This window comes from Cryptotermes secundus, unplaced genomic scaffold (assembly GCF_002891405.2).
Source record: "Cryptotermes secundus unplaced genomic scaffold, Csec_1.0 scaffold1907, whole genome shotgun sequence".
NCBI lineage: Eukaryota > Metazoa > Arthropoda > Insecta > Blattodea > Kalotermitidae > Cryptotermes > Cryptotermes secundus.
The window spans coordinates 1-127,987 of record NW_019733348.1 but is presented as its reverse complement, the minus strand read 5'-3'; the positions used below and the strand labels follow the sequence as shown (position 1 = coordinate 127,987).

The 127,987-nt window shown below is 42.5% G+C and overlaps 3 protein-coding genes across 3 annotated transcripts; all 3 read left to right on the top strand.

Annotated features, from left to right (window-relative positions):
* The first annotated feature begins 60,949 nt into the window (after nucleotides 1-60,949).
* On the top strand, nucleotides 60,950-72,660 carry LOC111868129. The gene is made up of 3 exons (XM_023858536.2): nucleotides 60,950-61,264; nucleotides 68,239-68,366; nucleotides 68,682-72,660. The coding sequence occupies exons 1-3, from the start codon at nucleotides 61,169-61,171 to the stop codon at nucleotides 68,806-68,808; spliced, it is 351 nt and encodes a 116-aa protein (XP_023714304.1). The 5' UTR covers nucleotides 60,950-61,168; the 3' UTR covers nucleotides 68,809-72,660.
* Nucleotides 72,661-96,598: 23,938 nt separating this feature from the next.
* Nucleotides 96,599-120,736, top strand: LOC111868131 (protein white). Its single transcript, XM_023858539.2, has 13 exons — nucleotides 96,599-96,959; nucleotides 103,620-103,869; nucleotides 105,003-105,241; nucleotides 105,472-105,543; nucleotides 106,073-106,171; nucleotides 107,850-108,088; nucleotides 109,290-109,461; nucleotides 112,123-112,311; nucleotides 114,267-114,398; nucleotides 114,813-115,041; nucleotides 117,492-117,597; nucleotides 119,216-119,387; nucleotides 120,550-120,736. The coding sequence occupies exons 1-13, from the start codon at nucleotides 96,870-96,872 to the stop codon at nucleotides 120,649-120,651; spliced, it is 2,091 nt and encodes a 696-aa protein (XP_023714307.1). The 5' UTR covers nucleotides 96,599-96,869; the 3' UTR covers nucleotides 120,652-120,736.
* A 2,192-nt stretch (nucleotides 120,737-122,928) lies between these two features.
* Nucleotides 122,929-127,069, top strand: LOC117282604 (protein scarlet-like; the record flags this gene model as incomplete). The annotated part of the gene is made up of 4 exons (XM_033752939.1): nucleotides 122,929-123,288; nucleotides 124,715-124,942; nucleotides 126,763-126,855; nucleotides 126,933-127,069. Coding segments are annotated over exons 2-4 (399 nt in total), but the record flags the coding sequence as incomplete, so codon positions are not given.
* Nucleotides 127,070-127,987: the final 918 nt, after the last annotated feature.

Sequence of the window (127,987 nt, the reverse complement as noted above, 5' to 3'; positions counted from 1 at the left end):
GTAAACCGAAGTACTCGGAGAAAACCCGCCCCAGCACCACTTTGTCCACCACAAATCCCACTTGACCAGATCGGGGATCGAACCCGGGCCGCCGCGGTGGGAAGCCAGGGACTAACCGCTTGAGCTATGGCGCGACCTTCTTCTTACATATGTTACTAACATAAAGTCCGTAAAAAATTCAACTGCAAATTGTTTATAAAAAAGCTTGTCGAAACAAACTTAACCTCGGTAACATGAAAAGTTCTGGAAAGACGTCGTATATTTATACTTCGATAATGAAGGTGACAGAACAACAATATGCGCCAACTGGTGCTGCTATCTGGGGATACATTACATAGTTTCTTCGCTAACGGTAGACGTTGCAATACCGACTCAAACATACTGTCACGCGCAGGGGGGTACGTGTGACGAAAATGACGGGTCCTAGTTCGGACGATTGGATTTATTAGTGCCTTGGTTACAACCTCTTAATCACACTCAGATACAGGCAATACAGGCCAAGAGGGATGTGAGACGTCGAGGCTCTCATATTTTCTAGACAATTGGCTCACAGTTGGCGGTGAAGTTGTCAGTCTCACGCACCTGCCTCCCTTTACCCCCCAGGAAAATTCCTGTTACTCATTTCTGTTAGAGGCTGAGTCGACGCCATGGCCATAGTGTGGCTGAAAGGATTAGGTCAATTGAAAACCCCACTTACCTCATCGGGAATTGAACCCGCGATCTTCCAGTTTGTAGCATAGTGCTCCCACCAGATACATGGGAAAAACAATTACGTGAGTTGATCGCAAGAAATAATGTAAATATGAGTGGAAGAAGTTACATTTATTTCAATCAAACTGGGGGAAGGCGTGAATGTTTCACGAAAACAAAATGGGGACCTCATATCGAAAAGGCTGGGAACCACTGGTACAATGTAAAGCAAGTTTAATGACCGAACAAAAATGCTACTTAGGACACCATATCGATATGGGAGGAAGCGATCATGGCTCATGAAGCTGGCCAGAGGAAATGGGTAAATCTGGGCAAACTGGGAGGGTGGAGAGTCGGAGACTCGAACAGAGTTCGCCTGGGTTCCAAGAAGGCTCTTGTAGTGCGAAATTCCGTACACATTTGAGACACTGACCTGTATTCGTCTGCTTAAGGAATTCCTCTAAAATACCGTATTTACGCATGTATAGGCCGCGTGTATAGGCCGCAGCACAATTTTCAGACAGAAATTATAGAAAAAATAATTTTCTTGGAATATTATTTCAGGAGTATTACACCCTGTATTACTAATTATGAATATATATTTTTTTTTTTAAATGAAGTGTGATTTCGAATATTTCGAATATAAGCCGCACCCCAGTTTTCCTCTTTAATTTTTGGCAAAAAATGTGCGGCCTATACATGCGTAAATACGGTACTGACAAGACAGGACATTCGTAACAAGATCTTCCAAGTGTGATATATATTGTGACGTATTGGCGTGGAATTCGGTCGATGGTGTGTGACGTAGGGCGTATCTGAGAAGTTGGATCCAGGATGTAACGTAACGCCGCTGGGGGGCTCCTGGTTCAGCGGATGTAATTATCTGCATGATAAACTGCAGTGTCTTTCTTGAGTAGATAATTGCTATTCAGGTGGTCAAATTACTGCCAGTTAGGACTGTGGCCAACGCAAGAGACCATTTTCACGAAGAGTACCGTCTTCTGGGATATGACACCGTGTAGGCAGATGTATGTTCATCTAAGTTTCGGAAGAACATACTGTCTCCATCTTCAGGGTCCAATTGTAAGCCAAGCAAATAACCTGGAAGAAGCGGACGACAAGCAGGAAAACAAAAAACTAATCGTGAAATCGCATATTTCTTAACTCGGTTTTCTACCTTATCTTTTGCCAGAGAAACCTGTCAATTTTAATATTATCCTCCACCTATGTTTTTATTTTAGAGTTGGTCTCTTTCCTAAAGTTCTTCGACTAAAATATTTTTCGCATTTCTCACCTCTCCCATACGTGCTACATGTTCCGCCAATCGCACTGCCCTTGAGTTGATCGCTATAATATTTCGTATACACGGTAAATTTGACCTTGTGCCTAATTAGGTACGATGCTATGAAAACGTACTGGGAAGTAGAGGTACAACTACAAGCACCCTTACACTTGGCACTTAGATGGAGGTGAGTGGGTATCTTCATGCCCCGGCCGCTTTACCGCGTGGAGAACAGTCCCCGGTATCTATTAGATAGGAGGTTGGGTCGACCCCACAACAGGTCTGGACACTGTACAGTAGAGGCAATCTCTTGCCTCTCTCAAGAATCGAATCCTTACTGAAATATCACGGCTCCAACAATACGAAGCTCTTCACAAAGCAATTTTCTTCTTCCTTCTATTGTTTCCTGAATCTTAGGTCTAAATATTCTCATCAAAAGCTGTATTCAAAAATTTCAACCTATGTTTCTGCCACGGAGTTTGAGTAGAAGTTCCACGCCCATACAGAACAACTGGCAATATTATATTTATTTCAGTTCTTACGTTTCAGGAAAGGGGCGGGAAGACATAAACATGAAATCACATTTTGTATGAAACAAAGCAGCGAGATAAATAGGAAGATATGTACATACACAACTTGCCTGAACTCGGTATGAAGTCGTACAAGGGGGTGACTATGAAGACCTTCGGATCTGTTCTGTGTGGAAAGCATCTGGGCTCCTAAGCCATTCCAGAAAAGTCAGTCGATGAAGGTGCAAACACCATCGCAATTACCGGGAAAGGAATTTTACCGTCGAGTTCTTCACCCTTTGTTTTACCCGAGCCGATCTCTTGTCCTTTTCTTGTGGTTGTGGCGTCAAAAAGCCCGTAAGAAAGGAACACAGGCAGGAACGTTTGAAACCTTGAAAACAGCTTCTTACGCAGTCTTCAGTGCATATTTTCCTTTCGGTCTGATTTTTCATGGTACACCTGGTGCAAAATCAGTATTGACTGGCAATTCAGCGTTTCAAGAACAAACCACATCTCGTGTCAAACTCGACGTTTCAACAAACACACGTGTGCGGGCAGAGTAAGTAATCCCATTAAAGGCAAATGCTGTTGCAGCACGTTAAGTGTTCCTATAATTCGTGTATCCTTGCACTGTCCTGGTTCTCGCCAAATAAACCTTTACTACATTTACTACATAAACATGAGTCGTTTTACCTAGGTTCTTCCATTTGATGCAGTTACACAGGTGAGAAACAGAACTGACAACAGACCATTTTTATTTCCGTAGACGGAATTTCTACATTCTTTTTCATTACAAATTTTAAATCAATAAGCATATATCTGGGGCATCCCCTACACCAGGGACCTGAATAAAATTACCCTGCTGGCCTCCCTATATATTTGCCTGGGTGTATGGTTTTATTATTTAACATTTTAATAAACATTCTTAAAAAAATAATTAATTTTGATCCTGAAGATTTATCTTTTTCGGACGCGAAGCTGTGCAGTCCAGCAGGTTGTCACCGACATTTCACAGGAACGCCGGTATCAAATTACACGGAATCACATCTCAAAAATAATAATCTTACGAATCTCCGCTGTCAGAACTTCAAATCTTGTTTAGCTTTAATCGTGAAGTATTGTAAAATCAGGATAAAAACTAATTATTTTTAATGAGGCAATATGCTACAAGCCGGAAAGTCCAAGTTCAGTTCCCGATGGGCTCATTGGATTTTTCAATTGACCTAACAATCCCAGTTGCACTGTGGACCTGGGATCTACTCAGCCTCTAACAGGAATCTTCCTGGGGGTAAAGGGCTACCGGCGAGTAAGGCTGACAACCTCACCGCCATCTGTGAGCCGATTGTCCAGAAAATGTGGGAACCTCTACGTCTCACAACCCTATGGACCTCCAAGGCCTGTTACATTGATTGCTTTGCCTTTTTTACCATTTGTAAGTATTTATTAAAATGTTGAAGGATTAAGCGCATGCACGTGTAGAATATGTCATGTATATTTGAGTGACAGCGTAGATAATGTGCACCGACAGAAGATAGTTTCATGTTGATGATGTCACTTCAAGGCAAATAGTTACGATTGTGAGCTATTAATAATGAAAATGTTATATTTTACTCTTATATTGAATACTAGAAAACAACAGAACCGCTTCAGTAAAACGTTGTAAAGTTAACACGTCTGTTAGTAGTCCTACATTTTATTACATTTCTTTTTGTAAGTGACATTTTTCCTCTCACAAGAAAAAAATTACTTCTTTACATTTACGTTGTATGTGAGAGGACAATATTAAAATTGATCTTAAAGAAATAGTTTGAGACGGAGACCGGATACATCTAGCTTAGGATATAGATCAGTGGAGGATCTTGTTGACACGGCAATGGACCTTCTGGTTAAATAAAATGCTGGGACATCCTCGATTAGCTGAGAGTCTATTGGCTTCTCAAGAAGAACTCAATATTAATTAGCCCTTTAAAGACTGCATTACCTCTACATAGCACAAAAATGTTACGTCTCTGCCGTAAAGACAACCGGATAATTATGTAAATACACAGACACGCTCTGAGGGTAGAATGCAGAATTTTAGTGCATTAAAGCTGGTGGTACATGTAGAACCACTGGGCTTTTAAGGGTTAATGTACAGCACATTCTTACGCATAATTTTCATTTTCAGAATCACATGATGTTTCGACGTTGTCTGTGTACTGAAGTTCAATGTTTCTACTCAGTTTCGTAACGAGAGCATATAGAAGCAAAGTGCGACCGGGGGTTACGTGCCCTGAGAGCCGTCAGCTGCGTCGAGTGCTATCAGAAGCTCACGTAGCTAGCATTCGTATTACTTGCCTCACTGGAAGACATGAGCTACATCACGATTTGATAAGTCTTCATGCCAAACCGGAAATGAGTTTGAAAATTTCCACTCTTCTCACGAGAATTATCGAATGGTTCACATGCTTAAACAGGAAGAACAGAGCAGGACACAATGGCTTCCATTTCTCATAAAATACGATATATTATCCATATCCTCTCTAATATTTTCGTAGAAAATTCAGTAAAACAACAGTCCTAAAATATGTTTGATTTTGTATGTTAAGTAAGACGTAATCTTACAGCTCTTGGACGAAGGACTGGTGGAGATACCAGCATCCTCACATTAAAACTAAGTCATACATACCTTCACCAGTCCTTCGTCGACTTACACTCCATGCGTTCTCTAAGGACTGTATGTTTACTTGTTACTGAGCATACGAGAGCCATCATATTTTAGACCTGCTGTTTTACTGCACTTCCTACGAGAATATTTGAGAATGGATAATATATCTTATTATGTCCTTTTCTGTCCATTCTTCCATCTGGATGATGAGGACGAGGACGACGATGATGATGAGAAGGACGACAACAGAAACAACAAAAACAACAAGAATGAACAACACCTAATGTAATCGAGTTGGTAGCTGTCCTGCATCAAATGTTGGAGATCATGGGTTCAGATCTTGGACCGGAGACTGGGTATCCTGAATCAGGTTTGTCGTGATTTTCCTCAATAACTCCAGGCAGGTGCGACAATAGTATCTCAAATTACACCACGATCGCTTCCTTCCACATACATTCCAGTTCATAATTCACTAATCATCTTAGCGTTTGATGCCATATGATCTGAGCTATTGACAGCGGCATTAAAGAGACCAAAAGTCAAATGAATAATAATATTCACCCTGGCTCCACATTTTTGGAACCGTTTTTACGATACTAATTGTTTGTTTATCCGTCACAACACAACTCTCAGAATCTCGCTCACATCAACTGTGTATGTATAACGAGTCTACTGATTTCAATGGTATCTTGCTACATGTTTCGGCTTATGAAAAGCCATCATCAGACAGATATACACTAATACATTTTTATATTTCTAGTGGGGTGGAAGTAAGTCCCTTTTACTGCGGCCAATTCTGGTCTATTGCACAAGCCCCAGATGATAGGTGAGGATGATTGTGGAGCAATTGATGGAATGAAGATTGTCAGGGGAAACCGAAGTACTCGGAGAAAACCTGCCCCAGCGCCACTTTGTCCACCACAAATTCCTCTTGATCAGACCTGGGATCGAACCCGGGCCGCCACGATGGGAAGCCAGCGATTAACCGCTTGAGCTATGCCGCGGCCTACACACTAATAACTTACTATATCGTCTTATGTAACTTCTTACTTTTGGTCTAGAATAATAGATTCTTTATGAATTCTACCACAACGGATTATCTTTACATTGTTTTGACATGTATTTATGGAGTATATCAGGCTCATTACTTAACTGTTACTCTCCTATATAAATGTAGCTCTTCCCATATCATTACATGTGTCAGAACTTAGTTTTTATTATTATTTCAAAATCTCATATATAATTTTATTGCCTATTTTCTTCCAATTTTGCTAAGAATACAAAATTCAGACACGAAAAATAGTACAATCGTAAATTAATTTTATTTCTTGCAGTTGTATTAAATATTTCTGATAATTAACTAGTCCCATAATTTAAAGGATACACTTAAGCATGAAATTCCTTGTCCTTTAGGAAACGTCAACACAGAACACCGTCAGTCCAGTTACAGCTTCACAACCTATTCAGGCGCACGCTACCTAAGATCCTGAATGCAGGATCATATGTTTCCCAATTTGTGTTTAGCATATCTTCCTTATTTTAAACAAACAAAGTATACTTAGGAGTTCACCTTGCTGTCTGTGTTTGTATGTTTGTGAATCTCCCCCTGTCAAATTTTGAATGCCTGAACCAATCTTTATCAAACTTGGCACGTGCATCGTGGCACCTGAGCCCATCTCAACGACCTACTTCATAAATCTCTTCCATCAATCTGTATATGTATCTCCTTATCGTTCCTAGGCAACGGCTCGGTAAACACGTTTCCGCAGCAACAAAGAATTGTTGGAGACGTCGTTTTCTATGCGATTCGTGTCGTATCAAGAGAAGGAGGCAATTAGTTCTTACCAGAATGTCTTGTGTCCCATAAGGTTTTCCTACCAATACTGTGTACTCAGTTTTGAGGTTCAGACAGTCCGTTATTCCGTTACGAGTGGGAAAAAATATGTTTTCGAATTCGTAACTTTAACATAATGTTATTTTTTAAAATTACTTCGTGTATAAAATGGGCGTAGTGGGTCTGGAACGGGGTCCACTCAGACTCGTGAGGATAATTGAGGAGGTATTTCAAGGAAATAGCGGCTCCGGTCTAAAAACCTAAATTAACGGCCGTGGGGATTCGTTGCGCTGACTACGCGACACCGTCTATCCGCTAAAGTTGGCACTAACTTCGCCGACAAGCGGCGGTCACTCGGTCGGTATAGTTCGCTTGCTGACTAAAGCCACGGATTTTGTTTTTGTTTATATAAAATGGTCATCAGAGATATGTAAAGACGCAAAGGTTCCATGGAACACGGGCTGGGATCTTTGGACTCTGCGACCCTCTTTTAAAATATCTGAACAAGACACTGCCTTAGCAACCAACATATCAGTTCACATTAACTTCTCTGCAGTCTGTAAACGCAGTGTCTCCGCGAGTCAGCCAAGGAGGACACTTAACTCAGAGGATAACCTGATACTGCAAATGTTTCAAGGTTTCTCCCACGGGTCTCATGGCGTTATTGCGCCATACTGCTGGGTTCTAATGATGCAATATAACCTGGCATATCTCAGAACTGCTGCCGCTGTTGTTTTGGGTTGATGACCTATCTCAATAGATTACGGCTCCACTTTGGGAAACCTGGTCACCTAACGAAAGAGTGTAGTTACATACTGAAAATCTGTTAACGCCCCTCTCGATGCCCAGCCTTGGAGACCAGACTGTCGTGAATTTTATATTCGCAATTCTTATTAAAGCTTTCAACCACAAACAACACGCCTTCATTTTTATCACATTGGTGTGTTAGAAATGCCAGTTTTCAAGAGGCCCACATGTACTTTTGAAGACGTATGTTTGTCGCAAATAAGAACAAGAAACCAAATTAATACTGTGTAACTTATTATGTTCCCTTTTATTGCCATTTCCCTTATTATTATGTGACAGACAGCACCATGATTTTCAGTCATTGGAAATGAATGCCAAGCCCTTGGCGGATATACAGTTCGATGTTATGGAATAATACTAGCATAAACCGTGCGTAGAGTTCTGTATGTAATTTTCGTCATCTTCCATTTTTCCCATTAATTCGAATATAATGGGCACACAATAATTGCGGCAGATGATGCTACGCAGTTGGATATGGACTGACCTCCTTCTCCTCTTCTTTTTAACAGGAATTTTAGAAGTCCCCCGGGGAGACAAAGAACTACCCGTATATTATTAGCTGGGGCAAAACCAACCACCTTACTCGGCAAAATAAAACACGACATCGAGTAATTTATCGCGATGAGTCACACGTGGTGCACCTGTGAGTGTCCCTGAGCGGCTCCACTCAGTCTCGCAACTCGAGGTAGCATTCCTTTTACACCTTTTTCACTTACCTTCTGTTCTTTAAAACATAAGAGTGGAATATGTCTTTCTTGCCAGAGTTGCTGGCATCACACAAAACTCTGATTATATCATATCACTTTCTTTTGACTACAGACGAAAATTGTTGGCCGCGCCATAGCTCAAGCGGTTAGTCGCTGGCTTCTCACCACGGCGACCTGGGTTCAAGCCCTGGTCTGGTCAAGTTGGATTTGTGGTACACAAAGTGGCGCTAGGGTGGGTTTTCTCCGAGTAGTTAGGTTTCCCCTGCCAAACTTCATTCCACCAAATTCTTCATCATCATAATCACCCGGGGTAGTTACAATAGGCCAATAAGTGGCCGACGTGCCGAGTGAACCCAGCTGGACTCCACCTCCCACTATGTGAATTTAAACAAATTTATGCAAATTGTTCCGTAAGGCATACAGTAAAATAAAGTTAAATACAAGTAATACTCTTTTATTCTAAATGTTCATTTTCTATGCTTGAAACTACTTTTATCGCCGTATTTTAATTTTTTCGTGTTTCTTTTCTTTTTCCTCCTACAAATCACAAAATGCACAAACACACATACAGGCACACGTATGTAAAGTTCAGTGACGATTTAGATAATAATGACAGACAATAATTTTCGAATTTGATCCAGGAAGAAATTAAGAGGCAACTGAATTAGGGTAATGCTTGCTACCATTCAATCCAGAATTTTTGTCTTCTCATCTGCTCTCCAAAAACGTAAAAATTATAATATAAAGAATTACAATCTTGCCTGTGGTTCTTTATGGGTGTGAAACTTTGTCTCAGACATTAAGGGAGGAACATAGACTGTGGGTGTTTGAGAACAGGGTGCTGAGGAGAATATTTGGACCGAAGAGGGATGAAGTGACAGGAGGTTGGAGAAAACTGCATAATGAGGAGCTTCATAACTTGTACTCTTCTCCAAGTATAATTAGAATGATCAAGTGAAGGAGGATGAGGTGGGCAATATTAATGGATCTTAGAAAGATAGGATAGGAAGATATGGATTGGATTGATCTGGTTCAGGATAGGAATTAGTGGAAAGCTCTTGTGAACACGGTAATGAACCTTCGGGTTCCATGAAATTTTGGAAAATTCTTGAGTAGCTGCATGACTGGCAGCTCCTCGAAAAGGATTCCTCTCCATGGAGTTAGTTAATAATTTTGAATGAGGCGGTCGTGGATTATTGAAGGTATCTTAGCAACGGCCTAGAGAGCCTGAAAGTAGTCAAGAAAACTTTCGGTTTCTTTTTTTATTGCTAGTGGGGTGGGACTAGGTCCATTGTACTGCGGCCGCTTCTGGCCTATTGTACCGGCCCCAGATGATAGATGAGGGTGATTGTGGAGCAATTGGTGGAATGGAGATTGGCAGGGGAAATCGAAATACTTGGAGAAAACCTGCTCCAGCGCCACTTTGTCCACCACAAATCCCACTTGACCAGACCCGGGATTGAACCCGGGCCGTCGCGGTGGGAAGCCAGCTTGAGCTATGGCACGACCTAAACACTCAGTAAGGGCACTTCAGGATACAAGTTTGAAGCATTATCCCTGCATTGATTTGCTGGGTAGGCTATACGATTATTATACGTTATTCGTTTTACTAGTTGATTAATTGTCGATCCACTTATTAGGAATATGATTTTCAAACGGAAGTACATCATAGTAGAATGTAACGTAACCAAGAAAAGATACAGGAAGACTTAAAAATTAATTTAACTTCTGGGTCATGAAATGCGTGAAGTATTCAATTCATGTGAAGGAAGAAGAAGAAGAGATTAGACCAGTCTTGGTTTTAAAACCACTGGTTGTATTGAAACACAAGGATACCTACTGAGAGGGTCTGAGAAGGTAATTTACGGTCTGCACTTCCCGACGATGTGTGTTGTCCTAACTGCAATGGAAAAGTCTCCACAGATCCTTAAAATTCGGCTTGGAGGTCTTAAATGTAAGACGGCAAAAGAGAAAAGAGGAAAGCAGCCTGAGCAGTTTCGTGATAAAGGAAGGGATGTGATGCCGTGTAATCTGGTAGGAGTTCCAGAAGAACAGACTGCTTCTTATGTTCACAATCGAAAAGTGGGTCAAGCAAATATTTAGCTTTCTGCTTGCTGATTCCTTGCTTGGGTTACTCTTCAAACCTGAAGATGGAGATAATATGTTCGTCTGAAACATCTGCAAACTTCTAACAGTCAACATGACGTCATATCCCAGAAGACAGTTCTCTTCGGGCCTTAATTTATTAACTAATTTGATCCTGGTAGATCTCTTCTTCTTCTTGGTACTACAGCCCCAGTAGGCCTAAGCCTACCTCCATGAACTTCGTTCACTTCGGTTTTTCTAGATCTTACACATATGGTAGGACTCCTTGGGCGGGTGATCAGCTCGTCGCAAGGCCTCTACCTGTACACAAACACAGAAAAACGCACACAAACATCCATGCCCTGAGTGGGATTCGAACCCAAGATCCCGGCTTCCAAGCGATCGAAGACAGTACATGCCTTAGACCGCCAGGCTACCGTGACCGGCCCTGGTAGTTCCCTGTGTGCTGAAAAAATGTGCCCCAGAGAGAGATGCCTTGTAGGATTCAGTCTAATGTTTGGAAAATCGCGTTGTGATCTAATGCACGGATCTGAGATTTTAGAACTATTTTACATATGTGTATATATGACGTTCCGTCGACTTCAGTTTATTTTGTATGAAGACAATATAGCAATAATATACATTTCTACTGGGACTAACATATGCCACTTTCAATTCAGATTTCCGGAAGAAATGTGCAGCAGTCGACACCTGCATGTCCTCTGGCGACGTGAATTCAGCGGAACATGCTCCTTTTATCGAAAGAAGTTACACCTCCAACGGCACGGAGGTCAGATCGGCTTTCTTACTTAGTTTAGAAATGTTTTGTGGTATTAAATCTACCTACGTTAACATATTTAATGACTGCTTTCATTATCGGTGTAATCATAAGATACGTCATTTTTCTGCAAACAGAGATTATATTCAGTCATTTTAATGTGTTTAATTGTATTGCACCTGTACGCAGACTCCGACTAATGAAGGTATTTTTTTAGAAACTAGCCGTCAGATAGCAATCCACTTACATTGTCATTTCGCGCAAGAAAAAGAACTATTACGCAAAGTAGTTAGGAAATACCCTGAGATCTAAAACTTCAAGAACAGTAAATAAGACCTCGAAGTTTGTGACAATTGTACATTAACACAAATATTATGTTTCTGGACATTGTCCATCGTCCTGTCTTTATATAATAACACTGTCCTGTTTATATTTCAAAGAACAACGTTTCGGAGGCTGGATTCTGACTCCGTCTTCAGGTAAAACCTACTCATTTTAGCCAAATCAATAGAGCTAGTCCCTATCTCCGGTTTTACCTGAAAACGGAGACAGATTCCAGTTTCCGAAACCTTGTGTTTTGAAATGTAAACAAAATGGAATTTTTAGATAAAAACGGGACGATGGATAATGTCCAGAAACATAATATTTGTTTTAAGATCAGTCTTCAATCGACGCAAATTGCGAAAGGTGTGCTTCAGTTGAGTGCCTAGGATAACTCGGGTCTCAAGTCTGTATGATGTGAGTCCACGAGCAGACCTGGCTGAAGAGAGAACAGAGCCCAGGCGTCCTACAAGTTCAAATGGTGGCATCGTCCGAAAGACGTTATTTCAGAGTGACTGTAATTGTAATTGTAAACGACTTATCCAATAAACAGCTTCACCTAATCCGGAACCCATTAATTTCTTGTCGCGTTACCAGGATACGTGACAGTACTTTTATTAAGTATACCAAAGTGATCCTACTTCACTGAGGGGGATTTGATAGTTTTCTTGTCAGGAACGAATGCATGTTTCTCGAAAGGACCAAGGCTTTTAGCCAAGAAATTAAAAAAAAAATTGCTAGAGATACAGAATTGTAGCTAATGCTGAGTTCACTGACCAAGTAGTTTAGGAACTTGGGCGAGCTTTACTGCCCATGCATCTTCATCGGCGTAAAATTGCAAATGTTCAATTCATACTGATTTCTTGCCTGCGACACTTCACAGTCTGGTGGGTAATTATCAACGTTTGGGTTCCATCACGCTGAAGAGGTTCGTACGAAACAGAGATAAACTACGCACTGTCATAGCCCAAAAGATCATAATACTTATCTTTACCAGCTTGAAAACCTCAGACCTCATTCACTGTTCGATTCATATATGTTCCATTTGTACATAGACGAAATTAATGGGACATAATTGAAACAACTACGCTCTAAAGGGTTCTATGAAGAAGGTAATAGAGTCGGCTGGCTTGACGCTAGGATTTCGGAAATTGAAAGTAACAGCAGATATAGAAAACACAAGAAATCGACCCATATGGCATGCTTAACCAATCCAATCAGCCAACCTAGTTTGGATATTTCTCCTATCTCGATCCCCCCTCGACAGTAATGAGGTTTCTAACTCACAGAGAAGATCTGTATGACGTGACAGATTCTTCATGCGTTCCCATAATGTTCCGGTCTCGAGTGTTCATGTTTTACTCCACAGATGGTGCTAATGGTAGATACAACGTGTCTTCAGATTTTTTTCTCATTTCTTTGCATTGGTGCTTGTGCGCTTCATTTTGTTGGTTAGGCTTGTAGCACAAATTTCGATCCCCTTTTCTATCCTAGTTCCACGTATGTGCGTGTTTTATCACAATTTTTATTATACATTTTCTTGTTATCTCTCGCCGAATTAGCCTTGTCTCAGGTGATTAAATAGCTGTGTAAATCTGACAGTGGTAGTCCATTGACAGAGAGGATAGTGATAGTCCAGTGAGAGAGAGTAGCTCTTTGTAAGGACCTGCCAACGGAAACAGGTCCATTTTCCGAAACGTCATGTTTTCTATTTTGTAGAATATCGGACGACGGAAAAAGTTCAAATCCCCAGTAATTCTGTGTCATATACAATGTAGTTAATACAAACTTAAAGAAATTTAAACTCCAGGAAACAAAATGTGCTCGAAAGGTGTTGGCAATAAATTTTAACATGGTTTTGTTATGTACCAGGAATTTGTATTAATTCTTGCATGTCATGGCCCTGAAGTAACACTTTCAAAATGCTGCAGCGTGGATAATTGGAAATTCAAGCTACAGGAACTGTTTGCAGCAGGTGCCTGATAACGTGCTGACGTAATACGTAGCTGCAAAATTACGGAACTGTCATGTGAAACTTCTCGCCCTTAGGATATTCAGTAAAAAACAGTGTGAATCATAAGTTCCATTCCTGAGAAATAAGCAACTGAACACTTGCTCGGGTCGAGGAAGGAGACTGCCCCTCTTCTAGTTGCGAAAACGTGACAGCAGTTCTCTCCACCTGGTATGTGTAATAATAACTACTGCTTCTTCAGCTGCTCCGTCTTTCTAAGACACTGTTCTGAAATATGAGTGTGTGTGTGTGTGTGTGTGTGTGTGTGTGTGTGTGTGTCAAATAAGAAGCTATAATTCTGTGGCTATTTACCTTCTTAAGTTTACATTCGCTCCTTAGTTTTAATGGCTAGGGAGAACTTTGTCACTTCAGTCCCTGTCTGCTGGGGAACTAATACTCTCTCGGCTAATCAAGAACTTCCCTCGCTTTCCCTAGAACCGGAAGACTCCACAAAGTGTCCATATGAACCGGGCGCTGGACACTATCCTGAGCCAGATAAATCCAGACAGAATTATCAAATTCTATTTCTTTCAGATTCATTGTGTACTGGATGTTTGAGGTAAAAGAAGTAAAGTTGTCCTTGTGCTTAACTAATTAAGCACTACGCCATGAAGGTGTATGGAGGAATGGATCTATAGATCCACAGTTTCTTCACCTCGGCACTAGCTGGAGGTGAGTGGTCAGCTTCACGCCCCTGTCGCTTCATCCCCGGGGAAAAAGCCACCGGCACCCATTGGATAGGAGGCTGGATGGGTCCCAGAACTGGTCTGGACAACATGGAGATAGAAAATGCTTGCCTCTACAGGGACTCGAAGTCCGACCCTTCGGTCGTCCAGTACGCGCGACTGTCAACGGGCCACACGGCGTTGTAGTATAGAAGGTAGGACCCTTCATCCCAATTAGTATTCCAACCTCACACATCTACTAGACAATCTTAAAGGAATGGCATTTGGTGATCCAGACCGGATTCATCTGAAGCAGGTAGCAAGCAGAGCTTCATGCTGGTTCTTTATTGCCTTATTCTTCGACCCTGAAGATGGAGACGATATATTCTTCCGAAATGTCTGTTGACTTTAACGGCATTGTATCCCAGTAGATAGGACTCTTCATATTCACCGCTGTGAGAATCTCACATGCTCACAAACGGACCTACCACTTGAAATGTCCTATTTACCAAATTTGTAAGAAGTGAATATGCTTTCAGTACACACAGAATAAAGAATCTGCATGAATGCGGTAGCAAGAAAGAGCGCCCAGATAGCCAGTATGTGACAAGATGTTCAAACCGGGACCTCCCTAATGCGAAATATGAATCTAGTCGTTGAATTTCAGCGGACCACACGACATTGTATCCCAGTAGATAGGACTTTTCATATCTGCCGTTGTGAGAATCTCATATGCTCAAAAACAGGTACAACCCTTGAAAGGGTTTATTTATTTATTTATTTTTTTTGTAACGAGTGAATATTGTGACGCATATGCCTATTGTTAAGCAACAGCTCGATAAACACCTTCCCGCGGAGACAGATTCTTGCTTAACAGCCCGTTACTAGGTAAAGCCTACAACAATACGCGACAAGAGTAGACGTCCATTGCTAGGCAATGGACGTGTTTTTCGTGAAGTCCTATCCTCGGCTGTATAACCAGAAACCCAGGCTGGCTAAACAGACCCCCGTGTGGAGGCGGGGCTGAATACCTCCACCGTGACCCTGCGAGTCGTAGTAGGCATCGAAAAGGGAAGCCTCAAATCTGAGACTGTAAAATATGGTCGCGAGTCCCAAGGGACTCAGACCCGAGGAAGACTGCGCTGGCAAGGGCAAGCAGCATATACAAAAGACAGATCCGTCTTCTCGTCAGAGAGGGTGCCCCACAAAAAAAAAAAGACCGTAACTGTCAAAGAGTAATAACTATAGTGGGTTAGTGTAGTATGGTCAGAAGCCGAGAGTGTCAATTCGAAGATAGTGATTTGTGAACTGTTGTGACAAGTTGTATAAAGATCCAATAAATTCGAACATCAAATCCAAACCCCGTTTCATAAGTCACGCAAACCCCGAATACGTGACAATATGTTTACAGCACTGAATGAGGAATTTATACGAATTATACCAAGAAAGAAAGCCAGGACAAGCACTATGAGACAAGAAATTCCAAACCGGGGACTCCCTAATAAGTTAACAGTAATCTAGCCTTTGAAATAAAGAAGAGTAACGTTCACCGACATATGGAGCAAAACAGCCCGTTAATATCATGCTCGCCGGTCACGGTAGCCGAGCGGTCTACGGCATGTACTGTCTCCGCTCCCTCGGAAGCCAGGATCGTGAGTTCGAATCCCACACAAGGCATGGATGTTTGGTGTGTGTCCTACGTTTAGGTGTAGACCTTGCGACGAGCTGATAACTCGTCAAAGGAGTCCTACCGTCTCTAAATATGACAATGAAACTGAGAAATCAGCCCTATGCTCCGAAATGGGAGCAAGAGGAGAGGAAAATATACATCTATCATGTTCGCAAATAACTAATGTTACATATGCAAACATGCGACGGACTGGGATCTATACACATTAATGGAAATAAGACAAACACTGTTAAAAGAATTTTGACACCAGATGTTCGTTATATAATTTATTACCAGAAAAAAGTCAGGCAGCGTCAGATTGTGGGGTGCATTCAGTTCCTGCAACCAGAATTACCTCAACAGCTGGCACTAGGAGAGAAACCAGACATAGTTCTTACAGGCTCCCCCATCTGCTATCATGATATCTCAGAAGAGGGTTCAATAGAAGTGCTGAATGTCACGGTAGAGCTTGAAGGCAGTGCCAGCCTTCGTCCCTGATTTCCTCATACGGATGCTTATGTGTGACTTTCTGACATAATCTCGTAGTACTAACGAGAGCAGAAATGTGTACTTTTAAATTTCCCAACTGCTTCTGCGCACTTCTAAACACCTGCCAGTCTTGGAATCCGTTTATTGCAAAGAAGAATCTACTATTACGAAGCTAATCAAAACTTCAAGTACCAAACTGCATAGTCATAAATATCTTTGCTAAATATAATGAAAATTGTAAACAGATCATTAGAGTGCTTGCGAAATACTTAATTTTTTTTTTAAATGTGACAGCCTCGATGTCTCACAATATTATGGGCCTCCATGATCTGTTACAGGGATAAAAAAGGTAAAGCTATCCCTGTAACAGGTCGTGGAGGCCCATAATATTGTGAGATGTCGAGGATCTCACATTTTCTAGATAAACGGCTCACAGATGGCAGTGAGGTTGTCAGCCTCATGCTACAGCCGCCCTTTACCCCCAGGAAGATTCGTGCTACCCGCTTCTGTTAGAGACTGAGTCAACCCCAGGGCCATAGTGCAACTGGAAGGATTAGGTCAATTGAAAAATCCAATGACTACAATGGGAAACGAACCCGCCACCTTCTGGCTTGTAGCATAGTGCCTCAACCAAGTACGCTACCGCGTGCCCATAACTAACACGGACAGAAAACATATTTCACGATAAAATGCGTGTGTGTTGTTCTCTTTGTGCATTGAAGCTATTGTAGAATAAGTGATAAAGTACGTACTTTGGGCTGGGCATTGTCGTACTGAAGCCTTTATAGGACTGCAGGAAGACACAGAGAGTAGGTAATATGGGAGGGGGCACATTTTTTTTAATTCGCTTAGTGGGGGGCTGGCGTTCAACTGGGTCCACTCGGCACGGCGGCCACTGATTGGCCTATTGTAGCCTGCCCCGGCTGATTATGATGGAGAGTTTGGTGGAATGAAGATTGGCGGGGGAAACCGAAGTACTCGAAGAAAACCCGCCCCAGAGCCACTTTGTCCACCACAAATCCCACTTGACCAGACCTGGGATCAAACCCGGGCCGCCGCTGTGGGAAGCCAGCGACTAACAGCTTGAGCTATGGCGCAGCCTGCGGGGGCAGATAGAAACATCCTCCCGCTTGAAGGTTCCCAGGCAGTGGCCCCTCATCCTTCTAGTAGAGGTACATTTAAAAGTAAAGGCGTTGAGAAGTGAAGTAGGCAAAGGTTTGAGAAGCCGACTTAGTAATGAGCACAGAAGATAAGTTGAGCATAGGCTCTTCTGTGTGTGGTCAGAATTTTGATATTAACGTTTTAAGGGCTGTATAGTGTAAAATTTTGATTGGGAGGTCTGCATTTCAAGCAAGCAGTGCAAAGTGTAATTTACTTAGCAACTCAACATTTGCTCTAGGACTGAGGGAGACAACAGAAAACCTTCTTCGAGTTGTCCGACCGCAGGACATCCTGGATGCAAACTCACTTCCTTCCAGCAGTCTGGCATTAAACACAAGAACCCTGCTGTTAGTCCGTATCTGGTTGTTGCTTTAGTGAAAAGTCTTACAGATATGTCTTCAGAGTTTTGTTCATGTGCGTACTTTGGACGAGCAACGAAAAGTTTTAGACGACATATGTGATCAACGTGTTGCCATGCAACGGCTTTTGTAAACACGAATACGGGCAACAATAGAAGGGAAATGTGTTTTTTATGCGGTCCGCGCCGAGAAAAAGCATGGAGATATAGGACGTCTGTTGCCAGAAAACGCAGTGGTAAATATGCATCCACAACAACGGGAGACGATGTTTTCCGTGCGGTCCGTGCTAAGTATTTATCTTAAAAACAAACGGCGCTACGATTCAGTTCTGTGTTCTCGGTAGAAGACAGCCACTGAAAGTTCGTCGACCTGTGCAGTGTGATTAGAAGGTTTCATTCGTGTGTAATATGTGGAGTGTGTGATTCAGTGAGACTGTTATAGTTCCCATGTTTTAGTACCAGGAGAGGACCAGTATGTGTGTAAACCAGCGATAGCTCTGTATTTAAATGTGATTAAGAGAGATTGTAACCAAGGCTGTAGGCCGCGCCATAGCTCAAGCGGTTAGTCCCTGGCTTCCCACCGGGTTCAATCCCGGGTCTGCTCAAGTGGGATTTGTGGTGGACAAAGTGGCGCTGGGGAGGGTTTTCTCCTAGTACTTCGGTTTCCCCTGCCAATCTTCATTCAACCAAACTCTCCATCATCATAATCACCCGGGGCAGGCTACAATAGGCCAATCAGTGGCCGCCGCCGAGTGGACCCAGTTGGACTCCACCGCCCACCAAGCGAATTAACCAAGGCTCTAATAAATCCAATCATGCGAACTAGAACCCGTCATTTTCGTCGCGCGTACCGCCCTACCCGTGACTATACACATACGTGCCTGAATAAAAACAGAGTATGTATCGATATATTTGTGAATATTCTTGACATTAAATACCACACCACATTTTCCTTCCAACGATCAGCCGTTTAATGATGTTTAGCGAAAAAGTCGCTGTTTATTATTAATTCTCTCACCGCGAAATACGAGAATTCTTGACTTGTGAAGATGGGTGAGGCGGGCACAATTCAGAAGCACCGCTTCTTAGAAAATGTTATTAATTTTTCCTCGTTCGGCTTTCAAACAGCGTTTGGCAACATAATTCCTTTACAACAAACTAAGTATAAGGCGATACGTTCCTCCGAAACGTCGGTTAACACCACTTATACACGGTGTATTTAAAAGTTACATTTAATGAAAACTAGATTCAGCTAACATAATGTGCTGCATACTAATATTTTGTTTCTTTTAAGTCACTTCAACTCAAATATGTTTGAGAATCTATATGCAAAAAGAAAATTTTCGGTTTAAAACATACCGTAAGGGTAAAGGTAAAGGTAAAAGGCGGGTGGGCATTGTACTTGCAATAATTTGTATGCAATAAAAAATCCCCACGGCCGTTAATTTCGGCTTTCTAGACCGGAGCCGCTACTTTTCCATTCAAGTAGCTCCTCAGTTATCCTCACGAGGCTGAGTGGACCCCGTTCCAGACCCACTACTTCTCAGTAAATCTGGTAGCGCCGGGAATCGAACCTCTGGATCTGTAGCCGGGAACTCTGACCACTAGACCACAGAGGTGGTCTGTGATCCTCCTACAAAGAAATTCATAATTTAAAGCCAACTCAGTACTCTGCAGCCTATACATATTACGCTTTGTGCCTCTTTCCGGATAATAGGCTTGCTTTTCTTTTGAGGTAAACCCTTCCAAGAAATACAGCAGGTGCGCAGACATCTCTGTACCTGGGAAGTAATATACTCGCATCTGTCGAAAGTCACCATTATCAAGTGACGCTTCGTCAACAGACTTTTCATTCTTTATTAATTCCTAGAAGGCTGAAGGAAGTTATGACGCAGCACTGGTAACGCGCGCCTGCGTAGTAGGATACAAGTCAGTGCATGCACTGATTTTCACCCAGAACCTTAACTCCTCTCTAAACAGTATTACGGTATTCATATCAAGGAGTGTGTGATAACGGGAGGTACAGTACGCATGAGAAAGATAAGAAATGCATACAAATTTTTTACCTGGAAAACCTGAAAGGAAATATCGATTGGAGAAAGTAGGCATAGGCCGAATAATGTTATTAAAATATGTCTTAAAGAAATGGGGTGCGTGGTTGTAGACTGGAATTATCTGGCCAAAAACTGAGTCTAGTGGATTCTTGTGAAAGCAGTAATAAATCTTTGAAGGTAAGGTAGAGAGGAAGGTTGTCTCCAAGACGTATAGGGGATTGGAGGTATAGCTCCACGATTCTTGACTTCGGCACTAGATGGAGGTGAGTGATGAGCTTCACGCCCCGGTTGCTTTACCCCCGAGGCAAAAGCCTAGGTACCCATTTGACAGGAGGCTGGATGAGCCTCAGAGCCGGCTGGCCTCAGTGAAGAAGAGAAAAATCTCTGCCCCTGCCTCGAATCGAACTCCGTCTGTCCAGCCCCTAGCCCGTCGTTATACCGACTGAGCTGTCCCGGTGCACAGTAGTAAACCTTAAGTTTCCATTATAGGCGGGCCCCGTGGCGTTGAGTAAAAGAGTTTGATGCATTGGTAAAGCTTTCCCAGGAGTAGGCGTACACACGGCTTTGGATGAATGAAATTACGTCACCAAGAACTCAAAATAGATGAGGTTGGTAGGTCAACTATCGCTGTACTCCTCATTGTAATTAAGTGATTAACAAGTTCATTCATTATAGCGTACTTCTGTTGGTACCAGCGCGGCGTTAAGAGTCCATTAAAATACCCGAACAGATACACTTGTGACATTTATATGGCTGTACAGTCGTTTCCACTTTGGTCCCACTATGCGTATCAGCACCTCTGTCATGTTAGTACTAGATGCCATATGATAATGCTTTAGTAACGGAAATACACACTTATCATGTTCAAGTCACATGTACCGTATCTGTAACCTTGGAAGGGTGAAAGACTTATTACATTTCTTCATAATGCAGTAGTTAAGAAAACTTCACAGTTTTACATAAAATGTTCATTTATATGGTTACTGACAAGTTATATCGCAGGAATTTTATGATTGTAATGATATGATAAGCCTTCGACAATTGGTTGTTGAGGGATTATAATAGCAGGTCCGAATTCAAGGGGGAGCGACCGGCGCTGGCGCCCTGGCGCCTACGCTAAGCAGAAATGGAATCTACAGTTGTTATTGAGACACTTGCTTCTCTAAAATCAAGGAAAGCCAACTTGCATTTTCAATTATTTACGTGTAAGAGGCGTGAAAAAACTGTCATAACACAAGTTTGCTCTTACTGTTAGGGGCCCCCACGGCTGTAAATCAAACCTAAACAACGGCGCTGTGTACGCTTGTCGCAGCATTAAAGAAAAAGAAGTAAAGCTATCTCTGTAAAGGAGGGTGAGGTGGGCAGGGCATGTAGCACGTATGGTGAGACGAGGAATGCGTATAGAATATTGGTGGGAAAGCCAGAAGGAAAGAGACCACTGGGAAGACCATGACGTAGGTGGGTGGACAATATTAAAATGGATCTGAGAGAGATAGGATGGGATGTTATCGATTGGATTGATCTGGCTCAGGATAGGGGCCAGTGGAGGGCTCTTGTGAACTCGGTAATGAACCTTCGGGTTCCGTAAAATGCTGGGAAATTCTTGAGTAGCTGCACAATTGCCAGCTCCTCCAGAAGGGCTCACCTCCATGAGTAAGTAAGTAAGTAAGTAAGTAAGTAAAGCTATCCCTGTAATAGACAGTGGAGGCCGATAGGGTTGTGAGACGTCGAGGCTCCCACATTTTCTAGAAAATCGGCTCACAGATGGCTGTATGGTTGTCAGCCATAAGTGCAGGCCGCCGATTTCCCCTCAGGGATATTCCTGGTACTTATTTCTGTTAAGAGGCTGAGTCGACCCCAGGGCCGTAGTGCGGCTGGAAGGGTTAGGTCAATTGAAAAATCCGATGACTTCACCGGGAATCGAACCCGCGACCTTCAGGCTTGAGGCATAGTGCCTCAACTAACTACGCTACCTTGTGTAAATGTTACTGCTGTACTAATTTACTCGGTAGGCTACTGTAACGTTTTTTTCTTCTTGGCACTACAGCCCCAGTGGGCCTAGGCCTACCTCCATGAACTTCTCCGTTCACTTTGGTTTTTCTAGATCTTACACATTCGGTAGGACTCCTTGGGCGGGTGATCAGCTCGTCGCAAGGCCTCTACCTATACACAAACACAGAAAAACACACACACACTAACTAAACATCCATGCCCTGAGTGGGATTCGATCCCACGATCCCGGCTTCCAAGCGGGCGAAGACAGTACATGCCTCAGACCGCTCGGCTAGCGTGACCGGCACTGTAACGCATACTTGCCGTAAAGGGACATTAATGAGAACCTGGTTGAAACTACAAACTACCCACGTCCCTTGGGACATCCCTCATAAAAAGAAAGTTGTGTAATGTAGAGGACCTATGTGTTCTATGGGACTGCATAAATCGCACAGCTGCTGGGCACCAGGCGGCACGTTTATGGAATATATTTATCATTACACATTACAGAGACAATACATGTGGCATAGGAGGAACTGCATTGACGTCATTTCAAAATATTATAAATACGAAAACACTGATAGCAGAAACGCGGAAGGCACAGTAGTTCCCCCGAATTTCAACCGCCTGAAGATGGCCAGTTAGGCCGAAATATGTGATGAAATGCTGTCCAATAGAGGGACAATGAGTGATTGTCCAAGTCAGAACCATACAGTGCAACAGGATGCCGAAATATAACATTATTTACGTGCTGTTTAGAATACTGAGGGACTGAATTGCTTCTGGGAATCGGTTGAATAGACGTTCGCGAGCCCCTCGAAGGATGAGTTGAAACTTACGAGAGGCCTTACATCATCCAAGTCAGTACGCCATTAACACGCACTTGTTCTCATTCATATCTGTGTGTGAACAGAACTGCCATGTTCCCCCCACTGCAGCGAGCCAGCCTTGCTCGCTCTATGGGAAGCAGTAGATTTCGCAAGACCTAAATCGCGTAGTACGTCGTGACTGACACAAACTCGCTTCCAATTTTTTCACACGTGCACAGTCGGTAGATAGTACTTTCGGCGTAAGCAGACATGGCGGAGATGTAAATGGAAGTTGTCCTTTTGGACTGTCAAGGGTCAATATATTACAAATTTTTAACGTTCGTGAATTACGACAGCATTATATCCGGGGCAGTTGGTTCAATTCTGCCCTGAATCTGTTTGGATGTTAACACTCACTGTAACTTAAACTGTTATTATTCGGTTGTCTATTGTATGTGAACCTGCAGTACGTGGATCATATTCTTTGAACGCTAGCCCCCAAATGTTTTTGTTTTAAAAAAGGCTTGTGTTACATATTTGTTTTCTCATTCCGATGAGCGTTTTGTTACCGTTTGCTTTACTACTTCCACGTTATTTTTAATATCGCAACACTTCCGTAAATAATGGTGCCTCTGCGTCTTGCAAGTGCATCTTGAGCAGTAAAGTCTCATCCATATGCGTTCGGTAGTAATCCTCTGAGGGTGTTTGAGGACAGGGTGTTGAGAATATTTGGACCGAAGAGGGATGAAGTGACAGGAGGTTGGAGAAAACTGCATAATGAGGAGCTTCATAACATGTACTTTTCTCCAAGTATAGAATGATCAAGTCAAGGAGGATGAGGTGGGCAGGTCATGTAGCACGAATGGGGGAGACGAGGAATGCGTATAGGATATTAGTGGGAAAGCCAGAAGGAAAGAGACCACAGGGAAGACCAAGGCGTAGGTGGGTGGACAATATCAGAATGGATCTTAGAGAGATAGGATGGGATGGTATGGATTGGATAGATCTGGCTCAGGATAGGGACCAGTGGAGGGCTCTTGTGAACACGGTGATGAACCTTCGGGTTCTATAAAATGCTGGGAAATTCTTGGGTAGCTGCGGAATTGTACGGCTCCTCCAGAAGGGCTCAGCTCCATGAGTAAGTAAGTAAGTAAGTAAGTAATCCTCTGAATATAATATCAGTACTTTCCAAAGTAGAAACATTTGTTTCAGATTCCCTGTGTTGTTAGATGAATAGTTTTATTATTACATCTGAATCTTCGTTTCGCGTACTCGTAATGAAGTCATAGCATCCAATATAAAAAAATATATATGAAATAGAGATTTCAAGAAGTATTCTGAATAATCATTTCTCATTACAATGTAGACAGCTGACGATAGAGAGACTATAGTTCGCAGATCCACCTTCCGGCACAATTAGTACCACCTGGAGCCAGCGCATGAGCACTCGTAATCATTACGGCTTTATTGAACAATGAGATGAGTAGGAGACTAACATGATCATCTAGCTTGGGGACTAAGCGTGGAGCTAAAACATTCACCATAAAGACTATTCTGTTTCATTCAAACATCTCCACGAAATGAAACTCTTCTGGCACATCTGCTCGATAAGACTTAGGGACTCCCGGTACTTAGAAGTGGAGCCAATTTCATCCTTCATCTTATGCAACACTGAACACGTCTCAGTACCAATATTTAGGTGAAGATATAGGTCCGCCATGAAGAATTCAAGGAAACAGGTCTATCGTCATGCTATCGGCATTGTGTAGAGCTAAGAGTCTAAATTTTGATATTCGTGGCTGCTTGGCATCTGAAGTGTGACCCGCTTCAGGCATCTGCCGTCCAGCTCGTAGTGTAGTCAATGTACCGACTGAACTATGCTGGCTCCTTTATATTCCATTTTAATATTAACGTTCCAGCTCTGTGCCAGTCTTCCCAGTGGCCCTCTTCTCAAATTTTCCAGCAAGAAAATTCTGTACGTGTTACTTGTCCTCCTTCGACCTACCGTGTTTCTTTTAAAAATGAGAAAGTAGATAAAAAGTGTAGGCTTGTGGTATCTCGGCACAGGAATCTTAGGACAGTATGAAGTTTACAGCCTTCGGATCCTGGAAGCTGGCAGCTGCTGCCGCCTCTATTCCGACGAAGTGAAGAGCAATTTATACTGAAGTGGTGTACGTTTATTTAGGATCCTTATTATTTCTGTCCTTAATGTACTGGTGTTTTCAGCAGGTATAACTGACCTCACTACCGGTCTTTCGTTCCTTCCCATCGCGATAGCTATTTTTTCAAATTTACTTACCATCAGGTCTGCTACCTGGACCTAAAGTCTAGATTAGAGTCAGGATTAAATCTGTCACTTCTTCATTGCGAGCATAATGGAAAGACAATCTCACAATGGATCTGAGTAAAATGCGATGTCAGTGCGAACTGGACTAATGTGGACCACTTGTGGGTTCTTGACCACACGTCACTGAATCGTGGGATCTACAAGAGACTGGGAATTTCTTGACTAGATGAGCGACTATTAGCTTTTCAAGAACGTTTTTTATTCATGGGGTCATTTTTTTGTGGCTACGATCTGAAAATACTAAAACTTCATACTCAGATAAAAGGTTAAAAAAGTTACCCTCGTGTTTCATTAAGCACCACGCCATGAAGACGGACCAGTGTGTGGAGGCATAGCTGCACGCATTGTTAACCTCAGTACTAGACGCAGGTGAGTGGATAAGGTTCACATTCTGGCCGCTTTACCCCCGGTGAAGAAGCCCTTACTACTCCTTGGACAAGGGGCTTGGTGGGCCCCAGAGCCAGTCTGAACACAGTGGTGAATAAAAATTATCTTATGCGCCTTATAGGATTCGAACGTCGACTTCTCAGTTATCCAGCTTATTCAAGTGTCATGTTTTTGGACAATATCCACTGTCTTGTCTATATTTAAAAAACAGTCTCCGGAGATAGGGACTAGCTCTATCTATTGGGCCCAACTAAATAGGTTTTACCTGAGAATGGAGACAGAATCCAGTCTCCGAAACGTTGTGTTTTGAAATATAAACAGGACGGTTTTCAAACATAAACAAGACGATGGATATTGTCCAAAAACATGATACTTGTAGCAATGTACCATCACCACAAACTTCTAGATCTTATATTCAGCCTATAGTCTAGTCACTGTATCGACTGAGCCCAGACTCGGAATAGCGAAGCTGGAATAGCGGAGCCAGAGTAGACGTTCATTGTTAGGCAATGACTCAGTAAACAGGTTCCTGCGGAAATGAATACGCACGCAACAATACAAGAGCTGCCATTTCTATGCGACGGCGAGGTAAACATACGTCTATAACAATATAGGAATTGCTAGGAAACGGTGTTTTCTGTTGGGGCAGCCCCGAGGCTCTATAATGAGGATCTCGGGGCAACTGAGAAATAGAATTGAGGGAGTCTCTTGTGATGGTAGTCGGAGATGATTGAGAAGAGATGGTAACGGGACAGTTGGCAGTTGCAGCAGACAACTGGATTGAGAGTTCCATGTTGGCAGTTGGCAGATGATGGAGTTGAGGGTTCAGTTGGAGTGTTAACTAGAGGACAACAGAAGCTGAAGAATCTCCATTACTAAGATTCGTTATTAGGAAATGTCTAGTGAAAACACTGCAGAGGATGGCTTTCCACCGCGGCGGCCCGGGTGCGATTCCGGGTCTGGTCAAGTGGGATTTGTGGTGGACAAAGTGGCACTGAGGCAGGTTTTCTCCGAGTACTTCGGTTTCCCCTGCCAATCTTCATTCCACCAATTGCTCCACAATCACCCTCACCTATCATCTGGGGCTGGTACAATAAGCCAGAAGTGGCCGCAGTACAAGGGACTTAGTCCCACCCCAATAGCAATTAAAAAAAGTAAAGACTAGCGAAAAATAGTCTGAGAAGACTTAGTGTGGAAAGCAGCAATACAGTGTAGTGTTATAGTTGTTTGTTCACGTAGTTATGACCTGTAAGTGGTGTATAATTCTATTCACCGATCCAAACCCCGTCTGTAGTCACCAATACACGTGATAATACATAAGTTGTCCGTCTTTAACTGCTTTCACGAATTAGGGCAGCCTTGACGAATTTCTTTTTAATCGACATACTCCTTGGTCTCAGCGTGAAACTTCGCTCTTCGCGAAATCTCTTTTACGGCTGTGAACATGAAGACTGTTGTCTTCCTGGATGTGACTCCGTGTACGAGTAATTTCATAGTCAGATACCACCATTTCGAATGATTTCGCTGCCTCAGTTTTCGGGACAGTCTGTCCTTAAGATATAAGCAACAGATTCCTTCGAAACTTTGCTATAGCAGCAAAATAAACGGCATCAGATGTGAGAATACAGTAATCTTCAACCCCTGTGCCTCAAAGAGAAAGCCCTATTCAGTGGCGACATAATTTTAGTCTCAGAGTGAATATTATTATGCCTTATGAACACGAGATAGAGAATTTTTCATTATAAAAAAAAAAAATTGTATTTATCCATACACAGAAAATGACGTAGGGTATGAAGTTTTCAAGACTCTTTAAGGTCCTTTCGACCTGTGCTTGAGGACATTACCTCGTATCACATGCGGGCACAGGTATCCTTAGTTCAGAACCCGAAGGAACTGATTCGACTGTATGAATCCTTACGGGGACCGACTGGAATATCTGGTCGGCAGATCGATGCGTTCCAGAGTATCACAGAATTGTACATATCAGAGTAAAACGTGGAAATATGACCACATCTCAAACTGGATTCCAACTCCCTGGTACGAGCAGCCTAAGATTTAGACCATGTGGCCAGTTTTCAGCAAATTTTTAAATTAAACAGTATATAAATTTCACCATCTAAGGTATTTCTAACATAGGCTTAGGCCTAAATCCGGGACTCGGTGGAGGCATAGGGTCGAGGAATTTGAGGCATATCCGCCGTTTTAGATTTCATTATTACTACAGCCAGTTTCAAATTTATGTTTTGACTGTTAGCTGAATAACTTCGGGGATTTTACTTCGGCAATTGGATTGTGGCATGACACCCGAAAGGCTGAATAGTGGAGGCAGAAGAGAGTGCTCCATAAACAAGCCAACCATTGCCACGCAACGGCTCGTAAACACATCACTAACAGTAAAGGAACTGTCGGAAACTGTTTTATGTATGTGGTCCTTGCCGAGGTTTTCTAACGAATGCGTACGGGCGAGCTAGTTAGTTGCAGTCAGTGATGAGTTAGTTGTGAGATGGTAGCCAGCCGGCAAAGACATTAGCACGAGAGCAGAAGAATATCCATTTTTGGGACCGTAACCGAGCAACAATTAGCGAAGATTATAACAGACTGCGACAACGTGGGCTATAGTGATTTGTTAATTATAATTATTGTAGTTATGATATTATATTTAAGCATCCAGTTACACTCTACACAATATATGACACAAACTCCGTCCTAAGTGCAACAATTTATTGTAGTTCTTTCGTCTTCCTTTCTTCAACACTACATGTTTCGGCCGTAAATGGCCATCATCAGGTGTATACTCTCACGTAGCTGCTACACTGCACGTAGTTTAAAATTTAAAAACACCAGCTTTCTTAATTGTTCATTTCTCCGTTGTTAATAGGTCCCGATATATCAGAATCCCCTTGCTGATATTTGTCAGATATGTATAAAATCTTTGTTAATTTACATACGTCGATTTGATTTTTTAATTTTGGTACTTTTTAAAATTTTAAATTTAATTTTTTTTTTAATTTTAAAATTTAAAATTCAAATTCACAGGGATACCTGCTCTAGGTCTACAGTGCTGCAGCGTCTACTTCTTGCTTTCAGCACCGTTCAGGTATTATTCTGTGTAGGCTCCCTGTGTGCGGTGCCGCTGGTTATTTTTAATACGTGTGCACACGTATTAAAGATAATCCCTTGCAGAAATTCTTCCATGAAGGGTAAAAATGGGACCAACAGAATAGTGTACCGCGGTATTGTTGTCCAAACCATCACAGAACTTCACCCGCGTTTCACTTTTGGAACCAGGCATTCCGGATTTTAGGCTTCCTTGGGTGTTCTGCAAACGTAAACTCTTCCTGATGTAGGGAACAGCGTGAAGGATGACTCTTCTGACCATAGCACGCCCGCATTTCCAGTTGTGTGATGTCCAGGTTCTATGGTCGTGATACCACCGTTTACCCATCTGAGCATTACTTTCAGTAATCAGAGGTTTAGCAATTGCAGCCCTTCCATGGATATTGGATCTGTGAAGTTCACATCTGAGAGCTTTGTGGAAACAGGGTCTTTCAGTTCTCCTCTCATCTGTGCTGCAGTAGTTGTGTGAATTTTCGAAACAATCATTCTCAGTGTACGACGATCTCTTTCTGTCAGTAGTTGATTTTTGCCCACTGTTCCTCTTCGCTGATGTTGTCTTCCCATGATTCGTGTATGCAGACATAACCTTAGAAACTGTCACTCTCGATACGCCTAATCATGTGTAAATTTCCGTCACAGATGCTCCATCTAAACGCGCGTCAGTGATATGTCCTACTTCAAAATCGGACAAAGTTCCCAATTTCCAATTCTTTCGCACGGACTGTTTACTCAACACGATTACTAATGCACTGAAACGAGCATTACAGAGTGTAAATAACTGAAGAACATTCAGTATTGCCAACTGAAGTCATATTTTTTTAATTCGCTTAGTTAGGGGTGGAGTCCAGCTGGATCCACTCGGCACGTCGGCCACTGATTGGCCTATTGTACCTGCCTCTGGTGATTATGATGGAGAATTTGGTGGAATGAAGACTGGCAGGAGAAACCGAAGTACTGTGAGAAAACCTGCCCCAGCGCCACTTTGTCCACCACAAATTCCACTTGATCAGACCCAGGATCGAACTCGGGCCGCCGCGGTGGGAAGCCAGCGACTAACCGCTTGAGCTATAGCGCGTCCGTGAAGTAATTTTAATGTGGCTAACTCAAATTCCATTCCTCGATTTCTTAGTGTTTCCATTATTTTGTTCACCCCCTTAACTCCTCAAAGGCATCAATGGTGGCTTACTCTCCCCTTCCTGTTATCCGTACATGCTCCACGTTCTTTGCAATTGAACATAACACAGTCATCAGTTTGAATTAAAGTTCACTGAATCGTACAACCATTAACGAAAACCTGTTTTCTGTAAATCATAAGTTTGATCTGATACTCGGGAGTAAAACAGTACGTGCCTTGAGTCTCGAGGCCCATGACAGGATCCAACGTCATTACGTCATGCTGGCGAAGAGCGTGCTCAAGCTCACGTTCCTAAGGGTTTCTGTGCCCTGAGAGTCAATTCCTGGTAAAAACGCCATTGCATGTTTTCCACGGCAGAACAGAATGATGCAACAGGAAGTAGAAATCTGATATCTCAAAGTGAATTCCATCTGTGCCGTAAGTTATAATATACAGGCTGTTCAGTATTTAATGAATATAGGCTACGAGCAGGACGCTTGCACATTTAATGAAAATATCGTTCGAAAACATAATAATTCGTCAACTATCTGTCTGGCCAACGGACTGACTAGGCTGCAAACTGACCAGAGAATACTGGGTCTATCTATCTGTCTATGGCTCCACAGTCTTTTTGTGGGACATCGGCCATTTTTTTTTTTTGTTTTCTTAATCCTATACACATTTGGTAGGACTCCTTGGTCGGGGGATCAGCCCGTCGCAAGGCCGCTATCTACACACAGGACGACACAAACCCAGAATAAACGCACACAGACATCCATGCCTTGAGTGGGAATCGAACCCACGATCTCGGCGTTCGAGCGAGGGAAGACAGTTCTTGTCTTAGACCGCGCGGTCACTGTGACCGCCTTTCTGGAGTCAACAAAAGCATAAAACATATCCTATGGTAGATAATATTTAAATTTTGTCATGATAGTATATCAATAAAATTATTGATTTTTGGACAGTATCTGACGTTATATTTTTTGTTTAAAACAATTTTTCCGAGAACTGACTCGTGTCTCCGTCCTCAGGTAAAAGTTGGGCCTAATCGATAAGGGGGTTCATAGACACAGACAGCATGGAGATCGCATAAGCCTACTTTATGAAAGTAGGCTAAAATAAAAGGACCATGGATAATGTCCAAAAAGTCAATAATTCTATCCTATGCTAGGTGAGTATAGTGAAGTTAACATCCCCACAACGTGTTTCTATAAGAAATATTTTGAAATTATCCTCCCATATCCTTCTCGGCCTATAAAATTGTCCCTCGCCAGGAACTTTCCCTACGAAATGTCAACCCAAAGTTTTAATTTCTCCCTTTCCAACGACATGATATACACAGCGGAAGTGAATTTCATTCAGTAACAGAAACAAAACGTAAAATTGTCCTTGTGCTTGATCAATCACCATGCCATAAAGTACGGAGGAGAGGGGATAAAGGTGCATGAAGCGTTCAGTTAGATGAAACTGGAGGGTGAGCTTTCACGCTTCGGTCGCTTTACCCCTACACAGGACTGGGTAGGCCCTAGAGGCGATCTGGGTGTCGTGGAAAACAGAAATATTTCTCGCATTTTCCGAAATCAAACTCCGATCACAGTCGGTCGCGGTAGCCGAGTTGTCTAAGGCGTCTTCGTACTGTACTGTACTGTACAGTACTGTATGTACTGTCTTCGTCCGCTCGGAAGCGGGCATCTTGGGTTCAAATCCCACTCAAGGCATGGATATCTGTTTGTGTTGTCCTGTGTGTATGTAGAGGCCTTGAGACTAGCTGATCTCTCATCCAAAGGGTCCTACCGTCTGTAAAATGATCATGAAACTGAAATTCATAGGGCAGTGCCGAAGGGGGCTGTACAGCCAGTAAAAGAAAAAAAAAACTCCGATCGCAGGGTCGTTCAGCCCGTAACCTAGCCGCTTTATCGAATGAGCTATCCCGACTCCTATTCTTTAATAATTAACAATACATGCAAAAGTTTATAAAATTCCATCGGTACCTTGTAACTAAAGCGTATGAACCCATGTATCACACGTGATGCCAAAGGTTTATTATGAATTTTTGAAGAGATGATATGCAGCATCATATGTATGAGAAATGCATGCAGAATTTTAGTTAGAGTACCTGAAGGCAATACTTCACGTGGGAGAACTATAAATAAATGAGAGGTAAAAGCAAAAGAAAAGAAAAAGTAAGTAAAAATATCCCTGTAATAGGCCATGAAGGCCCATAGGATTGTGAGAAGTTGAGGCTCCCACGTTTTATCTAGACAATCGGCTCACAGATGGTCGTAAAGTTGTTAGCCTTACGCGCCGACCGCCCTTTATCCCCTAGGAAGATTACAAGCCGGAAGGTCGCGGATTCGTGTCCCGATGAGGTGAATTTTTCCAATTGACCTAAGCCTTCCAGCCGCACTATGGCCGTGGGGTCCATTCAGCCTCTAAGCGAAATGAGTACCAGGAATAATAAATGATAGGTGGGCATTAAAAGGGATATTAAAGAAAATTATGTGAGGATACTGCCATAATTTTACTGACTCGGTATAGCGTACAGTGGCTGGTTGTCTTGTATACATTAATTAACCGTGAGGTCCATATAAACAAGGAATGACTTGACTACCTGAGCTACTAGTTAACTTAAAACATTCTCTCGTATTAACAGGAATTTTCAGGTTTAAACCTGCCAGTTAATTTGTACAACAGTATCACAACGTTGTGACTTGCGCACTGAACATGAAGCATCTCATTTCGAACAATTTATGTAAATTTTGTAAGAAATACGGAATTTTCTGACGTATTTTAGTGTATATTTTACTAACCAGTTAAACTACTTTTGGGTTACCCGTATATATAATTTCGAATTCTGCCTAGAGATAGTTCTACTTATACAAAGGAACTGTGTGAGTAATAGACACGATGTTAAGATTATTGAGGCTGACTGGAAGAGAAAGAGAAAATAGGCCCGCAGACATAACAGTTATATACGTATTATCAGAGAGATGAGATGTGGAATACAAGATTTGTCCCACAGTTAACCAAAGATAGAGGAAATATTCATTCGAAACGTCGGTAACCATCCAGCAGGCTACATGTTTTCATATCCCAGAACGCATTCTGAAGATTTCACCTTGGTTCTCAGACGAATTATCAGGTAACCTAATATTTCTTCGTCAGACGATTCTGCAGTATAACTTCTGCCACGACAATGACAAGGGGATTGGAATCTCTACGGGATGAAGGAATAAGAAAAACAAGCAGCGCTATAGTGGGGGAGGGGAATTACTGCTCGTGTTTGTTGGGGGCGCGGTCACATCCTAACCAATCACAAGACGAGTTTTAGAAACCACCTGACATGGGTCACGTACGTAGCAACATCTTTTAAATATGAGGGGTAGACCGAAAAGTAATTTAACCTTCTTTGGGAAGGATTCGTTCTTGTCATTCCTTTAAAATCCACAAAATAATACATTGTTAGAAGAATTCTTTCTGGAGATAATGATCATTTCTCTTTCACAAAGACTGGCACAGTCCACTACTTTTATTCATACGTTGATGGATTACCGCTTTACTTAACGGCCTTCTTGCAACTGCAATAGATTATACAGGTAGGAAGACTGAACAATAAATTCGAACGTGGAAAGCAGAGTAAAGGTAAAATGTAAAGTTTTCTCTGAGTAATTAAGCATTATGTCATTAGGACATACGGTTGAGAGGAGGTATAGTTCAGCCATTCTTGACCTCTGCTCTAGATGGAGATGAGTGGTCAGTTTCACCTCCGGCAGATTTACTTCCGGAGAAAGAGCCCCAGGTATCTATTGGATAGGAGACTGGGTGGACTCCAGAGTCGGTCTGGACGCTGCAGAAAAGAGAAAAATCTCTTGTCCCCGACGAGCATCGAACTCCGGCTGTCCTGACTGTAGCCCGTCGCTATATTGGCGGAGCTATCCCGGCACCATACAGTATGGTATATAACTTGAAAATTCCGAGCTAAGCTTACACATCTGAAACAGTCCTTCTGATAATAACCCAACTAGTTAAGGGATCAAAAGTCACGATTAGGGCAAACTGGTTATAGAGCTAGTATTTTTTCTTTCTTCTTTCTTTTCTCTATGCCTCTACAGCCCTTCCGGACCTTGGCCGCTTTTTCAGTTTCTTACACAGTTGGTAGGACTCCTTGGACAGGGGATCAGCCCGTCGCAAGGCCGCTACCTACACACAGAACAACACAAACACAGAATAAACACATACACATACATCCATGCCTCGAGTGGGATTCGAACCCACGATCCCAGTGTTCGAGCGGGCGAATAGAGTTCAAGCCTGAGACCGCGCGGCCGTTGTGATCGGCTGTAGTTAGCTACTTAGGGTAATTTCTTAGGCTGAAAACCCACTGGCGCGACTAGTCGCGAGCCGCTAGCCGCTCTTTGTCGCGCGCGTCCGTTAGTTGTACATATTAGCTCTGCCGCCTGTGTTCCGCGTTCCAAAACTTAACTGCGCGCGGCTCATAAAAGCAATACAAATAACGGCCGCGAGCGACAACACTCGACAAACCGCGCGCGGCTTGTCGCGTCAGTGGGTTTTCAGCCTTAACGTGTAAAGCTCACGCAAGCAGTAATATCGAATGGATAGTAACGTGTTCTTTGTCCCAGCGCTAGATTCCAGGAACCGAGGGAGCCCATGGCTTTCGTTTCAGGATGTGGTGGAAGTTCAGATGTTCTTTCGGGAGGGGGATGAGTTTTTATCTTCAGGGACTAGTTCCTCTTCCCTTCTCCAGTTCAGAATCAATTCTGAAAAGAGAAAAGTCTCTTTAGATAGCTGATAGAACTCTTTGGACGGAGAATCGCCCCCATTGAAATGCTCTTCATACAAAAAAAAAAATCTCTCGATGGCCTGTAGTCCGCAAGCGAACTATACCGACCGAGCGACCGCCGCTTGTCGGCGAAGTTAGTGCCAACTTTTGCGGATATGGGGTGTCGCGTGGTCAGCGCAACGGATCTCCACAGTCGTTAATCTCGGTTTTATAGACCGGAGCCGTTATATCTTTGAAATAGTTGTTCAATTATCCATATTAGGCTGAGTGGACCCAATTCCAGACCCACTACTTCTCAATAAAACTGATAGCGCCGGGAATCGAACCCGGGACCTCTGAATCGGTAGCCAGGAACTCTGACCAAGAGACCACAGAGGCGGTCTTCCTACACAGGACAACATAAACCAAAAAAGACGGCCTCATCAGTGTCCCATCTAAGATTCGAACCAGCGACCCAGTGTTCAACCTGTCGAAGGCAGTATGGGCTACAAAGCGCTCGGCCTATGTAATTTATCTTCAAAAGCAGCCTATTTAATGTGCCAGGAAAGGTGATGATATTGAGTTCTCCATACTAGGAAAGATTCGTAATGGATATTCACTGAACTGTGGTAATGATAGTCTCGAAATATTTACGTTTTGGTGTAAGTTCTCCGAATACGTTTGCTTTCTTGATTTTTTCACCAGAGATATTTAGGCTGGTTATGAAAGTCAGCAATTAATATCTTCACAAATACACATAGAGAAAAAAATAAATAGCATCAAATTAAATTACTCTTAGGATATGGTTACAAATTTTCCTGATATTGTAGGGCCAAGCCCCTGCAATCTGTGTGGCTTCAATTACGTAATAAAAAGTTTTCCATCAAACCTTCGCCACATCCACGCAATGAATGTAATCATTTACATAGACAACTGCGTTTCGTAGTATCGCATAAGTATGCATGCCATTGTCAGTTACAATTTACGCTTACATATCACTCAAGTTACGTGTATATTAAAGGATTATGTCATCTGGGACATAATACCAAGTTCTTACTTACTCATGGAGCTGAGCCCTTCTTGAGGAGCCGCCAATTCTGCAGCTACTCAAGAATTTCCCGGCATTTTATGGAACCCGAAGGTTCATTACCGTGTTCACAAGATCCCTCCATTGGTCCGTATCCTGAGACAAACAAATCAAATCCATTTTAATTAATTATTTTTTTTTTAATTCGCTTAGTGGAGGTTGGAGTCCAACTGGGTCCACTCGCCACGGCGGGCACTGATTGGCCTATTGTAGCCTGCCTCGGATGATTATGATGGAGAATTTGGGGGATGAAAATTGGCAAGGGAAACCGAAGTACTCGGAGAAAACCCGCCTCAGCGCCACTTTGTCCCCCACAAATCCCACTTGACCAGACCCGGGAAATCAAATCCATATCATCCCATCCTATCTCTTATAACACCGAGTAATTTGGTAAAAATCGACTGGTGTCTTGGGGGAAAATATCGATTCCATCTTCAGAATCTAAAAGTAAGCCAAATAAGAAACCACCCATGAAACAGTCAGCGAGCAGGACATCAAAATTTAAATCATCAGCATGAGATATGTTAAATGCGTCATATGTTGGACATTTGCCACTGAACTCCCTACTGGCACTGTGCACGAAGCAACAGATGGAAAATTCATGCACAATTTCGTAATTGAACTACTACGTCGATTATAACGTGACTGCTCCTCCTTTTGATTTACACCGACACTCATCTGCGTCATTCGATGGACACGCGTCATTTCCCAACTCCTTTCTGACAGCCATATCCTGTCATCGGAGCAGTAAGTAGTCTCCCCCATAGTATAGGTAAAACTAAAAGGTAACTTAACTATTTAAGCACTACGCCATGAAGGCGTATGTGGGAGCGGATGTATAGATCCACACTTTGTTGACCTCGGCACTAGCTGGAACTGAGTGGTCAGCTTCACGACCCGGCCGCTTTACCCCCGGGGAAAGTGACCTCATTACCCATTGGTTCGGAGGCTCAGTGGTCCCCAGAGCCGGTATGGACGAATTGGAAAAGAGAGAATTCTTGTCCCTATAGGGACTCAAACCCCAAACCCTTGGTAGTCCAGCCCGTAGCCAGTTGATATACCGACTGAGCTGTCCAGGCTCCAAAACAGTGTGATCGTTCTAAAATCTAAAATTAAGACACTTTATTTATTGTAGACCACGTAGGTGTACATTCACAAAGATGTGGAGTTGCCGCTGGATTGGAAATTTTGAGGACGATACGAAGCTTTCTGGTGTATAAGATGTAAATGTTTGTGACGGTGGTACAGTGATACAGTTATTGTGATCTGGGCATTATGCATCGCCCGGTTTTTATTTAAAACAACTTTTCGGAGACTGGATTCTGTCTCCGTCTTCATGTGAAAACTTACTCAGTTGGGCCCAATCGATCGAGCTTGTCACTGTTACCTGAAGACAGAGACAGAATCCAGTCTCCGAAACGTTGTTTTAAATTAAAAAAACAGGACGATGGATAGTGTCCAGAAACACAATAACTGTACTTCTGGTGTAATTTCGGCAGAAAAGAATAATATTGTTAAAACGAAAACAAATTCGTATCGGAACCAAAAATGATTAATAGGCTATCAAGTAAGGATTAATTATATATATATAGTTACGTATTGCTAGGCAACGGCTCTGTAAACACATTACCGCAGAAGCGTGCCGTGGAAAAATAGGACGCAAATTTCTAGGCAACGGAGAGGTAAACACCTTTACGAATTTTTCAGAGACCATGTTTTCCGTGGGGTCCGCCCCTAGGTTATATAACGCGGAATGGGAAGTGGGCAGTCCTCGGGATACCCCCGTGTGGAGGCGGGGTCGAATACCTCCACTGTGACCCTGCGAGTCGTAGGAGGCAACGAAAAGGGAAGTTTCAATTTTGAGACTGTCAAATATGGTCGCGAGTCCCAAGGGACTCGGACCCGGGTAAGACTGCGCTGGCAAGCGCCAGCAGCATATACAAAAGACAGACCCGTCCTCTCGTCAGAAAAGGCGCCCCACAGAAACAAGACCGTAACTGTCAAACGATAATAATTAATATCTGTTCATGAGCCCCAAATGGGGCTCGACACCAAGACTTACTGACTGACTGACCGTCAGTCGCAATGTGACTTTGACTTTGAGCAGTCCTCGGCAGTCAAGGAAGAAGGGTTGGGCTGAAGATTTATTGTGCGCTCTTGTAATTGGTTATGTTTAAGAGAGATCGTACAAGAAGGTGTCAATAAATCCACTCATCCAATCTAGAACTCGTTATTAGTCACGGGGCCATAAACACGTGACAATATCTTATATGCTTCATGACTTATATTATTATATTTTGTACGAGAGTAAAATTGTAAGTCAGATATTGACTGGAAGCGAAATCCTAAATACGAATCCGTCCATACAGAAAGTGCATTTCTATAGGATTTTAAGATATGCATAAAGTCTGCAAAAGGACGAAAACATTAGATTTAAAAATAAATGTTTACATCCCTCGTTTAAAACCATCTGAGCATCAACACAGAGCACATTCAGGAAAGAGAACGTATGATTTTCTTTCATAGCTATTCTTAAACTCGATAGATTCGGTAGTTCTCCAAAATGTGTCACCGTACTTAGAGGACATACGAACAAATTATGCATCATAGGTTCATGTACTGACATACATCTAATTTTAAATTTACGAAGCACCTTTATCTGTTCGAACATAATGAAATTGGGTTCGAGCTAAATTTATTTGTTTCAGTTTATTTAATGATGCTTAAAACCCATGTAGCTTCGAACTGGGAAGATGGTTCCGGTTTTTGTAATTAGGAAAGATATGGAAGGACGTAGGATCCAGGATAGCGTAGTCGATATAGCAACTGCCTATGGGCTGGACGACCGAGGGATCGGAGTTCGAATCCCAGTAGGGTCAAGAATTTTCACTTCTTCAATCGTCCACCCAACCTCGTATACAACGGGTACCGGGGGCTGTTGCTCGGGGGTAAAGCGGCTGGGGCTTGAAGCTGACCACTCACCTCCACCTAGTGCCGAGGTCAAGAAAATTTGGATCTACACATCCACTTCCCCATACGTCTTAATGGCGTAGTGCTTAATTAGTTAAGCACAGGGACAATTTTAACTGTTTACCTTTATGAAGGAAGCGGTAATGGAACATTCTGCGTACTGTTCCAGCATTTACATGGCAAGACGGAAGAAATACAACAAAAATTTGAGTGATGGAAAAAAACCTGGCCTTGGGCTGAGAATCGAAACAGCTACCTGCAAAATTCGAAACAGGGGCACTGACCCCTGAAACAAAATGTTCAGTGGTGTTCAGATTAATAAGAATTAAGCAATGCAATAATGACCATTTCAGAAAATTTCTTCTTTTTTTTTTCCATTCATCTTGAAATATATTACTGCCTCTCTAGGGGTCGGATGTGGGTCACGAAGCCCGTCTCTTGACATATTTTCACAATAAAAATGTCGATGACCCCGAGATGAAGGCAGTTCAATTACGGGGTCCGATAACTACACCTCCGTCTCATCATCACAGCCTGCAGCGCACTTAGCCACTTGAGATGATGGTAGTTCTCCCTCACGGAACGACAAGCTTCTGGAAAACTGAGACGCACAGAAGTGTTGGCATTAACAAGGCGGATGTGGTCACGTAATGTGCAGTAGTTTGTCTGTATCGTGTGTTAACTAAATCGCGCTGCTCAGAACAGGATACAGTACCTGGCAGTATGCCTATCACTGATATTCCTTATTTGTGGCTCAAGCCAGCATAGAGTCACAGGATGTATACGGCTATACAAATATTGAAGAAAGCAGTCTTCTGGGATTTGGCACCGTGTATATGTGGTGTTAACAGACGTTTCGGAGGAACGTATCGCCTCCATCTTCAGGGTAGAAGGAAAAATATAAGAAATCCGCAAGTTTTACCGGTTCTCACGGTCTCTTCGCTTGCGGATTTCTTATATTTTTCCATCTACCCTGAAGATGGAGGCGATACGTTCCTCCGAAACGTCGGTTAACACCACATATACATGGTGCCAAATCCCAGAAGACTGCTTTCTTCATAGTCACCGCCGTGAAAGCCTCTAATCTTACATATACAAATATTGCCTTATGACGCAATATTTAAAGGTAAGGTAAAGTTGTCTCTGTGCTTAATTAATTATGTATAGATCCATATTTTCTTGACCTCAGCACAATCTGGATGTGAGTGGGCAGCTTCACGCCCTGGCCGATTTAGCCCTGGGGAAAGAGCGGTACCCGTTGGATAGGAGGTTGGGTGGACCCCAGAGCTGGTCTGGTCGACGTGAAGAAGAAAAAAAAATTTACCCCACTGGGACTCGAACTCCGACATCTCGATAGTCCAGCTCGTAGTTAGTCGCTATACCGACTGAGCTATCCCGGCTCTTTCGACGTCATATATTTGACTGGCAAATCCAAATGACCTATTTACACAGGACAACACAGATACAAAGAAACGCAGATGTGTATGTAAATTGCTAACGAGATTCGAACCCTTGTTCTCAAACCCTGAGCTGTGGAAGGCCTTTCACATCAAACATTGTGTAGCTACTCGACTTTTTAATAGTACTGTTGTTTATACGACTTACAATTCTAGTTAGTCTGACATTTCATCTACTGCGCATGTCACACATCATCCATGTAATGTGAATGGAGAAATGAGAAACACGCGCGAAGAAGCGGTTTCGATATATTTTAGAGATTCACTCATTCATGGAGCTGAGCCCTTCTGTGTAGCTACTCAAGAAATTCCTAGCATATTCTGGAACCCGAAGGTTCATTACCGTATTCACAAGAGCCCTCCACTTGTCCCTACCCTGAGCCAGATCTATCCAGTCTATACCATCCCATTCTATCTCTCTAAGATCCATTTTAATATTGTACACCCACCTACGTCTTGTTCTTCCTAGTGGTATCTTTTCTTCTGACTTTCCAACCAATATCCTATTTGCATTCCTCTTCTCCCTCTTCGTGCTACATACCCTGCCCATCTCACCCTCCTTGACTTGATCATTCTAATTTCACTCGTACTTGGAGAAGAGTACAAGTTATGAAGCTCCTCAATAAGCAGTTTTCTCCAACCTCCTGTCACTTCATCTCTCTTCGGTCCAAATAATCTCAACAGCCTGCTCTCAAATATCCTCAGTCTATATTCCTCCCTTAATGGCAGACTAAGTTTCAATCTTAGAGGTTTAATCACAGAATTAATGGCGCAGCCTCTGAGCAATTCGGATGGGCATGAGCCCCCTTCCCCCTGAAATAACAGTCAAGGAACAAGTCTATATTAGGACTGAAGTAAATTTTGTACAGTAGTTATTTCCTTGCCGGTCACGGTAGCCGAGCGGTCTAAAAGGCATGTACTGTCTTTGCTCACTTGGAAACCGGAATCGTGCCCACTCAGGGCATGGATGTTTTTGTGCGTTTTTCTGTGTTTGTGTACAGGTAGAGGCCTTGCGACGAGCTGATCACCCGCCCAAGGAGTCCTACCGAATGTCTAAGATCTACAAAAACCGAAGTGAACGGAGAAGTTCATGGAGGTAGGCCTAGGCCCACTGGAGCTGTAGTGCCAAGAAAAGAAAAAGAAGTTATTTCCTCATAACAGACATGGAACATGAAATTATTTTTCTAGTATCGAGATATCCTCACCAATCTAGGCCCTTGCCATGTGTTAGGAATGAAAATGAATAAAACTGAACGAAATTATGTAGAGCTCAAATACAAATGAATATACAGGCAGACGGTGGGTGCCAACATCTATCGACGAGAAGGCGACCTACCAAGCTAGTATTCTGACTGTTACACTTGCGAAAAGAAGAGCCGGGGTAGCGTAGTCGGCATTGCGACTGGTTACGTACTGGACGATTAAGGGGTCGGAGTTCGAGTCCCGTGGGGGGAAAGAATTTTCTCTTCTCCATGTCGTCCAGACCGGCTATGGGGCCAATCTAGCCTCCTATACAATGAGTACCAGGGGCTTCTTCTCCGGGGATAAAGCTGTCGGGGCGTGAAGCTGACCACTCATCAACTAAAGCCGAGATTAGGGAAATGTGGATCTATACATCCACTCTAACATACACCTTCATGGCGCTGTGGTTAATTAGTTAAGCACAGGGACAACTTCAGCTTTTATGCTGCAAGAAGGATGTTCATATATTTGTCGCTTCTCCTGTCTGTCTAGCCTCTTGGCGCCCTTAAATCAGACAGTTCCCCACAATTCCACAGTTTCTGGAAGGAGCTGGGAGGGCTGCGATAATCTTCGGCCAGAATATCCGGTCTCCTGACTGAGGCTTCCAAAGTCCACTTGAAAAAGTGGTCGGCGTTTATGATGTATATAGGTACAGTACCTAGCACTATTGTGATGTTCACTCTGGGGCGGAAGGGTGAGACAAGACCTTCGAAAATGTATACTAACAATAGTTGAATGCATTTCGGTGAAGTGAAGTATACTACCTTAGCCGAACTGAATTGCTTGGGAAGGAAAGAGATTTACAGCAAATACAGTTAGGCAGTTAGGCAGGACATTTAAAAAATGGAGTCTTCTTTTCAGAGATTGATGATAATTTCCATTACATATTCAGTTTTCTTATTAAAGGTAAGGTAAATCTGTCCTCGTGTTTAAGTAATTAAGCTCTGTGTCATGAAAGCGTATGGGATAGTGGATGTATAGATCCACGTTTTCTTGACCTCGGCACTAGATGGAGATGAGTGGACAGCTCCACGCCACGGCCATTTTATCCCCGGGGAAAAAGACCCCGGTACCCACTGGATAGGAGGTTTGGTGGACCCCAGAGCCGGTCTGGACAACGTGGAGAAGAGAAAATTCTTGACCCTACCTGGACTCGAATTGCGACCCCTCGGCCCGTAGCCAGTCGCTATACCGACTGCGCTATCCTGGCTCTAATATTAAGCTGGATGTTACAGAAATACAATGGGCTGATATGGACTGGATTTATCTGGCATGCCATAAATCCTAGACGATAATACTGTTCCTTTCAGTTCTCTTATTAACCCATGATCATCTAGGCCTCTCCACAGCTCAAGCGGTTAGTCGCTGGCTTCCCACCGCGGCGGCCCGGGTTCAATCCCGGTTCTGGTCAAGTGGGATCTGTAGTGGACAAAGTGGCCCTGGGGCATGTACTGTCTTCGCTCGTTTGGAAACCAGGATCGTGGGTTCAAATCCCACTCAGGGCATGGATGTTTAATTTGTGTGCGTGCGTTTTTCTGTGTTTGTGTACAGGTAGAGGCCTTGCAACGTGCTGATCACCCGCCCAAGGAGTCCTACCGAACGTGTAAGATCTAGAAAAACCGAAGTGAACGGAGAAGTTCATGGAGGTAGGCCTAGGGCCACTGGGGCTGTAGTGCCAAGGAAAAAAAGGTGGGGCTGGGGCAGGTTTTCTCCGAGTACTTCGGTTTCTCCTGCCAAATTCCACCAATTGCTCCACAGTCACCCTCACCTATCATCTGAGGCTGGTACAATAGGCCAGATGTGGCCGCAGTACAAGGGACTTAGTCCCACCCCACTAGCAATAATAATAATAAAATAAAACCCATCATCTGAGTTATGACAGCCATTGTCTTGGTGGCAGCAACCTTTCCATCCGTCCAACATACGACTCAAGTTTCCGTTTGAAACCAAGAAAACCTAAACGTGATGAGGTACAGGCCACGAAGACGCAAAGAGAGTGGGGGTAATGGTCGCTTCATTATTAACAAGGAAGTTGCTTCTGACCCGTATTCGGGAGTTCCCTGGTTCGAATTCCAGCCGGGACACGGACAGTCCTGGTTTTCCTCGGTTCCTCCAGATAAATGCCGGGATGATACCTCAAATTAGATAACTAGGACTTCTTTCCAGATCCTTTCGTATTCACTAGTTATCCTGCCAGTCAACATTACGACAGCGTCGTTACATAAGCCACAAATAAATGCAAAGTTGTCCCTGTACGTAATGAATTAAGCACCACGCCATTAGAACGTGTGGGGGAGTGGAGGTATAGCTTCACCATTTTGACCTCAGTACTAGATTGAGATGACTGAAATAAACCACAAATAAATAAAAAATTTCGTGGCTTTAGTCCACAAAAGAACTATACCAACAGAGAGACTGCTGCTTGTCGGCGAAGTTAGTGCCAATTTTAGCGGATAGAGAATGTCGCGTGGTCAGCGCAACGAATCCCCACGGACGTTAATTTCGGTTTTCTAGACCGGAGCCGCTATTTTTCCATTCAAATAGCTCCTCAATTAACCTTACGAGGCTGAGTGGACCCCGTTGCAGACCTATTACTTCTCAGAAAATCTGGTAGCGACGGGAATCGAACCCGGGACCTCTGGATCTCTAGCCAGGAACTCTGACCACTAGACCACAAAGAAATACATGAATGAATTAATTAATTAAATCCACGGATTTTTAACCTCGTCACTAGATGGAAGTGAGTGGTCAGCGTAAAATTCTTGCCGCTTTGCCTAAGATACAATAGCCCCTAGTACCTACTGGATATATTGCTGGGTTGCTCCTACTGTTAGACTGGACGCAGCGACGAAAGGACAATTTTTGCCTCTAACGCGAATTGAATCCCAGTTGTATAACTGATAGATGGATCAATATATTGACTAGCAAAATTAACTGTTCTTGATATCTCGCACGTTGTTTAAATAACATAACTTTAATAGATGATAGAATCACAATACGGCCTTCAAGAATGTCTTAAAAATTTAGCAATATTCAATTGCTCTTTATTCGGGGAATGGATGGCGCCATCAGTACTTCATTCTCCCGCCTTCTCTCCGCAAACCAAAAGGTTAAATACTATAATCTCATTTATCATCTATTCATACGGGTGTAAAGCGTGGTCTTTGAGTCCGAATGCACAATGCAAAATGAGAAAATAATTGAAGAAACTACACGACAAATTTCACAATTTCTTCTCTTCGAGTAATAATATTTTGTTAGGAAGGAGCCCATATCAAGTATGAGGAAAAAAGAAATTCTTACAAAAATATACTGGAGAACTTCGTGGGAAGGAGAGAAATAAATAAATCAAGAATTAATTCTTATATAGAAAGATAATATTAAAATTAACTTTAAAAATAAATTATAAAGCTTTAAAGTGAACTGAACTGTTTCATGATAGGGTTGAATCGTGGATTTTGTGATGACGTGTTGATTCTGAGAATTCCAGAATAGCGAGAAATTTATTTGGAAGTTACGAAAATAATTTAATTCAAGAAACTTGATTAATCTTCAGGTATGTTATTTCAAATGTCTCTACGAGATTATAGTCGGGTAATCAAGACTCAGACAAGAAGCAAGACACTGAGTAAACCGGGCATAAACACCGATACATCTTTGGAAGGAGATTCTCACGACGGTCACTATGAATAATATTATCTTCTCATTTGTAAAGCAGTGTATTTCAGAAAGAGTACGACTTTTCGGAAGAACAGGAAGTCCATCAAAGATTTGCTTGGCGCCTGCTTCTTGTTGGCTTCTTGCTTAGCTCACCGTTCTACCCAGAACATGGAGGCGATATGTACCTCCGAAACATGGGCTTCTTCCTATCTATACTGTTACAAACAGCAGGCCATTCCCCAGATACATCTTTACCTTGAAGCTTTACAAATTACAACCAACTATAACAATAGAAACCCCACGGAACAGACACAATAACTCCACTCCTCGGGGACTGACGAGCAGGTAGCATACCTGCAGAGTGGCCAGCAGTAGCTTGGGGTGATACAACACACTTTTCAGTCTTGCATCAGCCACTGTGGTTTTTATAACCGTCGGCGAACAGACATAATTGTACGGCAGACTGGATGGGACGTTCTGCTCTATGTACAGCTTCATAAATAGGCCGCCATAGTTTTTTTTTCTTCATAAATGCGGATGATAACACAGCCAGCACAGCTGTTGCATCAGCCGACTGTAAATGTGGCAGTAACGTGAAGTCGGCAGATATTAAGAGCAGATAAAATTTGGTCCAAAATCTTTATCTTTCCTGCCACTATTTGAAGAATACCCAAATATTAATATATATAGAAGTACTTTATGTATAATTTGTACCTCTTGATCTATAAAAGAGATCCGGATAGCGTAGTCGATATGGCGACTGGCAACGAGCTGAACGACCTAGGAGTTGGAGTTCGAGTCTCGTTAGGGTCAAGAATTTCCTTTTTTTTTTTACATTGTCCAGACCTGCTCTAGGGCCCACCCAGGCTCCGATCCAATCGGTACCCGGAGCTCTTTCCCGGGGCTTAAGTGGCCGGGGCGTGAAGCTGATCAGTCACTTTCAATTAATGTCGAGGTAAAGAAAATGTGGGCCTATACATTCACTCCCCCATACGCTTTCATGACTTAGTGCTTAATTAGTTAAGCACAGGGATAATTTTACCTTTTTCTTTTACCATTACCACGCTCTTTTAATACAGGTATATATCTACCTTCTTCCATTGATGCAATATCCGATAATTAGTTATCCACTTAGTTAGTATGACACATTACACATTATAATGCATATTCTCTATTGTCTCTAAAACATTTACGTCTAATCCTATTCAGACTGAAAGTACGTGTATGTTGGAGATTGCCTGAGTGATATTAATATGTACATGCCAGAATGCCGGTCACAGTGGCCGTGCGGTCTAAGGCATGACCATGACTCTCTTCGCCCACTCAGACACTTGGACCTTGGGTTCGAATCGCACTTGAGGCATGGATGTCTGTCTGCGTTTATTCTGTGTTTGTGTTTTTCTGTCTGCAGCTAGAGGTCTTGCGACGGCCCATCTCCTGTCCAAGTAGTCCGACTGTCTGTGTATAGGATAGGATTAAGAAACTGAAAACTGGCCGAGGCCCAACAAATGCCTGTAGAGCCGTAGTTAGATTGATATGCCAGAGCGGGAAGATTTCCAAAATAATTTCTATGAAATTATATGCGCCCAGATGAAAGTTACGCGTTTTCAAATAGCTCTGGCTTCATCTTACCAGCAGTTTCACTTTAAATACAATGAACAGAGGTTAACAATTCTGTTATACAAAATTACAAATCTACCATTATGCCATAAATTCTGTCTCTTCCAGTATCAACCCCTTCTTCTCTGATTAAGTTTTATCAGGATTTCTTTTATGTCATCCTTGGCGTATCAGTAGGGATTTGGGCCCATAAGCAACCCCACCCTCAATTACAGCGCTGAACTAAGAATATTACAGACCGTCTGTGACACGTGTCCTACTCTGAAATGAGAGTAGTAAACGTTCTGAAATCCTTCGTGCTGATTACCGTTATAACACAAAGTTACATAGAAAAGAACAAAAATGCCTTGATTCACAATTGTAAGCATTTGTATGCAACCCGAGTTCTATGTTACTGTTTTACCATAGGTCTGCATAGAGCCCCGAAGTGAAGGCAGGATTCGTCTGCAGAAAGAACGTTAGGGAAATTGGATAATTTAAAGAAGAGACCCTAGGTGAAAGTATTCGATGTATAGTGAAATTAGACTATTCAAAGGAGATGAGACACAGTTTTGAAGAAAAATGATAATAATTAATGAAAATAATTGAATAAAAACCGAGTTTCTTGTGAAAATAACATTTTAGTTCCCATCCCGTGATTTTTACTTCAGCGTCTGGAATTACATTTGGTTAACGCAGAGAGATTTTGCCACGTATTGTATATATTTTATACAGATACATATTTCAGAAAGTCTAATTTCCGTTTGCGTAAATTTTCAATCGTATTATTATTATTATTTGTGTAATATTTTTATTTCTTGAAAATATAATAATTTATTATGTATATTGATAAGGAAAGATAGAGGGGCGGATAGAAGTGACCAGAAGACGTAAGAAGATGCTGGATGACCTTGGGGACAGAAGAGGATCTTTTCATTTGAAGGGGAAAGCTCTAGATCGCATCAAGTGGAGGAACTGTTTTGGAAGAGACTGTGGACCTGTCGTCTTGACAGATTACAGATGAATGAATGAATGAATGAATGAATGAATGAATGAATGAGTGTATATTGATTCTGCCTGCGCTTAATCTGTCGATTATAGCCTCAAAGTGTACTACAATCGCCATGTTTGCAATAGTCGACTTTCAAACAATATTTCATACTCAATATAGACACAGACCTAGACTTGTTTATAATCAATTTCCATATCGTGTTTCAAACACATAGCTCTAATAGTTCATTATTCATAGCATCAAACCAGTAAAGGACATTTTCTCAACGACACTATGTTGTTATTCTAACAAGAAAAAAGCATATTCAACGAAGATCTATTACCACACATAATTTCAGAAATGTAAACTAAGTGTCGCTATTGTCGCTCCATTCTCAGAAATTTGCACATGCGCCATGTTCTCAGTAATGACTTTAGCAAATCAGAAAGTGCGTGGTCATCTTACGATGTTTTCAGTTTGGCAGGCTCTAGAGCGACGAATGATAGATGGACGATGAACGTGCAAAGGATTTGGAAGGAGGTGTTTGTGACGTAACTGAGACACTACTCTGGCATTTCAGTTGATCTAATCTTTCCAGCCGCATTATGGCCCTGGGGTCGACTCAGCTTGTGACGTAAATGAGTACTAGGAATCTTTCTGGGGGTACAGAATGGCCGCGCGCGTAAGGCTAACAACCTCACTGCCATCTGTGATTCGATTATTTAGAAAATGTGGGAGCCTCGATCTCTCACAACCGCACGTGCCTCCACGGCCTATTACAAGGATAGCTTTACCTTTTTTACTACACTGGCATTTGCTTAGAGAGACTGAGGAAACCCACGAAAAATGTCAGCCAGAATAGACGGTGTCCCGGCAGACATTAGAACTGAGAAAGTCTAAAAGCTTACCGCTAGACCCACCCATTCGGTTAAAAGTAAGAAGTTGGGGTGGGATCTAATGTAATGTTCATATAGATTTTCGTGTCGGACAGTTGGTTAAAAAGTTAGAATATAGAGAGAAACACAGTAACATGGCAGTGCCATAGCTCAGGTGGTTAGCCGCTGGCTTACCGCCGCGGCGGCACGGGTTCGATCCCAAGTCATGTGGGATTTGTAGTGGACAAAGTGGCGCTGGGGCAGGGTTTCTCCAAGTACTTCCGTTTCCCCTGCCGATTCTCATTTCACCGACTGCTCCACATTCATCATCTAACGTCCGAGGCTGGTACAATAGGCCAACTAGTGGCTGATGTACCAAGTGGACACAGTCTCACCACACCTCAAGGAAACAAAAACACACACACACACACATGGTAACACATGAATAGCATAACCAACTTGCTTTCCTTAAAACGAGAACATAGGCTAAATAAATGGTAACCAGAAGGAATCAGAAACACGGAGAGAATAAATGAAATCAGCATTACGACTTTTAACACTGCTTCAGCCACATACAGAAACATAAATCTGTTGCTGACTGACAAGTAAGCCTGTAATTGGATGAATCTCCCATCCGATTGAAATTTACAGTTTCTGACTCATGCAACAATGCTATAACAATTAAGGACTTTCTTTCCTTTTCTTTAGATCCCAGTGGATCTATATTCATAAAACGCGGTATAAATTCAACGAAATCCAGGCCAGTTCCACGTTTTCGTTATATTCCGTTCTGTTGAGAATACTTAGGTGTACAGCCAGAAGCCAAATAGACAGACTATTTATTATATGTTCATCGCAGCATGCTGAAATTTTGTGCTGAATTAAAGCGTCCAAGTTGATTTCACAAATGAGCATCTATTTTACATAAGTCCTCGCCCGTCCTTGTACCATAATTCCACGGCTGGAATACATGCAAATTATCCATAATTATATTCTTTATTCTACATTTCACTAAACATATAGTTATTACATGTTATATATTATACATTGCGTCACTTCTTGTCTTAATCCGTCTGCTATGGTAAATATAAATTATAATACTGGTTCCAGCAGGAAATTGTAACACTATCTGAATCAGGTGAAATTCGCTTAGAGGGGGGGGGGTCCAGTTGGGTCCACTCGGCACGGCGGCCACTGATTGGCCTATTGTAGCCTGCCCCGGGTGGGTATGATGATGAAGAATTTGGGTGGAATGAAGATTGGCAGAGGATACCGAAGTACTCGGAGAAAACCTACCCCTGCGCCACTATGTCCACCAAAAATCCCACTTGACCAGACCCGGGTTTGAACCAAGGCCGCCGCGGTGGGAAGGCAGCGACTAACATTTTCATGAGGGGAAGGAGAATCTCTGTTCAGGAGCCTACTCTTCGCCAAATATAATAAGAACGATCTAGTCAAAGAGAATTAGATGGACAGGGCATGTACCAATTATGAGGTGCAGAAGAATGCCTGCAGGATTTTGGTCGGAAATCCAAAAGTAAAGATACCACTGGAAAGACCTAGAAGTAGGTGGAAGAATAATATTAAGATGATAAAGGGAAAGCTGTCCCTGTGCTTCACTAAGTAAGCACTATAACATGAAGCCGTATGGGGGAGTGGTTGTATAGTTCCACATTTTCTTGACCTCGGCACTAGCTGGAGGTGGGTAGTGAGATTCACGCCCCGGCCGTTTTACCCCCGAGGAAAGCGTCCCCAGTAGCCATTGGATAGGAGGTTGGGTGAACCCCAGAATCGGTCTGGACGATGTGGAGAGGAGAAAATTCTTGATCCTACCGGGACTTTAACTCCGATCCCTCGGTCGTCCAGCCCATAGCCAGTCACTATACTGACTGCTCTATCCTGGCTCTAATATTAAGCTGGATGTTAGAGAAATAGAATGGGCTGATATGGACTGGATTTATCTGGCTCAGGTTAAGGACCATTGGAGGGTAATGAAACTTCGGATTCCATAAAACGTTGGAAAATTCTTGAGTGACTGTGCAACTGGCAGCTTTAAAAAAAGAGATTCAGCTCCACGTAGCTAGTACAAATATTACATTTCTGGACATTATCAATCGTTCTGTTTTAGATAAAGACATGAGGATGGATAAGGTCCAAAAACATAGATACTTGTACTAATGTACGTACCATGGTCACAAGCTTTTAGATTGTATTCCATCTGGTCATTCTCATTTAGAATAGGCAGTCGACAGAGGGCGCAGGCGCAGTTTTTAATAGAAAATGAATTTCAGCATTCTGAGTTTATTTATAATACGTATTTCAGCAAGTCCCATATTATGAGGTTATTGCAGAACAACTTACGGTTTGTTCTTGAGTTATTTCATCATGATTTCAAGGATTACTTGTTATGTCTGGCACCTCTGTTAGTCGAACACCAGTCTTAGTTTGGGGACAGTTTTACTGAATCAGCAACATAATTTATCTGGGCTGTCGATTTTTCGTTTCGTTTCCTCTCATGCATTTCATTGTTCTGCACACATTTCAGCATGTAACCACACAGAAACATGGCAAAACTTCCACTAGCCCCTGCAAATGTAAACCTCTCACCAATTTGTCCCTTGTATGTGCCTACTAAACAGGTTTCTGCTCGTCCTCCCGAGGGATAGGCAATGGAATTTTCAAGAGCAGGTACAGACAGACTACCCTTCTGCTAACGGCCTAGAAGCAATACCATATTTGGGATTTCCAAGAAGTGTCTCACTTGACCTGTGTACTTTTGTCTAATTTTGCGACATATTTTTTAATTTCCCAAGCTAAATGCACTCATGGCTCGGAAGCCGGGATCGTGGGTTCGAATCCCACTCAGGACATGGATGTTTGTGTGCCTTTTTCTGTGTTTGTGTACAGGTAGAGGCCTTGCCACGAGCTGATCACCCGCCCAAGGAGTCCCACCTATGTCTAAGATCTAGTAAAACCGTAGTGAAACGGAGAGTTTCATGGAGGTAAGCATAGGCCCAAATGAGGGCTGTAGTGCCAAGGAAAAAAAAAATGCACTAACAGAGTACATATTCTTGTCATCATTTCCTCAAGAAATTATGAACAGTAAAGGTAAATTTATCCCCGTGCTTAACTAATTAAGCACTACGCCATGAAGGCATATGGGGATTGGATATTCTTGACCTCGGCACTGGCTTAAGGTGAGTGCTCAGTTTCACGCCCCGGCCGCTTTACTCTGGGGGAAAGAGCCCCCAGTACTCATTGGATAGGAGGCTGGGTGGACCCCAGAGTCGGTCTGGACGACGTGAAGAAGAGAAAATTCTTGACCCTACCGGGTGAGCAACATAGTTTTTACTCATATTTTATTGCGTCCTGTTATTTTAATCATCAGAGAAAACATTTACTATATTCCTGTCAACATAACACTATTTCAAGCTTAAAGCACATGAAGTTGCTATCTAGAACATGTTTCGGCATATGTATGCCACCTTCAGGTGCGGTCTTTTTTTCCTCCTCTTCGCTCCCACTTTGGAGCATAGGGCTGATTTCTCAGTTTCACTGATCATTTTACAGACAGTAGGACTCCTTGGACGGGTGATCAGCTCATCGCAAGGCCTCTACCTAAACACAGGACAACACAAACACAGAATAAACGCATACATACACACCAAACATCCATGTCTTGTGTGGGATTCGAACTCACGATCCCAAGTTCCAAGCGAGCGAAGACAGTGCATGCCTTAGGGCTTAGACCGCTGGTCCGGTCTTTATTTACAATTATTGTATCATGTTCATTCGTTCATTCATTCATTCATTCATCACTGGCTCTGCAGCCAGTTGCTGAGCCCTGGCCTCTTCTTCAGTTTCGTAATCTTTTTACACAGACGACAGGACTCCTTGACGAGTGAATGTATTCTGTACTTGGTGTAAATTTCATGTAAGCCAAGTGGATCCGCCGATGAGTTAGGCGTTATTAACATATTCACACAGTGTATAACACATCAGTGTATTCACTCGGATTGCATGAAAATTTAGGCTAAATTTGTGATAGAACAATTGTAACTAAAACTCTGACCAGAAGATGGCACACATGTGCCGAAACACGTCGATCTAGACAGCAACACCAACTGCTGGAAGCAGTATTGTGTTGAGAAAAATATAATAAACACTGTCACGTGTATGACGAGATCATATAACGGCTTTAGAATGATAATCGGATTTGTTGAACATTTACAGATCGAACACTACAAGTAACTATAACGCTGTCGCAAATTCACACATTCTACAATTCACTAGAGCACGCACTAAGTCTTCTCAGTCTACTGTATCTTCATCGGCTGTCACCTGATAACGGCTTCCAACGCCGTAACTTAACTTTTTTTTTTTAATTCGCTTAGTGGGGGTGGAGTCCAGCTGGGTTCACTCGGCAAGGTGGCCACTGATTAGCCTATTGTAGCCTGCCCCGGGTGATTATGATGATGGAGAATTTTGTGGAATGAAGATTGGCAGGGGAAACAGAAGTACTCGGAGAAAACCCGCCCCAGCGCCACTTTGTCCACCACAAATCCCACTTGACAAGACCCGGGATCGAACCCGGGTCGTCGCGGTGGGAAGCCAGCGACTAACCGCTTGACCTAAACGACGTAGCTTCCTCAGCTTCCGTGTTCACGCCTTTAATAATCTGGCGACTGTCTCACAACTACCTAAATTTTAGACCTGTCCTGTATATAACACCTTGACACGGACCACACAAAAAACAACTATCCGAACAGTTCTTCTCTTATTCCATCACGTAGCTACCGCACGGACCGCGTAGAATACACCGCTTCCCAGTTACTCCATTGTGTTTCTTATGATTTTTTTGCTGCCATTACCTAGGAACGGCAGTTTACAGAGCCGTTACTTAGCAATGGCTTATTTCGTGGTCGTTGCTGAAGAACGGGTATACATTCCACAATATTAAAAGGAGTTTTGCTGCAAATATTATGTTTCTGAACATCATCCATCCTCCTGTTTTAGGCAAAGAACGGACGATGGATAACGTTCAGAAACAAAATAGTTGTACTAATGTACTATCGTCACAGTTTTACTGCATTCTGCTTCTAATGACACGAGAGAGTGTTTATGTGCAGTGGACTCGAAAGGACTGAAACTAAAGCTAATGTGGAATTCGTTTGGGAGGCTAAACAATGCCACGAAATACTTCAGTTAAGCTAGCCAATGCTCTGGTCGGGTCTCGAACTGATTACTTCTCAAATAGAAGTCATGTATGTCACCATTTGGACTACATGACTCGAACCATAGGTTAGTGATCCCGACTCACACATCGGCTTCTGGATCTGAAGCCATCTAACTGAGCTGGACACATATCTATAAAGTATGAATGTTACGTGGATGTGTACTGAAAAGAAATGTAGGCAAAATATGGATTTATGTAGATGTATATTGGACTTACATGTCTGTAAAATATGGATGTGTGACACGTATTGTATTGGGCAGACCTGTATGTAAAGTAACCTGTCACAGTGGCCGCGCCGTCTAAGGCATGAACTGTCTTCTTTCGCTCCAACGCTGGGATCCTGGGTTCGAATCCCACTCGAGGTATGTATGTCAGTGGGCGTTTATTCTGTGTGTAGGCAGCGGCCTTGCGACGGGCTGATCCCCTGTCCAAAGAGGCCTGCTGACTATATATAGGATTAAGAAGCTGAAAAAGCGGCCAAAGTCCAACTAAAGGACTGTAGAGCCACAGATAGATCTGAAAATACTGTCACGTGTCCGTGACAAATAATTGTGGATTCCGGATTAGACGAAGCTGCTTATTGGACAACTCGTTTACAATTACAATTACAATCACTCCAATCACTATGAAATACCATCTTGCAGATGATGCGATCTAACTATCTCACCGTCTCTGATCTGACCACTGATCCGGTCTTCACTGATCTTATTTTTTATTTGGTTTTCTCTGATGTGCTCTGTCCTGTGTTCCGTTTGGTCTCTTATCTCCCACAGCCGGACGGACTGGAAGACACCTTCTTGAAGGATATTCGTTGCAGCGGGAACTGCAGTAGCTCTGGCCTTCATTCCCGTGGTAACGTCTGTCAATGTAGGCGTTNGGGTCTGCCTTTTGCATACACTGCTGGCCCTTACCAGCGCAGTCTTTCTCAGGTCCGAGTCCCTTGGGACTCGCGACCATATTTTACTGTCTCAGATTTGAGACTTCCCTTTTCGTCGCCTCCTGCGACTCGCAGGGTCACGGTGGAGGTATTCGACCCCGCCTCCACACGGACGGACTGGAACACTCCTTCTTGAAGGATATTCGTTGCAGCGGGAACTGCAGTAGCTCTGGCCTTCATTCCCGTGGTAACGTCTGTCAATGTAGGCGTTGTCGTGTTTACAATTGCCGCCTAGGCAACGAGGTATTCACTGTTCCTTGTTGTATGGGACACATAGTTACTGAGCTGTTGTCTAGCAATGGACGTCTCTGTATGCGCTGTCTCTGACACGTGTTTTAACAGCCGTTGTCTAGCAATGGGTGCCCACTCAGATATTCTGTCTATTAGGCGGCACGCCATAATATGGATAGACCTATTATAGGGATGCGTATTTTTGACAGAAGTGTTTATGCTCGTACATATGGATACTTCATTATTACTGTATGAACATTTCTCAAGTCCCTATACGCTACATGCACCTGACAGGCAACTCAAATGAAATTGAGATGTTCTAGCCTCTTGCTTTCTTGAATTTGAATTCATTGAGTTCATGATGCAGATCACGTGACAGGATGCCGTACAGACAATAAAAAAGAGCGGTTAGAGCAGAACTTTGAAATGTCTCAGAAAGAAATATAATACGAGTATATATATATGTATGTTGTACATGACTGCATTAATGTCATCTCATTTTGGCGATAAGCCTAATTGCACGGCTCATAATTAGTAAGCGCACAATGTACAAAGGGGACATGCAAGTTCATTTTCAGAACTCATTACGCTGTGAAGGGAAAGAACTTACACATTATAACAGAACGGATGAATGTCCCACGATACAACCTCCTGCATCCTATGGACGGTCTAGTTTTTAAATTATGGATACAGAAATATGAACGTTTCTTTTATTGCTAGTGAGGTGGGACTAAGTTCCTTGTACTGCGGCCACTTCTGGCCTATTGTACCAGCTATTGTCTAACGCTCATATTGGAGGGCTGCGCCATAGATCAAGTGGTTAGTCGCTGGCTTCCCACTGCGGCGGCCCGGGTTCCATCCCGAGTCTGGTCAAGTGGGATTTGTGGTGGACAAAGTGGCACTAGGGCAGGTTTTCTCCGAGTACTTCGGTTTCCCTTGCCAATCTTCATTCCACCAATTGCTACACAATCACCCTCACCTATCATCTAGGGCTGTTACAATAGGCCAGAAGTGGCCGCAGTACAAGGGATTTAGTCCCACCCCACTAGCAAAAAAGAAAAAAAAGGATTAAACAAGGGAGTAGCTGAGTACATCAGTTTATATGGACATTCAAGATTTATACAGGCCACATGCAACTGGTGGTAATGTGAAATCTGAGAGACCACGATTGGCTAGGTATATGGGGCTATGCTCGAGTGATATAGGGATCAATGCATATTAATCATGGGGTAAACATGAAGGAGGTGGAGGGATAATATTGGGATACATATATTACAGAAATATCTCGTGAGAATAAGAGGGTGGGGTGGATGAAACTGGCTCAGGATCATGTCCAGTGACGGGCTGTCATAATGAAGGTGGTGAATCACTAGGTTTTCTTCTTACCGAAAACAAGAATCTCTATGACTGTCTTCCTACAGCCCCCAAGAATAACATAACAATTCATCTCTGCCTTATCATCTGCGTACGTCACTGGCCCTTACGGCAAAACAGTTTGGCAAGAACATCCGAACAATCAGTTCATGTCACCAAATCGCATTCTCTAGGACGGGCAAGCCTTCAGCTTGCTCTGTCAACAAGCATTCGAGACAAACTGTCGTCTATTCTGTGAATTATGAAGACGCAATTGAACGGAGGTGGGAGATGTTTTCCATTCTTCTTCCCCTACTATTTCTCTTTGCCTTCCACTGCAAAGTCTTCAATTTCAGAAGACGCCAAAATATGTTGCAAGAGCTAAACAAATCTTTGTAAATAAGGGTTGCAAACTGCGGTTCCATCTCTCGTGATAATGCACAACAAAACCAGGTGTAGTTGCAGACGTCGATTTCTACAGTGTAACCAGATTTTGTTGACAGCTTGTATATTCATACTGGACACGCGGTAGCGCAGTAGGTTTCAGGCACTATGCTACAAGCCGGAAGATAGCGGGTTCGAGTACCGATAAGGTAGTTTGTTTTTTTTTTCAATTGACCTAATCCTTCCAGCCGCACTATAGCCCTCGGGTCGACTCAGCCTCAAACAGAAATGAGTACCAGGAATCTTCCTGGGGGCAAAGTGCGGCTTGCGTGTATGGCTGACAACCTCACCGCCATCTGTAAACCGATTGTCTAGAGAAAATGTGGAAGCCTCGACGTCTCACAACCCTATGGGCCTGAACGGCCTGTTTCAGGGTTAGCTTTACCTTTTTTTACTCGTATTTCAGTAAAGTTGGAGTGCTCAACACTACCTCTTCGCTCATTCGGAAGCCGAGTTCGTGGGTTCGAATCCCACTCCGGGCATGGGTGTTTAGTGTTTGTGTGTGTGTGTGTGTGTGTGTGCGTGCGCGCGCATGCGTTTTTCTCTGTTTGTGTATAGGTAGAAGTCTTGCGACCAGCTGATCACCCGCCCAAGGAGTCCTACCGAATGTCTAAGATTTAGTAAACCGAAGTGAAACGGAGAGTTTCATGGAGGTAGTGAAGGCCCAAATGAGGGCTGTAGCGCCAATGAAAAAAAGAAAAGATTATATTTATATACTGTTATTCGTTTACCAAAGAACTCACTTGACTTACTCAATTCAGTCTTTAGTCTATACTAGTGGTTCCAAAATTCTTTTAGTCTGAGGCTTCTTTGGTGGGAATAAATAAGTGTCATGCTTCCAAGCCTATAAACATTAACTGAAATGACATTTAGCGTTTTTAAAAGAAATAATTACTAGTGAGCATTAGTGATATCTATGAATACTTAGTATTTCGTATATTAAATTGTGAATTAATAATTTAATTTCACATTTAAGGATTAAAATTGATTCGACGTCCTTTTCATCGGTCCGCATTTGGGCGGCACCAGGAAAACATTTCAGGGGTCCATGGGGAGTCGCGGCTCCCACTTTGGGAAACGTTTGCCTGTATTGTAGACTGGTTCCTACATGTGATTACGTTGCATTTAATACAGGTACAAGTAGTACGGTTCAATACAGCGCGTCGTTGCAGGAAACACAGTAAGAGTTTTACACCAACTTTTAATGAATTGTACGATCTGTAAACAGGCACATATGTTTCTGCTTAGCGCAATTAATGATAATTCTGAACATATACACTGACGCAACTAAGGTGGCAAAACGGTTCCAAGGGTGGAGCCTCCGTGTTTATTGCTGGGTATGGAAATATTTACATTAATTTTTGGCGCGTTCTCAATTAAAAGTTACCAAAATCGTCTATCGCTTCGTCTTATGCCTGTTTGTCCGTCCATCTGCAACAATTCGCAAACCGATGAATTTATTTCCAATAAATTTGATAGTCCCCCCTGCCTCTCTCTCCTCTTGTCCCCCACCTGCTCCGACCATCATAATTAAGCACTACACCAGATAGTGCAGTCGGTATAGCGAGTGGTCGGAATTCGAGTCTCAGTAGGGTCAAGTATTTTCTGTTCTTCACAGTGTCCAGACTGGCTCTGGGGCCCACCCAGTCTCCTATCGAATGGATACCGGGGACTCTTTCCCAGGGGTAAAGCAGCCGGGGCGTGAGGTCAAGAAAACTTGGATCTATACGTCCAGTCCTCCATACGTGTTCATGGTGTAGTGCTTAATTAGCTAAGCACAGGAACAACTTTATCTTTACCTTACACCACGAAAATATATGGGGGAGTGAAGGTATGGCTCCACCATACTTGACCTCGGTGCTAGATGGAGAATTTTTCTAAAATTATCGACACAATCCAATTTTTGATTGGAATCAGATAAACGTGTGCTTCTGAACACATCTGCATCCTAACCCGTATTTACAGGAGCGAGAACTATTCTGGAGCAACACTGCAGAGAAACGTTACATGCATGCTTGCTGCCCATTGCGCTTTGTCAGGAATTCTTACTGTTTTGCAAATAATGAGGCATAAACAAAAGGAAGAGGAAGCGCCAACATTATTACGCTGTGCGTATGTTTCCTAACTTGTTATGTTACAGACACTGTTGCTCAGAAAACGTACGTAAGATAACATTATCTGACAAACTCGACTGTGCAATCGAGCATTATGGCGTAACGGCAACATTCTACATTTGTAATCGGGAGATGCTCGGTTCGAGCATCAACCGAAATACCATTTATTCTAAGGGTTTTCTAGAATTTCCTCAGTCTCTCCAGACATGTGCCGTGATAGTATCTCGACTAGATAACGACCGTTTCCTTCCATTTCATCGTTATCCATCCTCCTTACTACCCAACGCCGTATAATCTTTATACTAAAAGCATCGTTAAATAACCAATAATAAATTATGAATAAATACCAATAAAATTTCAAGGGCGATGTTGGTGAATTTTCAGCATTAACTACAAAATTACAATGTTTACTTCAATGTACAAGGTAAAAAGTAAAGTTGTCCCTGTGCTTAACTAATTTATCACGACTCCATGAAGGCGTATAGGGGAGTGGGATTATATATCCACGTATTCTTGGCCTAGGAACTCATTGGATAAGACGCTGAATGGAGCCCAGAACGGGTCTGGATGACATGGACAAGAAAAAAATCTCGCCTCAAGCGGGACTCAAACTCCGACCCCTCAAGCTGTCTAGCCCGTAGCCAGTAGCTAAGCTGTATCTTAATTAATATGAATATTACAGAAACGGCGTATGACAATGTGAACTAGATTCATCTTATTTATGAATAACGTTCGGTATTGCAGAACACGGCAATTAAAGTCCGGCCTCCATAAAACGCAAGGAATTTCTCAACCAGCTGTGCAACTACTATCTTCCTGAGAAGCAGCCTTCTCTGTGATGTTTCGCTTAGTGGGGGATGGAGTCCAAATGGGTCCACTCGGCACGGCGGCCACTGATTGGCCTATTGTACCTGCCCCGGGCGATTATGATGATGGAGAATTTGGTGGAATGAAGATTGTCAGGGGAAACCGAAGTACTCGGAGAAAACCCGCCCCAGCGCCACTTTGTCCACCACAAATCCCACATCACCAGACCCGGGCTCGAACCAAGGGCGGCCGCGGTGGGAAGCCAGCGACTAACCGCTTGAGCTATGGCGCGCCCTCTCTATGATGTTAGTTAAGATTCCTGTTGATGACGATACTGATATATCGCTTTGCTTAACTAAGCACTAAGTCATGAAATTGCTTTGTGTACTGGAGTTATAGTCCACATATTCATAACACATGTCAGCTTCATGACCCAGCCGCTTTACTCTTGGGGAAAGAGTTATGGATATCTGTTACAGGTTAAACTCTCTTTGGCCCCAGAATCATTCTGGACGCTGTGAAAAAGAAAAATTTCCTGCCTCTACCAAGGATCGAACATTGATTCCTCGGCATTCCAACCCGCAGCCACTTTGCCGAGTGGCTTGGGTCAGCTGACTGCAAACTGATTATATTAACTGTTGAAACGGAACGCGCTCATATATGCGTCACAAATTCCTACGGCCTGCATATCACAGAAGTGGGTACGCAAGAGAGTTCCTTGTAATAACTGCGTACCAATATTATGAAATAAAATAGTGTTAAAATGTTTATGTAGGCAAAAGGAAAAGTTGTCCCTGTGCTTAACTAATTAAGCACTACGCCATGAAGGCGTATGGGGGAGTGGATGTATAGATCCACTTTTTTTACCTTGGCAGTAGTTGGAGGTGAGTGGTCAGCTTGACGCCCCGTTCGCTTAAACCCGGGGAAAGATTCCCCGCTGTCAATTGAATAGGGGGCAGGGTGGGCCCCAAAACCGGTATGGACGAGTCCCCTACAGGGACTCGAGCTCCGACCCCTCGTTCGTCCAGTCCGTAGCCAGTCGCTATACCGATACCCAAATAAGAGTAACTTTATAGACATAACCTGTAGGAACACTGCTACTATTACGCTAGTGACACACCAGTTCTTCTGTCATTATCTACTCTCCTGCCTCATTCATGCTAACTGTACTGGCGCACGAGGACTCCCGTTCCTCCTGTTCTCCTTTGATCCCAAGTAATCCCCTCCCCAACGTTTGACCACCACACCGCAAGTCCCCCACCCCAACCCAATACGTACCCCACACGCCCCACACCACTTGGACTTCCTTCGGCTTATATATGCCGTCCCTTAGCGGGAACTCACATACTGACTCGACTGAAGCCGAAGAGGAGATTTCGTAGGCCAGAAGAACGCTCCTGTTTCAGGGTTGCTCTAATATCAGTTTGTTCTGAGTATTCTTCTGCAAGGGACTGATCATTTACTTTGGGTTTGGTCGGAATTTTGAGACGAGGTGATATTTACTGAACTCTACATCCTTGGTTAAGTCTAGTGACTGCTTCTAACACCCACAATGGAAAGCCGACTACGAGCATGTGCAGTCATCTTGGCCGGCGTGTTTGTCGCCTGCCTTCTCGCATCTACCGAGAGTGCAGCTGTTCGTAGTAGCGTAAGTACATAGTTATAGCACCACATAGCCTTGTAGAGTATCTCTAGGGGAACCTGCTTCCATCCTCAGGGTAGAAAATGGATGCAACAGGTTCGTTTTAGACATCGATAACTACATGATGGAATTACCAGAAGACCACTGTCAATTATCTCTTGCCGAGGAAACGTCAAATTTAATTGTTGGTAATGAATTTTAGGGGGGGGGGACTCAGTCGGAATAGTTCCATTCCATACATTTCAAATTGTCTGCAGAGGTTACGCTTTACACTAACAATTTCAGTAGGACGGGTTATCTACAGTGTAGAGAGGTGGCTCTATTTTCAAGAACTGATGTTAAATAATAAAAAAAAAGTATCTTGTTTTCAAGCACCTTAACGAAGTTTTTAATACTGAAATGTGTTGCAAATTCCTCCAGCTAACTCTGTTTGCAGAGTAACCACTTTGGTATAAAATTGTATTAACAGTTTCCTTTAAGGAAGACTAAGTTACATTCACGCAACAAGATTTTCTGTATTCATACATGTAATACGCCCGACTTGATATACATCACATGTTGAATAACAGCGTGGAATTACTGGAGGAATGTGTACATTACAGGTATTACACAGGTTAAATTCGCCTTTGCTGTGGGAAGAAACTTTACTGTAGACCACATGGGGGCGTTTGGAGTAAGAACGGTGTCATTTCTTTTTTATGATCTGCGTAGTTAGTATATTCACGTATTGTAAGAGTTTTGTCTTCTGGGATATAACGTCATGTAGTTCGGTGAAAGTCGACACGTTTCGGAGGAACATCACCTCCATCATCAGGTTAGGGGAATAAGTCAAGCAAGCAACGAAACGTGAAGGACGCAGCAAGCTTGGAGGTTTGCCGAAACTTAGGTTGACATCCACCTGATTGCTCGAGACCCACAAATAGAGGCGCCTATTTGTATCGGATCCAAGACCTTTGGAATCCTTACTGCTTGGATTTAATATTAGTGGCGACATCTGTAATCGAACTCATGATCTCTGGATCACCATGTCATAATTTTGTATTATTAACGGCGAAGGTTAATTTGGAATCCGGGACCTTTTTGAGTGTTACTGTACCTGCATTATATGAAGTATACCTCGGACATTATTCAGCATAATGGTAGTTGAAGGTAAAGTTGTCCCTGTGAATAATTACTTTAACATCACCCCATGAAGATGTATGGGGAGTGGAGCTGTACCGCCACCATTTTTGACCTCGGAACTAGATGTTGAGTGGTGAGCTTCACGCCCCGTCCACTTTACTTCCGGGGAAAGAATAGGAGGCTGGGTGGACCCCAGAACCGGTGCTAACGCTGTGGAGAAAAATCTCTTTCGCTGCAGGGTATCGAACCCTGGTCTTCCAGCCCGTAGTCCATACGGACCGAACTATGGCCGCTCAGCACCCTGTTGGTGGGGGTCTATATGAATGGCTTCAGTGTGGGACAGCAGGTAGGAATATAGAATTGAGACCGTAACAGGGAACTTGGGACAAAGCTCCAAATACTTTCCCTGGTCAGGATACCTGACAGAGGATGGTGAATTGTGCAGAACCTGGGGGGTTTTAGGAGAACACCTGGCAAGGTACGTTGAGTTCGATGTTTCATGAACACACAGTTCTTGTTCGAGTCATGCTGAGAGTCATTGTTTGAATAGAAAAAGTTTTCTCGTTTCAACGTGAAGTGGATGAGAATGCAGTTTTTCATTTTTCTTTACGTTTCTCATATTTGCTATTAACTTATATCGCTTGACGATGCAGCGTTTTTCTTACTCTACGAATTGCATGATCAATGGAATTTTGTCACGAGTCTTATGATGTAGTTCATTTCACAGAGTACATTAATATTTTAGGCTGTTATGGAGTAATTACAGGTACTGAAAGCTCGTCAGGGTGTTTTACCCAATGTAACATTTCTCATTACTTAACAGTAATTACTGTGAGCAAATTGTACTCGAGTAAGAGACCCAATTTATAATCAAATTACCATCGCTATAGTACTGAGATCCTGTGAGACCTGTCCGAACAAAATTCTGGTTTCTGCTTTCCATTTATACATGGTAAATAAAATCACGAATTTGTTGAGAAACATAAGTCATATTTCTCTTTATTTTATGCGCATTAGCAGTCATATTATTAGCTTTACATATTTCTCTTTCGCCAAAATTATAAACATGATTTATGGAAATTCCCATTGTGCTACAGTTTTTCTTGCGGAAGTCTGATATAAATTTAGTCAAACTTTCGGAGCATCCATACCTTCTGTTATCCAGGAGCTGCCCCCGATCCTCAGCTACGTAACGGTTCTCTTTATTCATTTGCTAACAGTGAATTCGGAGAGCGGACTATGCAAACGCTAACTTGAAACAGCCGTCTGGAATTCCGCTGGAGCAATGCCTAAATGTTTTTTCACTCTTCCGTTGTACGTCACATCACCACCACCACCGACACAATTACCATTAGCATCATCACTTATTCACCCCCTCAATCATCTCCGTTCACCGTTAGAGAATTACCATAATCATAACCTATTCGCCGCCACGCTCATTACCGAAATTCCATTATCAAATGACCATTCACCATACCGAGCAAGCTTGTTCGCGGGTTACCGCGTCTGAGTTACATGAATGATGAATTGGAAATGATGCGGAAGGAAGCGGTCTTGGATTAATGTGAGGTACCGTTTGGGTTGAGGCACTGTGCTACAAACCGGAAGGTCGCGGGATCGAATCCCGATGAGGTCATTGAATTTTTTTTTTTCAATTTACCTAATCCTTCCAGCCGCACCATGGCCCTGGGGTTGACTCAGCCACTAATAGAAATGAGTACCGGGAATCTTCCGGGGGGTAAAAGGCGGCCGGCGCGTAAGGCTGACAACGTTACCGCCGTCTATGAGCCGATTGTCTAGATAATGTGGGAGCCTCAACATCTCACAACCCTATGGGCTTCCACGGCCTGTTACAGGGATATCTTTACTTACCGTCCGGGTATTTGTATTTACTGAGAAAAACTACGAAAAACATGGCTGGATAGCCGTGTCCTGTCCGAGTTTCGAACCGGCACCTCCAGAATACAAGTTCAGAAACGTTAGCGCTTGATCCACCTTGTTTGGTGTGGTTGCGTTCGGCTGCCGTGTTCACATTCCTATGATAACGTCACTGTGTAAATTATTAGCGCTGTAGACGGACTGCGTTATCATTTCCGTTGTTGTGTACAGTGTGTGGCCGCTGTTGTGCAGATGTGTTTGTTTGCAGAGTCTTCTGTATACAAACATGCACGTGCCGACGCTATCGCGCGCGAAAACTGTAAAGTGCCGATGGATGGATTCCAAATGATAAATATAGAAAACAAATCAGCTTTGCTGACTGTTCTAGGAAACGGCTTAAAACGTTGTACACGAGGCAGTTGTCGTTTTCAATTACTGCGTAGTACGATTTTTTTTGTCTCTTTCACAGTCCAATGTTAAATGGAGACAAGGAGATTTTTTGTTGAGTGGTGTGTGGCCCAGAGTCAATAGGTTATCCATGAATGGGAGGAGGAGAGAAGCGTTTGATATCCGTCATGTTATAAAGATAAGTATTTTGACCCCAGAGTTCACATTTATGATCGGCACGCTGTAGTCGGACACAAGGTCGTCATTACTACTAGCACGTACTACGAAATGATCCTTACGTTAACTGTAATACAATTAGGGTTGGATTGTCACGTGACATTCTGGTGCTGCGTACTATCTGTGTTTGATCATTACCCCTCTAAGTCTCATTTTATTTTGTTTCGAATAGTGGTAACTTATTTTCGTTCTTCTACGGATTAATAATAATTAACCGAGGGATCGGACTTCGAGTCCCGGTATCGTGAAGAATTTTCGGTTCTCCGTAGCGTTCAGACCGGCTCTCGGGCCCACCCAGCCTCCTATCCAATGGCTACCGGGGGTAAAGTGGCGTGAAGCTGACCACTCACCTCCAACTAGTGCTGAGGTCAGGAACAAGTGGGTCTATACACCCACTAATTATTTCCATCTTAATTAAACAGGTGCCCTAATGAAATGTGCTTGAAATAACTGGCTGTGCGTCAGCTGTAGCTGCTAATTTCGAGTCTTTATTTCTCATTTAGTTTCGCGAGTTTTGTGTTACTACTTGGGCATATAGGCGTAAAGGTGACCTGGTCAGAGTTCCTGGCTACAGATCCAGATGTCCGGGTTCGATTCCCGGCGCTACAAGATTTTCTGTGAAGTAGTGGGTATGAGTAGTGGGTATGGAACGGGGACCATTCTGCCTCGTGAGGATAAATGAGGAGCTATTTCAAGGAAATAGCGGCTCCGGTCTAGAAAACCAAAATTAACGGCCATGGGGATTCTTTGCGCTGACCACGCGACACTATCCGCTAAAGTTAGCACTAATTTCACCAATAAGCGGCGGTCGCTCGGTCGGTATAGTTCGCTTGCTGACTGAAACCACGGAGTTTGTTTTTGTATAGGCGTAAAGGTAAAAAAGGTAAAGTTGTCCCATTGCTAACTAATTAAACCACTACACCATGAAGGCGTAAGGGGTAGTAGATGTATAGACACACGTTTACTTGACCTAGGCACTAGTAGGAGGTGGGTAGTCAGCTTCACGCCCCGGCCGCTTAACCCCCAGGGAAGGAGCCCCCAGTACCCTTTGGATAGGGGACTGAATGGACCCCAGAGCCGGTCTGGACGACATGGAGAAGTGAAAATTCTTGACCAGGATTCGAACTCTGACCCCTCGGTTGTCCAGCCAGCAGCTAGTCGTTATACTGAGTGCGCAATCTCGGCTCTCTGAGCGTATAAGTGTACGCTAATTACTTTAGAAACAAATAGCTACACATTTCGAAGCCATATATTAGAATTACATTCATTATAGCCTTCAATTGCGTGCCACTAGCGTCTGTCCCAACAAGATTTGAATCCAGATCTTCACTCCTATATAAGGCCCATGATAATACCCTTCAGATGTGCGAGCTAAAGCTTTGTGCGCATTGTCACCTCTAGCATGCGTTCAGTTGTATGCCCCAAATACACATGCATTGTCAAAGCATATCCAAACTTAAATGACTGACATGTCTTGAACACGATAAAATCATTTTTAGCATCGACTTACGTTGTGTATGAAGATATTTGCTCACGACCGCAACTGTGAAAGGAAAATTTACACGTTTTTAATAGTGTCGTACGTCTGATACAGAGTAACAGAAAACTCTCCATCCTGCACTTCAGGCAACCCAACTAGTAGTTAAGTTGAAATGATTGCATAGCGTGGCAGGAGGTTAGGTGCACGCATTTGCCATGTAATGCGTTTAAATCGTGTCTTTCCATTCCCTTGGAAAGCACAATAGACCACTGTAGGTCGCGGAGCAAGGGCCGAGAAGGCCTACCCCTCATACATTCATTCCATTCCCTTCTCATAATAACAGATTTCTGGCATAAAATGACTCAAAATAATGTTTGACTGACTTCAGAGAATACAAAAACCAGCGGGAAAATATGATACGCTGAATATGCGTTGAGTTCGGTAAGCAGATGGATTACCTGCACCGTATTTGGAGAGGTAATTGGGTCCGAAACTATTTCTTCAGAACGTGATTAATTCTGTCCTACCTGGAAACATACCCATGTTCCATTTCGACACGGTGATTTAGAAGTAGTTAAATTTCAACAAATCAGATTATAAATTCGATAAATTTTGTATTAGCCTACTTTTCCTACTTTAAAAAAGTAAAAGTAGGCTTACGAGATCATCCTGTCTGTGCGAGTTTGTGAATTTCACCGCCCTCTATTAACGTTTGAATGGCATAGGATCCACTCTCAGCTGCGTATTCGAGAAATTCCATCAGTCTGTGTATGTGTATCCTCTGCCGTTGCTAGGCAACGGCTTGGTAAAAACGTTGGTTTCTATGCGGTCCGTGTTGTAGCAAATGGATTTAGGCTATTAGTTCTCTCTCAGAAATTCTTGCTTAATGGATCAATCCATATCATTTGAGACGTCCCGGGGGTGGGTTCAGAATATGAGATAGGTCCAGGTTCTACTCGAGGCAGCTGGGACACGTCACTGTGACTTTCAGGGTGTATCCAGAACTTGAGCGGAATGTTGCGACTACGTGATTAGAACTTGAGTCCAAAGAACATGACCGATGCGTTCTAAATCTTCTCAGTTCACCCACAGGATCATTCAACATTATAATCTCTAGAATTGACAAAAGCCTCATTGTGTAAACCATCCTGATTAAAGATTATAGTGTTTTTTCTCAGTCCTAGATAAATTCCGGGATAGTAACTCTAGTACGGCCGCGCCATAGCTCAAGCGGTTAGTCTTTGGCTTCTCACGGCGGCGGCCCGGGTTCGATCCCTGGTCTGTGGTGGACAAAGTGGCGCTGGGGCAGGTTTTCTCCGAGTACTTCGGTTTCCTCTGCCAATCTTCATTCCACCAAATTTTCCATCATAATAACCCGGGGCAGGCTACAATAGGCCACTAAGCGATTTAACTCTAGTAGGCCAAGAACTCATTCATTATTAGACGGTCAACCCACCATCCGAGGCTATATGATCTAAGCCACTGGGCACCATAAATTAAAGTTGTCCCTGGGCTTAATAAATGAAAATATCACGCCATGAAGACATGCAGGAGTGGAGGTTTAGCTGCACCATTCTTGACCTCGGCACTGAAAGGAGGTGAGTGGTTTGCCTCATGCCTCGGCCGCTTTATCCCCGGAGAAATCGCCCCCGTACCCATTGGGTAGGAGGCTGGGTGTGCCGCAGAACCGGTCTGAATGTTGCGGAGAATAAAATCATTTCTCCCCTACCGGGAAAAGAACCCCGGTGGTCCAGCCCGTAACCCGTCGCTATAATAATGGCCCCAAATGATCACAAATCGTGTGATTTCAGAGCGCAAACACGAACTATACTGAGAGATGTGAAACTAATTGCTCCCAATATTCTTGTTGTTACAGAGATCAGTAGGAGATGCGAGCCCATCTGTTAACCTGTCACGTGTGAAGTTCTGTCGCAGCAGTACGCCCTGTGGCTGGGCAGTCTATGTGCCGTTCACACGCCGTGTTGACTACTTCATGAAGAACACGTAAGTGTGTGACATAGGTCGCCTATATATAGCGCAGTGGAGCTACTTGAAAGGAAAAGAAGCGGCTCCGATCTAGAAAACCGAGATCAACGGCTGTGGGGATCCGTTGCGCTGACCACGCGACACCCTCTATCCGCTAAAGTTGGCACTAACTTCGGGGACGAGCGGCGGTCGCTCTGTCGGTATAGTTCGCTTGCGGACTACAGGCCACGGAGTTATTTTATGGTGTTTCAGAGTAGGTGTGGAAAGAAGCCGTGGAATTTGGCATGATCTTCGAAAATCGAAATTGTGAGTTTGATCTGTCTGTGTTCATAGGTGTGAGTGCCCAGAAGGGAAAGCCTGCCTGCGGTCTCATGACGACCTGTCTGTTAGTGCGTACGTGTACCGATGCCACATCGACACATCAGATCAGGGAGAGGTCGATGAGCCACACGTTTCCTGAAGCCTTCACCCTCAACCCTTTGTTGCAGCGGATAAGAAATGAAGAATATACTTTACGTAATGGTGTCGTCCAGGTGACAGGAACAAATTCTTATCATGGTTGCCTACTTCTGGTGGCGCCCAGCGCCATCTTGCAGCAATCCTCATAACTGCATCGCTGTCACCATTAGCTACATGTGTTTTTTTCCTAGTTCTCTAAATATAGAACACAACTATCGTGTTGCACAATTCAAGAATTTGTACAAAATAATTCCTAAATCCAGAAGCGAATTGTACCTCATTCTACAGTGCCATCATCTGACAGCTTCACGAAAATCGTTCGCCCGCTCCAGCTAGAAAGACAGATGTGCCTCGCTTCAAACCGGGCCACGTTGGACCGGTACCAACTTCGACAAACCAAGAGCCTTTATGTTACAATTGTTCAATGTATCTCACATAAATCAGATCTACTGCGCAGCATTGAGCTTCGGGTTTATGTGCCAGCCGATTGCTGTTTTCTTGTATGGTTTCAATTTCAGGACTGTTGGGGCAGTTTATGCCGACGGTTTTGAAACCCTGGACTCCTATGCAAGGTGTCCGTGGGGTTTTGGAGAGGAATGTTCATTACTAGCATGCTGCTTTTCGGTCAACACTTTACACTTAGATTTTTTGTTTTGTTAAATGGCCTTATATGATTTTACGATCGTAGAACTGTAACATACATAAATTTAAGCCGGAATAATAATGACAAATTTGGCCCTGTTCTTAACTAATTAGGCACTGCTCCATGAAGACATGAAGACGTATGGAGGAGTAGATGTAATGGACACATGTGTTCTTGATCTCGGGGAATAAACGCGTCGAAACTTTCTCGCGCGATGAGATCCCGGTCTCCATCATCAGGATGGACCTGATGGTCGAGCCAGATCTCTGAATCGTCGGTTTTTAGTTCAACATTGACGTGGCCGATCGACCGCGAAAATTTTAGCTCAATAACAAATAATCATCATCCGTTTCTTCCGCAAAAATTTGCATATAGGTATCGTACGCGAACACTGGTCGTTCCGTTGTGAATCCCACACTTCGCATTTGACACATGTAAGAGGGCACTACTGTCTGAAGGAATGGGGGCTCGGGATTGCAGCCGGCCATCATATAAAGCATGCATTTGCTTCAGGGTAGCTTTTCAGCGGTTTACTGTGGGGTCATTGAGGATATTTTAATGGATATGGGGTCTTTGTCTGTCGAGATCTCTAGAAGTGGGAATTTCTGCGACAGACGTTGTTGCAAACAGCTGGACGATTTTCGTGAAGCCCTCAAGAGGTAGCGCTGTATTCAAATACAGAACAAGAAATTCAAGAAGAAAAACAATATTTTTGGAACCAATCTGGGTTTTTCGAATTCCCAGATTTAGGTCGCCAGACAACACACACCTGAAAAGTCTATTATATCAGCATTCATTAACATTCCAAAAGTGTCGTGAATTTGGTTTTCTGTGGACGTTCCTGTGTCAGGTTTTATGATCACCATTGCTCATGTTTATGATGATACGTATCTGCTAGCCTATTGCAGTTACTAAGGTAAATAGTTCACTGCTTATAGTAAAAATTCTAAAAGTCACTACCAGACTGGAGGTCATACTTATTTTAAAACAAGAATATTCCACAGAATTGCGATGCAATACGATGAGAATAACATAATATTTATGTTCTTCGTGCCAGTTCGTAGTTTTTAATTACTTAACCTTAATTATTGTTGTGTGTACATACTGTATTTTATTTAATAATGAACATTGCATAATGTTGTCACTAGGATAAACATCCTGAAACGGATGATATGCATCAAATCTGTTTTCATTTGGCACTTTTGTTCACTACTGATATCAAATGTGGATATGCCTTGGCAATTCAAGACTAAGGAATGTGAATGGTTTCATACTTCGAAAACAAAATCCAGTAGTTCCAGTTAATTACTGCAAGCTGAATTTTATGAATTTGTGAAGATTAGAAAACGTTTCGTCTGTTCATATATGTTATAACTTATTTATAAACTCATCTGTGGTAACTTTCAGATATGTACAATATTTGCTATTGCTTCATAGTTAATTCTGGAAACTGTTGGGCCTGTTGTCTGTGTTACTGCACGAGCATGAGAATATACTCATACTCGTAAATTGCGTAATTAACCTTGACGACCTTCATAACAGTGTTTCATATAGGATTTTTTTTTAAATTCATATAAATAATTTAAACCTATAAAACCCATAATTCGTTAGCATGCATCACAATTTTCAGAACTTGCACTTTCTAATTTTATGTGAGTTAAAAATACCTCTGTCTACAATCGTAAAAATGATAACATCCCCACTTGTTAGTCGAAATTTTGCTATATATTTTTTTGTGTATGGAGGTAGCAGTGGAAACAGATCATTGCACAATTAGTAAGCAATGTAATTAAGTTTCATATAGTATGCATATCTTGGATATCAGTATTTTAGTTGTACTTAAACGTCGGATCCAAACCATATACATAACGATCGTTAAGTTTACGACATACAGTTCTATCACTGTCCATGGTGTCTTGTGTTAATGTCGATTTAAATATGGTTTACAATTTTAAAAAAATTTAGGTATCTTATTCAGAGCTAGATTTCAAGTCTCTTCACTAAGTAGCTAGCAAGTAGCGTGTATGTTGAGTCACTAAGCCTGTGTGACATGAGGTCAGTACATCTGCTCCATCAGCAACAAGGTGTGCAGAAAACAGTTTTGTAACGAACATTTTTCAAATATAAATTATAATTTTTAGATTCTAAATTATGCAAGAATTATACGTGACTTGAATTTACTGTCAGCACCGAATAATACAGAAAATAGGAAAAATTGGTACATAAATTTAGCCCCATATTTAAGCATCACACAATAACGATGCATCTCATAAGGCAGTTTGTTACAGATTCCTAAATTGCAAGAAGCAATATTTTTCTCGGTGTATTTTGTATCTGTGCGGTGTTCTTTGAAAAGAATACGATACAGGGTGTTACAAATTTTGAAATGCAACTTGCGTCTATATAGGAAGAATTTCATTTCACAATACAATAAGAATTAAAGGAAATGCAGGTTTTTCTCTCGTCATAATTTATGGCAGCAGTGTATTTCGGTCACTGTTTGGTGGCAACATTTATTCTTGCATGGAAATGGAAGAGGAATGGTAATGCGGTGGAAACATAGGTACTTGAATGAATGAATGAATGAATGTATGAGGGGTAGGCCCTGCCAGCCCCCGCACCGCGACCTACAGTGGTCTGTTGTGCTTAACAAAGGTACTTGCTGGGAAATCTGATTCACGTAATCGGCCGTTAATAGAGCTTGGTGAAGATTTTGTCCGTTGTAGAAATACAACGCTTTGGATTTCCCAGTGAGTTAAGTTCTGAATATTAATTTATGCGGTTAATATTTCTCATGAGACGAGAGAAAAACCTAGACATCTATCGGCAAAGACTAGCCTGAACCAATAAAGATTTTTTTCAGTGCATATAAAATTTTAGTAAATAAATTACACATTTAAGACTTTATTTTCCACCAGAATGAACAAAATTAGTAGTCGAAAGGAGACATAATTTAAATTTCATCAATGTGCGCTCTTATTTCGAGCGCCTTGTTGTAGAAGCTATACCACTGAAAAAGAACTAGGTCCGTTGATTATCCGTGCATGTAACTTTTTTAAAATGTTGAACTAAGTATTTATTATTATAAATAATTTCTTTGTACTATACCGTATTCATATGCAGTATTTTTGTTTACTTTGTTACATTTTCATAAAATTCTGTTTTACATACCTTTCAGTCATCATGAAATAAAACTTACCGTATGTCATTTGACTGGCTTTCATTTTACTAGAATTCTTAGGGGACCGGATTTAATGATATGGGGCTCTGAATTAATTAAAATGTGGAGGCCTCTATTAGTGTCCATATTTTTTTCTAAGTTTAATAACTAAACATACTCTAAGTGTTTTAGAGGAGTAAATTTGTCATTTTTTGTGGATTTCTGTTTGTGTGGAGGCCTCGGGACAACTGCCCCGGTAGTTCGCCATTAAATCCGACCCTCATTCCTAGCACCGCTAATGGCTATGAACCCTTATCATGCCACAAGGCAAACCAACTATCTAAGTTAATGTCTGCAGGCCTCTGAAACAGGGATTCGCAAACGTTCTTGGACCACGGACCACTTAACTGCGTGGATCTTCTTTTGTAAACTACCAGAATAAAAAAAGTCCGTGGTGTTAGTTCGCAAGTGAGCTATACCGACCGAGCGACCACCGCTTGTGGGCGAAGTTTTTTTTTCTTTAATTCGCATAGTGGGGGTGGGGTCCACTTGGCACGACGGCCACTGATTGGCCTATTGTACCTGCCGCGGGTGGTTATGATGATGATGAAGAATTTGGTGGAATGAAAATTGGCAGGGGAAACTGAAGTACTCTGAGAAATCCCGCCTCAACGCCACTTTGTTCACCACAAATCCCACTTGACCAGACCCGGATTTGAACCCGAGCCGCAGCGGTGGGAAGCCAATCCCACTTGACCAGACCCGGGATCGAACCCTGGCCGCCGCGGTGGGAAGCCAGCGACTAACCGCTTGAGTTATGGTGCGGCCTGTCGGCGAAGTTAATGCCCACTTAGCGGATAGAGGATGTCGCGCAATGGATCCCCAGGGCCGTTAATCTCTGGTTTGTAGGCCGGAGCCGCTCTTTCTTTGAAATAGCTCCCCATTTATCCTCACAAGGCTGAGTGGACGCCGTTCCAGACCCTCTACTTCTCAGAAAATCGGGTAGTGCCAGGAATCGAACCCTGGCTTCTTGATCTGTAGCCAGGAAATCTGACCACAAGACCACAGAGGCGGTCAGAGGAAAGAGAATTATTGAATTTTGGACCTTAGGCGTCATCATGCTCCCATTTTAATCATAGTCTGTGGGAGTTTCAAAACGCCACATGGAGAGTTTTTCTCTTCCGTGAACAACTGCAGAAGGTTTTACGTAATTCTTTGAGTTTACCTGTTCCGCCTTGTTACTTATGGTGTCCGGGGGTAGGATCTAGCTGTGTCGATTGGAACGAACTGAGTCTGTTTTTTGCCTAAGGATGGAAGCAGAGTCCAGTGTCCGGAATTTCCAAAAACGTAACTATTAATATACCATCGTCACGAACTTTTAGATTATTAATTAAATGAAATATTTTTAAAGACTTTTGAATGGAATGAGAGTGAAATGTTAACACACACAGACACACACACCAGTTTAAAATTGTGAAAATATGTTGTCATGCAAATCACCTTATATGTGTGGATACATAAAGAACCCTGATTTTGAAGACTCCGCGGATGATAGCTGATGAGTTTGGAGCAATCGGCGGAATAAGAATTGGCAGGGGAAACCGAAGTACTCGGCGAAAACCTGCCCCAGAGCCACTTTGTCCACCACAAATCCCACATTACTTGACCTGGGCACGAACCCGGACCGCCACAGTGGGAAACCGCCTACTAAACGCCCTAGCTATGGCGTGACAATATCTGGTCTAAATTTGTGCTTAATTGTCTCAGTAGTTGCGTCGCTCATCCCGCATAGTTCCTTAATTTGACACCAGAGTGCGACGAATCAGTGTCGACTGAAAAGTCGTTTAACCAACCGAAGAACGCAGTGTTCATAGTATGGCGACTCGGCTGGAACTAGTTTCAGCGAAGAAAAGGCAACCGGTAATGAGAAAGGTGAGTTCAGTTTTCGCGTCACTGCTATGCGGTGTTTTGTTTTGAAGTTCTGTGTATTTGTTTTGTTACATCTTTGCAACAGAAAACAGCACACTGTCAAAGGAAACTATTTACTCAACAGGGACTATAGTGACACACTCATGGTGTGAAAGGCATATTGCCTTATCGCATCCGGCGGTATCACACCATATCAAAGATATTCACCTTTGAACTCCCTTACGTCAAGAGTAAAGTCAATATACACAATAATACAATTATCAGGCCACTACAAAGCAATTACACAATCACTATCTACACTATTAAGACCTAAACAAGTCTCCATATAATATGTACATGCCAGAAAATTTTCTTTATGCATTGCACATTTTTAAGTCTTGTTACGAGCAGCTGGTTCGTTTGACCACGAAAATTAGAGAGGACGCAAATTTAAATTACTTTGCAGAGATTAAAGGCCATTGAAGTTTTAAAATAAAGACCGGTGCGAAGACATACCATATACTTTCTCACATTCATTACCATGTAAACTACATGGAATGTTGGTCTGTAGACCATTGCTGATTGTTGAATACCGAATAACAATAAAACTCTTCTGTCCGGTGAAGGCGGTTTCGAGAAGACTGGCATGTCACTTACTTACCTTCCTGCAGGTTTATTTAAGGAGATTGTCTGCAAAAAATACGGAAATTTAATCATGATCGTCAGAGTTGTGTTTTGAGCTCCATTTGAAGGGCTCCAATTTTTGGTGCTGGAACATTCATATTCGCCGGGCACAGCCATAGGAAGGATGAACTCTTGAATACAGTATGAATAAAATCCGCCTCACTATTCAGGCGTTAGCGAGAGACATCCATACATAAGCAAATATAAGTATATGCATAAGTACATATGTACACACACCAGACCAGAAACCATATTTGCTTAATCTCGTGATCAGCTTTCACAATGACAATGTTTATGTATACCACGTATATGATAAACAAGAAGTCCTGGGAAGAACTGATCGCCTACTTTCCTTTCATACGACACAGACCAAACAGAAAACGACATCTCCAAGTTTTCGTTACCGCGGGAACATCTTTACTGAGTTTTATCTAGCAAAGGTAAGGGGATATATAGGCTGCGCCATAGCTCAAGCGGTTAGTCGCTGGCTTCCCACCGCGGAAGCCCGGGTTCGATCCCGGGTCTGGTCAAGTGGGATTTGTGGTGGACAAAGTGGCGCTGGCGCAGGTTTTATCCGAGTACTTCGGTTTCCCCTGCCAATTTTCATTCCACCACTTGCTCTACAATCACCCTCACCTATCATCTGGGGCTGGTACAATAGGCCAGAAGTGGCCGCAATACAAGGGACTTAGTCCCACCCCACTAGCAATAAAAAAATGGGATATATAGAACTACCCACAAACACGCGTCCAACAGTTCTACTGTTGCTTGTATTCGTTGCAGTGGTAACGTGTTTATCGAGCCGTTGCCTAGCAATGACAGGAGGGATACAATTTACGGAGCTATTGCCTGGCAATGATAGGAGGGATTTATGAAGGATGCCGGTGAGATGGGCTGTGAGATGCCATGATATACATACCACGTTGCACTGAGATTGGTTCAGGCATTCAAAAGTTAATAGTTAAAAGTTAAATATATGTTTACACAGAAAACTCATGATGTAAAAACACTAACTTCATGGAACCGAGCCCTTCTCGAGAAGCTGCCACTCATGCAGCTATTCAGGAACTCCCCAAAGTTTTATGGAACCCGAAGGTTCATTACCTTGTTCACAAGAGCCCTCCACTGGTCCCTATCCTGAGCCAGATCAATCCAATCCATACTAGCCCAACTTAACTCTCCAAGGTGCATTTTAATATTGTCCACCCACCTACGTCTTGGCCTTCCTAGTGGTCTCTTTCCTTCTGACTTTCCCACCAATACCCTATATGCATTTCTTCTCTCCCATATTCGTGCCACATGCCCTGCCCATCTCATCCTCCTTGACTTGATCATTCTAATTATACTTGGCGAAGAGTAGAAGTTATGAAGCTCCTCATTATGTAGTTTTCGCCAGCCTCCTGTCACTTCAGCTCTCTTGGATCCAAATATTTTCAGCACCCTGTTCTCAAAGACACCAAGTTTGACACCTTTATAGAAACGTAGGCAAAATTATAGTTTTGTATACAGGCACACTTTGGAGATACATCACATTCGGTAACAGATCACCGCAATGATACGAGTCACGCGATTTTTTTTTTATTTCCCAGCGCATATAAAAGCTATGCTTACACTACACTGTAGTCCGCCAAGTGTGCAACTGTCTAAAAACGGTGTACATACCTCAATTAAAAAAAGTGTTTTATTGCTAAAAATGCTAATCATCAACTGAGCTCTCATTTAGTTGTAATCGTTTTCCTGATGGAAGGTCTTGCTTCGATGTTGATGGCTACTGACAGATCAGGGTGGGGGTTGCTGAAGGTTGGGGTGGCGGTAGCAATTTCTTAAAATAAGACAAGAGTGAAGTTTGCCTAACACACACAACATTTATCGATTAAGTTCTCCGTCTTATATGGGCGCTGTTCGTGGCGCCCCCAAACAATTACAATAGTAACATGAAAGGTCAGTGATCTCAGATCACCATAACAGATATAATAATAATGAAAAAGTTGGAAATATTGCGAGAATTGCCCAAATGTGACACAGAGATACGAAGTGAGCACGTGCTGTTGGAAAAATGGCGCCGATAGACTTGTTCGACGCAGGGATGCCACAGATCTTCAAATGGTAAAACATGAAATATCTGCGAAGCGCAATAAAACAAGATATGCTTTTATTCTAATTTTTATGTTTTTGGACAGCAGACGAGAAGACAGAAGGTTCTGGACTGAATGGCAGCAAGCATTACCCGAGTTCAATCTCCTCTTAAATTCCTCCTGAATCAGATTTTGATTTGTTACTGTCGTTCCCAAATATCTGAACTGTGCCACATTTTCAAAGGATCTGTTAGCTATCTTTATGTCATGATTTTGCCCTGCATTTTGGTGACGAGACAGCAACATATTTAGTTTTCTCTGTGTTTACTTCTAGATCAACTTCCTTACTAGCGTCAATTAAAGTTTGTGTGTTTTTCTTTACGGTATCTATATTATCACCCAGTAGATTCACACCACCAGCATAGACCAACAGCTGATGGACCCACTTAATTTCAGTGTCACTTGGTTTTCTGGACCTTCCTAATGTCATATTACAAAGCAAAGTTGAAAAGGAGTGGCGATAAAGCATCTCCTTGTGTTAGAAAAATATGGATAAGAAAATTATCAGACAAATATTTACCTATACAGGCTTTACTATACGTTTCGTTTAAAGACATTCTATGGATTTTTGGTGGACAAAGTGGCGCTGGGGCTGGATTTCTCCGAGTACTTCGGTTTCCCCTGCCAATCTTCATTCTACCAAATTCTGCATCATCTTAATCACCCGGGGTAGGCTACAATAGACTAATCAGTGGCCGCCGTGCCGAGTGGACCCAGCTGGACTCCACCTCCCATTAGCGAATTAAAAGAAAGACATTCTAATCAGCCTAACTAGTTCCATGGGCACCCCAAACTCAGAATACTGTACAGTACTTCCCTCCTCGCTGAATGACAGCACATGACAAATAAAGCCAAAAAGAAATGCTATCTCTTGAAGGAACAAACAATGTCTATTCTCAGGAATGAAATCATTTTCTCTTCATATCAATATTTTAATGTATATACTTATGAACTGTAATTGATTTTTCATAATAAGGAGGATGTTGTCTAAGATGTTTATGAAGTCGATACTTATTCGTGATGCGACCTTTCATTATCTTGGGGGCAATTTTTTGCAAGGAGAAAGACACGTCATTTGATTTGTCCAGAGTCTCCTAACTTTGATACGAAATTGTGTTTTAGAATTGTGTTTGTGCCACAGGTCACAGTCAATATGTTTTGTTAACAGACTTACTGTGGAGATGCGATTTTCCCACCCAGCTTGTGAAATAGAGAGCACCATGAACTTTACCTGCCTCCAACCGATTCATCGGTACTTTCGGTACTACCAAAGTGACAGCGGATGAATTTTCGGGCTCTGTCCAGCATATGAATACCGGAAGTACAGGAAGTACTTTAATTTGTTGACCGGTGCCCTGCTTGCTGCGAGGCGCATATAAATTTTTCCGATGAATCAGCATGGCTGACGGCCGATAACTTTCGGAATGACGTAGTTACAGTTCACAGATCACAGGAGGTGTTGGAAATGCTCTGCTCTCTCGCAATTAATTGTTTCGTTAAAAACAGAGGTACAACAATCCTTCTTGCACGTACAGCACACCAGACACCAGCTTTCACTGGATGGCTTCAGCAATTGTGTTGCCGCTCTTGCACTAGATTTTGACACGCCAGTCTCTTGAGCTAGACGTTTCAGTGATTTTCTAGGTGTATGTTCAAGTCTGGCGCCTATGTCATGTATCTTCTTCTCGGTAAGCATTCGGTACATATGTTTTTGTTTCTTTTCTATAAAGAGTCCTGTTGTTCTAAGCTTATTCACCAAATTGTGAATTGTTTGTCTGCTGGGAACTTTCATTACGAAATTTACGTCGAAATTTCCACCGACACTTTCCAGCAGATCCGTATTCCACATTTGTGACATACAGAAACACACGTTGCTCTAAAGTATACCGCACAATGACGTACAACACTGCGAATTAAGTATAGCAGAGAACAAATGGCTAATGGATCTAATAACTGCTGCCTACTGCTTACAGATCATAAACAAATTCTCACACTATTCGTCGTATAACATAATACCGTCAAGCGGTAATACTATCCCTGTAAGAGGCCTTGGAGGACCATAGGGTTGTGAGACGCTGAGGCCCCCACAATTTCTAGTCAGCACAGAGATGGCAGTGAGGTTGTCAGCCTTATGCGCCGGCCACCCCTTACCCCCCACCCCCCCCCCAGGAATCTTCCTGGTACTCATTTCTATTAGAGGCTGAGTCGAAGGTCAATTGAAAAATCAAATGACTTCATTGGGCGGACCTCAAGTTAATTAATTCCCTTCAATCCAAACGTTATCGGCCGTCAGGCCTACAGATTCATTGGCAAAATTCATATGCGCCTCGTAGCAAGCGGCGCACCGGCCGCCGTGAAGCGCAGAGCTGTGGATCCAGTGCACATATTAAAAATCCTCCTTGTATGCATCACACTTACTGTTTTTCCCTAGAGATTAATTTTTGTTATTGCATGTGAGACTTTTTGTCGCGCTGATCCTCTGGTGTTTCATGTTACCATTTATGTCATTATTGTCCCTGTGCTTAATTAAGCACAATGCCATTAAGGCGTATAGGGAGTGATTATAGCCCTACGCGTCTTTAACCTCGGCACTGAATGGATACCAGAGGTCAGCTTCACGTACTGGCCGCTTTAACCCTGAGAAAAAAGCCCCGGTGTCCATTGGCGATCCAGATATTGAGTGCACGTATCTCATTGCCTGGCAATACGTTGACATGTCACAATATCAACATTACATTCACGAATATGTCACGAGCAGAATTCGGGGAATGAATGCTGCCCTTCACTTCAGAATCTCTTGTCTTCCCAGCTATCTGTATAGATATACAGCTTGATTCCTCTCCCTGAGGAAATCGCATAGATTGAGGATGTCTGTGAAGATAGTACTGAGGAAAACATTTGAACCCACGAGAGAGGATGTAACAGGGGGCCGGAGAGGACTGCACAGTGATGAGCTTCGTAATTTCAAGATACGCTACAGTAGGTTAGGGTAACCTGTTGAGGAAGATGAGATTGGCGGGGAATGTGGAATGTATGGGGGAGATGGGAGAATGAAATGGCTCAGGTTTTGTTTACGGTGGTAGACGGTAGACGATTTAATTTCTGTATCTGTGGTCAGAGTTCCTGACTACAGATTCAGAGGTCCCGGGTTCGATTCCAGGCGCTACCAAATTTTATGAGAAGTAGTGGATCTGGAACGGGGTCCACTCAGCCTCGTGAGGATAACTGGGGAGCTATTTCAAGGAAGTAGCGGCTCCGGTCTAGGAAAAGGAAATTAACGGGCGTGTGGATTCGTTGCGCTGACCCGCTGACCACGCGACAGCCTATATCCGTTAAAGTTGCCACTAACTTCGCCGACAAGCGGCGGTCGCTCGGTCAGTATAGTTAGCTTGCGGACTGAAACCACAGATTTGGTTTTTTTTTGTGTTATGTTACCGAAGAATGAGGTAGTTCTCTTTACCGGAATGGAATTTTCTTACTTCTAGGTTGAAAATCTGGCAACCTTGTCACATACATATCCTATAATTTCTACTTCGTTTAGTGAGCCTTTGACTTTTCTTCAGTTTTTGTAATCTTTTTTATACAGACGGTAGAACACCTTGGACGGGGGATCAGTCCGTCGCAAGCCCGCTACCTACACACAGGATAACACAAACTCAGAATAAACGCACACACCAAACATCCATGCCTTGAGTGGGATTCGAACCCACGAGCGAGCGAAGACAGTTGATGCCTTAGACCGCGCGGCCACTGTGATCGGCACTTCCTTTAATCTAGAAACTATTTTTTTGAAAGATACGAAGGAACACTATCTAATCCTCAATGCTATTTATATTTATAGAATGTGTAGTGAGGTTTCTTCCTCGGTGCTTCACTGTGTGAGTGTTCTGTGACAGGAATCGACGGATGTTTCTGTTTCTGGGTAACAGCCGAAGATGAACGGGGCAGAAGAATCTTCCGAAAAAAAAGATGTAAATTAAAACGGACAGCGAACACCTCCGTACATTAAAATACTTCGTTTTACAACACTTTTTGACACACTTTTATTTCTCAAAGAACTCGGCATTGGATAGGGATTCGGTTCATAGAACGGAAGTCACCAAGTGCTTCAAGATCACCAGTAAACAATCAAGGAATAACTAGAAAAAACAGTTATGTCTCCTGTGATATGGCGCCGCGAAATCCGTTGAAAGTCAACCAACACAAGTAAGTAAGTCGAGCTCTGCAAGCTAACTGCTTCATGCTGGTTTCTTGCTTGACATATTATTCAACCTTTAAAACGCAAGTGACTAATTCTTCCGAAACTTCGGTTGACTTTCTACACAGCGTTACATCCCAAAGATAGAAATCTTCACAACTACCGCTGCTAGAACCTCAAATTTTGACTATGAATACACGTAGTTTAAAATTCTCTAGGCATCTAAGAATTCCACCCTGAAGTGCACAGAAGTCCCGCGGACATAATGTGGCGATTCCTACTGCACGATGTCCTTGCTCACGGCCTTGAGATGTCTGTTTTCAAAACTTGCACGACATAAATATCTCCCATTCATTCATTCAATCAGTGTTTGCTGCGGTAAAGGAACCCGTTGGCGACACGTAGTCGCCAGATGATACCGGTTATCTATCCGATGCAGTTATCACCAAACCCTTTGACACAGTTTACATATGCAGTATTTTAGCGAACATTATTTCCCTTCATCGAAAACAGCCGTTACACATGCCTATTTTTCTGTTCTACAAGACGTCCGTTACCGCGTGCCACAGTAATTAAATTCATAACGGCTGACATGTCTATTTGCCTGTTTCATTAGATGTCAAGTTACCACCTGGGGGTAAGTTTCGGGCCATTTGAGAAGCTCTGAAAATAATGGTATACTACCACAACCTTAACCTGGTGAGGAATTGAGACTTTGAACACGAGTTTCATATATCAAAACAAGAAAAATGTCCGTATCAATATTTGTCTGGAAGCATGTAATTTTTTAGTTACAGCTGAAAGACTGCTGTACAGACATTTGCAAATGTTTAGTACTAATGCGTATGCGGGGACTGTTTGTGACTGGTAGGGCCACATGTTTCGCCACTTCTGCTTACAGGCTACCACTACCGAGATTTCCTCTTACACGGTCTGCCAGAGCTACTGGAAGATGGGCCACTGGCAGTCAGAGCACGAATGTGATGTGCTTAGACACATTTTAGCCGTATTATGCGTGATGTTCTCAATAACAGCTATTATTACAGAAGAAGAGGTAGAGGAGGACCCACTACATGGCCTCCTCGCTCGCCAGATTTGAATTCTCTGGATTTTTACCTGTAGGGACATTTAAAATCCCTCGTTCATGCAGCTCCTGTTGACAACGAAGACACTTCACCATCGCATTGTGGATACCTGTCAGACTATCCGCAGCTACCCCGACATCTTGGAATGGATGCGGCGGTCCATGATTATTATTATTATTATTATTATTATTATTATTGGAGTGGGTGGGTTTCCCCATGCACCGCAACTAATAGTCTATTGTACGTCCACCTTTAATATTCTACCAGTCTCCATACCCTGCCAGTACTGGTGCTCGCTATCAGCCCCGTTCAGCCAACGAGGCTGGTTGCGGTACCCGATGCTTACCCATCTACCGGAGACATTGGAAACTACTTGGGCGGGAAACTTTTTACCTAATAATTTTGCTCAGAGGTCTCCTAGAAACATGAGGATCCTTTACGTGCCGTAAATCTACGATACGGGACCCACGGCTTAAAGTCCCTCCCGGAGGACTTGTTCCCTGAATTTTTCCGCCCTTAAAAATTCGACGACCTCCGCCGAGTTTGAACCCACGTACCTTGAGTCATGAGGTGGGAACGTTACCCCTAGACTATGGAGGCCGCTTGGCGGTCCATGATGAGACGTGCCGAGGCTTGCATTGAATTCCATGAGGATATATTGAGCTACCCTTATAAATTTACTCTTTCAGCTATAACTCACAAATTAAATGTATCCGGACACTTGCTAATACGGACATTTTCTTGTTTTGGTATGTGGAACTCATGTCCAAAATCTGTCCGACCTTTCAGTTATAATCTGTGTAATGGATGACAAACTCTGTGCTGGGAACAAAGACAACCCAATTTATTTGCATGATGTAATCTCTAAATTGATTTATGGCTAATACATGAACGTGTTCAGACTATTGCACTGACAAGGTCAGCACATGCGACACATTTGAAGACGTTCCGCCTATTGTATGAGTAAGCAGACGTGTGTGTTTCGTTCGCATTACTTGAATGCAGTTTGGTTTTATCTCACTAAGTATTCGTTGACGACTAAAATTAGGATTACTGTATTCTAGGTTGTGACATCATGTAGACTGGCGTTTTGGACCAATATTCTGGAGTGGTTTTGCTGCTTCCATCTTAGAATAGTTGTAAACGCTTTTATACCCTGAAGATGGGGATACCAGTATCCTCCAAAACTTTGGTAACCCACCAAAATACTTTGCGTTAAATCTCAGAAGTCGTTAGCCTGAATCTTCACAGTCCTCAAAAACTGAAATCCCATGTGAAGATTAGAATATTTTGAGTGAAATTCGTCCATCTAACCATCTAATCATCTATCTGTTGCTCTACAATCCTTTTGTTGGACCTTGGCCTTATTTCAGTTTCTTAATCCTATACACAGTAGGTAGGACTTCTTGGACAGGAGATCTGCTCGTTGCAAGGCCGCTACCTACACAAGACAACAGAAACACAGAATAAACGCACACAGAGATCCATGTCTTGAGTGGGATTCGAGCCTACGATCCCAGTGTTAGAACGAGAGAAGACAATTCATGCATTAGACCGCGCGGCCACTGTGATCTGCCAAAAGACATGTTTAGTGATCTATAAAATATGCAGTCCTGCGTTATATCTTAAAACTGACTTTCATTCATTTATGGTTTCTTTAATGACGATACTAATGTCTTAGGTTGTATAGCGTTGAATGGTAGGATGGTTGGTAAATAATGAACTGGAAGGAATGTGGAAGTAAGGGGTCGTGGCCTAATTCGAGGCACTATTCTGGCATTTGTTCGGAGGGGTTGAGGAAAACCATGAAAGCCTCGGTCGGGATAGCCGGTCTCGGGACAGATATTTGAATGCAGGACCTGCCGAATATGAAACACGCTTTCTGCTTTCGCCACTGCGAGACTCGGGAACTAATCATAAATATGGGCCCAGTATCTTTGATTGTGTACCCTCTTAAGCGTTGGCCAACCTCCAGAAAAGGCCCCACCTTGTAGGCCAGCCTTATAAACGCAGACGGCATTTGGATGCCATCCGTAATCAGAACGTGCATTTTACCTGTAATTCCATGCCATGGTCGCATTATCTGTTCTTCGTACTAAATATCTGCATAATATGCTACAGGGCGTTGTGAGTTTTTGGATCATGGCACTCTATAGTCTTATAGGCAGATACCGACGTTATGGAGGAACACAGGCTGCATTCACGAAGAAGGAAGCAACATGTTCCTCCGTCGTTATGCACCTAGGAGACTTCACGGCATCACAAGCCAGAAGACCACAATCTCGACGGTGCAATATCTTCGTACGTTTAAATTCAGTTCCATATGTCTCTGGAAAACGGAATGCTAATTGGATTGGTCATGTTTTACGCAGAAACTGCCTTCTAAAAGAAGTTATTGAAGGAAAGATAGAGGGGTGGATAGAAGTGACAAGAAGACGAGGAAGAAGACTAAAGAAGATGCTAGATGACCTTGGGAACAGAAGAGGATACTATCATTTGAAGGAGAAAGCTCAAGATCGCATTAAGCGGAGGAATTGTTTTGGAAGAGACTGTGGACCTGTCGTCTGACAGATTACTGATGATGATGATGTCTATGGACTACAATTCTGGCCCAGCATTTGATTGGCACGAAATATAGGCCATGTTCTTCCTTTCTCCATATCTACTTACTAAGTAAATCTGTTTTCTAAAGAACTGATTACGGAATTTTCCCTTATCATAACTACATAGAGCGGTATTATTTACGTCAAAGTTTTATCGTTGAACAGAATTATGCCCTGTCACTGGAACTTGACTATGACTGCGATTTAGGCAACTTGAAGGTTATTGCGATGTGCATTTCTTGGCACCGAATTACAATCCGCTGAAAACCGGTTAAATTTATATTTTTAGATCAATTTGTATGCTATCTTGTGTGAGATGAACGTTACGTAATTCGGAGGGTAATGCACTAATTCTTAATCCGCTCACTCAAGGCTATATGCGTACGAGTTGCAACTGAAACTGGTAACCAATTTTCACCAAAAGGGGGTGGAAAAGAGATCACGCCAATCTTAGACTGTTTATTGATATTTTATTTTATTAAAAAATTATATGAATTTTGTTATGCTAGTTTCTCGAGTGTCATGATTGCGAGCACTGATATTATGGAGAGACAGTAATTATTTGCGATAGGAGTTTGCCAGTCTTCGCACAACCCACCAACTTGGAGCATTAGATATGTTCTAAAGGTTTGTGATGATGGTACAGTAGTACAAATATTATGTTTTTGGACATTATCTATCGTCTTATCTTTATCTAGAAACAGTCCTGTTTATTTTTCAAAACACAACCTTTCGGAAACTAGATTCTGTCTCCGTCTTCAGGTAAAACGTATTCCGAATAGGGACTAGCTCCATCGAATGGGCCCAACTGATTAGGTTTTGCCTGAAGACGGAGACAGAATCCCGTCTCCGAAACGTGTTTTGAAAAATAAACATGGTTGTTTTTAGATAAAGACAAGACGATGGATAATGTATATTTGTATTAGATATGTTTCTTGTAACGAATCAAAATTCGATGAGACCTATGCAATTACTATATAAAAGTCTTCTCTCGAGGACGCAGCACTTTTGTCAAAGTATACGTATTCCACAGTGTGAAAAACAAACCCTACTGCTACTTCATATATCCTAAATACCATATTTAACTGCCGTGCCATAGCTCAGGCGGTTAGTCGCCGGCTTCCCACCGCGGCGGCCCGGGTTCGAGTCCAGGTCATGTGGGATTTGTGATGGACAAAGTGACATTGAGACAGGTTTTTTTCCGAGTACTTCGCTTTGCCCTGCCAAGTCTCATTCCACCGACTGCTCCACACTCATCATCTATCATCTTGGGCTGGTAAAATAGTCCAATCAATAGCCGACGTACCGAATGGACTCAGTCTCAAGAAAAGAAAAAAAAACTATTCATAGACTGAGCCCGGGCGACCAAGGGAAAAGTATCGACACCAAGAATAAATATAACTTGGAAAGTAATCTATAATCCATGTTTAACTTTCATGAACTTGGCCCCTGGCCTTTCAATTTTGAACTGTAATTTTAAGTACGAATCTTTCAGATACATGGTAGAAATCCTCGTGTGATCCGTCCATCGCAAGGCTTCTTTCAACACAGGACAACTTATCAGACAAAGAAGTATTTTTTTATTGCTAGTGGGGTGTTCCTTGTACTGCGACCACTTCTAGCCTATTGTACCAGCCCCAGATGATAGGTGAGGGTGATTGTGGAGCAATTGGTGGAATGAAGATTGGCAGGGGAAACCGAAGTACTCGGAGAAAACCTGCCCAAGCGCCACTTTGTCCACCAGAAATCCCACTTGACCAGACCCGGGATCAAACCCGGGCAGCCGCGGTGGGACCCAGCGACTAACCGCTTGAGCTATGGCGCGGCCATTGAGAAAGAAGTAAGCGTGGATTCGAACCCTCCATCTCACTGTGAATGTCCCAAGACGCCGCATGTCTTCGACTATGGGATCAATGTGATGCGCAGTAAGTGACACTACGATAAATGCATTAGGTAAATCGGCTTGTGTGTCGTTTTTATGAAACTGTTACTCGTTAGCCCAAGTACGAGTATATAAATCGGAAATAAACTGTGAAACCTGGCTTGGTTCATCTGAAACAACACGAAGGAGTAACAGAGTAATAAAGAGGGAAAAGATGCATGTATTTGGAGCCGTGAATTTATTTCTGTCCCTCATAGACCCGCTGCAGCACAATAGGACTGGAATCCCAATAAGTAATTCTCTTGACAAGTGAGTTTCAGTTTCAAATGAACTAATGCACAATGGCGTTTTACGACCCTTACTTAACCAAAATGTATAAATAAAATCATAAAGGCTCTGGGTTTTAAAACCGTCTATTAATTCCTGACCGTTGCTCCGTAATAAAGTGTCGTGAAGGAAATAAGTGACACAAAGGCCAAAATGAGAAACGCAACACGCAGTATGGTAGTATTGCTTTTACCGGTTCTCACGGTCTCTCCGCTTGCAGATTTCTTATATTTTTTCTTCTACCCTGAAGATGGAGGCGATACGTTCCTCCGAAACGTCGGTTAACACCACATATATACGGTGCCAAATCCAAGAAGACTGCTTTCTTCATGGTCACCGCCGTGAAAGCCTCAAATCTTACATAGCATTCTTTTCCATAACAATTTGAATTATAAGCTTAAAAAAATCCTGTGAGATATCTCATATCTTCTCTACAGCTTCTCTGAATGACGCTTTTCTTTGTCATTGTCATGTTTCTTCTTCCATTTCAAGCACTGGGTTGGTGCAAACTCACCTGAGCTTCAGACGTTTCGGAGCTGACACGTACTGTAGGGCGATACTGTGCACAATGGATTCGCACTGATAGAATAAAATACATGCAAATTGTGATTATTCATTCAGATGAACTGACAACTGACCAACTGTGTTCGAGCCATATAAGAAATTTCGGAAACCGATTTTCAGTTTGACCTTGCGATGAGCCGGTCACCTGTATAAGAAGTCATCCCGAAATATCTAAACGATCCTTGCTTTCTGAAATTAATTCTGAACTAGAACAGGCCACAGTAAAGAACAGTAAAGGCTCAAGTAAAAAGCGGATTTCCTGTTTGAGCGCCCTCCACTGATTCCTTGAGGCGGACGGTTATGTCGATTACAAAAACTAAATAGTAAATTATTTTTAATGTTGACTATGAAACAGAGGAGTCGGGAGTATAGCGACGGGCTGTGGTTTGGACAGCCGGGTTTCAATTCCCGGCATGGGAAAGAGATTTTTCTCTTCTCCACAGGTTTATCGGCTCTACGGACCACCCAGCCTCCTATCTGAGGGGTACCGGGGGTAAAGCGGCAGAGGCGTCCACCTAGTGCCGAGGTCAAGAACGATGACGCTATTCCTCACCTCCGCCATAATTCTTCTTGGCGTAGTGCTTAATTACATAAGCATGGGGATACATTTAATTTCCTGTGAAACAGTAAGTTTTAAACCCTCGATCCTCACCGAGAAAACTTATATTTTGTGCTTCTGACTCAACCGAAGACAGTTTGTCTCAAGAATACAAGGTGACATTTTACATTCTTGTTCTGGACACTTTAGAAATTGCATAACACGTAAAGGTACTGGAACTTCTAACAGGCGCTATAAAACCGTATTATTTCTTTTAATGCTACATGAAGGACTAGCTTTAAATTATACAAGAGTACGAACCACAGACGGAACAAAGACATACAGTCAAATGTGCAGGCAAGAGCTCAGCTACGTGACTCAGCAAAGATCCAGTCAGTCAGCAGGTGCAACACTAAGTTCTTTATCGCTTCAGAAGGAGGAAGACATCTTGATATCGTAGGGTTATCGGTAAAACCCATGTTTCACCCATTTTGTGACCATCAACACAACAATCTTTCCTGGTGATAGATATTTGTATTAATAAAATTAATTTCACTGAACGTTCCGAAACATGTGGTGGAATTAATTTAAAAAATAAAAATATTTAGTTCCAAGTATATAGTTGTGTTGATGGTCACAAATGAAGTGAAACATAGGTTCCAGTGATGGAAAGGTAAAACTGTTCCTGTGCTTAACTAATGATGACTTTCGGTGGAGTGGATGTATAGATCCACGTATTCTTGACTTCGACACTACCCCTAACTATAATACAACTCCCTGGAGCTGAGTCCTTCTGGAGAATCCGCCTGTTGCATAGTTACTCAAGAATGTCCAAATATTTTATGGAAGGAGAAGGTTTATTACCGTGTTTACGAGAACCTTCCACTGTTCCGTATCCTAAGCCAGATCAATTCAGTCCTTTCCACCTCATCCTATTTATCCTAGATCCATTTTAATATTATCTCTCCACCTACTTCTTTGTCTTACTACCTCACTATGCACATTTCTCCAGCCTCCTATTATTGCACCCCACTTGGGTCCAGATAATCTTCTCAGCACCCTGCTCTCTGCGTTCATCCCTTAATGTCACGAGACCGAGATATACAACACAGTAGGATGGAGACCCATAGACTCCCTGACATTGCTGGAGAGAAATACACGTTTGGACGTAGCCTAACCAAAATTAAACAAAAGTATTCCGTGTTATACGGTTTCTGAAAGAGCAACGTGTCATATCACTAGGTATCACATTACGTCACAAGAACCTTTCTTGAATTTAAGAGTTCGTATTACATGATGCGGGATACGCGGTAGCGTAGTTGGTTGAGGCACTATGCTACAAGCCGAAAGGTCGCGGGTTCGAGTCCCGATTAGTTGGATTTTCTTTTCCAATTTATCTAATCCTTCCGGCCGCACTATGGCCCTCGGGTGGACTCAGCGTCTAACGGAAATGAATACGAGGAATCTTCCTGGGGGGATAAAGGGCGGCGGGTGCGTAAGGCTGACAACCTTACCGCCATCTGTGAGCCGATTGTTTAGAAGATGTGGGAACCTCAACCTCTCACAATACTATGGGCCTTCATGGCCTGGTACAAGAATATCTTTACTTTTTTTTATTACACATTGTGTATCTTACTGACTCCCAACGAGAAAATACTTAAAGCGTTTTAAATCACTGTATTCTATACGTGCCCAGGGAACAGGGAATTTTATTGTTACTCAAGAGATGCAAAATGTTTTTCGTTCTTCCTGTACTCAATATGAGGTAAATTATGGCGTAACAGAGATTCTTTTCCGTCTTAGATGTACACGCACTTGTGAATATCACTTTATAATAGTCCTTCTTTGATGAGACGTAACTGATACAAAGAATTATTCACTCCAGGAGCATCGTTAAATGTAATTCACGCAATTTTCCTTCCTAATTCCCTTCGCACAAAGGCGGTAGGACCAAGGGGAGAGGGGTTATGCGTGAGCATCAGTAAACATACGTAGTTTACAGAATGTATGTGTCAGGACAGGAGCTCGCGATCTCCGAAGTGTTGACTTCACCATACTACATGTCGTCAACTGATATATCACTCATTTATACGTGAGTTCAACTTTAATATTATTGTTCACAAAGGCTTCTACTCTTTACTACCTTGCTACACTGTCAATCTTTGTAAGTTGACTTTATAAGTTGAGCCCTAACAATTCACTCACTCACTCATGGAACTGAGCCCTTCTTGAGGAGCAGTCAATTCTGCAGCTACTCAAGAACTTCCCAGCATTTTGCGGAACCCGAAGGTTTAATACCATGTTCACAAGAGCCCTCCACTGGCCCCTACCCTGAGCCAGATCAATCCAATCCATACCATCCCATCCTAGCTCTCTAAGATCGATTTTAATATTCTCCACCCCCCCTACGTCTTGGTCTTCCCAGTGGTCTCCTTCCTTCTGGCTTTCCCACCAATATCCTATATGCATTCCTTTTCTCCTCATTCGTGCTACATGCCCTGAACACTGTATTCTATATTCACAACTTATCAGTTAATTCGAAGCTTTGTAATCTTAGCAACTGAAAGAGTCGTTATATAAATCAAGAATAAACAAAGGATAAACATCAAATTTTCCCATCAAGGAACTTCCAATCTCCGAAAGTGGGGGCCTTTATTCCCTTATAATAAATTCATTATAACATAAAAATAATTTTCGTATTCTGTAGGATATGAGGTTCTCACAGCGGCGATTATGAAGAGTTCCATCCTTTGGGATGTAACGCCGTGTAGTCGGGTTGACTTCACCATGATACATGGCGTCATATCTCAGGAGACATAACTCTTCAGTTTTCATATTTGATCTCTCGTTTGCATTGTAGTGTCTAGTTCTGGAGACGGCACAAAAGAAATTGTCTGGAACTTTGTACAGTAACCTGCACGTAGTATTAGTCTATTACAGCCTATGAACGAACCAGCGGTGTACCAGATTTCATTAAGGAAACGGAATTTCTAGCAACGAATAATAACAACATCACGGACAGACGAACTTTCGTGGTGGGAGCGACACTAGCGCCTGAAATGCTGTGCGGTAATAGACGGTAAAAGAAAAATGTGCAACTGTTATGAAATTAGTTCTTAATGGAATGTAAGGCCACAACACGCCAATTGCATGGCACAGATATTTCGCTTTCGATCTGATTGCGACTTAGTGACCTATAATAAGCCACTGGAGCTACATATCTCAAATGTGGTATTCATAAACATACCTCAAATTCAATATGAAATGTTGATTACAAGTCAACAATTCCAAACATTGTGATGGTAAATATTCTGAGTTTGTGCATGGCTTTGGCTTCCGGGAATACGCCGCGTTTCGGAATATGTACCTTGAAATGACTTTAGAAGGGATTTAACAGCTTTTATGTAACGCTTGCATTAAGTAGTGTACCGGACTGCTGCCGTGATTGGAGGAAGAGAGGAGCTAGATGCTAACCAATAGGGAGCAACCACGTGGTCAATGAAAAGATAACTATGAGCACTGTTTCAGCGATCACTGGTTAATGAAAGATAGGACCGAAAATATTCTGGTCACCTGGTGGCCATGACAAGAGATGTACGTGGTAGAAAGAGCTAGCAAAACCCATCCAAGTCATTAACCCTAAAGATGGCAACTGCATGGTTTGTCGAAACGTTATAAAACCCTCGATATTCGGCGCGACCTTTTTCCCGAGTGAAGAAGGTAAACGTTAAAAGGTAAAGTTGTCCGAGTGCTTAAGCACTACACCGTCAAGACATATGGGAGGGGGGAGGTATAGCTGCACAGTTCTTGACCTAGACACTATGTGGAGGTGACTAGTCTGCTTCACGCCCCGGCCGGTTCATCCCCGTGTACCCACTCAATAGTGGGCTGGATGGGCCCCAGCGTCAGTCTGAACGTTGTGGTAAAGAATCGAACCCTGGCCTTTCAGCCCATAGCTCATCCCTATACTGACTGAGCTATCCCGGCAGGGAAACCACACATTAAGCTCCAGCTGCGAAAACCAAGGAACTAGAATTCTTAGGTACTGTTTGACACATTTAGTATCTATACATTCTGTACTTATATAATGTGCCCTTCCAAAAAATAAACAAATTCATAATAATAACAATATTATTAACAAACATATTTACAATTTCATGCAACAAAGGAATTTGCTTGGCTATGTCTCCATTATATGATTCCTAGTGTGCGGATCCACCCTGTAAACCCGTGAATTAAATTCCATTTTATTGTTGATTCTAAATCTATGTTAAATTAGATGGGATATTAACAAGAATATAATATGTGGGACTAAAGTCTGCAAGTAGCAAAGTAAGCTCTTAAAGTTCTACAGAGAATTCTCAGTTCACAAGTTCACTGTTGTTCCTAGTACAAAATAAAACTTTTGTTACATGGCTGCAAATGATAATGATCACAATGAGATAAAACAGCACAGAGGATGTATAGTGTAGTCTAAACAATTGTCTGCTTTGCAGGCGTCCTTGGCTGCTATTTAAATAGAGTGGGGATCGAAATACATAAATCTCCACTACAGTTGTATTCAGTGGTAGTCGTTTCTGGCAAAATTAGTGTTTCAAGGTTATGAAAACTACTGCTTTAAATATTAAGTCAATTGGTAATTTATGTTTAGGGGCTGCATGGCTAATGACCGGTTGCTGACAAAATGCAGCTCAGCACTGTAGCAAGTTATTTCTGTTCTTAACGAGTGTAAAATTGAATCACTTCCTTATGAATGTTACAGAAGAGAAGGGGCAACTGAACATTCTAAATTATATATTTTTGTCTGTATGTAAGCTAAACAATTAGTTTAAATTAAAATATACGTTTACTAACACTGTACAATAATTGTAGTAACGAAATAGTTTCAATGATGTTCGTACCTCGTTCTCCTTCACATTTTAGTTTCTTCTGGGTCTGACAGCCGTGTCTCAGTTTGGAAGAATTGCGGATAATGCAACACACCACAACACTCACAGTCGTAATTGCCTTCAACAATGTCACAAATTTATATAATTTAATTATGTGTTACGGAAACAGTTATTCTAATATTTATCCCAAAGTATAACATCACATTATTCAGTAAAAAAAAAAACAACTTGCCATTTTACCCACTCGTCTTCACGTGTTCGTACTAGCGCTGCCACCTATGTACGACAATGGTAACTTATGCAATAAGTAATGAATTCTGACGTTAGATATCGCAAGAATCCCGTAGGATCTATAACTTTCACAGCTAGGGTAATTTTTAGCGCCATTTTATGTCCCATTAAACACATTAGTGCTGTCACGTCTGACGACAGCGACATATACAACAGGCAATAAATTCTGACGGTAAAAATCCCGAGGAATTTTATTGACACTAAGGTCTGATGGGACTGTCATATGAACGGCAAAGAGATACACTTGTATGTGCGAGATACAGTACACAATCTCCGAGTCTGACCCAATATCCATTATTGCTGCAACAAATTTCCATCTATGTAGGCTCATATTGCAAAATTTGGGTTTCTTGCGGCTGTGACTGACGATTACTGTTTTGGGGTACGGCTGTATGTAGTCTAGTAGATAGCTACCGATATGTCTAATGAAAGCACTGTCTCCATCCCTGAAAGTAGAGACAACAAATTCGTCCGAAATGTCGGTTGCTATCCAGCAGACAACACGGACTCACATCTCAGAATTGATCTGTCTCTACATTTCTGGAAAAGGATATACTTATCCTAGTTCCCTTACTTCATCTAGGAATGTAAGCTTCTGAGGTCACCTTCCCTTTTATTTGTCTGTACCCCTTTGAACTTTTTGACCTGTGAACCATTTGACTGATATTCTTAAACCTCGATAACGTTATGCCATTGGAGGTTATCTCACCTTAATAATATTTAATTCCCTACAGTTTATAATGGTTTGTGAGGTGCTAGCAACACTGGCACCATTTAATACAGGATTAATAAAATTATGTATCCTACCAGATCTTTGAACAGTGTACGTGTAGGACATGTGCAGTCTTTTGTAGAATGTAAAACAACATGGCGGCTGTATGAAATCTGTATTTAGCTTTGTATTTCATAACGATAACTGATGTACCATTGTAGCTACACATGTAAAAATTGATATGTGAATAGTTCAGATGCTTACCTTTAAACTCTGTATGAAATACTGTTCGTACGTCACTGGGACTTCCTTGTCAACATCGATTGCCGTCTCATAACCGTGTTCAGATGTCCGTCGCACGGTAGGCCAGCATCTTCAGGACGTTTGCTCTTGAGATTAGGTCCTGACACTCATAGCTTATGCAAAAGAATGGAAGTTAATGGGCGGCACACTGGAGAACCGAGAGCAGTGTTCTTTTGCATCTGAAAATGTTGTTCTGATTTGTTTACTTTTCGCAAGAAGCACGCTGTAGCGTAGTTGGTTGAGGCAGTATGCTACAAGCCGGAAGGTCACGGGTTCGAGTACCGATGAGGTGGATTTTTCAGTTGAACTAATCCTTTCAGTCGCAGTACGGCACTGAGTTCGACTCAGTCTCTAACACAAATGAATACCAGGAATCTTCCTGGGAGGTAAAGGGCGGCCGGCTTGTAAGGCTGACAATCTTAGCGCCATCTGTGAACCGACTGTCTAGACAAAACGTGGCAGCCTCGACGCCTCACAAGTCTATGGGCCTTCACGGCCTGTTACAGGTACAGCTTTACCTTACTTTTTGCCGGGAATTCATGAACGCATGTGAGGTTTAATTAAATAGAATTTGAATGAACTGATACCTACTTAAAATTCATTCTCTGTAGAATCCAATGGGCCTATTCATGTATAGGCCCTTTTCGTCCTGTGAAATTCATATCAAGAAATTCTGCCACATACGTAAAATCTATCCTGGGCTTTTCAATACTATGCCTTGAAAATATTTGAAGTTCTGGAGGTATAGTTCCACTGGTTCTTAATCTAGGTAATGGATGGAGGTGAATGGACAGCTTCATGTCCGTCCACTTTATCCTAAAGAAAATAACACAGGGTACCCAGTGAATAGGGGAGTGATGAACCCCAGAACTGGTTTGGAAGTAATATCAATCTCTGTTTCCGGCGAACCCCAGTTTTCTATTCCACTTCTTACAATAGTCCTTTATATTTCATTCTTAACGCTATTTGAATTTTAAGTAGCCTTGAATTCGTGTCGAATTTTGTGGTCGTAATTAACAGTTATATAATTGTCATACAATAAGTGTTGTATCTTATGTGATTTATGGTAATAATTTTTATAATTGGAAGCATTTTAACTAACTTCACAAAGCGGAGCCCCTTTTGAGAAGCTAACAGTCTCTCAATTAGTCAAGAATTTATCTGCCTTTTATGGAACCTGAAACTTCACAAGAGCCCACCAATAATCTCTCTGTTTCTCCCATGGTCTCCCAAGCGGTCTTAACTTTATGTGCTCCGATTTTCATGCATGCTACAGACATGAAAATTTGGCGCTATATCTCAGGAAATAAAATTCTTCAAGAGTTTTCTAGACCGGAACTACTATTTCCCTGAAATAATGGACCCCGTTCCAGACCCACTACTTCTCAGATAATATGGTAGCGCCGGGAATCGAACCCGGGACCTCTAGATCTGTAGTCAGGAACTCTGACCACTAGACCAAAGTGGCGTATACTGCAGTTCATGAAAATTACCTGATGATGATCCAGCAGGGTCGGAACATATAACAAGCTAACGTAATAAACGAATGTTAATACAGAAGCATTGATTTATTTATCACGAATTTGTTGTGTTGACGGCCGTATAACAATACTACAGTACATAGTAATATGCAAGAGGATGCAAACAATAAAGATAGTTCACAAAACCACCCGCTGAACCTGTTCTCGGACAGCCCTTACTCGCCTCTGCGTACTAAGAAGTAAACAGTACCGTATCTTTACAGTGCTGAGGTCTTTGGTTTACGAAGCCATGTTAGTCCGCAAGATAATATGTCAGTAAGGTAGAAGGCTGCCTTGCATAATAACCACCTCAGCCTCTAATTAGACCACTTCTTGAATCCATCGTCTCGTGACCTTTCATCAGTTGTGTTCACCATCCTGCGTAATAAAATAAGTGGGTCGAAACCAGATGAAAATATAGTGCTCGGAGACAGTTTTCTCATTCAGTATTGTTTACAGTTATCAAGCAATATATGCATTTCAGTATAGAGAGAGTATATCTAACTTAATCTGTGAATAAGGGGTCACGGTGTAACTTTTTGTTTTATGTGGATTGTTTTGTGACTGTGTGGTAGACTTCAGTGTGAAGAGCGTGAAGGTTGAAGAGACAGATTTATTTCATGATGACGAAAAGTGAAGAAAATGAACAGGAATTTCTCTTGGGCGGAAGTTCAGGATATCGAATAGCCTCATATAACTCTATTACATACGTAAGTAAGGTTGAATTTCGCGGTTCTGCAGTTCATATCTTCTGGAAAGTGTTTGCCTGCACACAAAAAATTGTTGTATTTTCCGTAAGTACTGGCTCAACCACTAGACCTAGACGTAGGTGGGAGGATAGTGTTAAAATATATCTCAGAGAAATAGGATGTGGTGTTATGGACTGGATTCATGTGGCTCGGGATAGGAACAGCTGTCAGACTCTTGTGAACACCGTGATAAAACCTTCGGGTTCCATAAAATGTTGGTTAATTCTCGAGTAGCTGAGCGACTGTTAGCTTCTCAATCCATGGAGTTCGTTCGTTACTGTTATGTTTGTAATCACTTGCGCAAGGAAACTATCAGTCAAACCGTTTGTTTATTTTTATGTGTTCGTCACGTAGATTTTTGTTTGAGCTTAGAGTGCCTTTATGTCTGTAGACGTGTTTCTAGACATTGTCTCTGGGTTGTGCATGAGGAGACCTGACTATAAGTATGGTAAGCAGAAGCGGGGTAGTGGTTGTAGTTTAACTATGAGTATGAGGGCTGGTGACGCATATGACTGGGACCCTGTACTAAACCATACAAACTCTGCAGTCATATCAATGAATGGACTCTACCAAGTCTACTGCGTATCCACTTTAGAAATTCCAAGTCTCGAAACAGATGGACAGTCTCAGTAGTTTATCATTAAGAGAGTTTTTCTGCAGTTCTAGAACGTAGATATAGGAGTATGAGATCCGAAAGGAGAAATTTGTATATCGGATGTAAACTTCCTGTCAGTTAACGCTAGGCCTCAAACCCGGAGATACTCATGTACAGAGTGATTCTAAATTATTGTCGGGGTTTCCGTGGCCTATAATTTTCAAACCTTACTTGTCACGAAAGCCACGCATGTTGAAGTTGTTTAGCATTCTGCAGTATTGTTTCAATAAGTGATAAAATGTTTTGAGTTACACTTCAAAATTCCATAAGCAGTTTCATTTTTTCCCCCGAGTTTGAAAATTATAGGCCACGGAAACCCCGACAATAATTTAGAATCACCTTGAATAACAAAAATGTAATTTCCCTACGTTTCGCTTACCATGTTACCGTAGGAACATTTTATTAGTCTATTCTTTACAGAACTTCAGAAGTTGAAATGGCACTGGGGAAATATATTCCTTTTTCCAAAGCACCAATGAGATTCCTTGTTTGCATTGCCGTTTTGTAGCTGACAGCAAAATCTGAAGACCATAATTTAAACAACATATCATGGTAACAGGGAAATACTGCCTGCAATAGAAGCCACCTACTCCTGAGAGTCAGTGTTACGTGAAGGTTTCGTGATCAAAGACGATGAAGTGAGCGGGCTTGTAGAACATATGGGAAAGACACGAATTACGTGCAATATTTTAGCCGGAAAACCAGAAGGAAAATACCCACATAGCAGACCTGGAGACAAATGGTAGAGTAATATTAAATGGTTCTTAATATATATATATTTTGTAAATAGAACCCTCCAGCTCTGGAACCAACCACCTGCAGATGCTTTAGGGACTCTCTCCTGTAAACCAAGTAATGTAGGAAAAGGGTCAGGACAGTGATAAAGAAGGCGAAGTGAAGGTGTGGGAGAAATCATCCAAACATGCAGTGAAGTGAAGTGAAGTAAATTGTGGCGAGGATGTGAAGGGTACGTAAGCGTAGTGAAGTGGAATGAAGTGAAGGCCATGGTGAAATGTGTGCATCAGTTCATGACATTTCGTATTTCATTACCGTTATTATTTAGTGTATAGTATGCTTATCTTTAATTAATGTTATTTTATATATTGTAGTTGTAATTGTATTTATTGTAGCTGTAAGTGTATTTTCGTTGTACTTGGTCTGACAGTAAAGTTCGCGAACTCGACACCGTGTGCTTGCCGTGACAGCAGCGGACAGGAACAACAGTATGGTTTGATGACGTTGGTATATCAGCGTTTCACAGCTGTGTTGTTGTTGATCTATGACAGTCTCTTTCTGACTGGCGTCTATTATTGTCTTAGTGTGTTTTGGTGCGCCATCGTGAGAATGTCGGAGCTTGAATTCGAGCAAAGAATGAATATTAATTTTCTTGTTAAACTTGGCAAGAGTGGAAGCGAAATCAGAGAGATGTTAGTGCAAGACTACGGGGTTAATGCTATGAGAAAATCAGTGGTCTACAGGTGGGTGACACGTTTTTCTTGGGGAAGAGAAAGTGTCCCTGACGAAGAAAGGTCGGGAGGCCCAGCAACGAGCAGAACTGAAGAAAACATTGCAAAAGTTCGTCAAATTATGTGTTAAAGTCGTCGACTGACTGTTAGGAGCATAGCAGAGAAAGCGAACATCGACACAGAAGCAGTAACGAAAATCTTAACTGAAGATCTTGATATGAGGAAGGTGTGTGCGAAAAATGGTTCCAGAGGACCTGCTTAGATGGCACTGTCTGTGAGGAAGTTTTTAGCTAGTAAACAAATAACTGTGCTGAACACCCTCCATATTCGCCGGATTTAGCCTATGTTGTCTTTTTTTCTGTTCTCGAAGGTAAAATAAATATTTAAATGTAAACATTTTGATGACACTGGTGACATCAGGAGTAATACGACGGCAGCTCTGAAGGCCATTCCACAAAATCAGTTCCAAAATTGTTTCGAATGGTAAACTTGGTGCTGGCATCGGTGCCAGTTAAAATAGTAATAATAATAATAATAATGATAATATAGTGGACTTAATTCGTCTGGTTCTGGATAAGGGCCAATCTCGGTATCCCGTGAACACGATAATGATCTTTATAGAGTTCCATAAAAGACCTGACTAGCTCAGCGTCACTTATCTGCTCACTAAGGTCTCTGTTCCGTGGAGTTAATTAATGAATAAGATTTATGTAACAGAATGTTATGTGAACTTCATTCATTCGTTCATTCATTCTGTTCTTCTTACGAAATTGCATTCCTCTTTGGAAAACTCAAAGAGAATGGTTATACGTATTAAAACAGCTTCCGGCGTTACATAATATCTGTAAGTGTAATTGATACTATTTCTTAAATGAAGAAATAATACGCAGTTCAGTGAGTGGTTAAATAAACGAGAATATATAGTATTGCAACAGAAATGAACATTTAGGAACATAAGAGTGTTACACGTACAGCGTGTATTCGTATACCTTTGCGTTGCAGTAACTCGCTCATTAACATTTTTAGTGATAACTATTTATCTAAGGTTCTACAGCCCTTCGGACATTGGCCGCTTTTTCAGTTTCTTCATCCATACACAGTCGGTAGGACTCTTTTGACGGGGAATGAGCCCGACGCAAGGCCCCTACCTACACACAGAACAACACAAATACAGAATAAACGCACACACATACATCCATGCCTTGAGAGGGATTCGAACCCACGACCCCAGTGTTCGAGCGGACGAAGATAGTTCGTGTAGAACGCGCGGCCACTGTGATCGCCTTGTTACCAATATGCTTCGACACATTTTCGCTATGTAGAGATCATTGTCTGCAGTTGCTCCAACGAAGTTAAAACAAATTACCTCTCCTCATTTTAGACTATACGGATACAAGTACATCTTCAATGTGCAATAATTTCTTTCTCATCTATTATGCAACTCAAATAATAACAAAGAGTAATTATTATTATTAGTAGTATTGCGAAGTGTTTCACCTTTTGATGGTGCTTAATTTAGAATTGGCCTTTGGGAGTTGAGTAGGCAAGCAAAAAATTAGGAACTGAATTTAAGTCATTTCTTGAGATTTTACTGTTTATGTCTATTTCGAACAATGTTTCTGTTAGCCTTGTTTACATAGTATGCGTTTATTCAACCACAGGCACAACTGGGGAAGGTGGGCTTTTGCGCAATGCTGCTTCATTTTGAAGAGAACCACAAAATTCTAGCTACGTTAGGCCACCTAGAAATAATTTCTTGATGGATTAGTTCGTAAATTATTTTACGAGTTTACAGAGCTTCGTAGAATATGAAACATCTTATGCGATTGGATAATATCTGTGAATATATAATCTCAAAAATAATTAAGGGAGTAGATATGGTTGTTTTCTAGGTATTATCCCAGCATTCGGCGTGAGAGTACGTTGAAAACGGCGGGAACCTCATTCGGGGTTGCCAATTCCGCCTAACTGGCACCCTCAAGTTGTGAGTGGAGCAAACTGTCGCCAGGTCACAGAGGGCGCCATTTCGAGGTGTGTGTTGAGAGCTCACAGTGCCTCGCACTAAAATACCCCCATGTTACGAAATGCTATACGGTGACTTCGATTTTCCTGGGCACTTGCGAGCACACTAAGACACGTCAAGTCCAATAAAAATGAGGACTTTCCTGACTAAGCGATAATTAGATTTTCAAGACGGGGTATTCTCCATGAGGTCAGTAACCTCCCATGCACTCGCATGTCGGAGACACTTCTTCCGAGATTCATATGTTTCTTTAAATGACTTCAGGATTCTTCACGAAGCTCTTAAGAAGTCTTGAAAATGACGGCACACACTCTTAAATCAAGAGAAAAATGTTGGCCTTTTGTGGCGAGGAATTAATGCAAAAAAAGAAAAGGTCATAATAATTCACGTTAACGTGAAATCTGCGTAAGGATCTCCTTATACTCTATAATTTTCCAGGTGAATTAAATTGTAATTATGTAATTAGTATCTACAAAGCAGACCCTATAAGGATTCTGTAGTTTTCTTTAAAATAACTCATCAGAGAAGAGAGTAGCATAAATTATGTATCTAATTAAGATCAACAATTTCTGTTGAAATATTTCTCGGCGAAGGCTTCGACACTGAGGGTGTTTTGGCCTCGGGATTAATTTGAAGAGGGACGGTCTGATGTTGGCGCCTGATAAAAGTCTCAAGTTGTTTATTTACTTCCAAGTATCTATGTAAGAAGCAGTGTCACTTTCCAGGGACTGTTTACATGAACTGCTCGGCATCACTGTTACTGAAGCAGAAAGCAATATGGCTCTTTGTTTGCACATGCAAAGGACAGACGATGTTGTGAGTGTATAAGACTACATTACATTGTATTTCAGGCGCAAAATTATATGGGATTGACCTTAAATTACCCAACTACGCGTTTAGCAATAAAGAGAGTATTCAGTATCTGCAGATATGAGAAAATGATCATGAATAGTCAGTAGATAAGGAGGTGATTGTGACCTACTTGAAGGAAATGTCCCATAATTCGCATGAAGTGAAAACATCTCCGATACATTCATCAAAACAGCTAGTAATTTTGAAGAGATTTGAACCGGGTACCTCCCGAATGCGGTCCACCAACCTGAAGACTATGAACTTCTGGGATGTAACCGCGTATACTCCGGTAGAAGTTTACCAACGTTTCGGAGTAACATACCTCCTCCATCTTCAGGTCCACCAGCCTGAAGACTGCGAACTTCAGGGTTTTAACCACGTGTAGTCCGGTAGAACGTCACCAGCGTTCCGGAGAAGCGTACTGCCTCCTTCTTCAGGGTCGAACAATAGTCCAAACAAGTAGCCAGCAAGAAGCAAGCGCAAGCTTAAAATTCTGCCAGCTTCTATGCCGTTACCCCAAGGAGGCCAGTATGCTTCATAGTGACCGATATGAGAATCTCAGATCCAACATTACAGCAACTTGTCCGGTTGGCATGCTGCTAAGAAATTAAATATTTTATGGCATATTCGTCTGTGAGTGTATGATTCTTGTCACTGAGCCAGTCGTATGTGATGATCCTTTTGCTCGATTTATTAATTTTGTAAATGAACGTAGAGAGATAGGATGGGATGGTATGGATTGCATTGATCTTGCTCAGGATAGGGACCAGTGGAGGGCTCATCTGTACACGGTAATGAACCTTCCGGTTCCATAAAGTGCTGGGAAATTCTTGAGTAGCTGCACAATTTGCGGCTTCGCAAGAAGGGCTCAGCTCCAAGAGTGAGTGAGTAAATAAACACAGGTCTGTATCCAGCATGTAGTGAAGAGAACATGACGCTTATTGTTATCGTCGACATCTAAATAAATAGACGGATGCTTATGACTACCAAGTCCCATAGACTTACCAAATAAAATGAATGCGCCGATTAGGTTACAAAAAAGATATAAAGAGTCCTGTCCTGTGAGATAAAATGCCATGCAGTCCGTTGAAAGTCAACCGACGCTTCGGAAGAACACGTCGCCTCCATTTTTAGGGTTGAAGAATAAGGCAAACAGGAAACCGTCATGGAGCAGGTAGCAAGCAGAGTTCTGGAGGCGACATGTTCTTCCGAAACGTCGGACTACACCATGTTTTATTCCAGAAAGTATACGTCTTCATAGCCACAGCTCTGAGAATCTGAAATCTTATACCTTTATATTCATGCATTCATTCATACTCCTGTTGCTCTGTTTGCAGCATGGGGCATGCGTAAAACTCTTCGTTTCACTTCAGTTTCTCAATTCTATACATAGTCTGTAGGACTCATTGGACGAAGGATCAGCTCGTCGCAAGGCTGCTACCCACACACAAACACAGAATAAACGCACACAGACATCCATGCCTCAAATGGGATTCGAACCCACGATTCCAGTATTCGAGCGAGCTAAGACAGTTCGTGCGTTAGACGGCACGGCCACTGTGATGGGTAAATCCTACGTAAGACAGATATAATCGTAAACAGCACACAGCTTTGTCGTGTTCCAGGAGCGCACGTCCAGCTGCTCTCCTGGTGAGGATTGCGAGACAGTGCTCTGCATGGACACCCGCAGCGGCGGTGATGGAAAAGGAAATGATCCATCCGGAACTCCCGTTTTCTCCACGGACCGTATCACTTATGCGTGGGGGAACATTAACGCCCACGCCTCAGCGAAGACGCTGAGGAGACGTTGGATCTGGTGCCTACCACGTCTCGGGTCCACAACAGAGCAGGAAGGAAAACATATCCTCAAAAACGGTGATTTTTCTTTGTGCACACTCATGACCTATTTATTTCCTCCGAAGGCTACTCATGTAGCCTACCTGTGTACTATATGTTTCAGTTTTTAATGACGCTTTGTCAACTTCGCAGCTTATACAGAGTCGAAAGGCAGGGTCATTATAATTCTTTTTTTTTTCTAATGTTATAGAAACATGTAGTGCGAGGGAGAGAAGGAAATAAATGAGTGTATGCACTGCAAGACGGATTAAATAAATCATGGTCTTTTTTTTTTCTTTTTTTTTTTTCAGAAAATGTGGACAGAAGAATTTTTATTCTGTTTAAAGTAATTATTCTGGTAGGTGTCTGGAAAATATGAAGAAAATCACAAAACATACAATTTAGCGCAGCTTTGACGGTTGGTTACGATCACGGGACCTCCGGAATAAATAATATGGCTATATAATTAGTAAATGGTAAAGTTGTCCCCGTGCTCAACGAATTAAGCACTACGTCATGAAGGCGTATGGGTGAGTGGATGTATGTATCCATATTTTCTTGACCTCGGCACTAGCTAGAGGTGAATGGCCAGCTTCACGCCTCTGCCGCTTTAACCGCTTGGAAAGAGACCCCGGTTCCCATTGGATAGGAGGTTGGGTGGACCCCAGAGCCGGTCTGAACGACGTCGGGAAGAGAAAATCTTGACCCTATCGTGACACGAACTACGGTCTCTCAGTTGTCCAGCCCCTAGCCAGTCGCTATACCGACTACGCTACCCTGGCACCAAAGGATATGTCATTAGTATAAATTAGTTGCTCTAAATGAAAGGATAGATTTAAATTTATGATAGCAAGATGTGGGTTTTGATTATGCAGTTTGTAACATTCTATAGCCATTTGGGTGATTACCAAAGATTCGGTGGAACCTTCTTTCTTCATCTCATCTGCCTTCACAGCGTAGGAAACCATCCACGAGACTACATGTTGTTACAAAATAGAAGGTTACAAAGTAATTATTCTCAGGCGTGCTTCAAATAGTAAATCGTGGTTCACTGGCCGGGAAGTCTTCATGAGCCGTCAGATTTTATACCTTGTAAGATTACAGTGGCGATTTACAATCCCTCATGTTATTATTTTTCACCTGTCTCTCCAAGAGTTCGTTCTCATTGGCAGTGAGTGGAGTGGCGTACCCTGGAGAGCTGCTGGCCATCATGGGGGCCAGTGGCGCCGGGAAGACGACGCTCCTGAACACGCTGATGTTCCGCTCGTCGCCTAGTCTGCAGGTCAGCGGACGGCGGACTCTGAACGGCGTGCCAGTGAGTTCCAGCACTCTGGCCGGTCTGTCGGCCTACGTGCAACAACACGACCTCTTCATTGGGACGCTAACAGTACGAGAGCATCTCATCTTCCAGGTAGTCATGGGTCGGTTCCAGCTGTCAGAGCAGGCGGAATTGTGGTGCCACAGTCAGTAATTTCCCGTACATTAAAGAAGAATCATTATCAAATGTTGGTGGCCCTGTGATTTTGTATACCTCCGTAGGTTACAGAATTCCCACGATTTCATCATGAATGAAAATTGGACATTGCATCTGCAGTTTCAATTATTGCAGAAAATAACGTCGACGTTTTGATTTTATTTCAGGCTCTAGTGAGAATGGACAAAAACATTCCATACAGAAGGAGAATATCTCGGGTTGATGAAGTTATTTCAGAGGTAAGATGTCATACATTGTAAAGGTTAAAGGTAAAACTGTCCCGGTGTCTAAGTACCATACCGTGAAACTGTGCAGAAGGCGTCGACTGAAGACCCATAAAATGTTAGAGCGTCTGGCGGCCTCTTAAGAAGGACTCGGCTCTATGGATTTCAGTTCAATACTTGATATTGCAGTGATAGTAAAATCTTGGAGAAAGGGGCTTGCAGTTAGGACCGGGTGACAAGAAGTGTAGACTCAATTTTGGTGAGTAAATATCTTGAGAAAGAACCATTTAGAAGACCGAGAAGGACATGAGAGGATAACATTAAGATAATCTTAAGGAAATGAATTGTATCGGTGTGAGGTGGATGAGACTAGTTTCGGATCACATCAAACGGAGGTCTTTGGTGTTAGCATTGTTGAACCTTGTCTGTTCGTGTGGGCATGCATCGCCGGAAGACACTTACCCCAAAATGTCGGCTTTCTAATCGTCGTTCTAATGCATCTGCTGATTTGTCTGTCAATGAACAAGAATGTTATATCTTGCAGCTTGCTCTAAAGAAATGTCAACACACTGTAATAGGAGTTCAAGGAAGAATCAAGGGCATTTCAGGAGGAGAAATGAAGAGATTGTCATTTGCATCTGAGGTAAGTGAAGCACGATATTAAGAGAATGATCTAAAATTGAAATGGTCACATATAGGTATGATTTCAAAGTTTTAAGCCTCGAAGTCTAAACATTTATCACTATCTCAGAGTGGTGTTTGCCTGTAGTTTTGTATGGGTGTGGAAGTTGGGCTCCGACGTTAAGGGAAGAACATAGATTAAACCTGTTATAGAACAGGGTCCTGAGGAGAATACGTGGACCCAAAAGGTTGACATAGTAGGAGGCTACAGACGACTTCACAAGGAAGAGTTTTGTAACTTGCGCTCTTTGCCAAATATAATTAGAATGATCAATTCAAGGAGGATGAGGTGGGTAAGGCATGGAGCATGCATGGGAGAGAAGAAGAATGCAAATAGGGTTTCGGTGGGAAAGTCAGGAGGAGAGAGACAACTACGAAGACTAAATGTAAGTGGGAGCATAATATTAAAATTATCTTAGAAAAATATGAGGGAATGGTGCGGACTGGATTGATCTGGCTCAGGATAGGGATCAGTAGCTGAATTTACGAACAAGGTGATGATTTTCGGGTTCCAAAAAATGTTGGGAAATTCTTGGGTAACGGAGCGACTGGCGGTTTCTTGAGAAGGATTCTGCCCCGTGAGGTCAGTTATCCCAGAGCGGTGTGGGGGGCGATGAGTTTGGTTTGCGTGAGATTTGAATTTCTATTTCTTATTTTAATGAATGTAAATCGCTAAATGTTTGTAAATCATTACTAGAATGGGTGTCAGCTGCACATAACCAGTGTCCAGTTTATACCTCCAAGAAAATATATGGATTTTTTTTTCAGTAATCTGTCGGTTAATCACATTGAAGGAAACAGTCACTGTACATTCTGAGGATGAAAAGATGTTCTTACGTACGTATAATCTGAGGGTGAAATGCTGAGTTGCTAAAGGTTAAGGCAGATATGTTACTTAAAACTACAATTCCTCTTTAAGTAATTAAACAAAATTCACAAGCCCGCATCATGCTTACCTTAAAATATACATTTCTTTCCTTGGCACTACAGCCCCAGTGGGCCTAGACCTACCTCCATGAACTTCCGTTCACTTCGGTTTTTCTAGATCTTACACATACGGTAGGACTCCCTGTAGACAAAGACAGAAAAACGCACACAAACATCCATGCCCTGAGTGGGATTCGAACCCACGATCTCGGCTTTCAAGCGAGCGAAGACAGTGTATGCCTTAGACGCTCGACTACTGTGACCGGCTAAAATATACATTACTAGTAACAATTATATTGTATGTTCTTCCACGACGCCATCTTCTTATCACAGAGACCTGGGTTCACTCGCTGGGTGGTCCATTTTGGATTTCTTATGCACATAACAACAATGAGGCATTTTTTACCCATAGAATTTTGGTTTGTATCGTGACTGGGGTATGGGTTGGACGAGATAGACTCTTTCCCCTGGGGCGTGAAACAGACACCTCCACATAGTACCAAGGTTACAACGCGTAGATTTAGACCTCCATTCCACCATACGTCTTCATGGCGTGGTTGTTAATTAAGCACAGGGACTCATTTTGGTATTTAGGCTTTCCCTGTCATTCATAATTTCATGGGCACACCACATACTGATGCAGAAAGACACTGTCAGCTCCTGAGGAGAGGTTTCCAGCTTCAGGACTGTGACGTGGTTGTTGTGATCGCCAGGTGCTTACCGACCCGCCACTCATGTTCTGCGACGAGCCAACGTCAGGCTTAGACTCCTTCATGGCACAGAACGTGGTGTCCGTCCTCAAGGACATGGCGCTTAAAGGAAAGACGGTGGTGGTCACCATCCACCAACCCTCTTCTGACGTTTTCGCCATGTTCGATAAGCTGCTGCTGATGGCCGAAGGACGAGTGGCCTTCTTGGGATCTTCAGAGGACGCTTGTAACTTCTTCAAACAGTAAGACGAAGAGATTTGTTCGATTTCTGTAGAACGAAGCAATTAAGTTCATCTGATATAGCGCATTGCGTAACGAGGGGATCCGTGTTTTAGCATAGTGAAATCGAGGGAAATACGATGGACTGGGCTTGTAGCAAGGATATGAATAGAAGGAATGTTTAGAGAACTTTGATGTGGAATCTCCTGTTAAACGTTCACTCGGAAGACGAGAAGAAGAGGGGAAGATATTAAAATAAAGTCATTAAAGATATGATGGATTGGGCATGTAGCTAAGATGTGAAGAGAGTGAATTTATAAAGAACTTTGATAAGGTATCTCTTGGAAATCGCCTACTGGGGAGACTGCGAAAGAGATGGTAGGATAACATTAAAATACATAATTTGGAGGAAAGTTGCGGCAATGAAAGTGGATACATATTTCTCGGAATAGTGTCCAGTTACAGTGTTCGGTTCTAGCGATGTCTTACTATTTACTCTGTTCCCAGAGTTACAGAATTAACGTTAGAAACATAATTTGAAATACAGTATGCCCAAAAATATTCAGTATTGAAAATCGCGCACCTCTAACGCGCATGTACGTTTGTCGACGGGGCATAGCTCCAGCCGCATGTGTTCCCAGTAGTGAAAAGGAAGTTGTGTTGTGCAGTTGTTGTTGGAAATGGGTCTCTTGGCGAAGGAAAAAGTATTCATAGTTGAGTATTATTTCCGCTCATACGGAAGTGGTCGCCAGGCAACTCGCTTCATTGGTTTTGAGCGGCCAGATGTTAGCGTCCAGAAACCGCTACACAGCACACGTGTGACGCTATGGTGTGCCGTCTCAGCACACTGTATATTGGGCCCCTATTTCATTGAGGATGAGGAAGGCAATGTTCTTATCGTCACCCAAGAACACTACAGGGACATGGTGATCGGACCATTTCTTCAGGATTTGAGAAGGTTCTGTCGTGCAAGGGGCCTTCACATGAATAGACAGTGGTATCAAGAGGACGTCTTTTCATTTCAGTACTGAATAATTTGGCGCATACTGTATTACATTTAAACTTTTAAAGTGAGTAACTTTTAATCAGTTTTATAAATCATAGTGTTGCACGCGACACTGTAAAACAACCAATCGACACTAAGAGAAAAGTGCAACAGGATGCTACAATGTAATATGATAACTGCACACATTAGTTATCAAGGCGCTATGTGTGATTATTCAGTTTCANTGCATGCCCCAGCAATTACAACCCCGCAGATTTCTTCATCCAGCTGCTGGCCATCATTCCGACGCGGGAGGAAGCTTGCCGTCAGACCATTGAAATGGTGTGCGACTCTTTCGTGACGTCAGAGGCCGGGCAAAGAATTGTCGCGGAAGTCGAACTGCAAAGCCAGGTAACAACAATAGTTTGCGTAAGCAACAAACATTTAGAAATATATGCAACCACATTTGTAATATTTCATGTGTTTATGTACAAGACTGTTATCGCCAAAAAAAAATTTAAGCATCTGAAATGTTCAAAAGCATGCACAACCACCGACAATAGCCTTGACCTAATGTTTATTTGATAACATGAAAACAGATACCGCTGAAGATGACATTGTCGATGTCGAAATATGTCGGGTAAACAGCTAAACTATATGTGTTGTACTCATGGAGCTGAGCCCTTCTTGAGGAGCCGCAAATTCTGCAGCTACTCAAGAATCTCCCAGTATTTTACGAAACCCGAAGGTTCATTACCGTGTTCACAAGGGTCTTCCACTGCTCCCTATCCTGAGCCAGATCAATCTAATCCATGCCATCCCATACTATCTGTCTAAGATTTATTTTATATTATTCACCCACTCACGCCTTGGTCTTTCCAGTGATCTCTTTCCTTTTGGCTTTCCCACCAATATCCTATATGCATTCTTCTTCTTCTTCTTCTCCTCCTCCTCCTCCTCCTCCACCCCCATTCGTGCTACATGCACTGTCCACCTCATCCCTCGACTTGTTTATTCTAATTATACTTGGAGAAGAGTACAAATTATGAAGCTCCTCATTACGTAGTTTTCTTCAAACACCTGTCACTTCATCTCTCTTCGGTGACGGTATATCATAAATAACGCTATGGGATGCAATGGCATGAAACCTTAAAATAAGTCTCAACTGTGATGTGTCTCGTCCGCGCCCTGGACGTACACAGTTGCAAGACGAACCGAGGGTTTACATGACTTTCAGTTCATCCAGTTGAAATTTTTAATCAATCATGACCTCCACCCTCTCGTCCTGATATAGAATTCATATCATCGCAGGAGTTATTATCCGGGTTCGGAGTTCGAGTAACGGTAAGGTCAAGAATTTTCTCTTCTCCATGTCGTCCAGACCGGCTCTGGGGCCCACCCAACCTCCTATCCGTTGGGTACCGGGAGTCCTTTCCCAAGGCTCTGGCTTGAAGCTGACCACTCACCTGGAACTGGAGCCGAAGCCAAGAAAATATAGGTCTATACATCCACTTCCCCATACGCCTTCACGGCGTAGTGCTTAATTAGTTAAGCACAGGGACAACTTTACTTTAACCTTTTACATGATACATGTATTTGCAGTTGATATGGCGACAAACAAGAAATTATATAATAGGCGCTTTTTCATTATTATTTAGAAGTAAAACATCCAATAACTGTCATATCAACGTGATAAATGCAAAGTTGTCCATGTGTTTAATTAATTAAGCACCACACAACGAAGACATATGGAGGAGTGGATATATAGTTCCACGTTTTCTTGACCTCACCAGTAGTTGGTGAGTGGTTAGTTTCAGCCGCTTTATTTCCAAGGAAAGAGCCTCCGGTACCCATTGGATAGGCGGTAAGCAGAGCCGGCCTGGGCGATGTGGAGAAGAGAAAATTATTGACCTCACGGGGACTCGAACTCCGACCCCTCGGTTATCCAGTCCGTAGACAGACGCTATACCGACTGTGCTATCCCGGTTCCCCGTAATGTTAACATGATGGGAAAATGACAGAGAGAGAGAAAGTATTGACGAGTTATATTATTCAAGGTCATTGCGACAGAGTGGTCTCTGTGCTGAATAGGTTGCCTATAAGGCAGGTAGTGTCGGACAGTGTTAGCTTCAAAAGACGAAATCTGCTTAGCTGATTTAGTTTTTTTCATGCGCCAAGTTGTTACACGTGACAAGTTGGCGAATTACTGTTACGGAATCATATATTATTTTCACTCAGTTGTATTCTGGTTTTTCGATGGCCCCACCTGTTTTTAACGTCTCAGATATAGATCGAAAAAAACACTTTTCGAAACATTCTGCGAAATTTTATTTTTTTTAATTCGCTAGTGGGGGGGGGAGGTGGAGTCCAGCTGGGTCCACTGGGCACGGCGGCCACTGATTGTCCTATTGTACCTGCCCTGGGTGATTAAGATGATGGAGAATTTGGTGAAATGAAGATTGGCAGGCGAAACCGAAGTACTCGGAGAAAACCCGCTCCAGCGCCACTTTGTCTATCACAAATCCCACTTGACCAGACCTGGGATCGAACCCGGGCCGCCGCGGTGGGAAGCCAGGGACTAACCGCTTGAGCTATGACGCGGCCTGCTGCGAAAATTGATCAGAGAAGTACCTGTATCTTGCCCCCTTACACTTGTGTTTTGCTTTCTCAATACTGGGAAGTTTCCGGCAACGCTTTACGTAAGTCTTAGAAAGAAAAATCCCAAACAGGCATGAAGATTTGAGTGCTACCCGTCTAATGCTGAACATACGATCTTTTGATGTTATGAGTGGAATGTTCATTTACCCCTGTATGAACTGAGGTTCTCACAGCTGTAGTTATGAATACACTGCGATATAACGCTGAGTAGTTCGTTAGAAATCAACCGAGCAAGCTCTACTTGCCGTCTGCTTCATGCTGGTTTCTTGCTTGCCCTATAAATCACCCCTGCAGACGAATGTATGTTCCATCGAAACGTTCTCAACGGACAACACATGGTTATCCCAGACGATGTAACTCTTCAGGTACACTTATTTTTAAACGATAACTTTCTACTTAGACCTATAATTGCAGACTGGACCTTCGACATCAGGATGGTCCACTCCGAGGGATTCTAAGGGAGAATATTCGCAAGCCCTTGACGTCCATCGATCCCCATATAAGGCCTCATGGTGGGCTCAGCTGAGGGCCGTATTTTGGCGTTCATGGATTAGTATCATAAAAGAACCCCTCCTCATTAAAGTGCGAATTCTTCAGACACTGGTAAGCCCTGCCTCAACAGCTTGAGTAAGGAAAGTGCAAGTAGTTTTCTGAACCCGTACAGCGTGTGTGTGTGTGTGTGTGTGTGTGTGTGTACGTGCGTGGGGTGTGTGATGCTTTTACTTTACTATTAGAAGTGAGCAAGTTTGTGTATCGGCAGAACATGCGCGAACAACTCTTTTCGCCCATGAAAGGAAGGAGACTCGTGAACACTTCAGACGAAGAGACGGACGCGCTCTTGTCATCAGTGGTGAGCTACTGTCGGCACAGGAACTGGAACCCAATATCCCTAAGCTGAGTGCAAGTGCACTGTGCAGTCTCCGAGAAAAAAGCTACTTGAATGATAGGATAGAGAAAGTAATTACAAATGTTAGCCTTCACTTTTGAGTGTTAAGCTAGTAGTGATTTAGATTGATTTATTATTGCTTTATTTAAGGATGCTTATAGATAAGATAGAATGATTAGTGAGTAATTGGAAAGAATGTGAAAAAGAGTCATCTTCTCTTAATTTAAGGCACTACTTCAGTATTTGGCTACAGGGACAGAAGAAACTTACGAATAATCTCGGTCTGTGTGTGCTGTCTCGAGTCCGAAATTCGAAATCGGGACTTTCCGAATACGAACCAAGAGTGGCCCCAGATCGACTGCTACATTTTGTGTCAGAAGTGGTAAAAACGTGGATTTCAAAAAGAGTAATTGTTGCAGTAAATAAATGCAGGTTATTTATAAACTATTGCTCGTATCCTGTCTACAGATGTTAGCAGCCAAAGTCGCCAGGTAGACGAAAAGAAATTGTGGCCAGCTTGAAACATTTATTATTTAAAAGTGACTCTTACGCAATAATGAATTCGACGTGTCCTGTATAAAGGATCGAGTGAGAAGAATTACATTAGGAATAGTGAGTAGGTAAGAATTTGAAAGTCACTCGTCCAGGCAGTTCTACCGTCTGTATAAAAGAGATCACGAAACTGAAGAAGAGGTCAGAACCTAACAAAGGGCTGTACAGCCATTGATGAATGAATAAATTGAGGATTTGGAAGGAGGTGATCATGGCCCATTTAAGTGTAATATACCATAATTGACCTCAGCACAGCGAAGAAAAACATGGGATCCTCAATGAGGTTCGCCTGTAGACGCGACAAAATTCAAACTGGTTACCTCCTGAATAGAATTACAGAGTATTGCCCTTATACTAACTTGCTCGGAATGAAGTGTCAGTTGTCTGTTATGAACTACCTAACTAACTAACTAACTAACTAACTAACTAACTAACTATTTAACTAGCTAACTATTATTATTATTCTTATTTGGGTGAGACTGAGTCCGCTTGGTACTGCGGCCTATTTTATCAGACCCAGATGATAGATGATGGTGATTGGGGAGAAATTGATGGAATAAAGATTGGCAGGGGAAACCGGAGTACTCGGAGAAAACCTGTCCCAACACCACTTTGTCCACCAAGAATGACACATGACCATACACGGGTTCGAACCCTGACCGCCGCTGTGGGAAACCAGCAACTAACCGCCTGAGCAACTAACTCATATAACTAACTAACTAACTAACTAACTAACTAACTCCATGAACAGTCCTCGAGGAACCACCAGTCGCTCAGGTACTCAAAAATTTCCCAACATTTGATGGAATCCCAAGGTTTATTTCCGTGTTCGCAAGAGCTCTTCACTCTTCCTATCCTAAGCCAGATAAATCCAGTGCATTCTACTACATCCTATCGCTCTAAGATCAATTTTAATAGTATCCTCCCACCTGTGTCTTAGTCTTCCTAGTGGTCTCTTTCCTTTTGGCTTTCCTCTTCTACTCATGCATGCTATATGCTTTGTCTATCTCATCCTCCCCGAGTTGATCATTCTAATTATACTTGGCGAGGAGTACAAGTTATGAAGCTCCTCATTATAATCTGTCGTGTGCACTTCGACACATTTAGTTTACTTTTGCAGATGGTGTCAGTACTGATTGGTGTGATTTACTATGGCCAAGATTTGAATCAAGATGGCGTCATGAACATCAACGGAGCTCTCTTTATTTTCCTGACCAACATGACATTCCAGAATGTATTTGCAGTCATAAATGTAAGCACTGAAATCACTTCCTTTTTGCTTGGTTACATTTGAGGGATGAGAAATTTTAATTCATGTAAGTTAAAATTTTGTAATATTCTTTGTAATTTACACACATATAGCTGTGTAAATAACCCTGGCAGCTAATGCGCCTAAAAACCCATCTACGTATAGGCCTATTTGATATGCAGCCTTTCTTACAACGGGGTGTTCAGGAATTTAAAATGTGCTCGATGTCGAAATTGTGGCTTCGAAATTTATGGCCGATTTCTGTCCGTGGAAGTAAGAAGTAAGCATATTTGCATTGTTTCCTCGCAGCGGAGCGTAACGCTCCGCAAGCATGTCAGAGAAGTGGTGAGGTGGCTGGGCTTTTTGAGATGTGCTGATATCGAAACTCGTAAGCTAGAGCTCGAATTCCTTGCGCAGGTGTTCTGCGCCGAGATGCCGGTGTTCCTGAAGGAACATCACAACGGTATGTATCGTGTGGATGTGTACTTCTTGTGCAAGACCCTGGCTGAGGTGCCCCTGTTCGCCGCCTTGCCCGCCATGTTTACTTGTGTCGCCTACTACATGGTTGGTCTCAACCCCAATATCCTGCGCTTCTTGATCGCAAACTGCGTCGTTATACTAGTAGCCAATGCAGCTGTCTCTTTCGGTAAGTTTAAAAATTAATTATTTTACTCTGGCATCATAGCTCAGTCAGTACAGCGCCTGTGGTTGGGCTGCATGACCCTGGCAGGGACACGAGGAGAGAGAATGTTCGCTTTTCCACCACGTCCAGACCGGCTCTGGCTTCCGTCCGGCAAGTGATAGAGGCTCCTTCTTGGACGGTAAGCAGCTGTAATCCTCTCGTGCCGATCTTAAGAATGCATTTAATTATTTATTTACCAACATTCCAACCTACCTCTTTATTTATTTATTTATTTACTTATTTATTGGGGCACGCAGTAGCGTAGTTGGTTGAGTCCTATTCGATAGCAAGCTTTGTGGGCCTCAGAACCGGTCTGAACACTATCGAGAAGAAAAATAATTCGTGCCCCTCCGGGGCGTCGAATCCCAATTCCCCAGTCGTCCAGCCTGTTGTCTAGTCACTATATTGACTGAATACTGTTATTTAAATCAATAAGTTTCTGTGGAACGCCGTGTAGTTCGGATGAGATAAACAGGAAGTGGACATGTAATTTGTACGTGAACATTTCCTAGATAGTGACCCTTTAAATATTAACACAGAGTTATTACGAGCAATGGAAGCTTGCGAGGGAAAACTAAACGACACGCATAAGACATTCCAAAATAAGCCGAAAATGCTGAATGGTTGTGCCATCTCTTAAAGTACTATGACTTACATGCAATAGACAGTGTCCGATTTTTTCGGTAGGTTCCCTGGCAGTGACTCTTTATTTAACTATTTAACTATTTAACGACACTGTATACTACTTACCGCCTCTGTGGTCTAGTGGTCAGTGTTCCTGGCTACAGATCCAGAGGTCCCGGGTTCGATTCCCGGCGCTACCCAATTTTCTGAGAAGCAGTGAGTCTGGAACGGGGTCCACTCAGCCTCGTTAGGATAATTGAGGAGCCCTTTTGAAGGAAATAGCTGCTCCGGTCTAGAAAACCGAGATTAACGGCAGTGGGGATCCGTTGCGCTGACCACGTGACACTTTCTATCCGCAAAAGTTGGCACTAACTTTTCCGACAAGCGGCGGTCGCTCGGTCGGTATAGTTCGCTTGCGGACTACAGGCCACGGAGTATCTTTTTGTATGTATGCTGTTGGTAGATGCTATTTGCCATAAAATATGCGACTCCAAGGGGTAGAAATGAAACCGTAGAGGACTATTTTTGCACTAATTTGGAGGGTCTGAGGAAAATCTGGCAAGTTCGGAAACCCGATATACAAAATGGAGACCAGCCGAATGGGCGTTAGACTTGTTAGAGCTGAGCCGATGTTCTCCATAAAAGGCAGGTTAAGGAAACCGGGGAGCAGGCGTGCTGTAGGAAGCCGATACGTTGTGAAGCGAGGGAAACTTGTGCGGTCAGTCACTTTGGTATCTCTGGAGGGGTCGGGTAACAGGGATTATCATATTACACCTATGTTCATCAGAACTGGCTAACATATTCCACCTACACTAAACTTGCGGCTGAAAACTGTTGCGTTACGAATTACCTCAAAGTATAAGTGTAGATAAATGGATGTTAATGCTTTTTAGCTATTTTACAACTCCCCAACGTACAGGTTGGTCTAGAAGTACTGGGTAGGTTTTCGGTTCGAATCTCTGACAGGACGCCGGTTACCTAGACTGAGGTCTTTCACAGTTTTCTTCATTCCTTCCAGGCGAATCCTAAGTCAGTACGTCGATTTGACCTTGAACCACTACTTCCAAATATTTTCCAGGTCTTTCATTAATCATTTCATCAGCTACCGCTACCGCTAGAGCTAGAGCTACAGCTACCGCAACCGCTACCGCTACAGCTACCGCTACAGCTACAGCTAGAGCTAGAGCTACAGCTACCGCAACCGCTACCGCTACAGCTACCGCTACAGCTACAGCTAGAGCTAGAGCTACAGCTACCGCAACCGCTACCGCTACAGCTACCGCTACAGCTACAGCTAGAGCTAGAGCTACAGCTACCGCAACCGCTACCGCTACAGCTACAGCTACAGCTACAGCTACCGCTACAGCTAGAGCTAGAGCTACAGCTACCGCTACCGCTACAACTACAGCTACCGCTACAGCTACAGCTACCGCTACCGCTACAGCTAGAGCTACAGCTACCGCTACAACTACAACTACAACTACAACTACAGCTACAGCTACAGCTACCGCGTGCCTCCGATGGTGCAAATATAGATTATTTCATTCTGTATGCGTCACGGCACTACTATCCATTTCTGGTTATATTAAATGGTAAAAATTACCGTGTTCTGGCAAAAGTACATTCTTGGTAGCGTAAAAGTGGCAGTAAGTTCCTCCGAGACGTCGTTAGTTTTTATCACTTCGACATTCAGAAAACATTAACGAACCTGGACCGCCATTAACACCGCACGTCACGAGTGCAGTTGTGGTGCATTCCGTCAATGTGTTCTCGTTCCGTTTGTCTTGCAGGTTACCTCATCTCGTGTGTAAGCACCGGTGTCTCCATGGCTCTGGCGATTGGTCCGCCAGTCATTATCCCGTTCCTAATCTTCGGAGGCTTCTTTCTGAATAACAGGTATCTGCCACCATGTTCATCTTTATATTATGATGTCATGAGAACTGACGTTAACTGTAATTAGACACAGCAGCGATATCGTGGTTCGAGACCTGGCATTTGGGAAAATTTTCCACACCCTGTGTCATCTAGAACCAAATCGGGGTCCACCTAATCTCCTGGTCAGTGAGTACCGGAAAGATTTCTCGGAAGAAATACCATCAAGAGCTTCCTGAAAACATAACGCATGGACCTTAACATCAGAGCACAAAAATTGAGGTTAGGGTAGGCCATGGCATAAATTTGACGGTTGGTCCCCGGCTCCCCACCACTGTGGCGTGAGTTGGATCCCAGGTATACCAATAGTTGCTCATATAGTCGAATATTAAACGTCTTTTATGGAACTCTCAAGGCCTATTTTGCCAGCCCCAGATGATAAATGCGAGAATGGGCAGGCAGTGGAATAACCGAAGTAAATTTAAAGAAAGCTGAAGTTATTCCTAAAAGTTAAAGGTGAAGTTGTCCCTCTGCTTAACTACTTAAGCACGACGCCATGAAGGCGTTTGGGGGAGTGGATGTATAGATTCACGTTTTCTTGACCTGGGCACTAGTTGGAGGTGAGTGGTCAGCTTCACATCCCTGCCTCCATACCCCCGGGGAAAGAGCCCCCGGTACCCATTTGATAGGAAGTTGGGTGGACAACAGAGCCGGTCTGGACGCTGCGGAGAAGAGAAAATTCTTGGCCTTACCGTTACCCGAACTCTGAACCTTCGGGGGTCCAGCCTGTAGCCAGTCGCTATACCGACTAAGCTATCCCGGGTTATGAAGAGGAAATCCCAAGTATTCGGAGAGAAATCTGTCCTAATGCCATTTCGTCTGCTACAAATCACATGTGAACTGCTCTAGGATTGAACCCGGGCCTCCGAGGAGAGGAATGAGAGTAACCACCTGATGCTTTCCTTTCTGCTGAGTAAGATCTCAATGTTGCAGGACTGTGAAAGATCCGAAATAAAATAAATAACAAAAAATGATTGTGAAAATATGGCATGGCCCTCTATCGAGCAATTAGTGCTAGTGGTTTACTGAAAGGAACAATTTAATTTTATATTTTGCTCTCTAATATATAATATTTATTTTATTCTTGTCAACACAACTCCATTTCCAGCAAATAGAGGTGCTCTTTAGAATGACACATGTGTGACATCTTCAGGTCCTGATTTTAGTTACATTTAATATATTATGCCCTCAACGTGAGTGGATCCACCATTGCTGTATGTTTTATTTGGGTTACTCAGATTATAGTCTTCTGAGATGTGACCCCGTACAGTCTTGCAGATGGATACCAACGTTAAGAGGGAATTTGCCCCCATATTCCGAATTAAAGTGTATATGATGGTTGGAGGGAAGGACGTCATTCAGACCCTATCAGGGCCGATACGAGCGATGAATCAGTTCGACCCCGAAGAAGAAGGCAGCATGTTCCTCCGAAACGTTGGTATCCACCTACAAGAGTAAGCGATATCACAACCCAGAAGATCACAAACTGAATAATTACAGCCCTGAAGGCCTGTGAATGTAAAGTGATTTGATTAATTTTTTTAAATTTTAATTTCCTTTGTACTATGTACTTTCATTACAGTTCAGTGCCGGCTTATCTGACATGGCTTAGTTACTTGTCTTGGTTCAAGTACGGTAATGAAGCCCTTTTGATCAACCAGTGGGCTGACGTCCAGTACATAGACTGCACGCACTCCAACACCACGTGCCCCAAGAACGGACATGTTGTCCTCGAAGCCTTGAATTTCAGAGAAGTAAGATATGAAATGTATAAATATAGTCTACACAGAACTACTGAAACATAATTTGCTTGTTATTTAAGGGGAAGTTTGCAGTTTCGTGTTTGGAACAAACAGTACGAATTAATCATTTTGGCTGATGTTTTGGACACAGTCACTCGTCCCAGTTCTTGTTTGCAAACTGATCCCTTCCCTTTATTAGGTTACAGTATAACATAAGAAATAATACGCCATGAAGCCCAACGGCAGAACCAGTCTGAAACACTGGTCAAGATTGTGTTTCATAAATATGTGTTGCGGTAGAGCTAAATAACTGGGTAAAACACTGGTAATATTTAGAATTGCAAATGAGTTGTAAATGTGATATATCTAATACAATAATAATTTTCCGGTAATTATGAATAATTAACGATTATAACTATTCATAAGGAGCCGGTATGGCGACTGGCTACAGGTTGGACGACCTACGCGTCGGAGTTCGAGTCCCGGTAGTATCAATAATTTTCTCTTCTCTACGTCGTCCAGACTGGTTGTGAGGCCCATTCAGCCTCCTGTCCGATGGATACAGCAGGTTCTTTCCCCCGGGGGTAAAACGGCAGGTGCGTAAAGTTTNGTACAGGTAGAGGCCTTGCGACGAGCTGATCACCCGCCCAAGGAGTTCTACCGAATGTGTAAGATCTAGATAAACCGAAGTGAACGGAGAAGTTCATGGAGGTAGCCTAGGCCCACTGGGGCTGTAGTGCCAAGGAAGAAAAAGAAATACACCCACTCCCCCATACGCCTTCATGGCTTAATGCTTAATTAGTTAACTTATGTAACTATTCATAATTACCGGTAGACGTGATTATCATCATGAGGTTCATCATATTTGCCGTTGGTTCTGATAATTCTGTATAATTACTGGTTTATATTAATTTACAGCAACATGCGTATATCTATAATGCTTTGGCTTTTTCCTTAACTTCAAGTGTTTACTGGTTGTTTTCATTCTGTAACTATCATTATCTGAATGGCATTTAATTTACCTACTAAGGTATAGATTGGCATTAATTTCAATGCTTTTAATAGTTAAGGCTTTGAACCTGAGCTAAGAAATAGCATTTCTATTTAATGCGATATCTCCCTTTGAATAGATTATGCTGCCATTAATATTGCATCACATGTGTTCTTTCTTCAGGACAAGTTCTCACGGGATCTCATCTGTTTGGTGTCACTCATACTTGTCTTCAGGCTGTTTGCTTACCTCGCCTTGCTGTCGAAGACTTTCCGAAAGCAGTGAGCACACTTCAAATGCGATATATTCTTCTGTAACGCCGCTTTCTTACAGAGTGAACAAAATAAAATGGAGTCATTTCCTAAATATATTCACATCGAATCAAAATATTTATATCTGAAATCTTTCCTTTATATTGTTTTCGTCATATAGCCTATTCTGTTAACCTTACCGCCATCTTTGAGCCAATTGTCTAGATAATGTGGGACCCTCAACGTCTCACAACCCTATGGGCCTTCATGGCCTCTTAAGGTTCGGCCACACAGAGCGCTACGTACACTACGTACGCTGTGTACTCGTACACTCTGCGACGCAGCTAACATAGGGAACATAGCGTACGTAGCGTACGGAAGTCTGTGTGGCCAGTCACATTGGCAATAAAGGGAGATATTTTTCTGTTCGTATAGCGAACACAGCGTACGTAGCGCTCTGTGTGGCCGAACCTTTACAGGGATAGTTTTACTTTTTACTTCTACTTTTACCCTATTCTGTTAATTTCACAGAAAATGCCTCCTCACACAATCGTAAGTCTTGTGTGCAAACACACTCACATTTTATAGAGGTTGGGTGAAGAGGTAAGAAGAGGTAAAGTTGTCCCGGCGCTTATGAAGATACGTGGGCGATGGGAGGTATGAACTTACGCATTCTTAATCCGGGCACTAGACAGAGGTGAGTGGTTAGCTTCACGTTCTGCTCGTTATACCGCAGGGAAGCAGCCCTGCGTGGGCGCCAGAGCCGATCTGAACACTAAGAAGGAAGAAATTCACAAATTATGCCTCAGCCCACAATGTAAATTATTTCCCCCTTCTCCTTCTCACTTTCACAACAGGTTTTGGCCGTATATGGCCACCATCAGGTGTTCTTTTGCCAAGAACGGTTTCACTGTGTTGTATGGGGCATGGGTGCTTGTGTGTGTGTGTAGCTCTCAAAATATTATTATTTATTTAAATTGCAAATTGGTTTTTGCCCGGTGGCAGTGGTGCTACAATGAGACACAACACAAAAATAACACAATCACATAAAATAACACACCACACTCAGGCAAAACATAGCACACAGAACTACACCAACAACAAAGGACACACTAGCACACAGTACATACAATGATAATACACTTACAACTAGAAGAAATACAATTACAACTACAATTATATAAATTAATATTAATAAAAGAATAAGTACACTATACACTAAACAGTAATAGTACTGGAATGTGTAATGTCATATTCTGATGCGTCCACATTTCACCACGACTTTCCCTTTATCCCACTTCACTTCACTGCCTTTTGATGTCATAGTTATCATGCATCCTCCCTGCTTGTAGGCTTCTCGCCCTGCGTGTGACGTGGTGTTAACTTTGTGAATAAGGTCTACATACACGGAACAACACAAACACACAGACAGGACGAGGAGTCTATAAGCAAGGGGCACACATGAGTACAATGAAGTAAACAAACGTAAAAAATCTAAATATAAAAATGTAACAATGGTAATATATTCTTTACGTATTGCAGATGATAACTTCATCAATATTTGTGTACAGTTCATTCCCAATTTACGATCACCACACAGACGAGGAAGAAACTACTAAACAAACTCTTAGGTTAGGTCAGGTACGTGATATCTGACGTATTGGCATCGGTAAATAAACAATTCGCATGCACTGTTTTCGCTCGTTCGGAAGCCGGCATCGTGAGTTCGAATCCCACTAAGAGCATGGATGTTTGGGTGCGTTTTTCTGTGTTTGTGTACAGGTAGAGGCCTTGCGACGAGCTGATCACTCGCCCAAGGAGTCCTACCGTATGTGTAAGATCGAGAAAAACCGAAGTGAACGGAGAAGTTCATGGAGGTAGGCCTAGGCCCACTGGGGCTGTAGAGTCAGGGGGGGGGGAATAAACAATTCATTCTATGAATGCGACGTCCTTTGCTACTTTGGAGTCCTATGGTTTGCTTGCCTATAGGCGTCCTGTTTCACATTTCAGAGACCCTAGCGCGTAAATAAAGCGTTTCCTGACGTGTGTGTATTAACAAAATATGGTCAGATTGAACCCATCCGTCTACCACAGAGCGTTGTAACATATATTTCTTTACACTCTGTTTATTTATATCATAAGAACCGGATATCTCAGAATTGTACCAATGGTTTCGTGAATGAAGTGTCAATATTTATGACTTAAAATTTATTAAGAAGAAAGGTGTGGAGGTCTGCAGCTTAGACATGGAGATGGTGAGGCATGTCATCAGCAACTCGCAATCATTAGTCATGAGAACTGAAACCCTGATCTCACGTATACAGCAGGTGTGGCAACCGCTGAACCACAACTTACGGTACAAGTTTATCGAGGGCTCAAGTTACGCCTCCATGTTTTGTGTTTATTATAGTTATTGAGACGGTCGGGAGACGGAGGTTCGCTGTGTCGTTGCTCGGGCAGGGGAGACTTGTGAGGTTTCATTGAGTTGCCCACAGAAAAGGTTTCGCAGCTTACGTAAGCTAGGACAGAAAGACGACCCAGTAGGAATCGAGACTGCGATCGAAGGCTGACCGTAGCGATTGCCTTTCCTGTGTTCTAATATCATTTATTAGTAAGGCGTTATAAATCGAGTGTCTTAGTTTATAGCACTGAGATTGAAGCTGCGTTTCGGGTAAGTTCATTTTGATAATGTTTAATTTTGATCTTTTGAATTGTTTTACCGTGTTATTATCTCTTCTACCCTGCAGATGAAGGTAGTAGAAAACAATTTATACTTATGCAAGAAAATAGAATCCTGGTGCCCAGTCTCGTAGCCAGTCGCTTTACTGAATGATCTGCTCCTGCCACATGGTCTGTATTCCTAGACAGAACTTTCTGTTATTAAATGGACTCCGTCTTCCTATTCTAAGAGAATATAACGTTTTTAATAATATCCTAATGTCGGGAGTGGACTGTTCAGTAAAGCGACATTTCGTGAGATGGCGACTGGGTTTCTATTTCCTGCAGAAGCAGCAGTTTCTATTCCTACCACGCATAGAACAGTGTTTCTCAACCTTTGTCAGACCGCGGCCCGGTAAATTATTTTTTCTCTAAGACAAGGGCCCGGTATAATTGATGCCAGGGCCAGGTACCGGGTCGCGGCCTGGCGGTTGAGAAACATTGGCCTGGGCCATCCCTCGGGCCCGCCGTGGCTCCTATACTTTGGGCTCTTGGTGCTGTTTTCTCGGGTGTAACTCGGCTGGCACGTGAAACTGTACTTACTACACAGCTTAAGAATAAGTAGATCTTTACCTCCACTCCCCACACGTCTTCATAGGATTGTGCTTAAGCATAAGGATGTGGCAGGAGATGTAACGCCCAGGGAGAAAAAAGAAGTGGGCTTACGCACAACTTAGTAGGGAAATCTCAGAAGAAGAAACCACTTTGGAGATCCAGACGTAAGAATAGTATTAAAACAGGTTTTAGGGGCATGTGGTAAAGATGTGGAATTGTTTTAACTGTGTTAGGTTTGAAATTCTCACAGCGGTGGTTATTAAGAGTTCTGTCTTGTGGGATTGTACATAGTTCTGTGAAATTTAGTTGACGTTAAGGTGGAACGTGTCCGCTGAAACTCAACAGGCCTTTGGGAGGCACAATGGTCATCCGAAACGTCAGTTGATATTCAACGGATTGCATGAAATAAGATCGGCAACTGGCTGATTTTGTAAAATGTAACGAACCTGCAGGTTTAATAAAGAGAAGGGATTTCTTGGTGAATACTCTTTTCTAGAATATAACGCGGTGTAGTGCGTTGAAATTCAGCCGACGTTTCTGAGGAACATATCATCTCCAACTTCAGGGTAGGAAAATATGCCGAGTAAGATACCAACGTGAAAACAAATGACAAGCAGCTCTGGTCGACTTATTTTTCGACCCTGAAAAGTAGACAATATCTTCTTCCGAAACATCTGTTGACATTCAACGGAATACACGTTGTTATATCCTAGAATACAGCACTTTTCATAACCACCAATTTGATAACCTTAAATCCTACAGGGAATTTCTTGGTCAATTGAATTATTATTACGTGCTCAAAAATCATGTTTCTCCTGAACTAGTTTATTGCAGGAATACATTTAAGCTGAACCATTGTTTACGACAGACATTTCTGCTGATTATGGCCGCGGGAATAACACGGAAACCAGAGCGTGGCTATGGGCGGTGGGATCCTTCCGAAGACGGAGTCACCCTCACCTGGAGAGACGTGAGCGTGTACACGATCGTCAAGGAAAACCTCGGTTTCTGTAGACGAACTAAACCAACCTACAAGAGAATAATTAACGATGGTGTGTAACTAAAAGAGCGCACATAATTAAAAGCGTATTATGTAACCTACGGTTCACTAGTGCTGTTGTTGATACTTTTAAGTCCCGCCTCCCCATAAGAAAGGACCCGGATTCGATTCCAAAGCAATTCATATTTGGTGATCAAAATAACACAGGACCAGAACAATGTGCATACTATTTAATAGAGAACACCAGCTGACACAGCCACAAAGTTGAACCGGTATATAATGCACAGTGCGTAGCGCCATATTCTCTCCAAAGATGGTGCTAGTAACACGAATGCCAGAGCCACCGTTACCGAATCGCAGTACTGTCAAAGAAAATGGCGGCGGAATGGTGTGCATACATTTTCTGGGGCCATCCGTATTCTTATGGACACCTCCGTAGTAATGGGGCAGAATTTTCTCACACTTCTTCTAGTTTTCCCTATCATTAATCACTCATCTGACACAGACCAGTAAGTTCATCACAACACGGATCCTAAATCTGGGCAACAAGTGCAGCTTATGCAAGTTGGTTTAAGCCTTGACGATTTTCATACTTGTACTAACTCAGATTTTTCTGTCTCTCCAGGCAAATTCTGCAGGTGTGACTCAAACCATACTAAGACCTCGTACTGGCTGTGTCATAGCTCAAGCGGTTAGTCGCTGGCTTCCCACCGCGGCGGCCCGGGTTCGGTCCCGTGTCTGGCCAAGTGGGATTTGTGGTGGATAAAGTGGCGCTTAGGCAGGTTTTCTCCGAGTACTTCGCTTTCCCCTGCCAATCTTCATTCCACCAAATGCTCCACAATCACCCTCACCTATCATCTGGGGCTGGTACAATAGGCCAGAAGTGGCCGCAGTACAACGGACTTAGTCCCACCCCACTAGCAATAAAAAAAGAAAAGCCCTCGTACTTCTAGATCCTTCGAAATAAATTATTCGTGACCATTCTACCATTCGAAGCCATATTCACTGAGCTACTGACAGCGTCGATCATTAAGAAGCAAATAAATATATAAACAATTCTGAGTCGATTAAGTACTTTAATGTTTCAAATTATGTGAGTGAATACATTTAATACCTGTACATATATACAACAGTGATCTGTGGTCGAATAATTGCATTTCGACTTTAACTTAAAAATTCAGTTAATGCATGAAGTACCTAGGTATTCCGTGAAATAGTGGAATTACACACTACGCTCCACTTTATTTATTTATGAAAATGTCCATTTTGTTGTGCGCGAATGCAAAAGAAAATAACGTAGGACTTTATTCGAATTTCATCATTTGAAAGGAGTGGATACTCCGTGCCTTCTTCAACACAATTTGTAGTCCTACATATTATTCCACTATTTCTTGGGGTTTATATTTTGTGAGCCTGTGAATCAGGTTCCTTTCAGTCTGGAGGTGTATAGGGGTTTATTCAGACAGAGTCCTTCTGTGTCTATCTGCAAGCCTTTGTCTCGGTAACATATTGTTTTATTTTTTTAATTACATTTCAATAAATAAGACTGTTAAAGTGGAGTTCACTGTTTTTCGGAGAAACAGATACAAGTACAACGCAGTGAGGTCACACATTTCATTTTATGAAGAAAGAGTGAGTTTTGACTGTCGCGCTACAGAATTTCTTTCAGCAGTAAATTGACATAAAAGACAACGTCATATATAAAACATCAAAGGAAAAAATTGAAGAGCACGTGTGTTCCAATTTGAAACATACTCGTTGGTTTTTGTTTTATATAAAAAAGCTCAATGTATCAAGGTGACACATTTTGAAATTTAATTTAGTTTATTTATTCTACAAGCCCAATCTGCACATTCATTTTTAAAGTTACAGGAGCAGTGAAGCCTGGGAGTTTGGTAGCCATGCTAGGGGCAAGTGGAGCTGGGAAGAGTACACTCATGGCTGCCTTGGCCTATAGAAACCCAGGTTAGATAAGAGTATTGAGATCATTTGTTGGACTCATTCCTTATGCTTGAGATATAGCGTGTTTGTGTCATTCCCAGCTGGTGTGATTGTTGACGGGGACATAAGGGTGAACGGACGTCCCATTGGTGATTATATGCACCGTCTGTCAGGGTTCATGTACCAGGATGACTTGTTCGTTAGCAGCCTTACCGCCCAAGAACATCTCTTCTTCATGGTAAGAACTTTATTTTGTCGATGTTCCTTGTTACTACACATTTGCTTTGTACACGTGACTTCATGATTCCATTTGCAAAACAACGAAACTGCGGAAATCCCCCGTGTTCACATATACCCGAATTTTCATTCGTATACACTTCTTTATGTTGGTCATTTAACGACGCTGCCAGTGCCGACAATGAAATGTTCTGATTACGAAGCATAATACGCTTAAAACAACTGTGAATTTGGAACGTAAAGGCAGTGATTTTTGGAACACTATCCAAGTCTTGCACAGGGAATCCGAGGAAATGCACCAAGTAATTGGGTTCGGGATGCTAATTAGGTCCCGATTTGATCAGTATTTAAGGAAATGAGCATATATTGGCCATAATTATTAAAGGGAGAGCTTAGATGAAGTCACGTAAGTCCATATTTTGCTAATATGAATGTTTTATTAATAAGAACAAATATTTTTTCCTGTCTGTGATATGTAATACCTCAATAGAAACAAAGGAACAAGCGAAAACAAAGCCAAGAGGCCAACAATGTCGAAATAGGATCTTAAAGTAGGCCACAGCTTCTCTCTTCGACGCCTTTTCCAATTAATTATTGACATAGGCCTTTCATACTCTTTATATGTTGAATCCTGTTGCGTCGTAAATAATTTCTTTAGTTCGTATTTTCAGTCAACACAACAACCTATGAAAATATGCTAATGACTTATTTACACTTAGGTCGTGTATCGACACAACGTGTTTCGACCCGTAATGGGTCATCATCAAGTGCTATTTCCTGCTAAATGCTGTATTTGTAACCAATATGGATCCATATTTTGAGGCTGTTATTTGTTTTCGAAATTGTCTTGTTACAAGAACTTCAGAGTCAAAGTTAATTTCTTTTTCCTTGGCACTACAGCCCCAGTGGGCCTAGGCCT

Excerpts from the sequence above, each read along its gene's own strand:
- LOC111868129 (XM_023858536.2), top strand. The coding sequence starts at position 61,169 with ATGGAAAGCCGACTACGAGCATGTGCAGTCATCTTGGCCGGCGTGTTT. Across the intron at positions 61,265-68,238 it reads GTGCAGCTGTTCGTAGTAGC|AGATCAGTAGGAGATGCGAG; the intron begins GTAAGTACATAG and ends TTGTTGTTACAG. Across the intron at positions 68,367-68,681 it reads GACTACTTCATGAAGAACAC|GTGTGAGTGCCCAGAAGGGA; the intron begins GTAAGTGTGTGA and ends CTGTGTTCATAG.